At 55.4% G+C, this 122,183-nt stretch overlaps 4 protein-coding genes across 9 annotated transcripts; 2 read left to right on the forward strand and 2 right to left on the reverse strand.

The window, feature by feature from the left end:
- Positions 1-5,099: 5,099 nt before the first annotated feature.
- On the reverse strand, positions 5,100-43,949 carry Zc3h7b (zinc finger CCCH-type containing 7B). Of its 3 annotated transcripts, none has more exons than XM_048354762.1 (23): positions 43,699-43,949; positions 31,485-31,543; positions 29,838-29,871; positions 29,522-29,719; positions 28,073-28,231; positions 26,121-26,201; positions 25,347-25,403; positions 22,728-22,770; positions 22,060-22,253; positions 21,142-21,463; positions 20,113-20,168; positions 19,421-19,520; positions 18,921-19,082; positions 16,941-17,146; positions 15,547-15,647; positions 14,806-14,987; positions 12,349-12,434; positions 9,452-9,585; positions 9,236-9,341; positions 9,026-9,134; positions 8,284-8,417; positions 8,032-8,195; positions 5,100-7,683 (listed from the first exon to the last, which is right to left on the reverse strand). In XM_048354762.1, exons 2-23 carry the CDS (start codon positions 31,535-31,537, stop codon positions 7,419-7,421), a joined length of 2,946 nt encoding a protein of 981 aa, XP_048210719.1. In that variant the 5' UTR covers positions 31,538-31,543; positions 43,699-43,949; the 3' UTR covers positions 5,100-7,418. The 3 variants fall into 3 exon arrangements, with proteins under 3 accessions (XP_048210719.1, XP_048210711.1, XP_048210714.1); XM_048354754.1 differs by having other exon boundaries at positions 20,113-20,237; XM_048354757.1 differs by having other exon boundaries at positions 20,113-20,171; positions 43,699-43,948.
- Positions 43,950-56,457: 12,508 nt separating this feature from the next.
- Positions 56,458-81,765, forward strand: Rangap1 (Ran GTPase activating protein 1). Of its 3 annotated transcripts, none has more exons than XM_048354772.1 (17): positions 56,458-56,693; positions 60,968-61,117; positions 66,842-66,969; positions 68,279-68,338; positions 70,080-70,259; positions 71,708-71,842; positions 73,371-73,529; positions 74,390-74,503; positions 74,975-75,074; positions 75,175-75,259; positions 76,263-76,344; positions 76,378-76,446; positions 77,311-77,430; positions 78,822-78,924; positions 80,044-80,132; positions 80,225-80,346; positions 80,848-81,765. In XM_048354772.1, exons 2-17 carry the CDS (start codon positions 61,006-61,008, stop codon positions 80,915-80,917), a joined length of 1,728 nt encoding a protein of 575 aa, XP_048210729.1. In that variant the 5' UTR covers positions 56,458-56,693; positions 60,968-61,005; the 3' UTR covers positions 80,918-81,765. The 3 variants fall into 3 exon arrangements, with proteins under 3 accessions (XP_048210729.1, XP_048210734.1, XP_048210725.1); XM_048354777.1 differs by having other exon boundaries at positions 76,263-76,279; positions 76,313-76,446; XM_048354768.1 differs by having other exon boundaries at positions 56,459-56,693; positions 76,263-76,446.
- A 1,255-nt stretch (positions 81,766-83,020) lies between these two features.
- Positions 83,021-89,096, forward strand: Chadl (chondroadherin like). Its single transcript, XM_048349339.1, has 5 exons — positions 83,021-83,028; positions 84,529-84,697; positions 85,590-87,311; positions 87,837-88,003; positions 88,836-89,096. Exons 1-5 carry the CDS (start codon positions 83,021-83,023, stop codon positions 89,020-89,022), a joined length of 2,253 nt encoding a protein of 750 aa, XP_048205296.1. The 3' UTR covers positions 89,023-89,096.
- Positions 89,097-90,725: 1,629 nt separating this feature from the next.
- L3mbtl2 (L3MBTL histone methyl-lysine binding protein 2) lies at positions 90,726-113,361 on the reverse strand. 2 transcript variants are annotated; one of them, XM_048354804.1, is made up of 17 exons: positions 113,065-113,361; positions 109,864-110,104; positions 107,010-107,143; positions 103,733-103,856; positions 102,763-102,842; positions 100,952-101,069; positions 99,050-99,184; positions 98,678-98,766; positions 96,981-97,212; positions 96,401-96,477; positions 96,128-96,232; positions 95,568-95,715; positions 95,344-95,426; positions 94,897-95,131; positions 94,489-94,554; positions 92,895-93,011; positions 90,726-92,314 (listed from the first exon to the last, which is right to left on the reverse strand). In XM_048354804.1, the coding sequence occupies exons 1-17, from the start codon at positions 113,086-113,088 to the stop codon at positions 92,202-92,204; spliced, it is 2,121 nt and encodes a 706-aa protein (XP_048210761.1). In that variant the 5' UTR covers positions 113,089-113,361; the 3' UTR covers positions 90,726-92,201. The 2 variants fall into 2 exon arrangements, with proteins under 2 accessions (XP_048210761.1, XP_048210767.1); XM_048354810.1 differs by lacking the exons at positions 109,864-110,104; positions 113,065-113,361 and adding an exon at positions 107,536-107,614 and having other exon boundaries at positions 107,010-107,207.
- Between the last annotated feature and the right edge of the window lie 8,822 nt (positions 113,362-122,183).

The raw sequence follows: 122,183 nt of genomic DNA on the forward strand, positions 1-122,183 counted from the left end.
TTATCTAACTTCGCAAAGGCGAGTTCTTCCCCGGGCTGGCAGCCATCAGCCGCGCTTCCAGACGAGAGCAGCCGGCGAGCCGAGCGTGCACGCACCGCCACACACGGGGCACGCGCGGGATGCCAGCGGGCGGAGGGGCCCCGCCCCGCCCTCCCCCCCGGCACGGCCCCGGGCACGGTGGGGAGAGCCGGGCACGCCACGGAAACCATCCTGGGAAGAAAGAAGTCTGCCCGGCATGATCGGCACCAGGCAGATCTGTGCAAAAGACACTTGGTGTGGCGTGCCAAGGCACCATGCACGGACGTGCGAACGTGTGAGGCTCAGCTTGTGGCGTGCTTGGGTCACGTGCGGGCCATGCACACATGCCCTGCGGCACCCGGATGTACGTGTGGCTTCGTAACTGGGGCTTCTACCCTCTGCATAGCCGGAAGCCTGTTCTCCAAAGGGAAAGGTAGAGTCTGAGGTACTTGGGTCTTCAAGGAGAGGGAAGAGGAGGTCATCAGAGGGCGGCCACTGAAGAACCTGCCCCAACTTGCCCCGGGTGCCAAGTCATGCTTCCTGATCTGGCATGGCCCCCCTGAGAACAATTGGCTGTCGGCTCTAGTCCCCTCTTGTGTCCCCCGCCCAGGATACTGGCTGGCCCTCCTGTCGCCCAGGGACCTTGAACGTATGGGCAAAGCGCAGACCTGTGGGTCACTACCCTTTTTTAAGTCTGACACGAGAGCGAAGCCATCCTTGGCCAAGAGTGGCCGCTTCCCGAGTTGCACGCACGTGTGGAATTTTGAACAAGTCAGGCGGCGATTGTGGGTCTCAGCCCCCAAAGGAAATGTCAGGACCTCTCGGGTTCCTTTCGGCTCTACTGCCCTGGCATTGAAGACTCTGCATTGCAAGCAGTAAATGCTTGGTCTTCTGCTCTGTGGTTAAACTTTGTAACATCCTTCACTGATTTCCAAAATCATTTTGCAAAGTATAGAAAAATACTTGAGGACGGGCTGGGAATGTGACCTAGTGGTAGAGTGCTTACCTAGCATGAATGAAGCCCTAGGTTTGATTCCTCAACACCACATAAACAAACAAACAAAAACCTGGAAGTGAGGGCTGGGATGTAGCTCAGTGGCAAAGCGCTTGCCTAGCAAGTGCAATGTCCTGGGTTCGATCCCCAGTACCAAAAAAAAAAAGAAAAAAGAAAAGAAAGAAAAAAAAAAAAGCTGGAAGTGACAGTGTGGCTCAAGTGGTAGAGTGCTAACCTTGAGCAAAAAGAAGCCAGGAACAGGGCTCAGGCCCTGAGTACAAGCCCCAGGACTGGCAAACAACAACAAAAACCAAAAACCCAAACCTCTAGGAGGTGGGCACTGGTGGCTCACATCTATACTTCTAGCTACTTAGGAAGCTGAGATCTTGGGATTGTGGTTCAAAGCTAGCCTGGGTAGGAAAGTCTGTGAAACTGTTAACTCCAGATAACTACCAAAAAGCCAGAAATGGAGCTGTGGCTCAAAGAAGTAGAATGCCAGCCTTGAGTGAAAAAAGCTAAGGGACAGTGCTCAGGTCCTGAGCTCAAGACCCAGGACTGGGGGGAAAAAACAAAAAACACCACTGCAGGAGCTCTTCTGGCTTCTCCCTGCCAACAATCTCTAACTGTTCTCTTTCTCATCATATAATCTTCCCCACATGTTCATTTCCAAATTAGTGATACGATCTTATTAAATATTATTATTACTATTATTATTAGAGTACTGGGAATTAAACCTAGGGCCAGTGTATGATAAGCACTCTCTCTGAGCTCCAGCCTAACCTATTTATTATTATTATTATTATTATTATTATTATTATTATTCTTTGGCGCCAGTATTGTGGCTTCAATTCAGGGCCTTTGGCTGTTGAGCCTTTTTGCTCAAAGGTAGCGCTTTACCACTTGAGCCATACCTCTACTGCTGGCTTTTTGGTGGTAAATTGTAGTTAAGACTCTTGTTGCGGGGTGCCGGTAATCCTAGCCACTTAAGAGGCTGAGATCTGAGTGAGGATCAAGGTTCAGAGCCAGCCAGGGCAGAAAAGTCTGTAACCATCAGAAGCCAGGAAATGGCACTGTGGCTCAAAGTAGAAGAGCACTAGCCTTGAGCAAAAGAGCTTAGGGACAGCGCCCAGGCCCTGAGTTCAAACCTCATGTCTGACCAAATTCTAGCTAATCTGGAACTCCCAGCCTCTGGATCAGCTAGAATTACAGGGATGAACCATCAGCTACCAGCTTATTATTTATTTTTTTGCAGTGTTTGGGATCAGGCCAAGAATAATCTTTAGTGAAACACTGGCTTAGCACAGCAGCAGAGTAGGTACCATCCACTGAGCATCATTTCAGAGGCAGCAGGAAGTACTTTATACGCCTGTATCCAGAGACCCCCCCCCCCCCAGGTGCCAGGCCCATGCTGGTGCCTTGCTCTTGGACTTCCAGCCTCCAGAATTCAAGGCTGGAACTCTACCACTGGAGCCACAAATCCACTTCTGGTTTCTTTGGCGGTTAATTGGAGATTGGAATCACATGGGCTTTCCTGACCCAGCTGGCTTCAAACCTCAATCCTCAGATCTCAGCCTCCTTAGATGGGATTACCGGAATGAGCCACCAGCTCATATCCCGTCTCAAGTGCTTCGTTTATAGAACCGAAAATGGGGGACCAGACCACATAGGTGGCTCCAGGCTAGATGCTATGAGGAGTTTAAAGCTAAATAAGACACCCAGCCAGGAAACTCGTTAGAGAATGCTGCTCAAAGTCCACACTGACAACCCCCACTCTGCCCTCAAGGTGTCCAGCGTAGCTGCATCACGGATGGTCAGGCAGGGGCCGCGTGGACGGGCGACTGAGCAGGGCAGCCTGGGAGGGCTGGTGGAGGAAGAAGGAAAGGCTATGTCTGCGTCCAGAACATCTGGAGGGGGCTGCAGGGCGAGTTCTGGGCTCGGGGGTCTGCATCCTATCCTCATTTAACCCTCCGTTTTCACTGATTGTATCTGCCCTCCATTCATTTGGAGCAAGATGTCTTTTACGCGCTGACAGCTATCCCAGCCAAGAGCCCCCCTCGATGGCTCCAACCCAGGCAAGACTTACTCAAGAACTTTCACTGTGTCTTGCTCTGCCCTATAATTATGCTCACAACAAAGAAGGCTGGAAAAGATGGATACAAAGGGAACTGCTGACCATCAGCTTGGCAGGTGCCGGGGTCAGAGGGCAGCAGGCTTCCCGGCTCCCCCGGTGGGGCTTATGCAAATGCAGTTCCTGGTGCTCTTTCTTGGTGGTGCTCACAGACTGGAAACAGACCTGCATTCAGTCACGGCGGGGGTGGGGGGGTGGGGGTGGCCCCCAGATGGCCTGGATATCAGCCACTCCCTGCAAACATCCAGCTTACATGGGAACAGGGAACGGCACACGTGACATAACATTAAGATGCCAAACAGTAAGTGCACGCACGCCGATAATGATGTAAGACGCTATTTAGGTCTGTCTCCCTGGCAGGCTTCGGATTTGAAGTCTCCAGTAAACAGTCTTGTGTTCTGAGATCTGGATGCCGTGGGGTTTCAGGTAATTCTTTCCAACCTGAGCTAAACAAAAACCCGAATGAAATTAAAAAGGAATTTACAAGAGCTGGAGAATTCCATCTGTGAGGTTCCTGGAAGTCCTGCTTGCTTCATCTCTTTCATTTCCTGTTTCAGAAAGGCCCAATGCACGCTTGTTTCCTCCAGCCCGAGGACAGGATGGTGCTTTGCTTTTGTGAACTTATCTGGCCACGTCATTTTGATTTTGCACTGGGTAGCTAGGGGTACTGAGAAGGCCAGCACGTCAGACCCGAAAGGACCTTTGCTCTTGGGCTTTTTCTCCGTCTCTCTGATGAAAGTCCACCCTTGAGAGCTTTGCCGTGCCCTGCTGGACTGTCAAGTGTGAACAGCCAGCATGCAGCACCTGTGGGCAGAATGAACATTCTTTCGGCCATGCCTGGTGCAAACAGGCTGCCTGGCAAGGCTGCGCCAGCGCCCCACCCCTTCGTGCCCAGAGCCCCTGAGTGCATCCTACATACCTGGCGTCTTCTAGCAATTCAGACTCCAGACTTGTTCAGCGTAAAGCTACCCAGTGAGCGCTTGCACCGACGGCACAGCGCATGGACTCCTGACCCAATATACTAGATCTCCCCCAACTTTTTCGTGTGGTACACGACTGTGAACCCGAGGCCTCATGCTTGCTTGCTGAGCTAGGGCTCTACCACTCGAACCATGCCTCCAGATCAGCTTTTTGGAGTCTTGATTTTTCTGCCCAAGCCGGATGGACTTGAACCATGATCCTTCGGATCTCAGCCACCTGAGTAGCTAGGATCACAGGCATGAACCACCGACACTCAGCTGCACCGGTAATTTCCTACCCAAGTGCAAGCGTGGACTGTGATCCTCCTGTTTTGCTTCCTGCTAGGCATGGCTGGCATCACAGGGGTGCGCTACCATACTCAGCTTCTCTCCTTACAGATGGGGTCTCACGGGCTTTCCTACCCAGGCTAGCCTGCAACTACAGTCTTGCAAGCTTTTTTTTTTGGGGGGGGGAGGGGCAAGGAGGGATTTGACTGGCCTTTTAACTACAGGCCTCCTGAGGTCAGCCTGTCAGACAGCGAGGATTACCGGAGGGAGCCCTCAGGACTTGGCTCCACTGGACGCTTTTCAAGATGAGGAGGAAAACCGGCCAAGGCACCCTGGGGTCGTGAGAGTCACTGTACAGCATAGCATGGCCCCGTGGCACTGCGGAGGGGCACAACACCAAGTGGGGCACACTTGGGGCGCCCCCGGGCAGCTCCAAGGGCAGAGCTTTCTGGGGGGGGGCTCACGGGACCATCTGTATGGAACCCAGCGCGTCCCTGTCACCGAGGTGCTGCTGGGCTGGCCCTGCCTCCTGCCCCGCACCCTGTGCCATGTCTGCCCAGGGCGGCCCTGCCCCAGTGCCAGCCCGCTCAGCCCCAGGAGGAGAGCAGCCCCAGGCCCCCGGGCGGAAGTGCAAGGAGGAACAGGAGCGACACTTCCGGGACAAGGGGTCGAAGTGCACACATTTATTTTCTAGAACAAAGGCTAGAAGAAGCAAGTTTCTTTCATTTTATTTTAAGAAGGACAAAAATTGTTATTAAAACGTCTACATTATTATCAAGATACTAGACCTTATGATATTTAATATTAAAGTGTGGTATTCTTAAATTTTTAATACACAGACATTTTTTAAAAGGACCATTATGTTGATTACTGCCCAGCTGAGAAATGCAGCACCCCTCGTGTCCCCCCCAGACTGTTACCCACCACGCCACCTTGTCTGCCTGCTCAGGCGAGGCGACAAGCCCCGGGTCTAACGAAGCCAGGAGCCGAGAAGGGTCACGGCGGAAAGAGACGCCATCACCATCAAGAGCAAACGTCTTGCCTTTCCTCTCCCTCCTCCTCCTCCTCCTCCTCCTCCTCTCTGTTCTCACTCCCTCACCTCTCCCCGGTGGGGATCCAGCTCTGGCTAACTTGGGGAGCCCCGAATCCCAAGGCCTCTGGGCAGATAACAGGCGAAAGATGACACCTGGGGACTCTCGTGCTTTTCCCGGGCAGGGGCACACAGACAGCTCTTCCCTCCCACGTTCGGGGGGCTCTGGGTCTCTCTCCTTGGTAGACGGCGGCGGTGGTGGTGGTGGCGAGTGGCGGCCGGGCCACACCTGCCGTTCAGGTCCCCTCTGGATCACAGCTCTAAGTCCCCTCTGTCGCCTCACCCATAGCCAGAGGAGCCCAACAAACCCTCCTGAGAACACAAGGGTGGCTGCATTTTTTTTTTTTTTCTGGCCAAACTCTTTTATCTCTAGCCCTCCTTAGATTCCTCAGATACCACACACATATATAATATTATATAGAGCGATATATTTAATACCTGTGTATATATGCATCACAGGGTCGACATATATACACACTCAAAACAAGGCTGGTGACGACAGGACTGCCACAGCACAGGTCGGGAGAACACGCGTCGCCCACAGTCACCGCACGGCCCGCCCCACCCCGGCTCTGCTGTCTCCATCCCCCTGCGGCCGTGCCACTTGGGGTGCTGGCCTGCTGGGGGGCAGGAGCAGGGGGCAGGGGAGAGGAAAGGGTGCATGCCACAGTTACCGGGAGTGTGGGCGCCCGTCGTCACGGAGGAGCGATACAGGGCATTCCAGGGTCTCCACCTCACTCCCTGCCAGCCTTGCCTCCTGGTTCCTTCGGGGGGGGGGGGAGCCCCACTCCTTGTGCCGATGGTGTGGGGCATTCTGGAATGTCTGGGGAGCCAGGGGAGGCCGGGTCTGCCCACGGAAGGGGTGGGACAGAGGGTTGCACACAGACGTGTCGGACGACGGGGGAGGTCTGGGCGGGTGGGGGCGGGGGCTGGGGGTCAGCTGGGGTCCCAGGCAGCTCGCAGGGCTGGGGGGAGGGGGGCGTCCGAAAAGGGCTGGGGCTGATGGGCGTATCCGTGTCTGGGTCTGGGAGGGGGAAGATCCTACTGGATCTCCATCCTAGGGTGCGTTACAACGCTGACAGTCGGGCCTCTCTCCTCTCCAGGGTCCCGACCCCCCATGCGGGGTGTCGACCCCCCCTCCACTCCCCCTGTGCAGATTCTTCCTTCCACCGAGGCCAGGGGACCCCAGGGGTGCCTTTGAGTCTTTTGACCATGGTTTATATCCCAGTTCTGTGTCCTGCTGGAGGCTAGAGACCCTGGGCAGCAGACTGCTCCCCCCCCCCGCCCCCCGCTTAGGCCTCAGGTTTCTTTTCTGCCAAATGGGGTCTGAGCTGAGTCAGCGCTGAAGGCTAAGGATTTACAATCTGGGGTGGCGGTGTCCCACAGCGCCCCCATCCCTGAGTCGCTCGCTGCAGGGGTCACCCAGCCAGCCCCTCCCTTCTTCCAGCCGGACTGGAAACAACTTCCGGGGCTCAAGCTCCAGCACGAAGCTGCGTTTTAAAGCTACTCGGGGCCTCCTGCCCTCTGTGGTGTGGGGATCTCCCCAGGGAGGGAGCAAAAAAGGGGTGTGGCGGGGGGAGGGGAAGGACCCTCCTGCTGCAGATTCAAGTGGGGACCCCAGGCTCCCCAGCCCTGAGCTTTGGGCCCCCATGAGGAGCAGACAAACTTAAAGCTGTAGGCTGAAGCCAGAGAGGCCAGCCAGGCCCTTCCTTCCCTCCCGGGCCGCGGGAGCCTGGGCTGGAGGAGGACCCCGGGACCACTTGGGGCTGCAGCAGGTGCACCCGGGGGTGCACACTGGGGCGGCGGCGAGGGGGGGGAGGGGTGGAGAAGACGGACAGGGCCCCAGGTGACTGGAGAGGGCAGCCGGCACTCCCGTCCCTCAGGCCTCGTCCCCACCCCCCACCCCCGACCCCAGGACTTTGCCCACTGCTCAACCTGGCCCTACTCCCCGGTGGCGGCGGCGGCGGCGGCGGCAGGGGCAGCGTCGGGGGCTTCGGGGGCGGCCCCAGCAGCGTCCCCGTCCTCTTGCAGCAGGAAGTTGTACTTGCCGAAGTCGTCGTCGCGCGGGCACAGAAGCATGTCCTTGCGGGCCTTGGCCAGCTTCTGCTTCAGCACCTCGCGGCGGTCCAGCCACTCGCTGAGCTCCTCCTGCCCATGCGCACAGCGGCACTTGTCCCCGTCCGGGCACGCTTTGCCCTTCTGGAGCCTGTGGGGAGCGGGGCGGGGGGGGGGGGGGCTCACCACTCCAGCCCCGTGCCTTCATGGCCCCAACTAGTTGCCTTCCCCTGAAACAGGCCTCTCCCCCCCAGACAGCTCAGGGCCCCAGAGCTCCGGGATCGGACCCGGTGCTGCAAAGCAAGGGTGACTGTGTGCGCATGCGCGTGTGCACGCAGCTAAACCTGAGTCTACCACTAAAATCCCATCCCTCGCGCACGCCGGACACACCAGGCCTCCCACACCCTCGAGCCAAGAGGGAAGCAGAGCGGCCGCTGGGCTCAGGGTCTCCAGCCCCCCCCCCCCCCCCCGGCCACAATGACCCGCCCTCGCCCAGCACCTGTCACAGAGCCGGAATTCGCCCATGGGGAAGCGATAGGCCCAGCCGCTGGCATCGCTGTCGGACGTGAAGACCTTCTCCTTGTGCTTCTCCGACTGGATGTGCTGCTGCCACTGCTTCTTGCTGTTGCTGTTCTTGCCGCAGAGCCAGCAGTGGTAGCCCATCTGCAGGAACAGCCGCGTGGGTTCCCCACTGCCCCGCCCCCATCCCACGGGGTTCCCCACGGGCTTGGGCAATGGGGTGCGGCTTTACCATAATGTCGGCATAGTCTGTGGGCATCTGGATCTGCTTCTCCGCTTCCCGGGAGCTGATGGGGGTCCCCTCGCCGGGCTTGCCTGGGTTATGTTTTTTCAACCACATGTCGTAGGTCTGCTGCATGTCTAGGACTGGGCAGGGGACAGGGCGGGTGAGGGGGCTAACCCAGCCGTCCTTCCCACTATCCCTGCTGGACCCCGCAGGACTCTGCTGAGCGGTCTGGCCTCGGGGACCAGGTAACTCCCAGAGGCCCGGAGCAGATGTGGCCGTGGATGGTGGGGGGGTGCCAAGGGGTGTTCAGCAGCAAGGAGACACAGGGCAACACTTGGCATTCACTTTTTTTTGTTTGTTTGGTCACAGGGCTTGAACTCGGGGCCTGGGCGCGGTCCCTGAGCTCTTCGTGCTCAGGGCTAGCGCCCTACCACTTTGATCCACGGTGCGGCTTCCCGGTTTCTGGTGGTGGACAGGAGCGAAGGGTTTCACGGACTTTGTTACCCAGCATGGCTTTGAGCCACTCACTCTTTTTTTTTTTTTTTGGCCAGTCCTAGGCCGTGAACTCAGGGCCTGAGCACTGTCCCTGGCTTCTTTTTGCTCAAGGCTAGCACTCTGCCACTTGAGCCACAGCGCCCCTTCTGGCCATTTTCTGTATATGTGGTGCTGAGGAATCGAACCCAGGGCCTCATGTATACGAGGCAAGCACTCTTGCCACTAGGCCATATTCCCAGCCCGAGCCACTCACTCTTGTTCTCCTTCATGAACGTCCACATGTCCCTCTCCTCCGGGCTGTGTGCGAAGGAGCAGTTCCCCACGTACTGGCACTTGCGGCCATTCTGGGCGTGGATGCAGAGCTGTGGGGGGCAAGCGCGTCTGCTGAGTCCCGCCGGGCGGGCCGCGTGCTTGGCACAGGCCCGCGGGGCCCGGGGCCCCCGCGCCCACCCCCAGCGCTCACGTCGTATTGCTGTGGGAAGTTGCGGATGGACGGCAGTGGTCTCACCGACACCCATTTCCTCTTGGCCTTGGACATCACCAGGAGCACACGCCGTTCCTTGGTCCAGCTGAAGGACACAGAAGGGAGCCGGCTGGGGTGGAGCCTTGGGGGCCCTGTGATCTCTTCAGAGATCCCTAGCTGCTTCCCCCATCATGCCCCTGCCCGGTGCCCGCTTACCAATGCCGGGCCTTCGCACTGCAGTATTTGAGGTCCTTGTCAGGCTCCACCACCTGCCCATTCCTCCAGCACTGGCCGCACACAAACTTCATCTGCAGGTCGAAGGTGCTGGGCCCATGTGTCCTCGGGCCGCCCTGTGGGAGGTTGGAGGTGAAAGACCTGCGGCCTTGGGCTTTGTCACACAAGCCACGGCCTCTGGAAGTGCCAGGGCGGCCCAGAGCACTGGGATGGGCTGGTCTATTCTCCGTGGTTCTCCAGACAAGCAATGCCTCCGGATTGCAAGCCTCACAGCTTCTTAGGGTGGAGCCGGCGGGCAGCCATCCCTCCCTCCCTGGCTTCCGACCCTTGAGACCAGTGTCCCGGCGGTCGTCGGTGGTCACAGGGACCTCACGGACCGGGAGCCACTCAGTGGGGGCATTGCATGTAACAGATCCTCATCGGCTGGAACCTCGCCCACGCTGGGTGGGGATGGCAGGAATGGCGCAGATGGGGAGGGAGGAGGAGGGCAGACTCCGGACAAGATGTCGGAGAACTTAGGATTTGCCCCTGGATGAGTCTCCAACATACCCCAAGCCCCAGCTTCCCATCTGTAAAAGCCATGGCTCACGTGGTCAGACCACGGGGAAGGTCAGGCCATGCAGTCAATGGGAGACAGTTTGAATTCACCAAGATGGTCTTGAAATATCGCCTCAGGTCTAATGCTGGTGGCAAAGGCCTGTAATCCTAGCTACTCAGGATCATGGTTCAAAGACAGCCTGGGCAGGAAAGTATACAAGACTTTTTTTTTTCCCAGGTCATGGGACTTGAACTCAGGGCCTGGTCGCTGTCCCTGAGCCTCTTTATGCTCAAGGCTTGAGCTCTACCACTTGAGCCACAGCACCACTTCTGGTTTTGGAATGGTTAATTGGAGATGAGACTCAAAGCTTCGAATGGTGAGCCTCAGATCTCGGCCTCCTGAGTAGCGAGGATTACAGGCCACAGGTGCCTGGCCTGTGAGACTCTTTTCTTCAATGTAGCATCACCAAAGCTGGAAGTAGAGCTGTGGATCAGGTGGTAGAGAGCTCGCCTTAAGCACAAAAACTCAGGGATAGTGTCCAGGCCTTGAGTTCAAGCCCTAGGACTAGCACCCATGGGAAAACAAAATATCCCCAAGACATATTTATACATTATAAAGGATGGGATGGGAGTATGGCCTAGTGGTAAAGTGCTCGCCTCCTATGCATGAAGCCCTGGGTTCGATTCCTCAGCACCACATATATAGAAAAAGCCAGAAGGGGCGCTGTGGCTCAGGTGGCAGAGTGCTAGCCTGGAGGAAAGAGAAGCCAAGGACAGTGCTTAGGCCCTGAGTCCAAGGCCCAGGACTGTAAAACAAACATTGTAAAGCAAAAAAAAAAAAGTAACTTTGTATTTAATCAGGTTATCCGTGGATAACCATCCATGGTTGACCATCCCAGTGCCTCCCACTGAGTGAGCTGAGGACACTCGGTCGCCTGGACCACGGGGATGGCCTTCTACAAAACCACACCGGTGTCACAGAGGACAGGGACGGAGAAGGCGGTCTACACCAAAGGGGTCTGCAGAGCTGCAACCATGGACAATTTATGAAACCTGGAGAATAGTCTTGTATCAGTGCTCGTTTCCTGGTGATCTACCTGTACTATAGTCCTACGAGCGTGTTCTCGCTCTCTCTTGTTTTGGTAATGGCACTGGATCTTGAACTCAGGGCCTCAGCACTGTCTCTGAGCTTTTTTTTTTTTCTTGCTCAAGTCTAGGGCTCTACTGCTTGAAACCACAGCTTTTTAGGGGTTAACTGGAGATAAGAGTCTCAAGGACTTTCCTGCCTGGCTTCAAGTTGCAGATCTCAGCCTCCTGAGCAGCTCGGATTGCAGGTGTGAGCTACGGGGCCCGGCAGAGTGTTCTCATTTTTAAGACACACAACAGAACTTCAGGGGGTAAGTGAGCAGCGCATCTGCAACTTACTCTCCACGGTTAGGAAAAAAAATAGTGTGCATATTTATGAACATAAATGTACGTGAGTGTATGGATACATATATGTGCACATAGGACAAAGCTACACACAGCACCAGGAGACACCAGTCAGACATCAATGGCTCACGCCTGTACTCCTAGCTACCCGGGAGGCTGAGATCTGGAGGATCCCGATTCGAAGCCAGCCTGGGCAGCAAAGTCCATGAGATTCCATCTCCAATTAAGCAGCTAACTATGGGGCACACCTGGAAGTCAACTAGCTGGCTCCGCCTGTTTCTCAGTCTTGGGGCCACGTGTGGCTAAGATGGTGGCGCCTAACAACCACGCGCAGCTGCTGCGAGTGTCTTTGGTGATAACCCGGAGGCGGTTCTGTGGGCTGTGACGCCCCGGCTCTTCCGCCCTTGATGGACAGCTCGTGCCTCCCCTTCCTGCCAATCTTAGACCTGATTGGCTCCTGTGCCTTATATTAGTGGCACGTACTTCTCCAATAAACCAGAGCTTGCACTGACTTGACTCCCAGGCTGATTGTCCTGGGGGGGGGGGTGCGGGTGGCCTGCCGACCCTTTCCTTGCTTGGCTCATCGGGCCGGGGCGTGCCTTCCCCATCTCTCCCGCGCGTCGGGGGAGCGCTGGGGGCTAGAGACCCCCGACAGCTAACTACGAGACTAGAGGTATGGAACAAGCAGGGCGAGTAAGTGCGTAAGGCCTTGAATTCAAACTCGGGTACCAGCACCAAAGACAAGACAGACAGACAGACAGACGACATGCACACACACAGCCGATAAAGTATGGGGCGTGCTAAGAGGTGAGCTTCTGTGGAATCTAGAAAAGGATGTACATGGATTTTTCAAGTCAGTGGGAATGCAAAGAACAGAGACGGGGGGGGGGGGGGGGTGCCCCAGGCCTCACCGAGCCGCCGCCGGCCTTTCCCACAGGCGCTTCCACCTGCTGCCAGTACTTCTTGGATTCCTGCACAATGTCTTCGTGAGTCATGCCTGGAAAGGGCGAGGGCAGACACGGGGACCCTGAGTGGGCTGCCAAGGAGGGGCGCGCCACGCCCGCGCCAGCCAAGGTCCATGAGGAAGGTCGGGTGTGGCCAGGGTGAAACTCCAGGGGTCATGGGGGAGGGGGGGGATAACAAGTGTGACAAGAAACGTTCTCACTACCTTACGTATGGGGCTGTAAACCCTTCGTACATCACCGTGCCGATACAATTCAATAAAAAAAAATACAGTTGAAAAATAACCCTCAGGGTGCAGAGGAGCAGCTGCGCCGAGCCCCCCTCCAGCCTGCTCCTCCGCCAGCGCCCCCTCCTCAGAACGTGGAACCCACTCTTCCAGGCACACTCACTTTTGAAGTGAACCTGGACATGACCCGCGCTTTTTTGTTTTTCCCCCCCGACACTGGGGTTTGAACTCAGGGTCTGGCGCTTGCTAGGCTGGCACTCTACCACGTGAGCCGCACCTCCAGGCCTGTTTGTTTTGTTTTTGTGCCAGTCCTGACGCTTGACTTCAGGGCCGAGGCGCTGTCCTCGCGCGTTTGCCGCTCAAGGCTAGCGTTCTACCACTTGAGCCATAGCTCCATTGCTAGTTTTTTTAGTAGTTATTTGAGATAGAGTCTACTGGACTTTCCTGCCCGGGTTCGCTTCGAAACAATCCTCAGATCTCAGCTTCCTGAGTAGCTAGGATTATAGGCACAAGCCATCAGTGCCTGGCTTTGTTTTTATTTATTTATTTAGCCAGTCCTGGGCCTTGGACTCAGGGCCTGAGCACTGTCCCTGGCTTCTTTTTGCTCAAGGGCTAGCGCTCTACCACGTGAGCCACAGCGCCACTTCTGGCTTTTTTCTATATATGTGGTGCTGAGGAATCGAACCCAGGGCTTCATGTATACGAGGTGAGCACTTTTGCCGCTAGGCCACATTCCCAGCCCTGTTTTGCTTTTTTGAGACAGGGTTTCACAGAGTGTTCTGCTGGGCTTGGGGAGCTGGGATTACAAGCGTGAGCCACCAGCTCCTGGCCTTGTGCTGCACTTCCATAAAGCCTGCAGCATGGCAGGTGTACGGCAGATATCCCCGCAGCGCAGTGCGCCCCGTGTCAGGTAACCGAGGCCCTACAGCGGTCTGCGGTTGTAAACATCACTATGTGGTACGTGACTATTACGGTGCAGAGCCTTACACCGGGTCCCTGCTTCACCATGGCCAGTCTTCCTCCTATCTTGGGGCCTCCAGCCTTGCTAAGCCCCCTCGCTGGGGCTTTCCTGGCCCTTTCTCGTCCCACCATCTTGTCTGTAGTGCGCCCCACATACTGCTGCACCCCCCTCCTGTGGCTCGTGGCTCTGCCTTACCTTTCTGTGCCACTCTGATATGCGTCAGAAATTATATCCCCGTTGAGGCGAAGTGGACACTGATGGTCCCATGTATCAGACTTCGTGCCTCCCCAAATGCTAAGGAAATTCTGAAAGGCAGCCGGGTGCTGCTGAGATCTGAGGATTGTGGTTCGAAGCCAGCTGGGGTAGGAAAGTCTGTGAGACTCTTCTCGCCACTGAACCGCCACTGAACCACCAAGGAGCCGGGGCTGTGGCTCAAGTGGTAGAGCATCAGTCTTGAGCACAAAAGCTCAGGGACAGTGCTGAGGCCCTGAGTTCAAGCTGAAGGACCAACACACACACACACACACACACACACACACACACATAATCCTGACAGGCAGCAGGGAAAAATCTGCCTCACAATTCTGATGGAGCAGTTACATCTCTCTTTGTACAGTGCTCTTGTGGCAGGAATCCTGTTACTGTGTGTGGACATCGGTTACTCTGGAAGGCAGAGACTGGGTTCAACACCGGTCCACAACCAGACCAGCAGACGGGGGCTAAGAGCAGAAAGTGATTTCTACTCTGTGTGTGCGCGTGTGTGTGTGCGTGCGCGCGCACCACTGGGGCTTGAACTCAGGTCCTGGGTGCTGCCCCTTAGCTTTCTTGCTGGTAGCTGGTGTTTCACCACTTGAACCACAGCTCTACCTAAGAGTCCCCCACGCGTTTGGCGCGCCGGGGCGGGCTCCACCCGGCCGGGGTCCTCAGACCTTCGCCTCGTGAGCGGCTAGGATTACAGGCGTAGCCTGTGGGTGCCTCGCCCGAGGAGTGATTCTTGGCCGACACCCAAGGCAGCCCAGCGGGGGCTCCCTCTCCCATTTCCACACCCGCTCCCCATGGCCGTGCCCGGAGGGGGAGAGGCCCAGCACATCCTGGGCACCAAAGGCCCCTAGGAGGTGGCAGCTCATCCAGAGAACCCCCAAGGGCTGCCCTGCTCCATACTCTCCTGAGGTCCCTCCCGCCCTCGTGGTCCTCCCCCCCCCCCCCGCCCCTCCTCACCTGAGTACTGCTGCAGCAGCCAGACCTTGAGCTCGATGAAGCTGTGGGCAAAGTGGCAGCTGTCCTCGCGCAGGCAGCCGTAGCGCACCTCGTGGCGGCACACGTCGAACTGGAAGTGCTCCTGGAACTGGCGGATCTTGGAGTACTTGAGGGAGGTGGAGCGGACGATGTGCACCAGGCACCTGGCGGGGGGGGGGGGGGGGGGAGGGGGCAGCAGGCAGGCCTCAGGGCCACCGCTCTCCACCCTCTCCACCCCCCCCCCCCCCGCCTTCCCGACGAGGCTGCCGTGCCCCGGGCCAGGCAGCCCCCCCCCCCCCCCACTTCTCCCGTCCAACACACCGCTGGGATTGTGCCCCACTCCAGGGCCCGGCTCCCACACCCCCGCCGAGGCAGAGGACCGGACCCCGCACCTCCCATTCCCTGCCTGGAGCGTGGAGGGCAGGAGCCACGCACAGGGGCGCAGGGTCCTCATTTTCCTACTGACCGTGCTGCTGCTCTCCCGTACGTACAAGAGCAACAGGGACGCCTCCCCCCAACACCCACAGACACCATCGCCCCCCCCCCAAGGCAACACGCGATGAGCGTGACCCCATCCTTTCCAGGGGAGACCCACCCCCCCCCCCCCGGGGCTCCAGATCCACGCTTGGGCCTCAGCCTTGCCCCAGCCTTCTGGGCTGCTGCTCTCCAGGGAGCCTCTACCCCCTGCACCCCATCCTCCGCCAGCCCCGGGGTGCCGCTCACTTGTTGTTGTAGAAGCTGTGCTTGGCGGCCAGGTTGGAGCAGACGGACGGCGAATCCTTGGTGCCCTTGCTGATGATCCGAGGCTTACTGTCGAAGCAGATCTGCCCGGGGAGGGAGCGGGCTGGCAGCCTGCAATGCCATCTGGGAAGGGGGGTGGGCTAGAACCCCCAGCGACTCCCCAGGCAAACGCAGCTGGGACCGGTAAGCTCAGGGTGAGGGATGAAGGGAGAAAACCCCAGGGTCTGTTTCCCCACCCCCACGTTTCTGTCCCCAGCTCAGGGCTGAGCTGAGCCCAGGCCACCCTCCCCTCCCCCCCCCACCAACCCCACCCTACCACTTTAAAGACCCGGGGTCACCCTGGGTCTCTGAAGCCTCCCCGTCCTCCACCAAAAACCGCGTGGCGCCTCGCCTGCTCTGTCTCACAGGTGCTCTGTGCAGCTCGCAGAGCCATAGCGAGAAACTCATACTGAGGGCTCACACCTGGCTACCAAGCTGCCTGAGACCTGAGGACTACAGTTCAAAGCCAGGCTGGCAGGAAAGTCTGAGAGACTCCTTACCCCTAATTAACCAGCAAAGAGTCAGAAGTGGCGCTGTGGCTCAAGAAAGAAGGGAGGGAGGGAAGAAAGGAAGGAAGGAGCCTGCTTTATAAATTAAGGCTCCACTATGGCGAGCTGTGGTTCCCAGGCCAACGGCCCCCCCCCCCCCGCCCGGGGGAGCTAGCGCAGGTCCACCCCCCTAAGCATCGGGGGAAGGGGATGGCTGTGTAGATCAGGGCTGGGCTGGGCCTCAGCAAACCCAGCAGCAGCGAGATGAAGCTGACGCTGTCCTGTCTGTCCTCCTCAGGCCTGCACGGGCCCAGTTTGCTCCCGAGGCTGAGCAAGGTCTGGGCTGGCTCGGAGCAGCTGGGGTGGGGAGGGACGTAGAGACAGGCGACCGCATTTCCAGGGCAGCACGCCACCAAGGGACATCAAGGCTGGCACATGGGGACCGGAGGGCGTGTGGAGGGAGGCGACACGCCAGGCCGGGACACTCCGCTCGGGACGGCAGTGCCACATCCGGAGCCGCCAGAACGATGCTGGACAAGCTGCTCCTCAGCTACCCGGGGCCGGGGCCCACTGGAGATGACCCCCCCGGGGGGCTGGCATTGGGCCTGGACTCGTCACCTCACCTCCTTGATGACCGGATGCAGGGGGAGTCAGCATCCGGGTGCGGACACTGCCAGGGCGTGGGGATGGAGGAAGGTGAAATCCTGGCCTATGACTAGATACCAGGGCGAACCTCACGATGGCCGTCCCCAGCCCTACGTGCCTGGATGGCGGAGGACGGGGGGGGGGGGGTTCACGATGGCCGTCCCCAGCCCTACATGGGGACGGGGGGGGGGGGCAGTCAGGTACCTCACAGAGGAAGGTGAAGATGCCCTGGTGCTCCTTGAGGAGCTTGGCGATGGTGAGGCTGCCCCGCTTGACACCCCCCAGCGGGTCGAAGAGCAGGTCGCGGTTGAGGGTGCCCTTCCGCTCCTCCGTCCACACGTCGATCTCCTCCTGATGGTAGGCGAAGGTGCAGTTATCTCCGTACTTACAGTCCTGCTTGTTAATCATGTCTGCAAAGAGGCAACAGCACACACGTTCTGCCAGGCGGGGACAGCGGCCCACAGCGGCCCCACGACCCCAGAAGGGCTAAGGCTCCGCCGGCACGGGGCGCGGACGACTGCTCCCCGCCCGCAAGGACGCCGTCCTGGGCCCCAGGCCCCCCGGAACTGCGCTGGGCAAGCCAAGCAAGAGAAAAAGTAGAGCAAGGGCTTTGCAGGAGACAGAAAGCAGGAGATTCAAGCATGATTATTCACTAGGAAATTTATATCGTGTTGTTAAAAGCATGTGCCATCAAGTGCTAAATAGACGGGGGTTAGGGTTCCTTCTTATTCTCTAAACTTTGGAGAGAACAATGGGTAGTGAAGGTGTGTGTGTGTGTGTGTGTGTGTGTGTGTGTGTGTGTGTGTGTGTGTGATTACTGAGGCCTGAACTTGACTCAAGACCAGCACTGTGGGCTGGGAATATGGCCTGGCCTAGCGGTAGAGTGCTTGCCTCGTGTACATGAAGCCCTGGGTTCGACTCCTCAGCACCACACATATAGAAAAAACCGGAAGTGGCGCTGTGGCTCAAGTGGCAGAGTGCTAGCCTTGAGCAAAAAGAAGCCAGGGACAGTGCTCAGGCCCTGAGTTCAAGCCCCAGGACTGGCAAAAAACAAAATAAGCAAAAAAAAAAAAAAAAAAAGACCCGCACTGTCCATGCGTTTCTTTTTTGCTTAAGGCTGGCGCTAGACCACTTGAGCCACACAACAGTTTCCCCTCTGGCTTTTTTGGTAGTTTAGTGGAGATAGAAGTATCACAGACTTTTCTGCCTAGGCCGGCTCTGAACCACGACCTTCAGATCTCAGCCTTTTGAGTAGCAGGATTACAGGCGTGAGCCGCTGTTACCCAGCTCCTAAGTGATTTTTGTGGCTTCTCTCCACATCTCTGAACAATGTGGTTGAAGAAATCAGTTCTGTGGCCAGCCACCAGGGGCTTATGTCTGTAATCCTGGCTACTCAGGAGAAATGGGAGGATAGTAGTTTGAAGACTGCCCAGGCAAGAAGATGCTGAGACCCTCTCACAACAGAACATGCTGGGTGTGATGGGGCACACCTATCACCCTAGCTACAACTGGAGCACGAGTAGGGAGGATTGCTGTCTAGGCCAGCTCAGGCAAAAACCGGCGGCTCTATTCCACAAATACCGAAAGCCAAAGGGCCGAAGGTGTGGCTCAAGCAATTCAACATTTTTATCCGGCAAAAACAAAGCCCTGAGTTCAAATCTCAGTAACCACCAAATGCAAAAGCGGAAGAAAGAAAGCAGCTCTCTGCGAACTGTGCAGGTGGCTGTAGGGTTCAGCTGTATAGAACGCCTCAAACGTGGGTGCCGGGCTCCGGTGGCTCCCGCCTGTAATCCGAGCTACTCAGGTGGCTGAGATCTGAGGATCACGATTTGAAGCCAGCCTGGGCAGGAAAGTCTCTGAAAAGTCCAGTTAACTACCGAAACAACCTGAACGTGGCGCTTTGGCTCAGGTGGTGGAGTGTTAGCCTTGAGCGGGAAAGCTCAAGCACAACGCCCAGGCCCTGAGTTCAAGCCCCAGGACCAGCACAAGAAGATGTAAAGCGGGTTCGGATAGGAGGTGCCCGCTCTGACAGGTCGCTCATCCTCAGTGGCTCCGTGAGCCCTAAACCCTCAGCTCTCTCCTCTCCCTCCTCGGTGACCGTGAGGACCAACACCTGTTCCGCCGCCTGCGCCAGCCAAGCGGCGGCGGCGGGGTGCGAGAGCCCCCCCACAGCAGACCACCCACCTTTGCACAGGTAGTAGGAGCCCACAAAGCTGGTCTTGGTGGGCCGGGGCCGGATCCGCTTCCAGGTCTGGTCCTCGGAGCTCCGAAGCCGGCCGAGTAGGATGTCTCTCTTGCACTTGTGCTCCAGGCCCTCCCGGTAGGTATAGTCGCCGGCCCTGGGGCCTGCAGGGAGAGTGCAAATGGGTGAACCAACCGGCCTTCATCCGGGCTTCCGGGCACGTGCTTCCCTGCCATGCTCTTCCCGGAGGTGGGTCGTGCTGGGGGGTGTGGGGTGCCTCCGAGGAGCCCCCTCTTCCCCTGCCTCCTTTCCACAACCACCCCGACCCACCCAGACCCGCCGTGAGCCTGCCCGCCTCAATGGTTCTCTAGTAGAAAGAACGTTGAGGGCCCCCTTCCTTTTCTGCCCCGGGTCCCCCGTACGCGTTCGGGTCCTCTCTCTCAGTGGACACGTTGGGGGGGGGGGCGCTCTCTCTCCTGACACTGCAGCAGGCGTGGGTTACCTGTCTTGGGGTAGCACAGCTGGCAAGCCTGCTTGAACTCATGGGTGGCAGCTAAAGGGTTCTTGATGAGCAAGGCGGTGTTGGGCATGGAGGGCTCCGGCTGGAATGGGAAGATGGGGGCCGTCTTGGGGCGCTGGGTGACAGCTGGAGCCACCAGCAGGGCCGGGCTGCGCACCCCGGGGTGGGGAGCACTCTCGGACTCCACCCCTCCCCACCCCACCCCACCCCACCCCCTGCCCATACAGAACGGTCCAGGACCCAGAATGTCAGGACGAGAATCGGAGTCCCCGAGACTAGCAGGGCAACGCGGGCAGCAGCCATCCCAGTGCCGGGCCGCGTGGAGCAGAGGGCCTAGCACGCCCTCGCCCCATCCGGTGACTTCCCAGGGCCACCCTGCGGGCCTCTGGGCTGAGGACAGGGTGCGCCTGTCCCCTCCTGGTCAACCCAGGACAGGGAAAGCTGCACACACCAGGGCCCTGACTGATGCGCTCTGCCCTGCCTGGCCCTCCTCTAGCACACGGGGTGAGCGTCCTCCACGTGCGCCCCCCCCCCCAGGTGAGGAAGAGCAAGGGGACCCCCTCAGGCCGCGTCCTTCGTGGAGGGCACAGCGTCTCACCCACCCCGAGGGCTCATCTGGGGCCCCCTCCTCGAGAAGGAAGGAGGTACCGGGCCGGGAAACGCCCCTTACTCACCGAGGGGGCGGGCTTCTGAGCGCTGCTCGGGGCGCGGTGGTCCTGCGCGTTCGTCTCCTCTGAGTAGGGAGAGGATGCGGAGGTCACCCACCCTGGCACGGAGGACCCGAGGGCCCTTCGAGAACTTCCCTGTGCTTTCCGAACTCAGAGAAGCCCCCAAGCGGTGGGCCCTTTCCTGACAGGCCGCGGCCGAGGCCTCGGCTCTGCCCCGGTCTCGATTCCCAGGCTGCGTGCCCACCCCTCGCCGGAGCCTTCGGGGGGCAGGGTCTACAGCCCATCTGTGACCCCCAGCATCACGCAGGGCCTGTGCCGTAAGCTTCTCTGACAGGGCGGGGCTACCTTCCTCCAGGATGTCCCCCCCCCCTCAGTCTCTGCTCCTCTCACCCCCCCCACCCCACCCCCAGGCCTGAGTGGCCCAGGCTACATCTGACCTCTGAAAGCCCAGCTGCATCAGGGCTTGGAGGGGTCAGGTTTTTTTTTTTCTCTGGGTTTCTGGAACCTAGCCCTGAGTAGTGCTGAGGGAGTGGGTAGCCTCTTGACCCCCAACCTCAGTCAGGACCCCCAACCTCCCTAGGACCCCTCCACCGAGGGCTCTAGGGCCCTGGAGGGCTGGGCAGAAATCACCCGACTGAGCCACCGGAGTCCCGAACTATCGCAACTCAGCTGTTTGATCTGGAACAAGATGCCGGGCCTGCCCGGGCACCACGGTGCAGGCCTGCAATCCCCACAACTCAGGAAGTCTAAGGATCGAAGCCAGCCAGGACAGGTAAGATGTGAGACTTATGTGGCGTTAAGTACCCAAAATAAAGTCAGAAGTGGAGGTGTGTGGTCCGAGTGGTAGAGAGCCAGCTTTGAGTGAACACCTGCGTATACACACGTGCACACACACACGCACACACACACACACACACACACACCCAGCCCGAGGCTCATCTCAGCGCTGCTCTGCAGTGGCAAGGGGCAGGCGGCCTGGGCTTCTGCCCAGAGCTGTGCTGAAGTCAGGGAAGAATACGCCCAGCAAGACCTCACCTAGGAAGGAGTCCGGTTTGTCCAGGGAGCCTCGGGCCGACCCGAAGGTATCCAGGGCCTCCAGCCGGGTGTCCGAGTAAGGGAGCAGGTCCAGAGGGTCCAGTGCGGGGCCCGGGGCGTCCAGGGAGTCCAGGACAGAGGCAGCCAGCTTCTTGGAGGGATCGATGACGAGGCCGAAGGAGGCCGGGGGCAGCGGGCTGGAGACGGGGATGGAGCCGCCCACCACGGGGGGCAGCAGCGGGGTCCCGCCGGGGAACACGGGGATCAGCTGGGGCAGCTCACTGGGCACACCGCTGCCGGGCAGGCCGCCCTGGACCAGAGACTGCAAGCGGGGACAGAGCCGGGCGGGGGGGGGGGTGTCAGGGGTGGACGCGATCGTCCAGCTTTGGGCAGCATGAGGCTTTCTGGGGAGCAAGTAGCTGCTGCGAGGCTGCTGGGCCCCATCCACCCGTGAGGTGGAGCCAGGACCCCACCCATCCCTCTCCACGTAAGTACTGCAGCTTTTCTTTTTTTGCCAGTCCTGGGGCTTGAACTCAGAGCCTAGGGCACTGTCCCGAAGCTCCTTGTGCTCAAGGCTAGCACTCTACCACTTGAGCCACAGCGCCACTTCCTGCTTTTTCCGTGTATGTGGTACTGAGGAATCGAACCCAGGGTTTCATGCATGCGAGGCAAGCCCTCTACCACTAAGCCACCTCCCTGGGACTTTCCTGCCCCTGGTTGGCTTTGAACCGCGATCCTCAGATCTCAGCCTCCTGAGTAGCTAGGGTTACAGGCGTGAGCCACTGGCGCCGCCCAGCTGCAGCTTGGTTTTGGTCCTGCGAGTCCCGCGCAAGGTCTGTCCCCCTACACTGTGACACAGAGACGAGACCCCAGGCAGGAGGCAGGCTCAGGCGGCAGGCGGGCGGTACCGTGGCTTACCAGAGAATCCAGGAGGGTATCCAGCTCCGGACCAAAGACGTCCCCATCAGAGAAGTCATCCAGGCCCTCGGTGCTGGAGATGGCCCTGCCGCTGCTGTCCAGAGGGGCCAGGAGGTCCAGCACGTGGGGGAAGAGCGGCATGGTGGGGACAGAAGGGAGGAGGGCTGGGGAGCTGTGCAGGTCCACGTAGCAGTCTGTGGAGGGGAGGGGGGGTGCTCTCAGTAGCTGCTCCGGTGCCCCGTTTCCTGCGAGGGGACAGCGAGCCCCAGCACCTTCCCTTCCTCCTCAGCTGCACTGGGGCCCTGCACTCCTGACCCGCACCAGAGGCAGAGTCTCGGTGGTCAAGGTAGGCAGCCCAAAGCACAGAGCCCTTTGGTCCTACCACCCCAATGGCCCCGGCTTGACCCACACCTATCTCCCATCATCCCCTTCTCTGGGGTGAGCCAGTGCCCCGGGAGCTAACGAGGAAGAGAGGGCAGAGGGCCTGGGCTGAGAGACGGAGTCTGGGGAAATTCCCTAGTCCGGAAAGGGAGTCAGGAGTCTACGTCCTCCATCCCATTTCTAGGCTTCCCTGTGTGTAGGGCTGGGATGGGGCTAGACTGTGGTGGGGGGCTCGGCTTTCTCGGGGATCCCACGCCCACCCGGACATCATGATTCGGGGGTGCTACCTGTTTCGATGTCATCAATGGATCCGAATCCGTTGGCCATTCCCTGTGGAGAGGAAGGACACGCGGTGCTGGCCAGCAAGGACCATGGCACGCCGACGGCTACGCCCGACACCAGTCCCTGGGGAGCACCCCAGCACCCAGGGCAGATACCAAACCCCACGCGGCCAGGGCTCAGGCACGCGCAGGCGAGGTGTAGAGGTCACAGTCACACGGCGGCACCTCGTGGAAACAGTGGCCCAGGAGAAAGGCTAGAACCTCTAGGCCTCAGTTTCCCCACCTGGGAAAGACTAGGGTCCGTTCCCCAGGGAGGTGGTGGGGGTTTTGCCAAGCCCTCTACAGCACAGTGCGTACAGTTTGTAGTTCAAAGGCAAAAGTATACCCTTCCTCAGACACAACCCCAGACCGCTAGCAGGCAGTAAAGGGGGAGGGGGGGTCATCCAAGGTAGGACCCCACTGCCACTGAGCCGGATCTGAGCTTGCCTTCCAGCCTGGCCTGTCTCTGGCCCCTGTGGGTCTGTTTCCTTAATTATTAAGTGAGGAAACAAAGCCACTACTGCCAGCCGCACTCGGGGTGAGAGGACTCCTGTTGGTAAAACATTCAGACTAGAGCCTGCCACACAGGGAAGGCTTTCTAAGGGCCTATTAGACAGAGGAGGAACAACTACCTACCTTCCTTCCTTCCTCCTTCCTTCCCTCCCTCCCTCCCTGCTTCCTTTCCTGTCAGCTGTGGGGCTTGAACTCAGGGCATGGGCACGCTGTCCCCGAGCCTTTTTCTCAAAGCTAGCACTCTACCACTTTGGGCCACAGCCCCACTTCCGGTTTTCTGCTGGTTACTGGGAGCTGAGAGTCTCAAGGGCTTTCCTGCCCAGGCTGGCTTTGAACCACAATCCTCAGATCCTGAGTAGCTAGGATGGCAGGCGTGAGCCACTGGTGCCCGGCTGATCACATGTTCAATCGCAACCCGAAAACTGGCTTGGGAGCTTGGCTCACCAGCCTCTGTAACGAACCACCAGTGGACCCTTGTCTGTTCCCCACCTCTGGGCCACGCGGGTGACACACTATTCCTCTCCCCTGGACTTCCTCCTCCCATTCTTCTTGGAGTCCATCACAAGCCCTGCTTCCCTGGCGAGGCCCTTGCCTCGTCTGTGTTCCCAAGGGGGGGCGGGGGGGACAGGAGAAGGCCCAGGCTCCCCAGGCATCAGTAACAACAGCAACACGATTCACTGTGTGCACGCGGCACGGACGTCAGCCAAGGCTGCCGTCCACAGGTCAAGACAGGGCTGCCCAACCAAGGCTTGTCCCGACCCCACGCCCTGGGCCTGTCCCAAGATCTCCCAGCACACAGATGCGTTTCAGTCCCCTACGGTGCATTTGCTCATTGGCCAAGATGAATAAACCAGGGCCGACCTGCAGGATCAGAGAGCTGCTTTTCTCACACACAGATGAAATAGTTGGTGTGTGTGTGTGTGGGGGGGGATTAGGGACAGTTGTGACCCTCTCTGCCTAGGGCTCTGCAGGCCCTGAACATCATCACCTTCCCGCTCTTCCAGCCCCCATCCTACCCCGGTCATCCCAGCCCTTCATTTCCTGCCCCCCCTTTGCTGGTAGCATTCAGCTCGTCACAAAGGTTTACGGAGCCCATCTTTCCAGCAGCCTTTACCTACGACTCTGCAATCCCACGACCACCACATGAACCCGAGCACGCAGGGCCCCGAGATAAAGGGTACAACTTGGGACCTGAACCCCAGCATGTCCAGCTGCAGAACCCAGGCTTCTGGACGCTCTGGCGAGGAACTGGGCTTGTTTGTGGTCTAGGCCATGTTCCTCCCTCTCCTGATCTTCTGCTGGCTGAACACCCCATTCTTCCTTTTTTTGGAGGCCATGGGGCTTGAACTCAAGGACTGTATGCTGTCCCTGACCTCTTTTGCTCAAGACTAGTGCTTTACCACTTTGAGCCACAGCGCCACTTCCCATTTTCGGGTGGTTCCTTGGAGATCAGAGTCTCAGACTTTCCTGCCTGGGCTGGATTCAAACCATGATCCTCAGATCTCAGCCTGTGGAATTACTAGGATTACAGGCGTGAGCCACCAGTGCCCGCGTAACAATGCCCTTCTTTCACCTTCTGTCTGAAACCTGCTCTCCCGGCTCTGTGAAGCCCTCCACCACAGACTCTGCCGTGGAAGACCCCTGCCTGTCTCAGGCTCTGTGAAATCCTATGGGCACGCTCACTCACATCTACATAGATGCTCTAGATGCTGGAGACTCTGCCTGCTGCCACCCAGCACTCAAGTGTTCCCAGGCTACTCCGTGTGTGTGTGCGCTGCACCGAGGCTGAGCTAGCCTGGCCTCTCCACGGTGGAGACCACTCTGCTGAGGTGTCTTACAGACCTCTCCCTGACCAGCCCGGACCTCTGTGGATGTGGTGGTGAGGCATGGGCCTGGGACCAGGCATGCTGCCATTCATGGTGTACAGGCGACACACACCAGCAGGTCACTGTGATCCCTGGGGCCGTCTATACCCAGAGGGCAAATCCAAAGCAGTCACCACGGACCGACGACCCAACAAGACAGGTGGAGCGGGGCAGGGACACAGGCCGGAGGTCGCCGGCCCCAGCCTACCTGATCTGCCCCGCCAGCTGCAGTACCGTTACTGAGCAGAGAGAAGGTTTCCAATTCCTGCCAGGGAGAGGAGAGAAGCAGAAAGAGATTAAGATGTGTAGGAGGACGCCCGTGTCCCGCCAGCCAGGAGCACGGAGGCCCCGGCTGCTGGGGTGTGCCACGCCGCTGGGGCCTCCTGCCCTGAGCCTGCCACTTCCACATGCTCTGTCTCCCAAGGGTCTTCTCTTCTTTTACCCTTGACCCCAGATGACCTTTAAGCACACATGGTGCGCTCCTGCTGAGGGCCCTCCACGTGGGCCCAGTGAGCTCCACCATCCTGGGGCAGACACAGGGACTAACTTGCTCAAGGCCCCCACAGAGAGACTCTCGAGCTTTCCTGCCTGCGGCTTCCAGGCACGGACCAAATGGGCATCGGTGGATGTGAAGGAGACAATGTGGCCCCCACGTTTCAAGTGGGCACATGTGGGGGTGACCTGAGCACACAGGCGTTAGGAGGCCCACGTGACGGCAGGCCATCGCCAGGGTGGGTCATGTGGACCCGGGCCGGGAGAGCACTGTGTGAGCAGCGGGGGTCTAAGGTGCTGTTCCTCTTCCACAAGGTCCCGCCTTCCCTCCATCCAGGGCTGGGCGCCTGAGCTTGCTCCCTGTTCCCACCCAACCCTGGCCACCTCATCCAGTTTCCCAAGAGCACCCCGTCCCTCCCTCCATCCCCCATCTCTGCTCCCCAGTCCCCCCCCCACCCCCCGCCAAGCCCAGGGCCCTGAGCCTACCTACCCGGGGCCTCTTATATGCCTTCCGCACCCGCAACCCAAGCTTCTGAGCCAGCTCCTGGCCCAGCTGGGTGACGCTTTCATCCTGGAGAAGCAAGACATGAGCACCTAGTGGGTTAGGCTGTCCTCCTAGACACTCTGCGAGGCCCCGCAAGGAGAGCCACGGTGACCCCACGTCACAGACAAGAAAGTGAGGTCCCGGGAGGGGACCCTGGCTCTCCAAGACACAGCTAGCGAGCAGCGGGCTGGAACCACAAACTCATGCTTCCGTGGTTCTTTTATTTAGAGGGAGGGGTAAAGTAGCATTTTATTTGACTTTATACACTCCTCTTTGAGACACGATCTTACAGTGTTATCCAGGCTAGCCTCAAACCCTCGGGCTCAAGTGAGCCTCCTATTGCAGCCTTCTGAGTAGCTGGGACTATAAGCATATGCTACCAGAGCTGACTGCTTTCGCTAGGCACGAGACACCGGCACCCAGCTAAGATTCTCACCTGTGAACGGAAGGGAATCGGGAAAGGAGCAAGTATAACATCATCTAACATTTCCTACGCCGTGCTGACCATCCCGCGCGAGTCTCTGATTCTCTACCCAGCGCGGCGTCATGATGTATTACGGAGGTACACAGCTAGCAGCCAAAGACCCGAGAGGGAAGGCCAAGTCCAGGCCGGACCTCCAGCACCGATCACTGGCACCACCTGCCCTCCTCTTTCCTCTTCCACTCCTACTCCACTTCTACCTCCTCCACCGTGCCTTTCAGGACCTGACCGCTCCTGTTCCTTCTGTCCTTTCTGGGCATCGCTTACGCTTCTCCAGGCTCTGGCCCAGCCATTCCAGGCACGGAGTGGGGCACACGCTCCACAGATGCAGAGCTGATGGGCAGGCGCACGAGGGGTGGGGCCAGGCTTAGAGCGCAGGGCCGTCCAGTGGACTGTGGGTCCTTGGGGGCACAGGGCTGTATCCGTGTGGGTAGCACTCGGTCAATACTTGGTAAGTGGATAAGTGGGAGGAACGGGATGCGTGTTCAGCCCCGGGTAGTTCTGGCAACTTGTGGTGGTCATCCTCCATTGTTAATTTCCTACCCAGTGACAATCCAACATCAGAACCCCAGCATAGAGGGCACCCCCATTTTTTTTTTTTTTTTTGCCAGTCCTGGGCCTTGGACTCAGGGCCTGAGCACTGTCCCTGGCTTCTTGCTCAAGGCTAGCACTCTGCCACTTGAGCCACAGCGCCACTTCTGGCCATTTTCTGTATATGTGGTGCTGGGGAATCGAACCCAGGGCTTCATGTATACGAGGCAAGCGCTCTTGCCACTAGGCTATATCCCCAGCCCCGGCACCCCCGTTTTTTGACAGTCCTGGGGCTTGAGCTCAGGGCCTGGGTACTGCCCCTGAGCTGCTCATGGTGCTCGTGTTCTACCGCTTGAGCCACGGTGCCACTTGTGGCTTTTTCTGAGTAGTTAATTGGATATGAGTCCCACAGACTTTCCTGCCTAGGTTGGCTTTGAACTGCGATCCTCAGCTCTCAGCCTGCTGAGTAGCCAGGGTTAGAAGCGTGAGCCGCCAGCGCCCAGCTAGGGCACCCTTTAATCTTCACAGCAACCCTGCATTGTGCAGGCCAAGACCACCAACCAGAAAATCAGGGCTCAACGCCTAGCTCTGCCACCCCCTGGTTGCCATTCCTTTCTCTCCCTCGTCACCTTCCATTTGCCTTTTGTGTTTTGGTGCTGGGGATCGAACCCAGGACGTTGCACTTGCTAGGCAAGCGCTTGGCCACTGAGCTCCAGCCCAGCCCTCGTCACGTTTCAAATGGAGACAGTGAGAGCCCTAACTTCACAGGGCTGCTGCAAGGATGAGGCGGGCAGCGCCTGCCACACGAGCCCAGCTCGGCGCTCACCCGGGGACCCGCGCCTCTCTGTGACAGAGGGAAGCGGGGTGCAGCAGCAGGGGAACTCACGTGAGGCAGTGCGAGGGAGCACCGGCTGCTGCACTCGTAGGCCTCCTTATGGTGTCCCAGCTCGTTGAGGGCGCGGGCCTTGCGGAAGAGCGCCCGGATGTTCTCGCTGTCCAGGCCCAGGGCCTTCTCGCTGTCTTCCAGCGATTTCTCATACATGCCCTGCGGGAAAGGAGCATGAAAAGCCTGACCCCTATGACCTTCCCCAAACCTAGGGATGGACAGCCACCTCCCTTCCAGCTCAGAGACAGGCTGCAGAGCGTGGGGAGAGAAAGAAGAGTCAGACGGTGTTGGGTGTCTGTGTGTCCAGCCTGCAGGTTGCAAGAAGGCGCTGGCCGGACACCGGGCAGAGGGCTGCAAGTACGACGGGGATGGGTCTGCTCACTCACACATCCATCCACCCGTCTGCCCCCCGGCTCAGAACATCATGGCAGGTTTGCAGTGACGCCTTGTTGGGAAGCACAACTCGAGAAGGCAACTGTGCACCCACAACACACGCAGAGAGTCAAGGGGCCCCACGCCCTGGGCCTGCGCTCACTAATCCGCGACCCAGCGTGGTCCGCGGAGGTCTTCCCGGACCCTCGGGGCCCACAGCAACCTCCTACAGGGCTTGAGATTGGCTGAAGCGCCAGCCCCGCTGTGGGAAGAAGGAGGAGGAGGAGGACGAGGAGGAGGAGGCTGAGAGAAGAGCAGCAAGTTCAGACTTCCAGCCCAGGGTCACTCCAAGGTTTTAACTCACGTCGTTTGGGGACTGGGAGAATACCAGTACCATCACTGGTTTGGTTAGCACTGGTACTGGGGCTCAGCTGTTCACTTAGCTTTTCTTCACTCAAGATTGCTGTTCTCGGGCTGGGAATATGGCCTAGTGGTAAAGTGCTCGCCTCATATATATGAAGCCCTGGGTTTGATTCCTCAGCACCACATATATAGAAAAAAGCTGGAAGTGGCGCTATGGCTCAAGTGGTACAGAGGGCTAGCCTTGAGCAAAAAGAAGCCAGGGACAGTGCTCAGGCCCTGAGTCCAAGCCCTAGGACTGGCACAAAAACAAAACAAGATTGGCGTTCTACCACTTGAACCACAATTCCGCTTCTTGCTCTTTGGTGGTTAACTGGAGATAAAGAAGAATCTCACAACTTTTCCTGCCCTGGCCTGGCTTCAAACTGTGATCCTCAGACTGCATCCTCGGGAGATGGGATTACAGGCGAGGATTTCAAACCGGAGCCACCAGCAATGGCATCAGCAACCCTTGTTTTTAAACAACTTTTAATCATGAATTACACTTTTCTTTTTTTTTTTTTTTTTCTGACAGTCTTATTAGATTGCCCTAGCAGGTTCCAAACGCACAGCTTCATGCAATCTGTCTGAGCCTGGGTGCAGGCCTGGCGGGGAGGGGGGGCGGGGCCTGACCAGGGGGCGGGGCCTGGCCGGGGGGCGGGGCGGGAGCCGGCTCACCATGGTGAAGTAGCAGGCCGCCCTGTTGACATGCAGCTTGCAGAGCAGCTCCCGCGGCAGGGACACCTGGTCGGAGGCGGCGTAGTCGGCCACGTTCAGCCCTTCCATGTACTGCACCAGAGCCTGCTTGTAGTCCTTCTCCCGGAACAGGTCATTGCCCTCGGCGAACAGGTTCTGCACCAGCTTAAGCAGGAAGGCCTGGGTGGGGGGACGGTGGGGGGGGGGGGGAGGCGGTTCAGCAGGTCTCGTCCATCCGTGCACCCCCAGCCCCGACACACCCACCCACACCTCCCTTCACCCCACCGGCCACGCTCACCTCATACTCTTCTTGTTTTAGGGGTAGTGTTGACCTGGCAGGAAAAGACAGACACGGGTGTGGGTGAGTCCATGGGCTCCAGCATCGGGGCACCCAGGGCTGCGCTGCGGGCCTGAGGTGGTGCCGGGAGTGCATTCCTCCAACTCACGCTCAGCCACGTGTGCCCCAGGGGAGCGCGCAGCACGCATGTCCCCCGGTTCTTACAGAGGGACGTGCGGGTCCCCCCCCAGGGCCCGATGCTTTCGCTGAAACAAGAGCAGAGCGGCACCAGCGGCAGCCCTGGCTCCGGCGGCTGCCCTCTCTGCCTGTGATTCCAGCCTACCAGTGCGAACCTCCAAATCTAAGTTACACAGGCCAAGGAGCCGTGGCCGGGCAGGAAAGGCAAGGGGCAAGAGGAAGAAAATCACTGGCCACGGTGGACTGATGACGGCACCAGCGACAGCTTGAGGCCAGGAGGAGGGGATGGCGGAGGGCACTGTAGCAAGAGTCGGAGACAGGAGTGGGAAGACCGGGTGCTCTTGGGAAACGAACACTTACGTGGGCTTTAGAAGCGGACCACACCCTCCCCAAACCTAATCGGTTACGCAGGTCCACAGAGGCCCCCTCAGTCTGGAGCCTCTGCCCTTCGCCTGCCAGGCACACCCAGCGAGCCATCCACCCTCTGTTCCCGTCCTCTCGTGCGGCCAAACCACAAAGCTGAATGTGGAAGAAAGGGGTGGCCCGGGATGCCGAGCGTGGGAGCACACAAGGCGAACAAACCCTCTCACTGGTCTATTCTAGGTGCTCCCTGGAGTCCTGAGTCAAACTGGCCCACGCTGGACGGCGAGGAAGTAGCCAGGGTCGCCTGGGTGCTGGTGGCTCACACCTTTAATCCTACCTACTCAGGAGGTGGAGATCTGAGGACCTCAGTTCAAAGCCAACCCAGGCAAGAAGGTCCAAGAGACTCTCATCACCAACTAACCAAGCAAAAAGCCCCAAGTGGAGTGATGGCCCGGGCCCTGAGTTCAAGCCCAACTACCAACACATACACATAAAACAGTTGGTAGTTAAGATGAGACTGGGAGGCCTGGGAGCATGGCCTCGCATGCAGGAAGCCCTGGGTTCGACTCCTCAGCACCATATACACAGAAAAAGCCGGAAGTGGCGCTTGTGGCTCAAGTGGTAGAGCGCCAGCCTTGAACACAAGAAGCTCAGGGACAGCGTCCAGGTCCTGAGTTTAAGCCCCAAGACTGGCAAGAAAAAAAAAATGTGACTGTGAATGCCCCATCACAGAGAGGTAGTAAGCGCTCAGTAAGTGAGGACTGCTGATTTATTAGAAGACGGGTGTAGCATGCTAGAGAATGTACAGGGCGCGTGGTGCAGATGTGGAGGGCAGGGGTGGGAAGCAGGGTGACAGGAAGTAGCTGCATGTGGAGATCGGGGCATCGGCCTTGCCAGCTGCTTCCTGGCTCACCCCCACCTCCACACACCCCACAGCACACAGCACACGGCAGCCAGATCAGCAGGGGCTTGGGCAGCCAGATCAGCAGGGGCTTGGGCAGCCAGATCAGCAGGGGCTTGGGCAGCCAGATCAGCAGGGGCTTGGGCGGCAGGAAAAGGGAAAGCCAGGGGGGCGTGGCTGTCGGAGGCCCCGCCCTACCCACTTACTGAATGAACTGCAGCCCCTTCTCGATGTCCGCCTTCCGTTTCTGCCTCTCCATCAGTCTCTGGGAAGAGAGCACAGTCCATCAGCCAGGCCGCAGAGCCTGGGGGGCCGCGGCCATCGATCGGCCCACCGTGTGGGCTGGATGTGGGGTTCTCGCCCATCCGCTCGTTCCCCTCCCTTCCTGGGGAGGGGTTTGAGGGTCACGACGCCTACGAGGACCCCATGAGTCAGACCACAAGGCCACTGCCCACATCCGGGGCCCCCTGGGACCCCTCCAGTTCCAGGGAAACGCCGCGTTCGACAGCTAACTCAGTAGTCCAGGCGGCCACCTGGGGGGAAGGACACACAAAATGCAATGCGACGGTGGCTGAGCAGGCGGAGAGGGCCCGGCACTGGGCGTGTGGACTCGACAGTGCCAGGAGGCGCGTGTCTCTGTGTCTCCTCATTCCCCCCGAGCCCAGAGGGCTGTTCACGCTCAAGAAGCCCCGGTGACGAGGTCACGTGTGAACTCAGGACACACTTCCCACACCTAGCACCAGCCCCCTCCATGAAACTGCTGGCCCCTGGCAGCGGCCGGGCAGAGACGCCAGGATGCAGAGCTCAGCCCAGGAAAGGCCTCGCGACCCGGAGCCCGTCGCTTCCTTCCTCCCGGGACAGCCAGCCTGCAGCTGCCCCTGCTCGCCAGCCAGTGCCCACAGGGCCCGCGCCGGGCAAGTGGGGGGACACAACTGCCACCCCAGCCGCCACTGAGAGACCAAGCTGACCTGTGTGCGGGGCTGACCTATGACCTATGTCCACTTGACAAGACCCAAGTGTGACCTATCCCAGGGGAAATGGGACTAAGAGCATTTCCTGACACTATGGCTGCCACAAACACCGGGGTGGCCTGGTGCACAGCAGTGGCCCAACCAGCATGGGAAAATGTGGTAGCCATCACTGGGCAGCCAGGCCGCTGCCCATCCTGGGAAGGGAGTGCTCTCTGATCCCTTGGGGGGAAGGGGCGGGCAAGGGGGGCCCCAGGGCCTGTCCTTGCCCTGCTAATCCAGCAATGGAAACAAGGTTGCTCCAGACACCATGAAATGCAGTCCGGCCCCCTGGCAGGGAAGTTAAGGGAGGGCAGAGAACGCTTCAGCTTCACCCTGCCTCACCAGACACAGAATCTGCCGGGACCTTGACCTACGCCATCCAACCTCCAAAAGTGTGAGAAAACACATTTCGGTGGCTTAAGCGCCCAATGTCTGGCGCTCTGTTCTAGCAGTTGTAGCAGACTGAGCCTGTGGTTAAATGTCAGTTGTCCTTGGCTGAGCTCTCTAAGGTACAGTCTGGGAGGACTCAGAGAGAGGGCATCTGGTGGAGGAGCAGAGGGCGCAGGGCCAAGCGAGGATCAGATCCATTCCCTGTGAAAGCGAAATGTCAGCCAGGCACCGGGGGGTTCACGCCGGTCATCCTAGCTACTCAGGAGGCCAAGATCTAAGGATCACAGTTCAAAGCCAGCCCAGGTAGGAAAGTCCATGAGCCTCTTATCTCCAATTAACACCCAGAAAGCTGGAAATGGAGGTGTGGCTCAAGTGGTAGAGCACTGGGCCTTGAGCAAAAAAGCTCAGGGACAGCACTCAGGCCCCGAGTTCAAGCCCCAGGACTGACACACCAAAAAAGGGAAAAGAAAAGAAAAGATGTTTAAAAGTCCAAGAAAGAAACTGAGGATCCTATGTGCCCAGGATCCCGCTGCTACGGAGAGCCATCCATCCCCACGCCCCGCACCCCAGGGTCTTAGACGTGAGGAATTGCACTCGGTGCCAGTGGCTCACTCCTGAGATCTGAGGATTGAAGTGTTTTTTTTTTTTGTCAGTCCTGGGGCTTGGACTCAGGGCCTGAGCACTGTCCCTGGCTTCTTTTTGCTCAAGGCTAGCACTCTGCCACTTGAGCCACAGTGCCACTTCTGGCCGTTTTCTGTATATGTGGTGCTGGGGAATCGAACCCAGGGTCTCATGTATATGAGGCTAGCACTCTTGCCACTAGGCCATATCCCCAGCCCCTGAGGATTGAAGTTTGAAGCCAGCTGGGGCAGGAAACTTCGTGAGACTCCTATCTCCAATAAAATACTCAAAAAAAAAAAATAAAAGCTAGAAGCAGCGCTGTGGCTCAAGTGGTAGAGTCACCTTGAGCAAAAAGAAGCTCAGGGACAGTATCCAGGCTGAGAGAGAGTTCAAGCTCGAGTTCTTGGGGGGGGGGGAGAGGAGGAGGAAGGGGGGGGAGAGAGAGACAGATCAGGAAGGAAACTTTCTTTTTCCATTTTGGGGAAAGGTTTGAAAATGACAAAATGAAGGGCTGGGTTATGGTGAGGTTATGAGGCTATGTTTGAGGACCTGAGTTCCACTCTCAGCAAAAATCAACAGGAAGAAGGCAGCAGGTGCTGGTGGCTCCCACCTGTAATCCTCGCTACTGAGGAGGCTGAGCTGCAAGGATCACGATTCCAAGCCAGCCCAGGCGGGAGAGAATGCATGAGACTCTCATCTCCAATGCACTATGCCCCAAACAGCCACAAGTGGAGCTGTGCCTCCAGCGGTAAACCGCACCTGAAGCAAAAAAGCACCAGGCCCCAGTTAAAAAAAAAAAAAGTTACAAAACAAACAGAATTTTCCATGACACCATTACCACTACCAGTAGGGCGAAGTCCGCGGCCCCCGGCCGGTGGCCACGGCGCGGAGGGCCCTGCCCGGCCTCTCTTGGCCTGGTGTCCTGGCGCGGGAGAGTCGTGTTCCAGCACAATGGGCCGGCCAGCCACCAGTCACATGGGGTGTCCCCCACAGCTAGTGCTCCTCTAAAGCTCTCCAAGGCCCCCCTCCCCTCCCCTGAAGCCTTCCTTCCAAACCCCCAAGCCGGCACCCCCACCCCGAGCTCCACACGGCCATCACACTCGTTTTGGCTCATTGTAATCAGGTGCACTAGCTTCCTACGGCAGACAGGGCTGCGTCTGGCGTCACATCCGAACATTCTAGAAAGGTAGTATCGAGAATCCATCCTGAAGCTGGGTCAAGCCTGTCATCCTAGCTACGCAGGAGGCTGAGATCTGAGGACTGTGGTTCAAAACCAGCCTGGGCAGGAAAGTCCATGAAACTCTTATCTCCAACTAACTACCAGAAAACCAGAAACTGTGGCTTCAAGTGATAGAATGCTAGCTGTGTGCAAAAGAGCTTAGGGAGGGCTGGGAACATGGCCTAGTGGCAAGAGTGCTCGCCTCGTATACACGAAGCCCTGGGTTCGATTCCCCAGCACCACATATACAGAAAATGGCCAGAAGTGGCGCTGTGGCTCAAGTGGCAGAGTGCTAGCCTTGAGCAAAAAGAAGCCAGGGACAGTGCTCGGGCCCTGAGTCCAAGGCCCAGGACTGGCAAAAAAAAAAAAGAGCTTAGGGACAGCAATTCAGGCGACCCGCAAAAAAATAAAATAAAATGAGGACCCGTTTTGAGCCAGGTGCCGGTGGGCCACACCTGAATCCTAGCTACTCAGAAAAAGGCTGAGATCTAAGGATCAAGGTTTGAAGCCAGCCTGGGCAGACAAACCCAAGAAACTACTTCCAATTAACCACCAAAAAAAAAAAAAAGAAGTGGAGGTGGTAGAGGACTAATTTTGAGGGGGAAAAGTTAAGGGATAGTGACCAGGCTAAGCTCAAGATCCAGAATCAGCAAAAAACAAAAAGTACCAACTAAAAAGAAGGAAACCGGGGCTGGGAATATGGCCTAGTGGTAAAGTGCTCGTCTTGTATACACGAAGCCCTGGGTTCGATTCCCCAGCACCACATATATAGAAAACGGCCAGGAGTGGCGCTGTGGCTCAAGTGGCAAAGGGCTATCCTTGAGCAAAAAAGAAGCCACGGACAGTGCTCAGGCCCTGAGTTCAAGCCCCAGGACTGGCAAAAAAAAAACAAAAACAAAAAATAAAAAGAAGGAAACCCAGGCATGGGGGAGGGGCTGAAGTCACAGCCAAGACTACACACCGAGGAGCAAGGACAGGGATGTGTCCTCCGGAGTCCACACACATTCTGTCGCCTCCCAATCAACAGCTCCCACCCCTACCCCCCAACCCCCCAACCCGCCAACCCTAGGCACTCGCTAGCACGGTCCGGGGTTTAACTGCAGAGCAGCGATGTCTCGGGAACGCAGGCACTGCGCCACGCCCGCCAGCCCACTCGGCTTCCTCAGAGAGCACGAAAGGGTCTCATTTCGCTGTCCTCGGCCAACGAGTCAGCACCCTTGGGTCCGCCTTTGTCCTTTGCCCCACCCCTCACCCCGTCCTTACACGGATGTCGTCAGTCCACCCAGGACCGCCGCTCGGCTGCTCCACAGCAGCCAAGGAGGGGCACCATCTATGGCAGGGATACTGTTATGTGTGTGTGCGTGCGCGCACACACGCGTGCGCACCAGTATCAGGACTTGAACTCAAGACCTGTGCACCATCTCGTAGACTTTTCACTCAAGGTGAGCCCTCTATAACTCGAGTCACAGCCCCACTGCCAGCATCTGGTGGATAATGAGAGCTAAGAGTCTCACGGACTTTCTTGCCCAGGCTGGTTAGAACCACGATCTTCAGATCTCAGCCTTATAGGATTATTATATGGAATTATAGGCACGAGCCACTGGCACCCCAGCTGGCAGGGATTCTAAAGAGAGAGAAACCATGCGCTGTCAGCTTGGATGGGAAACACTGTAGTAACTCCCACCTAAGAGCTAGCATCCCATCCCATTATGTATATGTGGTGCTGGGGAATCGAACCTAGGGCCTCGTGTATCCGAGGCAGGCACTCTTGCCACTAGGCTATATCCCCAGCCCCCCATCCCATTATGGATGTAGCAATTCACTATGTCATGGCCTCAAGCTATGTGTGACCAGCTCCCGTAGATTCTTTCCCTTTCTCATCTGTTACTGCAGATAACAAAATGTTCTTGTTCATGGCCACTGCAAAATTAGACACAAGAGACAACTGGTAAATCTTGTTTAGTAAGATAACAAAGACATCCACCTGAGTTGGGCGTGGTGCTGAGGCAGGCAGAGGTAGAAGGATGGAGTTTGAAGCCAGGCTAGGGAAAGTTAGCAAGACTCTAACTCAAAAACCGAACACAGAACAGAAGGGCCAGGGGCATGGAGAGCTCAAGTGGCACAGCACGTGGCCCTGACTCCACTCCCAACTTAAGAAACACAAACATCTAACGACAGCTCGCGAGAACTGATTGTCTTTGTAATTCCATGTATTTTTCTCTATGCATTTAAACATAGTGATCTTGGAAGGGTCTGAACAGATTTAGACGTCTTATTCTAAAGAGTCATTTGAACTGAGCACTGGTAGCTCACGTCTATAATCCTAGCTACTCAGGAGGTTGAGATCTGATCCAAGCCAGCCCCAGCAGGAAAGTCTGGGAGACTCTTATCTCCACTAAACTACCAAAATAGCAACAACAACAAAAAGCCAGAAGTGGCACTGTGTCTCAAGAGCACCAGCCTTGAGCAGAGAGACAAAAAAACTCCTGTGGAATGGGAGGGAGGAGTATGCCTGGCAGAGGACAGCACAAGGACAATGTCCCTAAGGTAGGAACAAGTTGAGCATGTTCAAGAAAAACACAGGCGAGTAACTATGGTGTGGAACAGGGAAGAGCCAGGTGTAAGGGGTAGACTGAAGCAGGTCAGAGAGCCACAAGCCACATACACGGAAGGACCCAGGAAGCAGTGGCGGGTTTCTAGCAGGAGTCACAGGAGGCCCTTCCAATCTCCAAAAGATCCTTGGCAGAGGAAGGCTGACAAGAGCGGGCGCCAGAACATTAGCTAGGAGTGATGGTCGACACAGTGGTCCAGGCCTAGAGCAGTGTAGACCGAAGAGAAGATTCAGGAACGTTCTGGAAGTTATTAAATACTCATGACCACCACAGTCATCTCCTCACACTGCGTGAGCGTTCCTTGATTGGCCTCTCAAAAAGCAGAACTGGGGGAGATGCGACAGAGGCCAAGAATGGCAACCTGACTATCCAGCCTCCCAGTGGCCTGCGCGGCTCACGTGCAGTGCTGGCTCCGGCATGGCAGCAATGTCAGCTGACCAGCGGACATAGCCAGTGGCCTCAGAGAACAACTGGGTTCTCGGATCCTTTCCAGAGTCACAGAGTGGACAGGGTGGAATAGCCAGGGTCTCTTTGACAGCCTCGGTTTCCTTCTGGAACCAAGGATGCCTCTCACTTGGAAGCATTGCCATGGCAATTAATGAGACTGTGGGCATGAGCCTGATACAGATGTGAGCGATAATTAGGTCTCCAGATAGATAAGGAAAGTACTGGTTTGGGAGTGGCAGCTCCGCTGTAGAGCTCTTGGCTAGCACACGCGAGGCCCCGGGGTCCATTCAAGCACCACAGAAAACGAACAACCAGGAAGCTCATGGCTCATACCTGTGTAATCCCAGCTACTTGGGAGGCTGAGATTGGAGGAGCATGGCTAGCAGCAAGCCAAGGCAGAAAAGTCCATCAGGCTCTTATCCCCAATGAAGCACCAAAACAAACAAACAAAAAAAACCCAACCCAAAAGTGGAGGTATGGCTCAAGACTATAGACTTTTTCGTGTGTGTCAGTTGTGGGGCTTGAACTCAGGGCCTGGGCACTGTCCCTGAGCTCTTTTTTCACTGAAGGCTAACACGCTACCACTTTGCGCCACAGCGCCACTTCTGGTTCTTGAGTGGTTAGCTGGAGATCAGTCTCACAGGGACTTGCTGCCTGGACCGGCTTCAAACCCCAATCCTCAGATCTCAGCTTCCTGAATAGCTAGGATTACAGGCGTGAGCTCCCAGCTCCCAGCCTTTAGAGGGCTGGTCTTGAGCAAAAAAAAAAAAAAAAAAAAAAAAAAAAAACACCTGAGCAGTACTCAGGCCTGGAGTTCAAGTTCCAGGACAGGTATCTCCAAAAATAAAACAAAAAAAAACCTCACAACACCTGGAATGGGAGGTATGGCGCAAGTAGTAGCATGGCAGCCTTGTCCAAAAAAGCCAAGAGAGGATGCCAGGCCCTGAGTTCAAGTCCCAATACCAGTATGAAAAGAAAGGAAGGAAAGGGTTTGGAGACATGGCTCAGTCGGTAGGACACTGGCCAATGAACAAAAGCATCAGATCCAGAGTTCAAATCCCAATCTCAGATGGAAAAAAAAAAAAAAAAAAGGCAAGAGAAACAGGAAGGGAAGGAGAAGGGAAATGAGTTCAGGCGATCCCCTGCATGTCAGTGACACCCCCAGACTAGCGTCCCTATCCAACTTCCTGCTCACAGCGCGGTGATTTTGTGAATTCCTGAACTCTCGGAGCCTCCGTCTCTTCATCTGCAAAACGGAGCTGGGAATCACTGTTGCCGTCTCAAGACGTCATGGGGCAAATTAAAAAACCGGAAGTCACAGGAGACGCCAGGCCGCGTGCTGACACGCGGTGACAGTAAATATCAAGTGGCTATCACGGTTGCCACTGCGTCTCCCCCTCCCGGTGGGACGGGGCCCAGGAATTGTCCCGGAAGCAAAGGGGAAGATGGCTTCTCAAGGCTCCAAGGCCCCAACAAGGCACTGCAGAAGCCATCGCCCTGCAAAGAAACAGACTCACTCGCCGAGGGAAGGAGTCCCAGGGCTGGTGTGGCAGAGAAAGGAGAAGGCCGCCTCCTTGCTATGGGCCATTGAATTCTGGGATGAAAGGAGCTGGCTTCTGGGCAGGCCTAGGGCGCCGACAAGGCAATAGTCACTTTCTGGACTGCTGAGCCTCCAGCTGCACCCCCCTCACTCCCAGAGGACACCCACTTCTCCCGTCCCCACATCTGCATTGCAGAACCCACCGGCCTCCCCCCCACCCTTCCCTGTCCACAGTGGAGGCGGACAGCCTGGCCTTGCTTAGCATCTCTGCTAGTTACGCCCTCACTTAACCTCTCTGTGTGACTGAGAGGTTTATCACCACACTGGGGGTACCTGGGCCCCAGCTGTGGGGCTGTTAGGATTAGCTAAACTAACCAAGGATATTGGGCCTAGCCAGTATGGAATTGTTGGGTGGTAGTGGCTATGTTAGTAAAAATGTTAAAGCTCTCTCGTTTCATCATCTGAGTTTGCTTCTTATACTGACCTCAGGCAAGGGTTACCTTCAAACATGATCAAATCTTAGGGCGCCATTTCCAGAATACGAAACTGAGGCCCAGGGAAACACAGGGAATGATGGCGTAAATACAGTCACCCTTATACTGTAACTGTTCCTTCTTCATAGATCCCTACCTTCCATCGGTCTCTGCGCAGAATACCTCCTCTAGCCTCTCATTCATTCTTGCTTCCTTCCTTCCCTTCTTTCTTTTGTGTGTGTGAGGGGAAAGGATTAAGAATTTGAACTCAGGGCCTGGGCATTCTCCCTTAGCTCATTCTGCTCGAGGCTGGAACTCCACCGCTTGAGCTATAGTTCTACTTCCAGCTTTTTGGTGGTTCATTCAAGGTAAGCATCTCATGGACTTCCCTGCCTGGACTGGCTTCAAACTATGATCCTCAAATCTCAGCCTCCTGAGTAACCAGGATGACAGGTGTGAGCCACCAAGGCCCAACCTCATTCTGTCTTTAAAACATTCAAATGGCATTTCTACTAGAATGGCCTTCCACCACCCCAGGCAAAATAAGCCTTCCTCTTCCACACCGAGGCGTAATTCAACTTGACAACCTAAGGGCTAAGCGCGTCCTGCTGGCGTTTCTTGCCAGCATGTCCGCTCAGGGCTAGAGGCAGAGGGTGAATCAGAGCCAGTTTCTCTCCTTGGGAGGCTCAGGTTAATCATCTGTATTAACTGAACTTACTAGATCTCCAGTCAGGCCCTTCCTCCCACCTCCACTCCGCCTTCTCCACGGGGCCAGCCGTCCAGAGCCCAGGGACAGGAGCAGGTTAGTAGAACTCCGTGGCCTTGGGGAGCCTCCCGGAGCCCTACTGTGCTTGGCCAAGGTGGACCATTTGTTACATGTTCTTGTCTCTGTGTCTGAGATAAAGGTGGCTACAGAACAAGGAACATACTCCAGGAGTTATGAAAGCCCGGATTCAAATCCATCCAGCAGTGACTGACATGGAGATGCCCGTGGGCGTGCTAGGTGTTTCTTAATTTCTTCCGAGAGATGGAAGAGGGAAAAAAAAAAAAAAAAAGCCCACCCAGGAGGTGGTAACAAGTTTGATAAGAAATGTATTCACTGCCTTAGGTACGAAACTGTAACCTCTCGGTACATCACTTTGACAAATAAATAAATCAATTTAAAAATGCCTACCCCTGACAAACTACAGAAAGAATTAGAGATCATATAAATAAATGCACATGGGCAGTGAACGACACAGCTCCTCCTTTTTTTGGCCTTGCCCACGACTCCACCTTCTTGTTCCTCTTCTAAGCTTTTCCGTGTTACTCTCCGTTCGCTTTTATCTTGGCTCCCAGTACCTCACTGGAGTTGTTTTGCTTTTGTTTGTGCTGGTACTGGGACTTGAACTCAGGGCCTGCACTCTCACTTAGCTTTTCCCACTTAAGTCTGGTGCTCTACCACTTGAGCCACACCTCTTCTTCCTGCTTTCTGTTGACTAATTGGAGGATTTATCTTCCCAGGCTGGTTTTGAACAGTGATCCTCAGATCTCAGCCTCCTAAGTAGCCACTAGTGCCTGGCTTAATGTTTCTTTTAGGCTGACAATAAGCAACTCAATCCCAGACCTGTCCCACAACAACTCACCAAAGCAACTTGAAAAACAGCTTGCTTGAAAAGCAACTTTTTATGTAGCCTAAGACCCTGGGAAAGGGCAAAGACATGGAGTCAGAAAACAAAGTGGAAATTCTAGCTCCGCTGTGTGAATTTCCAATGAGACATCAATTCTCTGGAAAATAAGGATTGAAACAATGTCTACATGATGTAAATGCTAAGGACAGATGAACCAGCCTAAGTGAAAGCACTTTACCTATAAACTAAAAAGTGAGGTGTGTTGAGGTTGAGAGAGAGAGGGAGAGAGAGAGGGAGAGAGAGAGAGGATCTCATTATGGTAACCCAAGCTAGCCTCAAGCTCTCAAATCCTCCTCCCCCTACCTCAACAGTGCTGAGATTACAGACATACACACGCACACACACATACAAATGCTATTTCAAGGGCAATTATTTTCAGCTTCTCAATCCCAAATCCAGCGACGCTTCACCTTTTCTACTACCTAAAACTCAAGAGGATCAACTCACGCCACAGAACTTCTCAGCCTCCAAATCATTTCACAAACCAAACTTTGAGCTATCCAATCTCAACAGTTGAGAAGTCACAGCAGTCAGAGCACACAAACCCCAGCCTTGCTCAGAGATCACAGAGCCTCCCTCAGATTTCCCCTGCCAGCCCCTCTCTCTTGTGCATGGGGTGTTTGTGTGTGTGTGGGGGGGGGGGGGGCTTAAACACAGGGCCTTCCACTTTCCCTTAGTTTTTTTTTTTTGGTTCAAGGCTGGTGCTCTACCACTTGAGACACCCCCCCCACACACACATAGTTCTGGCTTTTTCTTTTTTTTCTTTGTAGTTAACTGGAGTCTTCTCAGTGCTTCTGAATTCGAACCACAATCCTCAGATCTCGGCCTCCTGAGTAGCTAGGATTACAGATGTGAGCCATGGGTGGTCTGAGAGACAGGTTTCTAATTCCTAGTTCAAGGCATCTCCCATTCTCAAGAGGGCTTTGACCAAGTTGGGGCCTTCCCACCATTTCTAGCTGGCAACCAACTTCTCTGAGAGAGGGGGGAGTGTGGAAGACCACCAGGGAGGAAGGAAATGGCTGTATGTGTGTGGGGCGAGTCTTGGTAGTAGAAGGAAAAATTCCGCTAGAATTTTCGTGTCCAACACAGTTGCTAAATGTACTATAATTATCGCATTTGTGTGAAAATTCAAGGATCTGCATTCTGCTATTTTCATCACACTGGATGAACTGCAGGCGGGGAGGAAAATGGCAAGAAGTTAGGGCTTCAAGTCTTGTGTTCCTAGGAGCCAAATTCCTGGCGAGCAAAGGGAAATAAAATCACCCCCCCCACCCCCTGCCTGTGGACTCTCCGGTACCCCAGTCCTCCCCATTAATATACCGTGTTGACACCACAACCTTCTCGTTCCATCCTGGTGTTCCGGGTTCTGGTTCCACACAAGACCACCCATCCCCGGAAAACTGCTTTTGTCTCTATGAAGGAGCCCCCCCAAGTCAGGCACCTCATAAACACCATTATCAGAGGGAGTTTGGGTGGCCCGGGGTCCCGGCTGGCCTAGGGCAGAGAAGGGTGTCTGGGGTCGGTCCCATGGCTGCAGGCGCCCCCCCCCCAGCTCCTGAAGATGACCCCCTCCCCCGGCGGGTGCCCGGGGCCTCAACCCTGCAGCCCCCCCCCACACACACACCCCGCACCCCAACCCTCTCTCGGTCCGGGGACGGATCCCGCGACCGGAAACGCCCTCCCGTCCCGAGGGCCCAGACCGCGCCCCCCTTTCCTGCCGCCCCCTCCCCCAGGGCCCCGGCCACAGGCCCCGGATCCCCGGGCTCGCGTGGCCGCCGCAGCCGGCAGGGGCTGCCCATCGGGCGGCCGCGGTCCCGGCCCTCGCCGCAGCCCCTCCAACTCCAGGCGCTGCAGACAGAGCCCAGGCGAGCACAAAAGGGGGTGGGGGGGGGGCGCACTGCCGGACCCGGACCTGCGGCGAAGGGGCGGCCGGGGGGGGGGGGCGTCCGCGCGACCCCCCCCCCAGGCTGCGGGCCTGGAGGCGGGAGCCTCCCCCCACCACACACACACCCCGGAAGACATCCCGCGACGCCCCTGGAAGCCGCAGGGGCGGCCACGGCTCCCCGGCGCAGGTGCCCCGGGCCGCACAACTTTCAAACTTTGGGGCCGAGAACGGGCCTGGGGAGAGCGATCGCCGCCCCCCCCCTCGACCCCCCTCGAAGGGAGCTGCCGAGGGCGGGAGGCGATCTCTTTATTTCCGTGACCCCCCCACCCCACCCCCCCGCCCGCCTCCCCAGGTGGAACGGCGCGCGGATCCGGCCTGGACCGGGATGCCCGCGCCTCCTCCCCGGCGCTGGCTCCCCCCCCACCCCACCCCCGAGTCCCCGCGCGCCGCCGCCGCTGCCGCCCCGGGACGCGGGGTCCACCCCCACCCCCACCCCCCCTCCCCACCCCCCGACGCCCCGGCTCGTGCCCCTCGGGGTGCGGGCTGCACTCACCTCGGCCGGGCTGCGCTCCCCGCGGGCCTGCGCCGAGCCCGATAAATGGTATGCTATGACTAGAGGTATGATTACGTTATTATTATTAGTAATAATAAGAGTAAATGCTATTTAATTACGGGCGGCCGCATCCCGCCCCGGGCGCCGCCGCCCCGGCCGCGCGCTCCATGCGGCTCCGGGCTCCGGAGCGCCTGACTTTCATTCCAGCCCCGCGGCCGGCCGCGCGCGGCAGCACCGCAGCAGCAGCAGCAGCTCCGTGCCCGCCCGCAGCCGGGCCTCGGCGGGTCCTAGAGCGCGCGGCTCGGCGCCGGGCCGCGCCCGCCCGCGGTGGGCGGCGCACCTGGGGGCGGGGCGGGGCCGCGGGGGGCGGGGCCGGGGGCGGGGCGAAGCCCCTCGGCCCGCGTCCCCGGGGAAAGCGCCGGCTCTTCCGTGCACCTGTATTCCCGCGGAAAGCGTGCAGGCGTTCCCGGGGGGGGTTGGGGGGGCAGGTTTGCATCGCCAGGCCCGGCCCCTCCCTCTTTCCCCGTCTGTGCAAACAAAAAGCCACCCACCCCCCCCACTCCACCCCACCCCCCAAAAAACAACACAAATATTAAGACGTCCAGGTGCCGCCTTGGCGGATTCCCTGCGATTGCCCTTCTGCCCTTTGCTCGGCCTGAGGCTCGGGGAGGAATCCGAATCCCGCATTTGGCTGCAGATCCCTAGGCATGGGAGGTTAAGGGTGGTGGGGGTGGAGGAACACCCCCCCCCCCATGACTGGTGGCTCCGGCCTGTCATCCTAGCCATGTAGGAGGTTGAGATCTGATCAGGGGTCTCCGCTCCAAGCCAAGTCCGGGCAGGAAAGTCTGTGAGACTCTCTTATCGCCAATTAACCAGGAAACAGCTACAAGCCGAGCTGTGGTTCAAGTGGTAAAACAACAGCTTTGAGGGGGGGGCGGGGAGGGGGGAAGCCAAGTGAGAGCCGCAATGTTTGTAACAATTTAAGCGGTGGAAATCCAAAGAAGAAGAAGTGGAGCTGTGGCCCAAGTGGTAAAGCACTAGCCTTGAGCCCAAGATCTCAGGGATAGCAAGGAGGAAGTGGGGGGGAGAAAAGAGGGTGGGGGCACAGGGTGAGAGTAGGAACCACTGCAGTGGTTCCATCCAGAATCCCACATACACGCCAGGGAATTTAGAGCCAAAGGGCAAAAAAGGTCAGTGGGTAGACAATTACTAAAAGGCAACAAGAAGGGTAAGGAGTGATTTGGGCTGAATTGACCTAATAAGATACTTGCTGGAAATGGCCGAGGGTAATGGAACTTTGCCTGGAAGAAAAGTAAAGCAGGAGGAATCTGATTCAATGTGATGGGCTTTTGTTGTTGTTTTTGTGTCTGTACTAGGACCTGAATCTGGGGCCTTGGAGCTGTCCTTTACCTTTCTTGCTCAAGTCTGGTGCTCTATGGCTTAAGCCACAACTCCACTTCTGATTCTTTTGGTGGTAATTGGAGATAACAGTCTCAAGACGCTCCTGCCCCAACTGACTTTGAAGCTAGATCATCAGATCTCAACTTCCTGAGATCTAATCCTCCTATCTAGGGTTACAGGCATGAACCACCAGCACTGGACTTTAGATATTGATATTGATAAAAGATCGAAGATACGGGCTGGGGATATAGCCTAGTGGCAAGAGTGCCTTCCTCGGATACACGAGGCCCTAGGTTCGATTCCCCAGCACCACATATACAGAAAACGGCCAGAAGTGGCGCTGTGGCTCAAGTGGCGGAGTGCTAGCCTTGAGCGGGAAGAAGCCAGGGACAGTGCTCAGGCCCTGAGTCCAAGGCCCAGGACTGGCCAAAAAAAAAAAAAAGATCGAAGATGGGGGCTGGGAATGTGGCTTAGTAGTAAGAGTGCTTGCCTAGCGTGCACGAAGCTCTGGGTTCGATTCCTCAGCACCACATAAACAGGAAAAGCCAGGAGTGGCGCTGTGGCTCAAGTGGCAGAGTGCTAGCCTTGAGCAAAAAGAAGCCAGGGACAGTGCTCAGGCCCTGAGTCCAAGCCCCAGGACTGGCCAAAAAAAGACTTAAAAAAAAAAAAGTTCAAGGGACTCTAAATAGAATTCCATCAGGAAAAGCCTCTTTGTCAGGCAGCTTTCTAGAAAAGACTGGAGTCTGCGTAGAGGACCAAGGAGATGAGAGGAGATGAACTATATAGTTAATTTCAATTGTGAGCATCTAAGTTACTGCAGCAGTTGTAAGATCTAAGCTATGCCGCAGAGCCCATCATAAGTGTTCTGGATTTAAACCCAGAGCTTCTGATCCCAAATTACATTCACCCGGAGCTGGGGATATGGCCTAGTGGCAAGAGTGCTTGCCTCGTATACATGAGGCCCTGGGTTTGATTCCCCAGCACCACATAAACAGAAAACGGCCAGAAGTGGCGCTGTGGCTCAAGTGGCAGAGTGCTAGCCTTGAGCAAAAAAGAAGCCAGGGACAGTGCTCAGGGTCAGGCCCTGAGTCCAAGCCCCAGGACTGGCCAAAAACAAACAAACAAACAAAAAAACAAATTACATTCACCCCACACAACCACTTCCTGCCTCCTTGATTCATGGAGGACTCAAGTTCTGGTGAAAGCTGTCTCAATTTTCCCTCTTCCAGTCTCTTTATTCTATGCACATATGTGTGCATGTATATTTAATTGACTGCACGTCTTCTATGAGTCTAGCAGACTGTATCATTACAAATGTTATCTCTTCCACAAACATTTGTGCTAGACACAATCTACGAGTACAACAGTGAGCTACATGTTAAGCATTTAAATACACAGTGCTAGATGCTAGAAGGGATAGAAACTGCGGTTACATTTATTTATTTAACTCTCATACTAAAGCTGGAGCATTGGGTTTAGCACACCCATTTCACAGATAGGCAAATGAAGTTCAGAAATCAAGTGACTTGTCTGAGGGGTCAGTTTTGGCTCTAGCATCTGAGTATCTTGTCTTCCATGGCTTTTGACACACTACCTCTATTTTAAGGGAGACTTCAAGGAAAACAAATTTCACCTGCATTTTTCAGTTCTTAAACTTGTCTCTCTGTGGTTGTCTCACTATCCTGAGATTTAAGCAACCATAAAGTCAGACTCTGGTGGGGTACTGATAGCTTACATCTATAATCCTAGCAACCCAGGAGCTGAAATCTGAAGACTATGGTTCAAAGCCAGCCTAGGTAGGAAAGTCCATGACACACACATCTCCAATTAACTAGCAAAAAGCCAGAAGTAGCTGGGCACTAAGTGTCTCACACCTGTAATCCTAGCTACTCAGAAAGTTAAGATCTGAGGATTGCAGTTCAAAGCTATCCCAGGCAGGAAAGTCTGTGAGGTTCTCATCTCTAATTAACCACCCAAGAACCAGAGTGGTGCTGTGGCTCAAAGTGGTTGAGTGCTAGCTTTGAGCAGAAAAGCCCAGGATCAGTACCCAGGCCCTGAGTTCAAGCCCCACAACTGACACACCAGCCAGAAGTCGCAGTGTGGATCACGTGTTAAGAGTGTGAGCCTTGAGCAAAAACAGCTTAGGGACAGCATCTAGGACCTGAGCTCAACACACACACACACACACACACACACACACACACACATACACACAAATATCAGTTCCCACACTCCAGTGCAATTTTCAGGGAAATACTTTTGACAATTTATCACATGAGGCATGATTATTACAATAATAGTCTCATGGTGTGAATGAGGATACTGTTGCAAGTTAAATCACTACATTTTGCCTCAATTAGCTGACAGTGGTCTACAGATTCTACTTTCTCTGGCTGCAGGTGAAATACCAGACATCCTTCAGAAAGTATGCCCACCATTTAAGACAATGAAACTCCATGCCAACCACTCTCATCTCCAGTGTGGCAACAGCTTGTTAAACTGTTCGGGCTGTCAGAGATGGTGGAAAAGGGCTCTTTATTACAAGACTCCATCGGGGATAGAGAAATTCAAGGACAGTGCCCAGGCCCTGAGTTGAAACCCAGGACTGGCAAAAAAGAAAAAAGAGAACAGAAAACATTCATCCCAGAGCTTGGCAGGCTGAGACTGGAGGATTATGATTTCCAGGTCAGCCTGGTCTGAACAGCAAGACTCTATCTCAAGAAAAAGGGGGAAACACAGAAAATATTCAGAAGTAGAACTGTGGTTCAAGTGGTAGAACCCTACCCTTGAGCAAGAGAGCTCAGGAATAGCACCCAGGCCTTGAGTTCAAGCCCCAGGACAAGCACAAAAAGGAAGGAAGAATGACAGAAAGAAAGGAAGGAAGAAAAAGGAAGATTCAAACATTATAGAAAGTTGAAGACACTCAATAGAAAATACCTGTATGTTCCAGTCTCTGCTGTTAATATTTGCTATATTACATATTTATCTATCTACCAACCATGCATCCACCAACTATTTTTTTTTTTGCGGGGGGGGGGGACAGTCCTGGGGCTTGGACTCAGGGCCTGAGCACTGTCCCTGGCTTCTTTTTGCTCAAGGCTAGCACTCTGCCTCTTGAGCCACAGTGCCACTTCTGGCCATTTTCTGTATATGTGGTGCTGGGGAATCGAACCCAGGGGCTCATGTATATGAGGCAGGCACTCTTGCCACTAGGCCATATCCCCAGCCCCAATCCACCAACTATTTTTTAGGCTTTAAAAAGCTGGTGTGTGTGTGTGTGTGTGTGTGTGTGTGTGTGTGTGTGTGTGTGTGTGTGTGAAAGAAACGTATGTCTATCAGCATTAGAAAGCAAATAGAGACAGAGGTATTTCTGTCCATATACCCCCACCCCCTTTTTTGCCCCTGGAGAGAACTCTGGGGTGGAGAGATGTATGCACATCTGAACCAACAACTGTGTCTGGGAGAATTCATCTGAATCAGAAGACAACTCTGGCCAGCTTCACACATCCTCTTAATACGCTTCTGATTGTACTGTTAGACCCAGTAACTCCCAGACCTGTACCAAATATTTTTGTTATTAAAAACGAAGAAAAAGAAAGAAAGAAAACATCAGCCAGGCGCTGGTGGCTCAAGCCAATAATCCTATCTACTCAGGACGCTGAGATAGTTCAAAGCCAGCCCAGGCAGGAAAGTCTTGAGACACTTATCTCCAATTAATCACCAGAAAACCTGAAGTGGAGCTATCGGGGCTGGGAAGGTGGCTTACCGGTAGAGTGCTTGCCTAGCCCTGGGTTCAATTCCTTAGTACCACACAAGCAGAAAAAGCTGGAAGTGACGTGGCTCAAGTGGTAGAGCGTTATTCCTGAGCAAAAGAAGCTCAGAGACAGTGCCTAGGTGCTGAGTTCAAGTCTCAGGACTGGGAAAAAAAAGAAAAGAAAGGAAACAGGGAACTTTTTAAAATTTTTATTAATTAAATTTTGTTGACAAGGTGTTGTGCAAAAGGGGTACAGTTACATAATAAGGCAGTGAGTACATTTCTTGTGATAGCTTACACCCTCGTTTTTCTTTTCCTTCCCTAGATCAGGTAGGCATATATATAATATCCAGTATACCAAAATCATATACAGTAACCACATAGGGTACGCCAAAGGATATTCACCTAGAACTTTATTTTTATTTATTTTTTTGGCCAGTCCTGGGCCTTGGACTCAGGGCCTGAGCACTGTCCCTGGCTTCTTTTTGCTCAAGGCTAGCACTCTGCCACTTGAGTCACAGCGCCACTTCTGGCCATTTTCTGTATATGTGGTGCTGGGGAATCGAACCCAGGGCTTCAAGTATACGAGGCAAGCGCTCTTGCCACTAGGCCGTATCCCCAGCCCTCACCTAGAACTTTAAATGTAATGTCAACAATAGAATCCTCCTGTGTCCTTCTCTTGGAGTAGTTTTTGCTTATCCTCGTCTTTTATGATCATGTGTACATAGCTGTTGAGCTATTGTAATCCACTGGCAGGTCTATTCTAGACCTTTTTATGTTTAGTAGTTGTTTGGTTTTAGATACATAATGCAAGGTTGCTGACCCAAACCTGTGTCTCAACTGTCCCCCCACCCCTACCCTAAGAGTCATATATCAAAGAGGCCATGCCCCTTTGTTCTCTGAAAGAGGGAACTTTTAACACACTTTTATTATTTATTTATTTATTTGCCAGTCCTGGGCCCACTGTCCCTGGCTTCTTTTTGCTCAAGGCTGGCACTCTGCCACTTGAGCCACAGCATAACTTCTGGCCGTTTTCTATATGTGGTGCTGAGGAATCGAACCCAGGGCTTCATGTATAGGAGGCGAGCACTCTTGCCACTGGGCCATATTCCCAGCCCCTTAACACACTTTTACGCTCTAGCAATTTGTTAGCTTTTCAAAATTAGAACCCTTTGTTCTACTTCCTGTGTCCCATACTTCTGTATGTTAGAGGGTATACCTTTTTCTTTTCTATTTCTCCCTATTTTGCTTTAAAATATCAATAATAGTGGGCTGGGAATATGGCTTAGTGGTAGAATGCTTGCCTAGCATGCATGGAGCCTTGGGTTCGATTCCTCAGCACCACATAAACAGAAAATGCCAGAAGTGGCGCTATGGCTCAAGTGGTAGAGTGCTAGCCTTGAGCAAAAAGAAGCCAGGGACAGTGCTCAGGCCCTGAGTTCAAGCTGCAGGACTTGCAAAACAAAAAATAAAAAAGCAATAATAATAACTTTGCTAACCTTGAAAAAATTACTATCATTTTTTTTTTTTTGCCAGTCATGGGCCTTGAACTCAGGTCCTGAGCATTGTCCCTGGCTTCTTTTTGCTCAAGGCTAGCACTCTGCCACTTGAGCCGCCAAATGGCCACTTCTGGCCATTTTCCATATATGTGGTGCTGAGGAATTGAACCCAGGGCTTCATGTATATGAAGTAAGCACTCTTGCCACAAGGCCATGTTCCCAGCCCTAATATCAGTTTTATTTTTTGTGGAGCCCCAGAGATTGGATAAGCACCCTGCCATTATGCTATACCCCTAGACTTCGCTTTCTTTTCTTTTTTTTTTTTTTTTTGCCAGTTCTGGGGCTTGAACTCAGGGCCTGAGCACTGTCCCTGGCTTCTTTTGAAAGTAGGTATATATATCCAGAAGTGGTGCTGTGGCTCAAGTGGTAGAGTGCTAGCCTTGAGCAAAAAGAAGCCAGGGACAGTGTTCAGGACCTGAGTCAAAGCCCCGGGGTGGGGGGGAAAATAAACCACAAAAAGAACACAAAAAGTTATGGACAGGGCTGGGAATATGGCCTAGTGGCAAGAGTGCTTGCCTCGTATACATGAAGCCCTGGATTCGATTCCTCAGCACCACATATATAGAAAATGGTCAGAAGTGGCGCTGTGGCTCAAGTGGTAGAGCGCTAGCCTTGAGCAAAAAGAAGGCAGGGACAGTGCTCAGGCCCTGAGTCCAAGGCCCAGGACTGGAAAAAAAAATTATGGACATACCTTGTGGTAGATAACAGGTGTGTTATAACACATGTTCCATGACAGTGTTTCTTGCTCCCATCTTAACTCTAGCTCTTGTTCAAATGCTTTTTCCCATAAAGAGAATGCTGTGTACACAGCTGTTGAGCAATCAGTGCAAAGCCCAGAGGTGGAGCCTGGTATTATAAAAATGGCCTTAGGGGCTGGAAATATGGCCTAGTGGTAAAGTGCCTGCCTCATATACATGAAGCCGGGGGTTCGATTCCTCAGCACCACGTATAGAAAAGGCCAGAAGTGGCGCTGTGGCTTAGGTGGTAGAGTGCTAGCCTTGAGCAAAAAGAAGCCAGGGACAGTGCTCAGGCCCTGAGTCCACGCCACAGGACTGGCAAAAAAAACAAAGGCAAACATAAAAATGGCCCTAGGAGAGACCCCTCTTTGAGGGCCTTACCTTCCTGCTTTTCTTTCACTTTAAAATACCTTTACTCAGTCTACTTACACACTTTGCTGCCTTTTAATTCTTTAATGAGCAGAGAAAGCGCATCTACTCCTAGATGGCTTCAGTCAGTTACTAAACTAGAGCTTTGTAATCAGGAGGCCTGGGCCTAGAGAGGGGTGTGGTTTGAGTAGCCTTCACCGGGTGACAGAGCACCCCTTCTCAGGAGGGGAAAGGAGGTGATCCCGGCAGGGCAGAGGCTCCCTAGCCAGGCTGCTGAGCTGACACACCTCTCTTCTGGGGCCTCAGGCCAGGACCTGGTTAAATCTTGGGAATTCCCCCCCACATTCCTCATGGGTCTGGCATACTTCAGCCTTTTGGTTTTGATTCCACTAAATGGCAAGTCTGCAGCCTCTGTAGTTTTTTCAGGAAACCAGCATAAATATTGTTATTTATTCCATTTACAATTGGCAATTAAGTTTGCTTTCAGGCACCAGAGTGGAATTTAAAACACTCAATTAAGTAAACCAGACTAATCAAAGGCAGCCTGCTTTTCTCAGAAACATTCTTTAAAAAAACAACTGCACAAGAGAGAAAGATCTGGAAACAGGTCCCCACCCCCTTTATTTTCCCTCATGCTCAAGCTCTACACTTACAAAGTGACTTGCTTTGTGTGTACGTACACTGAAATAGACTCCAGAGAGCTGACGTCTGTCTCTCCTCTAAATCACTTTGGGCAGGCAATGGAACTCTCGGGGCCTTTGTTCTTTTTTTCTTTCCTCTCTCCTCCTCCTTCTCCTCCTCCCTCTTCTTCTTCTTCCTCCTTCCCAGTCCTGGGGCTTGAACTCAGGGCCTGAGCACTGCCCCTGAGCTTCTTTTGCTCAAGGCTAGCACTCTACCACTTGAGCCACAGCGCCAGTTCTGCCTTTTTCTATATAGGGGGTGCTAAGGAATCGAACCCAGGGCTTCATGTCTGCAAGGCAAGCACTCTACCACTAGGCCATATTCCTAGCCTTAGGGCCTCTGTTCTTTATCTGTTGAAGTAAAGAGGATCCCTAGGATGGCTCTGCCCATTTGTCTAAGGCTGACTCCATTTCTCTAGCTCATCAGACTGGACCTCTGGTGATTATTGGAATGAGAACAAGCAGGAAAAAGAGAAAGACTAGGTGGAGGAAATTATAACTATCTCTTCCAGTCCCATAAACTCAGTGGCCCATCAGCTAGATGAGGAAGGGGAAGACTATCTAAGATGTTCTACCACCCACCTTCCTCTTTCCTTTGGGAGGTTTCTGAGGCCCAGGGAATCTCAAGATGATCTGAGTCGCTCTATCAGGAAGTAGCACAGAAACAGCATCAGGCCCTCTCAAGCCTTTAGTGATGATTCACTTCTTTAAATTAAATTTTATTGACAAGGTGATGTACAGAGGGAGTTCAGTTACATAATAAGGTAGTGAGTACATTTCTTGTCATATTTGTTATACCCTCCCTCATTTTTCATGGGGCTGGGGATATGGCCTAGTGGCAAGAGTGCTTGCCTCGTATACATGAGGCCCCGGGTTTGATTCCTCAGCACCACATATACAGAAAACGGCCAGAAGTGGCGCTGTGGCTCAAGTGGCAGAGTGCTAGCCTTGAGCAAAAAAGAAGCCAGGGACAGTGCTCAGGCCCTGAGTTCACCGCCTAGGACTGGCCAAAAAATAAATAAAATAAAATAAAATAAAATAAAAAACAAGGAGATTTAGGTACCGTCAAGGAGTGGGGCAGCCAATGAATGAAGACAGGAAGGATGGGCAAACAGTTATTAATATTCTAGTCAGGCACCAGTGGCTCACACCTGTAATCCTAGCTTCTCAGGTTCAAAGCCATCCCAGGCAGTAAAAGTCTATAAGATTCTTCTTCTTTTTTCTTTTTCTTTTTTTGCCAGTCCTGGGGCCTTCGACTCAGGGCCTGAGCACTGTCCCTGGCTTCTTTTTTGCTCAAGGCTAGCACTCTGCCACTTGAGCCACGGCGTCACTTCTGGCCTTTTCCTACATATTCCGTGCTGAGGAATTGAACCCAGGGCTTCAGGTATATGAGGCGAGCACTCTTCCCAGCCTATGAGACTCTTATCTCCAATTAACCACCAGGAAACCAGAAGTGGTGGAGCACTAACCTGGAGTGAAAAAGCTCAGAGACAGTACCTAGGCCTTGAGTTTAAGCCCTACAACCTACAAAAAAAAAAAAAAAAAAAAAGAGAGAGTGAGAGAGAAAAGGCATATGTGAAAAAGGAACCAGGTAACTTGAGAGCACAAGTGGAAGTTTAATATTGACTATGGTTAGAATAAGGGAAGGGGTAACATTGATTCAGATGCAAGATGCATTGTACTGATTAACTGACACGTTGAACTGAAATCTCTCTGAACAACTACTTAAGGATAATAGTAGTAGTAATAATAATAATAATGAGAAAACATGAAGAACCTATGGCAAGTCAGGCCCAGTACTTGCCCTAGAGACCTTCCCAGGCTGAAGTGGCTGCTAAGGACATTGTCAACTTTGTGCTATTTACCAACTGCTCTGCCCCCTTCAACAAGTAGGTGTCATGCAGGGAAGACTAACTCTGTAGAATGATGATAACCTAGGGCCACCTGGATGACATGGGCCTTGTAAACAGAAAAGGAGAGAGAAGGCGGGCGGGGCAGAGATATGAAAAGAGAGCTCCTGTTTTCTCATCTCTGGGGTGGGAAAGGGATTAATGATGCCTACTTCCTTTGTAGGGGTAAAGATTCAATTAGCTATGTTTTTAAGGATCTGGCACATGACTTGTTAACTCTGCTTTTCAGGCAAGGAAATATCAAGTGTGGACCAAGTTGCAAGAGATAAAAGTAGTCTGCATATATATCTATATATCTATATATATGATCACCTCTTGGTATCCGTTTAGGCCTCTATTTCCTTATTTGTCCCCTTATCTTGCCCTACATCACTCAAAGTGTTTGGAATTAACACCTGCTATTCTATAATGGTAAAAAGTTCTTCGTACTAGCCAGGGGTGCCCATAGGTCCTGCTTGTAATCCTAGCTCCTCCTGAAGCTGAGACCTGAGGATCACAGTTTGAAGCCAACCAGGGCAGTTAAGTAGCAGAGACTCTTTATTTATTTATTTATTTATTTTTTGGCCAGTCCTGGAACCTGGGCTCAGGGCCTGAGCACTGTCCCTGGCTTCTTTTTGCTCAAGGCTAACACTCTGCCACTTGAGCCACAGCACCACTTCTGGCCATTTTCTGTATATGTGGTGCTGGGGAATTGAACCCAGGGCCTCATGTATAGGAGGCAAGCACTCTTGCCACTAGGCCATATCCCCAGCCCATAGCAGAGACTCTTATCTCCCAACTAACTACAACAAAGAGAGAAGTAGAAAGTGGTGCTGTGGCTCAAGTGGTAGAGTGCTTGAGCTGAAGAGCACAGGGACAGTGCCCAGGCCCGGAATTCAAGCCGCATGACTGACAATAATAATAATAATAATAATAATAATAATAAAGCAACCAGGGGCTGGGAATATGGCCTAGTGGCAAGAGTGCTGGTCCCCTATACATGAAACCCTGGGTTGGATTCCTCAGCACCACAAATGTAAATAAAGGCCAGAAGTGGCGCTGTGGCTCAAGTGGCAAAGTGCTAGCCTTGAGCAAAAAGAAGCCAGGGACAGTGCTCAGGCCCTGAGTCCAAGCCCCAGGACTGGCCAAAAAAAAAAAAAAAAAAGCCAGAAGTGGAGCTGTAGCTCAAGTGATAGAGTGCTAGCCTTGTGCAAAAGGACTGGCAAAACACAAAACAAAGCAATCATTTGATAGTAAAGCGGTAGACATCATGTTCCTTTGTCTCTAATTATTTCAGCTTTTTTTTTTTCTTTAAGAATAAGGTCGGTCTCCTCATCCGAGAACACGGAGGAAAAAAAAAAAACAAATTGCTTTCCCTACTCTCACTCAGCAGCCAAGGCAAGATGATTTCATTGACCCCAGATGTGTGGGGATTTTCTCCCACGTTTGCAATCGGTGATGCAGCAGATGACCGGCTAGGTGTCCTGCAAAGGTTTTTAAGAAGTTGTCTGTCAGGGAAAGGGAGAAGAGGCCAATACCATCTTACAGCAGCACATGTTACCCGCATTAGAATCCACAGAAATAACTGGAACACGTCACAGTAGCGTAACGTACAAGGTTTGCCGCCTCGATGTTCTCTTGGGGAGCAAGGCCCCCCCCCCCCCGCCCCATCCAGGAGCCGGCGATCCCGGGCCTTGGAATGTATGTGACATTCGGGAGCTCGGGCTCCTCTGTGGTTTCCCCAGGACTTAACTGGCGCCGGGGCCAGGAGGCCGCGTCCTTCCCGCCTCTTCGGGAGGCCCCCGACGGATGTTGAGTGTGTGCCGCTTGGTTCAAGGAGTGTTTGCACCGTTTCTCTAGTTGCGCTTTTTACCTTACTTATTCCCCAAGTCATCCTTCCTTCCCATGTCTTTCTCATTTCACAGCGATAAAAAGCAGCGGGAACCGTGCGAGCGTGTGCGCGCGCGCGCGCGTGTGTAGCACACGGATGGCTGTCGCCCCGCGGCACACTTTTGGCGGCTTCAGCCTCCGCCAGCTGAAGTTGCGCGAACCCCGTCCTGGAAAGGGCGGGGACGACTGGCCGCCATGCCTGCCGGGAGTCGTAGTCCCCGGCTGTCCCCTGGCCCAACACCGCGGGGCCGTCTCCGCGAGCAAGAGCCCGAAACCCGGGCCGGAGGGGAGGGGGGAGGGGGCGGAGCGCTCCTGGCGCGGTGCCTTGTGGGGCGGGTAGTTCGCGCCGCGGGACGCGTCGGGTGACGCGCTGGAGAACGGGACTTCCCTACCCAGAGCGCCACGCGCGCGGGGTGAGGGCGAAGCCGGCCCGTTCTTGAGCAAATCAAATCGAAGGAAAGAAACTGCCGGCTTTCAAAATCCTCCTCCTCCTCCGCCATCATCCGCCGCCCGGCGGAGAGCAGGTGGTGTCGGAGACGCCAGTGACGAGGCGCCCCGGGAGTGCTGACGGGCAGGCGGACTGGGCACTGGGGCGCCCGGGCCCAGGGGCAGCGATCGGACGGGCGCGGACCCGACCCGGCCTCCGAGTCCACCCGGCCGCGCACGGCGGGCGCGCGCGATCCGGTCGCCCCACGCGGCGGCGCCGCCTGTTTACGGTAGGGTCGGGGTTCTTTGACTCTCCGGGGCGCTTGCCTGGCTGGGGTGGGGTTCGGGATCCGCCATGGGCCGGCTACCTGGGCGCCTCTGTCCGCCCGACGGCCTCCTCCGCGGCTCCTTAGGCAGAGCCAAGTCAATGGGGGTGGCTAGGCCTTTCACCAGGGGGGGAAACCGAGGCACGGAGCGGGTGTCTGACTCGACGAAGCCGCCCCGCCCGTGGCTACCCGCGGTGACGACTCCCAGGAGCGCCTCCGTCTCGTCTGGAGACGGTTCGAGGAACCTCCGGTGGCCGCCGCCTCCCGCCCGTCACGCCGCCCGCGTCCGCGCGTCTCCCTCGCCCGCCTCCCCGGAGCGCCGGGCCCACGCCCGCCTGCGGGCCGGCCGGCGCCGCGGTCCCCGAGGTCGGCGTGAGTCACCGCCGACGCTCCGCGCGATCGATGGGTGCGCACCGGAGGACAGCTCCCACGCGGCCGCCCGCCCGCCCGCCCGCCGGGAGCGAGGACGTTCGCGTCTCAACCGTTTGTCTCGACACCGTCGCCGGCTCCTGGCTGGCTCTGGGCAGATCGGTCCGTCTTTGTGCTTGGACGTGGATGGAGGACCGAGCGTGTGTGCGTGCGAGTGCCAGTCTGTCTGTGTGTCTCTCCTAGACCTGGGAATGGACCGACCGCCTTTCCAGCTGAGAAGTTCCGTCGCCCTCCCCCACCCTCACCCCCAACACTACTAGCTCCAAGTTGTTCTAACTTGGAACTGTTAGAGGTGGTTGAATTTCGAGTTAATTTTTGTTCGGTGTTCTATTGGTCATTCTTGGGGCACCTTTCAAAAAACCAAGCCCTATACAGTGATAGGTTAGAGCACTTACGTTCTGCCAGAAACCCTGGTAGTCCTCCTCAGAGGAAAAGACACAGTTCCTAAAATGGCCTTTGTGACTTGAGGCCCCCTTCTCTTTTCTCATCTACCGCCTTCCTTCCTGCCTCCGAGTGGTCTCCTCTTATCCCTCTATTTTCCTCTGTCCCCAGAAGCCTTGAGCTATTCTGTTCCCTTTGCAGGAATGGTTTACTCCCAGATGTCCTGCATAACTTATTCCAAGATATCCTTCATGTCTTTGTTTCTTTCCTAATAATGCTTTCTGTGATTACTCTATCCCCTCCTGCCGAAAAAAGAGCAAAACATACACACAATCTCTGTTACCTGCCTTCCTTTTTATTTTTACTTTCTATCGGTTTTTTTTTTCATTGCTGAAGATTAAATCCAGGGCTTTGTATATACTGGGCATATTCTCTACTACTGAGCTATAGCCCTAGCCTCCTATTTATTTTAATCACTATAATACTAGATATTTTGTTTAGACTATAAGCTGCAAGCTAATATGGTGCATATCTGTAATCCTAGCATTTGGGAGACTGAAGGAAGCATAGGGATTGTAAATTGCAAGCCAGCCTGGGATATGTAAGTTATCTAGTAATCATTCAACAGAAAATAGTTAGAAAAATAATCTTATTGCTAAAGATACAATGTAGCAGTTAGGTGCTACATTGTCCTGCATCCCAGAGACTGTAGGAAGCCTAAAATAGGCAGATCTCAGTCTTAGGTACATTCTCATACAGGAATCAAGACCCCTATCTAAAAAATAACCAGTATAGGGGTTGGAAGGATGGCTTAGTTGGTAGCATGCTAACCAATGAGTAAAAGTGTCTGGTCCCAAGTTTGAGTCTCATTTCAGACCGAAACCAAAGGACGAGACCAATAACCATTGTAAGGCCCAGCATTGGAGGCTCACACCTGTAATCCTAGCTACTTAGGAGACTGAGATTCGAGGGTCAAGGTTCAAAGCCAGCCCAGACAGAAAAGACCATGAGACTCTTACCTCCAGTGAACCACTGAAAAAGCTGGAAGTGGAGCTGGACACGGACACACACCCACACCCACCCACCCCCCCACACACACACCTGTAGACTGTAGGCAGGGTAAGATGAGAAAGGAGACTGGGTGGGAGGATAAGGGGCTACACAGTTGTGTCTAAGGAAGAAGAAATTGAAAGGGGCGCCTTTTTTTTCTGGATCGTGCTTAAACTCTTTGGGAAAGTGAAGTTGTTTAGCTCTATTTACTTTTTTTTTGCAGTGCTTGGAAATCAGGGCCTCATCACATCCCGCACCAGTCCACTGAGTTACCCCCTAGACCACGCTGTCTATTCTGCCAATCTGCTGAGCTCTAAGCTAGAAGCAGTTCTGTCACTGGCTGTGATATCGCACAGTATACACGGAGTGATCTTCATGCTTCCTGGAATAGAAATCTTAAAGTGATGTGTGTCATTTTGTAGTCCTAGGAGCTGACCACAGCTGCCTAGGTGGCAGCAGGATGGAGCTAAAAATTCCAAGCTGCATTAGCGGGTTGGGGCTTTTGCCCCACATCCTAGCCTTTGGGGAAGGGAGAGAGTGTAAAGGATAAGTTGGTAACCACTTTAGTCCGTGATTTAGTCAGTCTTGCTTATGTAAAGAAAAACCAAAAGGAGAGAATTGAGAGAGAGCTTCCAGACTGCTGAACACTGAGGGCAGTGAAGCCCGGAGGACACGGAAGCTGCTAGCCCCTTCCCGTACCTTCTCCATGCATTCCTTTATTGGCCTCATCTTTTTTTTTGGCCAGTCCTGGGGCTTGAACTCAGGGCCTGAGCACTGTCCCTGGCATCCTTTTGCTGAACCACAGCGCCACTTCCAGCCTTTTCTGTGTATGCGGTGCTGAGGAATCGAACGCAGGGCTTCATGCCTGCTAGGTAAGCACTCTACCACTAAGCCACACTCCCAGCCGCGTCTTTTATATCCTTTAAATTTGTATTCTTTGCAGGGGCTAGAGGATAGAACTCAGTGGTAGAGTGCTTGCCTGGCATGAGTCTCTGGGTTCCATCCCCAGCACCTTGCACACACGCAAACATTCTTTAGAATAAGCCAGTGAATGTGAGGCTGCATGGATCTGGATTGTTTCAGCAAATTAAAGGAACCCAGGGAGGGCAAATGAAAAGGACCCCACTTCGTAGACAGTAGGTCAGAGGCACGAGTGAACAAGCCCAGGGCTTGCCTTGGCATCCACGTGGGATCTGCCACTCTCTCCAGTGGACAGTGGCAGCAGGAGACACTCAGCTGGTGTCTGCTATGGAAGGAATTGCTTGCTTGAAAAACTTCCCCCTATGGCAGTGTGGAGGAGGGATTGAACGTGTATTTTATGCACTGGCCTATTGTGATGGTGGCCCTTGTGATGTAGACACCTTTGGTCTCCTAGGAGCAGACAGGCCATCCTGTCCAGCACAGTCTCCAGGCCCAGGCTTGAATCCAGTTGTGCCAGTGGGCTGAGCCCCTGTGCCCCACCCTGAGTCATGCCAGTGAGCGGGGCCGGGCATTCCCTGGGATGGATGACCTGGCACCCTTAGCCATCTTTTTCCTGTTTGAGGGGCAGGGTCCTCAAACAGAGAGCTGCCAAGATGATCAGGCAGGTGTGTATTTGGGACTGGCAAAACGATCAAAGCCATTGGTTTGGGACTTGACTGCATCGACTGCCATTGGCTGCAGGGGTTGGGGAGGGAATGATTTCATCAAGTCTCCCTGCTGAGGCAGTTTGGCTGAGAGACATTGCTCCTCTTGTTGCTACATCCCTCCAGTCTCCAGAGTTGTTACGTGTGTGTGTGTGTGTGCGCGCGCGCGCGCGTGTGTGCTAGGCCTGGAGCTATCCCTTAATGGAAAAACACAGCTAGCACTCTACCACTTGAGTTACAGCTTTTGGTGGTTGATTGTAAATAAGAGCCGCATGGCCTTTCCTGCCTGTACTGGCTTTGAACCACGATCCCCAGATCTCAGCCTCCTGAGTAGCTAGGATTACAGGTGTTAGCCACTGGGGCCCAGCAGATTCCTCTTTCTTCCTCCTTTTTTTTTGGGGGGGGGGCTGGCCCTGGGGCTTGAACTTAGGGCTGAGCACTGTCCCTGAGCTTCTTTTGCTCAAGGCTAGCACTCCACCACTTAAGCCACAGTGCTACTTCCAGCTTTTTCTTTGTTTTTTTTTCTTTCATTTCTTTATTGACAAAGTGATGTACAGAGGTGTTACAGTTTCATATGTAAGGCAGAGAGTACATTTCTTATCCAACTTGTTACTTCCTCATCAGCTTTTTCTGTGTGTGTGGTACTGAGGAATCAAACCCAGGGCTTCATGCATGCTAGGCGAGCACTCTACCACTAAGCCACATTGCCAGCCCCCAGACGCCTCTTTCTTAATTCAGTTTTGGCCTCTTCAGTTTGTAGATCTCCGGGGAAGCCAACCATCGTGGCCAGCATGGCTTCTGAAGACATCGCCAAACTGGCAGAGACCCTGGCCCAAACCCAGGTGGCTGGAGGACAGCTGAGTTTTAAGGGCAAGAGCCTCAAGCTGAACACTGCAGAAGATGGTGAGTTCCTGGCTGGTTGTGCGAGGGAGAATACTTCCTGTCCATTCTGTTTCCTAATTGTTCTGTGAGGTTGTCTGGCCCATTCTAAGGATGCATAACAACACATAGGTGTTCCTGCCAGTCGGCAAGTTCACAACGAGCATCATTTTACTCAGTTTCCCTCAAGGAGGGGCTGGTAGGTCATGAGAGGGCAAATTCAAGGCACCCACAGGCCACAGCCCTTGATTTCTAATTCCTGCCTTTACCCCTACAATCTCAAGCAGGTCTGGGAATATCCGCTGCTTATCCCAGGGCTCAGGCCCTGGTGTTGCTGCATTGAAACAGTATTCTAGGAGTGCTCTCTCTCTCTCTCTCTCTCTCTCTCTCTCTCTCTCTCTCTCTCTCTCTCTCTGTGTATGTGGTGCTGAGGAATCGAACCCAGGGCTTCATACATGCTAGGCAGGCACTTTACCACTAAGCCACATTCCCAGCCCCCTCTCTCTCTCATTCTGGGCTTGGACTCAGGTTTGAACCCTGTCCTTTAGTTTTTTTGCTCCAGGCTAATGCTCTACCACAGCTCCACTTCCAGCTTTAACTTCCCAGCCTGGTTTGGAACCATGATCCTCAGATCTCAGTCTCCTGAATAGCTAGAATTACAGGTGTGAGCCACTGGTGCCCAGCAATGTCAGCTCTCTCAAGAGGTCTGGTCCCTGCAACTCGATGTCTGGGAGGGGAATGGAAATGACCCTGTGGGAACACGGGTGTAGATGCGGTCTTCCCACCCTGGCCAGGCTGGTATCCTGAGTCACCTGCCATCTGGAATGAAGGTACCTATGTAGGTACTTGTGAGGCCTCCTGGGGTTTGGGCCCAACTGGAGAAACTGGTCTGAAGTTGCCTGGTTGTCACATGCACAAACACTTGACTTTCCTCCCTTGGGCTCAGGAGTGCGGAGACCTTCCGTTGCCAGGAGCCTGGTGCTATCCGTCCCTTGAAATGTGCAGACTCCTCCCTGTGCTTATCTTCCACCCTCCCATCCTCTCTGTGGGAGGCAGGCAGAAATGCTGCTGTTTTATAAAGGGACTTAGGAAACTTACATAACTCCTCCAAGGTCACACAGTAAATAGCTGAGCTAGGATTTAACTGTGTCCCAACCAAAGCCCTGAACTCGAGGAGACGCTGACTTCAGAAAGCATGTATTTTGCTAGAGAGTGCCTGTATTTTTTTTTGCCAGTCCTGCGGCTTGAACTCAGGGCCTGAGCACTGTCCCTGGCTTCTGTTTCCTCAATGCTAACACTGTACCTCTTGAGCCACAGCTCCACTTCCAGCTTTTTTTGTATATGTGGTACTGAGGAATCGAACCCAGGGCTTCACGTATGCTAGGCAAGCACTCTATCACTAGGCCACATTCCCAGCTCACCATTTGTTTTATTTTACTTATATTTGTTTAGCCTGCTTCTAGAACTTGAACTCAGGGCCTTATGCTCTCTCTTGGCTTTTCCACTCAAACCTGGTGCTCTACTATTGGAGCCACTTCTGGCAGTTTGGTAGTTTATCGAAGATAAGAGTCTTATGGTCTTTCCTGCATAGGCCAGCTTTGCCAGCTTTGAACTGAGATCTTCAGCTCTCAGCCTCCTGAATAGCTAGGATTGCAGGTGTGAGCCACCAGCACCCCATTTGTGAGTGAATTGGTATTTGAATTGTTCTTGAAAGAGAAAAGACATGGCGGGCAAGAAGAGCCACATGAGAGTTAAACTCTGGGGTTGAGACTTAGAGGGTATGTGAGCGGCAGAGGGAAAGTCAAACCCACAGGCAGCTCAAGACAGAGGCTCTTGCATTTAAGAAAAGCCTGGAGGCCCAAGTGCAGGCCCAGAAGAGGGGCTCCAGGTTGGGGGGGGGGCGGGCCTGTGTGTTTAGATCACAGAGATGGTGGCTAGAACAAGGATTCTTTCTCTACCGAGTTACTTAAGGATCAAAAGTAGGCCTTTTTGCTTTACAAGCATCTTAAACCTACTTCTCTGTGCAGTGGTACAAGCTATAAAAAATAAAAGTCCTGCCAGACTCCCTGATGATAATTATTTGGTCTTCAGGAATGACTGGCCCATCTCCAACCTGTTAGGTTAGGAGTGAGTGTGTGTGTGTGTGTGTGTGTGTGTGTGTGTGTGTGTGTGTGTGTGTGTGTGTGTGTACTAGGGCTTGAACTCAGAACCTAAGTGCTATCCTTTAGCTTTTTTTTTTTTCTAGTCCTGGGCTTGGACTTAGGGCCTGAGCACTGTCCCTGGCTTCTTTTGCTCAAGGCTAGCACTCTGCCACTTGAGCCACAGCGCCACTTCTGGCCGTTTTCTGTATATGTGGTGCTGGGGAATTGAACCCAGGGCCTCATGTATACGAGGCAAGCTCTCTTGCCACTAGGCTATATCCCCAGCCCTCCTTTAGCTTTTTTTTGTGCAAAGCAAGCACTCTGCTAATTGAGCCATAGCTCCACTTCCAGCTTTAGTGCTTAACTGGGGATGAGTCTCCTGGACTTTCGTGCCCTAGCTGACTGAACTGTGGTCCTCACATCTCAGCCTCCTGAGTAACTAGGATTCAGGCGTGAGCCACCGGCGCCCACAGAGGAGTGAGGCTTTATTTTAATTTATTTTCTTGTCAGTCATGTGGTTTGAACTCAGAGCCTAGATGCTGTCCCTGAGCTCTTTTTATTCAAGGTAGTGTGCTCTTCCGCTTTGAGTACCACTTCCAGTTTTCTGGTGGGGGCTGGCTTTGAACCATCATCTTCAGATCTCAGTCTCCTGAGTAGCTAGGATTGCAGATATGAGCCACCAGGGCCCAGCAGAATTGCTCTGCCTGGATTGAAAACCTGTGTGTGCTTGTGACCCAAACCTCCTGCCCCTGCCCTCCCCGTCGGTGGAGGCCTTCTTAACTTGACCTGTACTTGTGGCCTCTGCTGAGCCCGTGCAGAACACAGTGTCCAATCCCTGTGCACTTAATGCCATTCACACAGCGGAAGCGAAGGCGTCCCTGGCACCCTGTGTGTGTCTCTGTGCTTTTTTGGACTGTGGAAGCGTTCTCCCCTTGTCTACTTGGCCCATCTTTGGACATCAGGCAGGGATGACCTTTTGGGGTGCGGCTTCCAGAGGGGGCATTGAGATCACCCAGCCCCGACCAGATACAGAAGAGGGGCTGGGGACAGAATGGGACACAAGGGAACAGAAGAGTTTGGTGGTGAAGTGGAGCTGTGGCTCAAAGTGGTAGAGGCTAGCCTTGAGCTGAAGAGCTCAGAGACAGTGCCCAGGCCCTGAGTTCAAGCCCCGTAGCCCACAAACAAAACAACAGAAGAGTTTGGTGAGAGCAGCCCCTTTGAGAAAGTGAAGTTGAAGCCTTGCTTTGCCATTGGTCTCCCCACAGCTCCTGGTCATTCCTTGAAAGCTCAGCATCCTCCTCTAGAATCAGGAGACTTAAGCTGTCTAGCCTGGCTCTCCGGACATGGGGTAATCAGTGTCCTCCAGGTGACCTTTCTAGGCCTTTCCTCATCGCCTGTGTGTCCCGGTTCACTCTCCTGTAAACTGGACATAATGGTTACTACATTTTCAGGTGTGGGGAATGTGTATAAGGCACTTAGATTACGGCTATGGGCTGGTCTTGACACACATACAGTGAGGAAGGTGGTGTAACAATCGAATAATCCTTCCAGTAAATGGGTAATGTGAACATTGTAGCAGGCTGCCCTGGACAGGTGCAGGACCTAGAGATTGGGCCTGGTGGAGTCAGGGAAGAAGAGGGGGAGATGGTACAGGGGAGGGAGGGATGGAGGCAAAGAGAGGATGATGGGGAGGAAGATGGAACTGTATACTGTCCTGCTCAGACAGCTTGTTTTAAGAACACTGGGTGGGGGTGAGAGGGTACAGATATTGAGGCTTGATCTCAGGCCTGGGCACTGTCCCTAAGCTTCTTTTGCTCAAGGCTAGCACTCTACCACTTGAGCCACAGCGCCACTTCCAGACTTTTTGGAGTAGTTTATTGAAGATAAGAGTCTCATGGACTTTCTTACCTGGGCTGGGATCCAACCACGATCCTCAGATCTCAGCCTCCTGAGTAGCTAGGATTACAGGAGTGAGCCACTGGCATTTGGCAACTGCTGGCTTTCTTTGCTGGATATTTGGAGATAGGAGTCTCATGGGCTTTCCTACCTGTACTAACTTCAAATGGTCACTCCCAGATCTGTCTCCTGATTAGTTAGGACGACAGGCAAGAGCCACCAACCAGCACCCAGATCCCTATATACATGTTAAAAGTGTGGTCACTGGGCTGGGGATATGGCCTAGTGGAAAGAGTGCCTGCCTAGGATACACGAGGCCCTAGGTTCGATTCCCCAGTACCACATATACAGAAAACGGCCAGAAGTGGCGCTGTGGCTCAAGTGGCAGAGTGCTAGCCTTGAGCGGGAAGAAGCCAGGGACAGTGCTCAGGCCCTGAGTCCAAGGCCCAGGACTGGCCAAAAAAAAAAAAAAAGTGTGGTCACTATTAGATATTTTCAAATTTTTTTAAACTTTGTATTGTAAAATGATTATTTGGGGCTGGGAATGTGGCTTAGTGGTACAGTGCTTGTATACTACTTCACATATAACTGTAACCCTCTGTATCACCTTTATAATAACTAAAAACTTTCTAAAAATAATTAAAAACGGGGCTGGGAATATGGCCTAGTGGTAAAGTGCTCACCTCCTCCTATACATGAAGCCCTGGGTTCGATTCCCCAGCACCACATATACAGAAAACAGCCAGAAGTGGCGCTGTGGCTCAAGTGCTAGCCTTGAGCAAAAAGAAGCCAGGGACAGTGCTCAGGCCCTGAGTCCAAGCCCCAGGACTGGCAACTAAAACAAAACAAATAAACAAAAACTTAAAAATAATTTAAAACGATCATTTCCCAAGTCGAGGAGAATCTGTGTGACCCTACTTAATGGCATCCGCTCTGCCCTTTCCCGCTGTGGCCTGCCCTTTCCTCTCGGTGCACGTTGATGGAGTTTGGAATTTTTCTTTTTTGTAAGTACTAGGGCTTGAACTCGAGGCCCCATGGTCTCAGCTTTTTCCTTCAAGGCTGGTGATCCACCACCTCAGCCACAGCTCCATTTCCTGAGTTTTTCATCATAATAAAACAGTATGCCTCTTGCCTATGGCAAGAGTGCTCGCCTTGCATGCATGAAGCCCTGGGTTCGATTCCTCAGCACCACATAGATTTAAAAAAAAAGCCAGAAGTGGCGTTGTGGCTCAAGTGGCAGAGTGCTATCCTTGAGCAAAAAGAAGCCAGGGACAGTGCTCAGGCCCTGAGTTCAAGCCCCAGGACTGGCCAAAAAAAAAAAAAAAGGCCTTTGTGCCATGTGCCCGCAGTTCCTCCGACTGACTTTGGTGCCATCTCCTACCGAGCCTCGCGTCTTCCCCATGCCTGGAGATTCCACGCACCATCCGCTTGGCGAAATCACCTTGGCTCCAAGCAGCCAGTTAGTCTTTCTCTTGGGTCCTAGCCTGTGTATGCAGCTTGTTCTAATCTTCCTCACACAGGATTTGGCGGGGTGGCCCCGTTAGGCTGTGGGCCTGGCTGCTTCTCCCCTCTCAGTTAGGGCCCAGGTCGTGGTGGCGGCACCAGGAGGCTTGAAGTATGCGCGATGTGTCTGTCCTGCTCTACCCCACCCCACCTAACTCTTCCTGACTCCAAAAATCTAAGATTCGGGTTGTTCTTTGGCTCTGGACAGCTAAGGATGTGATTAAGGAAATTGAAGAGTTTGACGGCCTGGAGGCTCTGCGCTTGGAGGGCAACACCGTGGGCGTAGAAGCGGCCAAGGTCATCGCCAAGGCCTTAGAGAAGAAGTCGGAGTTGAAGGTAAGATGTGCAGCGGCCGCTGATCCGGGCTGGCTGGGGACAGGTTTCTCCCACGCTGCCACACCTTCCGCCTGGGTCTGGACTCTCCCAAAGCCCACTGCAGAGGGGCAGAGTGCTAGCCTTGAGCAAAAAGAAGCCAGGGGCAGGGCTCAGGCCGAGTCCAAGCCCCAGGACTGGCAAAAAAAAAAATGAGCTCAGGGACAGCACCCAGGCCCTGAGTTCAAGGCCCACAGCTGAGAGTTAAATAAGTAAATAAATAAACACACTGATAAAAAAAAATGGAGATTTTGCCAACATGGACCCCTGACTGAGGCTGCTCAGCTTGGTTGATCGCCCGCGGTGGTCTCAGGCTAGGCAAAAGTGTCTAGGCCTCCATTCCGATGGTGCAGGATTGGCAAGGTAGTGGAGACACAGCTGAGGCAGGCCTCTCCCTCCCTCCGTCTCCCCCTCCTTCCCAGAATTTTCATGAAAATTAGCTCTGGTTGCTGCCTGTTTCTTGACAAATAAAAAGGGTTTTGACACTTCTATCCCAGCATTCCCCAAGTGGGCTCCATTGAACATGTCATCATGCTCAGTAAGAAGAGCAGCGGCACCCAGGCGCTGGCCGCTCACGCCTGTGATCCCGGCTCCTCGGGGGGTGGGGTGGGGGGGGGCTGCCATCTGAAAATCACAGCTTGAAGCCAGCCCGGAAACCGGAAGTGATGCTTGGCTCAAAGCGGCAGAGCACCAGCTAGCGAGAAAGGAAGGAGGGAGGGAGAGGGAGGACGGACATATACAAAATGTCAGTGTTGCCTTCCTTCTCGAATCCCTGGGGTATTAACATATGTATGTTCAGAAAGTCTGAAGGAGAAAAATCTGTCTGTCTTTATCTTTCTTATGTGGTGCTGGGGAATCAAACCCAGGGCTTCCTGCATGCTAGGCAAGCACTCTGCCACTAAGCCACATCCCCACCTGGAAAGACCTGTTTTGTAGACATTCATTTAACCCTGGCACTAATCGCCCCACCTTAAGGCATTGGGTGTGTCTCCATTTTCTAAGTCAAAGGAACTGAGGTTCTGCGGGAATGAATCAGTAGCACAAGACCGTACTGTATGAGTGTGAGCTCAGTGTGTCATGTACACAGCTGAGATTACAGGTGGACACTACCACGCTTGGCCCCTTGTGTGGTGAGTTTTAACACTTGCCGCGTATAAGCCCCAAGCCCCAACCCGACTCTCCTTTGGTTCAAAAGGCAAGAAATGCTGTTGATGTTTGTGGTGTGTGTCACCTCTGGAGGTGTCTAGCTAACTCTCTCCCTCCTCGTCCCCAGCGGTGCCACTGGAGCGACATGTTCACCGGGAGGCTGCGGTCGGAGATCCCACCCGCCCTGGTAAGAAGCAGCTGCTCTCCCGCTGACACACACACACACACACACACACACACACACACACACACACACACCCGCTGCATGGCTCGTCCCCTCTGCTGAGTGTGAGGCTGGACAGCGCCACACCTGCCCCACCTTCTCCGAGTCGGGGAGGACCCTGCCTTTGAGCCGGATTCTTCTCCTTCTGCCCCCCTTTTTCTCCTGTACCCGTGTCCTGTCCCCCCCACCCCCCTCCCGCCTTGCTTCTCATTATGGGTGACTCCATGGCTCTCCTCTGCTCTGCGTTCTTAGCTCCTCCTTCCTGGGGCGTACGTTTTGGTTAGGCTCGTGTCCCCAGCCTCTACTGCATGGGAGGGAAACACAGTAGAGCAGGGCCTGGCTGGCTTCCGCGGGTGCAGGTGTCCGCTGCTCACTGTTCAGGTCGTGCCCGGGCCGCCTCAGCTCTTCATTCTTCCTGAGATACACGCACACCGCCTTCCAGCGGACCCCGGGCCGCTCAGCGGGCCCGGCTCTCAGGATGCTGGACACGGGTCTCCTGGCGGCCCCTCACCCCGCTGAGAGCTGCTGCTGTTAGTGCCCAGCCTTGAAGAAGAAGAAGGCGCAGCAAAGCTAGGACTCACAGTATAGGTTAAGGAACTCTGTCTGGGTGGTTGATTTCAGGGGAGAAGATGGAGCGCAGGAGGAAAGCTCTCCTGTGGCCTACTTGGCTCGTGCCAGTTGTTGACTCGTCGCATTCATTTGCCAGTGTTCTTGGCTTCACATCCTGCTGATCACAATGAAGTTTTAGGAAGGAAAGGAAGAGAACCCGGGCCAGGCAATGGCCCAGATGCAGGGAGGAGTGGCCACCTACAGTCTGGGCATCTGCTGGGCCTGATTTGGGGGGTGGGGAGACCTTTCAAGGGCAGGCCAGCGGTGGAAGGACAGTAGAAACGGCCTCAACTACCATGTCTCGGATGAGGCAGAATGTCCCCTCTCTTGTTTCTGTCACACTAAGCCATCTCCCCATTCCCACATGTGCCCCTCCCTGTCTCCGCCTCTGCACCTTTCCTCCTAGGGTCAGAGGGAGGTTGAGATACATCCAGCTCCAGAGGTCTGCCAAACCTGCTTCCTACCACCTCCCCCTGCCCAGATGGTGCCCAAACCCCAGAGGCGTTGGTGGGGCCTCCCTCTGTCTTCCTAGGGTACCCCCACTTTCAGCAGGTTACCGTTCCTTCATAAACAGGCTCTGCTCCTCACCTACTTCCAGCTGTTCTGATTGGCCTCATCTGTTGTCTGTGTCATACTTGGGAGGCCACTAGCCTCCTCCTGCCTGTCTCCTTTCTTCCTAGATCCTGTTTCCTTGCCAGTTAGTAACAGGTACAGATCTTGTCCCAATCTTCAAGGCTCTTGCCTGGTTTTCACCCCGTGCTTGCCTTCTGGCCTGTCATCTACTGCGTCATGCTTGTATCTTTCTGCTCTAGCTTTCACTGCTACCTGGAGTTGTTTTCATGCTGGCTCTTGTTCACACTGAGCTCAGATGCCACCTCCTACGGGAAGCATTCCAGACTAGCACATGTGTCTGGGCCCCACTTGTCAATGGTCAGTGAGTAGTCTAGGTTTCCAATGTGGGACCATCATAAAGCTGCTGTAAAAGCCACTGTGCCACTTCTCCACTGGTCTGGGCGCCCTCTGGTGGCAAGCCTGGGCCTAGCAAAGAAGCGTTTGGCCTATGTCTGCGCCACTCACCTGGGCCTCCTCTGTCCAGATCTCACTAGGGGAGGGTCTCATCACCGCGGGGGCTCAGCTGGTGGAGCTGGACCTGAGTGACAATGCTTTCGGGCCTGATGGCGTCCGTGGATTTGAGGCTCTGCTCAAGAGCCCCGCCTGCTTCACCCTGCACGAACTCAAGCTTAACAACTGTGGCATGGGCATCGGTGGTGGCAAGGTAAGTTGGCACCCCTGCATAGTTCCTCCTGTACCTTTACCTAAGTTGGTGTCCCCCTTCCTGTCTCGTGGAAGGAGAGAGGCAGCATCCTGAGAAGGGAAAAGGAACCGGGAGGGTGAGGTTGCCAGGCAACCATCCCAGGTTCTTTGGTTGGCTTGGCAACTCAGGCAGTGCTGCCGCATAACCTGCTGGCACCGCGGGAGCTGCCGAGTCGAGGCATCTCTGTACCTTCTGCCACGTAGAACAGCTGGCCAGAGCCAGGGGAGGGAGGAGCTCCGTGCAGCTGCTGCCCGCGGGGGGATGGAGATGGCCCTGTCCCGTACCAGACGGGCACTGGGGGCGCTGCTCCTCCGTCTGTCTATCTGGGCTCCTGCAGACAGAATGGAGAAGCTCAGTGTCGATGAGTGTCCACACTCGCGTGTTCTCAGCAGAGGGGAAAAGGGGCTGAGGACACGGTGCGGGGACAGCCTTGTGAAGATGTTGATTTGCACCCCACTGACAGAGTGCTGATGCGCTGGGGGCCTCGAGGCTCACACCTGTCATCCTAGCCACTCAAGGCTGAGATCTGAGTGTCCTCCTTCAAAGATAGTCCAGGCAGAAAAGTCCTTGGGACAAAAAAAAGTCAGAAGTAGAGCTGTGGCTCAAATAGCAAAGCACCATTAATTTTTTTTGCCAGTCCTGGGGCTTGAACTCAGGGCCTGAGCACTGTCCCTGGCTTCCTTTTGCTCAAGGCTTAGCACTCTACCTCTTGAGCCCCAGCACCACTTCCAGCCTTTTCTGTTTATGTGGTGCTGAGGAATGGAACCCAGGGCTTCATGCATGTTAGGCGAGCACTTTACCACTAAGGCACCTTCCCTGCTGGAGCACCATTGTTTAGCAAAAATCTAAGGGACAACACCCAGGCCCTGAGTTCTAGCCCCAGTGTGACATACACACAAGGAAGGAAGGAGGGAGGAAGGGAGGGAGGGAGGGAGGGAGGAGGAAAGAAAGAAAGAAAGAAAGAAAGAAAGAAAGAAAGAAAGAAAGAAAGAAAGAAAGAAAGAAAGAAAGAAAGAAAGAAAGAAAGAAAGAGAAAAAGAGTCCAGGGCGGAAGGATTGAGAATTTGAGACCTCAAAAAAATGTGTCTGTATCTAAAACTGAGTTTCTTTGTTCCTCTGGTTCTTTTCTTTCCTATGCTGGATCTACAGCCTGAACTCGGGTCTGGGGGCCGCCCTTCAGCCTTTCACTCAAGGCTCGTGCTCTGCCAGCCCGCCTCAGTCTCACGTGCGCAGCTGGAAATGGTGCCGCGTGTGCTGAGTGCTGGCTGGGCACCTGCCGGCTGTGGCCTGTGTTTTCGTGGCTCACTTGTCTCCTTGGTCACCCGTGGGGGAGTGTGGAGAGCTGTTCTGGGGCAGCTGGGCGGGGGGACCCCCAGCCACACCCTGCGTTCCCCTTGCCTCTCGCACAGATCCTGGCAGCCGCTCTGACCGAGTGCCACCGGAAGTCCAGCGCCCAAGGCAAGCCGCTGGCCCTCAAGGTCTTCGTGGCGGGCAGAAACCGTCTGGAGAACGATGGCGCCACTGCGTTGGCAGAAGCGTTTGGCGTACGTTGTTTGTTTCTACCTGCACAGAGGCAGGCCGCGTGGCGAGGCCACCTGTCCTGAGTGTGACCCCGGCGCCGGCCCTCAGGGCAGGCTGCCAGGCCCGAGAGCCAACCACAGCTGTGCTGCCTTCAGTACACAGGGCAGGGAGACAGAAAACACACAGGCGCCACTAAGGGGCCCCGGTGTCCCCCAATCCTGGTCTTGAACTCAGTGTCTGGGCGGTGCCCCTGAGCTTCTCTGTGCTCAAGGATAGTGCTCTGCCACAGCCCCGTCTAACTTTCTCCTGTGGTTAATTGGACATTAAAGTCTCATGGACTTTATTGCCCCGGCTGGCTTTGAACCACAATCCTCAAATCTCAGCTTCCTGAGTAGCCAGGATGACAGCTGTGAGCTGCCTGTGCCTGGCACCTGCAGCGTTCGTCAGTGAAGTCCCTGCTGCCTTCTTTTTCTCTCCCGGTGTTCCATGCTCAGAATTCTGGTGGCACCCTAGTGGTAAGCTCGGTGCAGACACGAAACCTGCCCTCCACAATGGTGGGAGCTTGGCGCTCTGGCCCTAACTGCGCATGCGTGTGGGGTGCCAGTGTCTGTTAACTGTTTTACTCAAGACTGGCACTCCTGCATTTGAGCCACAGCTTCACTTTAGATTTTCTTCATTAATCGGAAGTGAGAGTTTCCCAGACTGCCTTACCTGGGTTGGCTTAGAACTGTAATTCTTGGATTTTACCCTCCTATGTAGCGGGATTACAAACATGAACCGCTAGTGCTCAGCCTTCTAGCTGCTCTTTTTTTCTTTTTCTTGTGCCTGTCCTGGGGCTTGAACTTGGGACCTTGGATGGTGTCCCTGGGCTTTTTGGCTCAAGGCTAGCACTCTACCACTTGAGCCACAGCTTCACTCTCATTTTTAACTGGCTAATTGTAGATTAGTATCTCGGGGTTTCCTGCCAGGGCTGGCTTGGAACTGTGATCTTCAGAGCCACCGGCTGCTCTTAATTCAAATGTTTTCTGGGGCAAACAGAGCCGAGATATCCTCACAACGTTCAGGGCATCAGACGAAGAAAGTGTTGCTCCAGACCTCCTCCTCCGCCGCTGGGAGCCCGGCAGTCACCTCTTGCCAGCTCAGAGAGCCGAGCCCAAAAGAAGGTTCTAAGCTGGGCACACTGATGGCTCACGCCTGTCATCCTAGCTACTCGGGAGGCTGAGATCTAAGGATTGTGGTTCAAAGCCAGCCTGGGCAGGAAAGTCCATGAGACTCATCTCCAATGAACTGCCAGAAAACGGGAAGTGGCGCTGTGGCTCAAAGTGGTAGAGCGCTAGCCTTGAGCGAAAGAGCTCAGAGACAGCAGCCCGGGCCCTGAGTTCAAGCCCATGACTGACCCCAAGAAAGGAAGAAAAGAAAGGTTCTGGCTATTCTCCGGAGCCCCCGGCCCTGCCCTCGGCTGCTGCCCGTGGCCGCCTGTGCCCACTGCGTGCGGTCTCTGCCCGCGGGGCGCACTGAGCCCCCGCCCCCGGCCCCCTCGTGTCCTTGCAGATTATCGGGACTCTGGAGGAGGTCCACATGCCGCAGAACGGGATCAACCACCCGGGCGTCACCGCGCTGGCCCAGGCCTTCGCCATCAACTCCCTGCTGCGGGTCATCAACCTGAATGACAACACCTTCACCGAGAAGGGCGCCGTGGCCATGGCTGAGGTGAGGCCCAGGCCGGCACAGGCGTGGGAACCGCACGGGCGCAGAGCTCAGGTTGCGTCATGCTTCCTGGAGGAGCTTTTGCATGTTTTTGCCAGTCCTGGGGCTTGAACTCGGGGCTGGGCACTGTCTCTGAGCTGCTTTTGCTCACTCGACCACAGAGCGAGCCACAGTGCCACGTCTGGCTTTTTCTGCCTAGCTGCCGTCCCTGAGCTTTGTTCACTCAAGCCTGGTGCTCTACCACCGGAGTCCCAGTTCCACTTTCTGCAGTTGTGGTGATTCATTGGAGCTAAGGGTCTCTTAGACGTTCCTGCAGGGCTGGCTTCAAATAGTGAGCCTCACACCTCAGCCTCCAGAGTAGCCAGGGTCACCGGCATGAGCCACCAGCACCCCGCATGGAGTTGGTATTCTGGCTAAGGTGTAGGATAAGCGGGCTTCCTCTAGGCCACAAAGATGTGTCTTCAGCGTTTTGGGGCAATAGAACAACATGGGAGGTGCAGAGACTTAGGGGGGCCCCCGCTCCGTTGGTGCTGCTTGGATAGGGTGTGGGCTCTGGGGGGTGTCCCAGGAGTGATGGAGACCACGAAAGGGAGACAGGCCCTGTGGCCTTCTCACTCTCCAGACTCGGTCCTGGGAGTCATAAGCAGCCAGCCAGGGAGGGGTGTAGGCGATGCGCGGATCTGTTTGCTTTATGCTTCAGGAAGAATTCTGGCCATAACTCGGGAACAGGGTGGTGGTGGTTTAGCCAGGGCCGCAGGAAGGCGGCGACAGGAACTGACTGGACACAGCGCCGCGTGCGGGCGTCGCTGAGGGCATCGCTGGGCCGGGGCCCGCACCCAGCCTCTGCGCCTTGCCCCCCACAGACCCTGAAGACCTTGAGGCAGGTGGAGGTGATCAATTTCGGGGACTGCCTGGTGCGCTCCAAGGGCGCTGTGGCCATCGCAGATGCCGTCCGCGGGGGCCTGCCCAAGCTGCAGGTGGGTGCGGCTGCTGGCGTGGGCTCAGCGTGGGGAGGGGGGGGGGGGGGGTGGCTGCCGGCACGGGGCCTGCATAATTCCCAGCACCTCTCCTTTGGCGCTGTTTCTCTCTCTTCACCCCTTTGAGCCAGTTTCTTCATTTGAAAAACGGGAGCAGCGGGGTCTACCATTAATGAATGTGAAGTTTTTTGTAGGTCTGGGGGTTTGAACTCAGGGCCTCACATTCTTGCTTGGCTTTTTCGCTCCTAGCTGGTGCTTGAGCCAGGTCTCCACTGCCAGTTTTTTGCTGGTTAATTGGAGATGAGAATCTCAGACCTGTCTGCCTGGGCTGACTTTGAACTGCCATCCTCAGATCTCAGCCTCCTGAGTAGCTAGGATGACGGGTGTGAGCCACCCTGTGCCCCGCCCTACCGTCCCCTCCTGTAGGACAGCCATGGTTCTCCGGCCTCCACCCCGACCTTTGACTTTTAGGAGCTGAACCTGTCCTTCTGTGAGATCAAGAGAGATGCCGCCTTGGCTGTGGCCGAGGCCGTGGCCGACAAGACCAAGCTGAAGAAGCTGGATCTCAATGGTAGGTGGGGAGGGCAGGGGAGGGAGGGCAGCTCTCACCACAGCCCTGCCCCTGCCCGCCCCATTCGGCCCCGCCCTCACCTCCCTCTCCTCCCGAGCAGGCAATGCCCTGGGAGACGACGGCTGCAAGCAGCTGCGGGAGGTCCTGGACGGCTTCCACATGACCAAGATGCTGGCTTCCCTCAGGCAAGGAACGGGTCCCGCCATGCCTTGCGCCACCTCCCCCGCCCGCCCGGGGTGGGTTGAGCTCCCGCCGCGTGCCAGACCCTGTGTCTGCTGCCGGGGCAACAAGGCTGTGAGACACCAGCGTTGTGACTGACAGAAGTGAGGCAGAGGCTGGGCACCTGTGGCTCCCTGCTGCGGATCCCTACTCAGGAGGCTGAGGCCTGAGGGTCCTGGTTCAAAGCCAGGAAGGTCTGTGAGACTCTTATCACCAACACACACACACACGGTGGAAGTGGAGCTGTGATTCAAGCGATAGAGTACCAGCTTTGAGGGCAAAAGCGAAGTGACAGTGGCCAGGCTGAGTTCACACCGCAGTACCCGCACAGCCTAACAGTAATGAGCGCTCACGCCGCGGGGTGGGCGAGTCAGGGAGGCTGGCGCCAGGTCGGCAGGTCCCGAGGCCGCGGGGGTGCGAGGCGGGCCCGGCCTGCCAGGGGGCAGATTTGGGATTGCTTTCCACAGACCGGAAAGGAAGAGGTAGAAGCCTGGGTAGCGAGAATTACGGGGTGTGCCAAGCCCCCAAAGGGCAAGTGGCCATCAGAGGAGCAGCCTGCTACGTCACAGCCCCGTCCCCTACCCCTCGTTTCTGGGGGGCATCACCATGTTCACCTGGGTTATGGGGGGGGGGGGCTGTGGCTGAGGCCGGGACTCCACGGTGGGCCTGGCCTCCTCCGTCCACACGCAGCTTCCCGCGACCGTGAGATTTGCACGGCGCTGCCCGGGACACCTCAGCCCGGCAGGTCCCGCCAAGTTCCTGTCCTCTGGGGCTTGGTCGGGACAGGGACAAGATCAGCTTCTTCTGTGTCCACAGCGAGGCTTCCCGGACGATGAGGAAATGAGGGATGTGCTCCCTGGTGATCCATGGGCACCCCCGGAGCCGTGCCCCCCACCCTCCCCACGCCCCTCTGAGCTAGCCTAGGCTGCTTGGCAGGGAGGGTCTCACTGAGCCAGCTCCTCTCCACAGTGATGACGAGGGCGAGGATGATGAGGAAGACGACGACGAGGAGGAGGGAGAAGACGAGGAGGAGGAGGAGGAAGAGGAGGAGGAAGAGGAAGAAGAGGAGGAAGACGAGGAGGAAGAGCCACAGCAGGAAGGGCAAGGAGAGGAGTCAACCACCCCAAGGAAGATTCTGGACCCCAACAGTGGAGTGAGTTCTTTTTTTGTTTTGTATTTTGCCAGTCACAGAGCTTGAACTCAGAGCCTGGGCTCTGTTCCTGAGCTGCTTTTTGCTCCAGGCTAGCACTTTACCACTTGAGTCATAGCATCACTTCTGGCTTTTTTTGTTTATGTGGTACTGAGGAATCGAACCCAGGGCTTCATGCATGCTAGGCAAGCACTCTACCGGTAAGCCACATTCCCAGCCCTCAGGCCAGAGTTTTATAAGCCCTCCGTGGAAGAAAAAAACCTAAGAGCTAAAACAGTAGAAACCTAAGCATGGCACTGATGGCTCACGCCTGCAATCCTAGCTACTCGAGAGGCTGAGAGCTGAGGATCCTGGTTTAAGCTAGGAGAGCGTGTGCGGCTCTTCAGTGAACTGGAAGCGGAGCTGTGGCCTCAGTGGTAGAGCACTAGCCCTGAGCAAGGTAGCTCAGGGACCGCGCCCCAGCCCTGTCCTGGACTGGCTGTGACTGACGGACTTGGTTTTCCCCAATTCATCCACCATCTGAGATCCCACCTAACGCTCTCAGAGAACTTGGGTGAGGACCACGGGTGCCCCGCTCACGTTGAGTTGGGCTTTTCTGGTTCTGCAAGCAATAAAAGCAAGGCGCTTCTCAGATGTGGGTGTTTTCTGGGTACCTGCTGGCTGGACTGCGGTTCCTAATGGAGTTGGTTGAGCCCCCGTGTACGTCATCATGGGGGCATTGTGGCTCCAGCCTCTGTGGACGCCCCCCTCTAGGGACTGCGCTGAAGAGGGAGGGATAATTCTATACCTGGAGCCCAGGTGGCTTGGGCGGGGAGCTGGGCGTGGCGGGGTCTGGGCCTCGCGAGAGCCGCCGTGTTTGTCGCTCAGGAGCCGGCTCCCGTGCTGTCCTCGCCGCCCCCCACAGACGTGCCCACCTTCCTGGCATTCCCCTCCCCGGAGAAACTGCTGCGCCTCGGGCCCAAGGGCTCTGTGCTCATCGCCCAGCAGGTAAGGCCGCCTCCCGCCCTGCGCCCTGCGCCCTGCGCCCTGCGCGCGCAGCTCCCGTTCCGCCCTGCGGCTGAGTCACCGGCCGCACGCCGCCATCGCGTGGGGGCCTGAGCTGCCGCGGTGCTTTCAGAGGAGCGGGAGGTGCTGGGGTGGTTTGCACTTGGCCCTCAGGCTTGGGAGGCACTCTCCAGTGGAGCTCAGCTCCCAGCCCAGGGTTTTGGAGAGTTGTTTTGCAGGAGAAGGCTAGAAGCCTTGGCATACTGGGGCTTGAACTCAGGAACCTTGAGCTTGCTAGGCAGGTGTACTGCTGCCTGAGCCATGCCTCCAGTCAGCCCTTTTAACTTGTTTGGGTTTTTTTTTGCCAGTCCTAGGGCTTGAACTCAGCGCCTGAGCACTGTCCCTGAGATTCTTTTGCTCTAGGCTAGCACTCTGCCACTTGAGCCACAGCGCCACTTCCGGCTTTTTCTGTGTATGTGGTGCTGAGGAATCGAACCCAGGGCTTCATGCATGCCAGGCACACACGCTACCGCTAAGCCACCTTCCCAGCCCAACTTCTGTAACTTGAAGTAGGGCTTCCCCTCGGTGCTCAGGCCATCCTGCACCGCCATCCTTATTTACATTTCCTGCAGAGCTGTGTTGATGGACACTGCCCCTGTACCCAGCCATTTTTTTATTAACTGAGATGAATGAGCCTTGTGAACTTTTTGCCTCAAACCATGATCCTCTTGGCACAACCTCCTGAGTCGTTAGGAGTCGATGGTATCACAGGCAGAAGCCATCGCAACTGATTGTTCTGGTCTGTTTCAATACAAGCCTATAAATAAGAAGGCCCATTACATCTGTTAACCTTCAGTGCTTAAGGAAGTCACCTCCCCGGACACTTGCGTGGCTTGTATGAGGAAGGGTCTCCACCGTACCCCAGCAGTGACTGCAGTTAGGGGATTTTCTCAAAGCTCAAGTGTGCACACCTGCTTGCAAGCTCACGCCTGCCTGTAGCACACGCCGGTTCCCTAGCTGCTCAGGACGCTGACATCTGAGGATCCGTTCCAAGCTGGTCCGGGCCGGAAAGTCTGAGATTTTGATCTCCAGTTAACCACCGACTGGAAGCAGAGCCGTGGCTCGGGTGGTGGGGTGTCAGCCCTGAGGAACGTAGCTCTGGCCAGCACCTCATACTTGAGTTCAAGCCCCAGTACTGGCTCCAAAAAAATAACCACACCAAAACCCCAGCGCTGCGAGGCGGGCTGTGTGTTGGCGCATCCCTCCCGCCCGCCGCGTGGCCCGGACCCCAGCCGGCGCCCCCTCGCCCCGCCCGCCGCGTCCCACCAGCCTGCCCCGTGGGCTGGAGCCCCGAGGCTCTGGCTCCTGTGGCTAGCCGCTGTCTCTGTCGGTAGACGGACACGTCAGACCCCGAGAAGGTGGTGTGCGCCTTCCTGAAGGTGGCGTCCGTGTTCAAGGATGAAGCCTCGGTGAGGGCCGCAGTGCACGAGGCCGTAGGTAAATGGGCGCGGTGGGGGCTGGGCACTCCTCCCCTCCCTGCGGGCGGCCCGCGGAGCAGCCTGCGTGCTGTCGCTTTCCAGCTGGGGAAACTGAGGCCTCTCCTGAAGCCACGTGGCTGTATGTAGGAGGAATCAATGGAGGGCTTGCCTGGCTAGGAAGGCCCTGTGGTCCCGTGTTCCAAGTCATGACACATCCTGTCTGGTCAGGGCTGCGTCCTTGGAGAGGTCACCACGGTGCGCATGAGGTGGTCTTCCCTGTCCCCCTCTGCCTTCCCATTCTGTCTCCTAGTTCAGCCCCTACCTTGTCATTTGGCCAGGCAGAGGGGAGAGGAAGGGCCTGCGGGAAAGGGCTCCATGCGTGGTGCAGGAGAGGGGACGTGAGGGACGCTGAGATAAAGATGAGAGCCGTCCCTGGGAGCCTCCGGATGATTTGCGGAAGGAGGAGGCCTGAATTCTTTTTTTTCTTTTTCTTTTTTGCCAGTCCTGGGGCTTGAACTCAGGGCCTGAGCACTGTCCCTGGCTTCTTCTTGCTCAAGGCTAGCCCTCTGCCACTTGAGCCACAGCACCACTTCCGGTTTTCTGATAGTTGGAGATAAGAGTCTCCCAGACTTTGCTGTGCAGGCTGGATTTGAACCATTAACCTCAGATCACAGCCTCCGGAATAGCTAGGATTGCAGGTGTGAGCCACCAGCACCCTGCTGAGGCTTCAGTTCTCTCCACAGACTACTGGATAGCCTGTCACAAGCCCAGCTGGCCCCCTTGCTTCTCTCTCTCTCACACACACACACACACACACACAGTACACACAATGGGGATCCCATCCCACAATGTCTGTTCCCATTGTGTGAGTGAGGTGCGTACAGTGGGCTTTGCCCCCCCCTCCATGGTAGTCTGTGATGCAAGGTGGGGACAGCGAGCAGATTGAGCAAGCCCCTCCCCCTCCATGACTGGCAGCCGCCCTTGGGTCTAGTATCCGTGCCATCTCCCTCGGCCCTCCCTGACCCTCGTCTTGCTAGGGGAGGGTGGCCGTGAGGCAGGGCTGAGCCCGGGCCCTCGGTGCCCTCTGGCACACGCCTGTCCACCCCCCCACCCCTGCTGCCTGCCTCTGCCCCTGCAGATGCGCTCATGAAGAAGGCGTTCGGCGCCTCGTCCTTCAACTCCAACGCCTTCCTCACCAGGCTGCTGGTCCACATGGGTCTGCTCAAGGTAAGGCGGGGAGCGTGGCGGCCTCGGCCCTGTGCTGGTCGGGGCTGCGCAGGCGGCGTTGGAGCTCGCCCACCCCTTGTGTGTTCTCGCAGAGCGAAGACAAGATCAAAGCCATTCCCAACCTCTACGGCCCCCTGATGGTGCTGAATCACGTGGTGCAGCAGGATTACTTCCCCAAGGCCCTCACACCCCTGCTGCTGGCATTCATGACCAAGTGAGTGCGACCGCGTTCCGGGTGTGTGCGTGCACACGTGTGCGTGCCAGTGCTGGGGCTTGCACTCGGCGTCTGGGTGCTGTCCCTTGGCTTTTCTGCTCGAGGCTAGTGCTCTGTCACTTGAGCCCCAGCTCCACTTCTGGCTTTTGATGGTTAATTGGATGTAAGAGCCTCACCATCCTTCCTGCCCTGGCTGGCTTTGAACTGTAATCCTCAGATGTCAGCCTCCTGAAGAGATAAACTAGAGGTGTGAGCCACCAGTGCCCCATTTGACCTTGTCATTTTGCCCACCTCAGATCCCTGATGGGCTGAAGTTTCTCTGGCCTGCTCCAAGGGTCCCAGCCTGGCCATGTGAAGTGCAGAAAGGCCACGAGACTGCTAACTCCCTTGCAGAATCCCTGAAAGTCAGAACAATGAGTCTGACAAGGAAATACCCCCATTCTACCTGGGGCTCCGGCCCTGGGGTGTCGGCTCCGCTGGCTTAACCCGTCTTCCCCACAGGCCCAACGGCGCCCTGGAATCCTGCTCCTTCGCCCGCCACAATCTGCTGCAGACACTGTACAGCGTCTAGCCTCCGCCTCCTCGCGCCTCTTCTCCCCCTTAGCCTGCACCTGTGACTGGACACACTGGAGGACCTGAGCTGCAGCCCCGCCCCCGGGGCAGGCTCCGCCCAGAGGCAGGGAGGGCTCGGTGTGGTGCGTGCAGGGGTGTGCTTCCTGTGGGGATCTGGGGGCTGGGTCTGGTCCCCAGTGGGGTGCTGGCCCTCAGAGGAAAGGGCTGCAAGCCGCTTTGCCATTAAACTCACCGCCATCCGAGGGCGCTGTGCTGAGCCGCGGCCAGGCCTGAGGCCGCGACGGCCGGCCCTCCCCGCCTGCCTCTGCCCCCCTCCCGGGCCACAGTAAAGCCTGGGAAACAGCTGCCCACGTCCTGTGCCCTGCCTTTGTGTCGCGGTGGGGCTGGTGTGCATCCAGCCTGGGCCTGCAGCCACTGCCTTCGTCACCAAGTCACGCCTGCCGCGCCGGCCCCCGGGACTGAGCAGAGACTGCCAGTGGGACTGGAGGTCAAACCCCCGACACCTCGCGGACCTGAAGAGCAGCCGGGGGCGGGGGGCGGGGGGGCTGACCCATGACGGTCCTGGAACAGGAATCGCCTGGGGCTGCGCAGGCCCCGGTGTCCAGCGCGGCCCGGGCGTTCGGGGGACTCGGCGGGCTCGGATCTGTTCCTCAGCCTAGGGTAGGGTGGCAGGTCCCCACGGCAGAGCGGTGTCTGCTCTCCAAAGGCCCTGCGTGCTGGGGAGGGCTGGGGCTGGGGCTGGGCTAGCGGTGCCGCGGCCCCCTCGCGGCTCTCCCCGCCTCATGCTTGCCTCTGGGCTGTGCCTGGGAGCTTCCCAATAAAGTCGTGTGGTAGCTGTGGTGACCACGAGCCTTCCTTCACCTCAATTCTCCAACAGTGCCGCGCGTTACTGGGTCCCAGAGCAGACCCGCCCCACCCGGGGCCTCCACCCTTCCTCGCCCCCAGTGCTCGTGTAAGGTGGTGAGGGGCTGAGATGGCGGCTCTACCCGGCGGGGCTCTCTGAATGCTGTACACACTTCACTCACAGACCATGCAGCGTCGTGTCACAAAACCCAAGAGCCCGGGCTGGGGATGTGGCCTGGTGGTAGAGGGCTTGCCTAGCATGCATGAAGCCCTGGGTTCAATTCCTCAGCACCGCATACACTGAAAAGGCCGGAAGTGGTGCTGTGGCTCAAGTGGCAGAGTGCTAGCCTTGAGCAAATGAAGCTCAGGGACAGTGCTCAGGCCCTGAGTTCAAGCCCCAGGATGGGTGGCAGAAAAAGTCCAAATAGCTGGGTACTGGTGACCCATGCCTATAATCCTAGCTATGTAGGAGGCTGTTTAGGACCTAGCTTGGGTAGGGATGTCGGTGAGACATTTACAGTTAAGCATCAGGAAAACCAAAAGCGGTGCTGTGGCTCAAAGTGCTCCAGTGCTAGCCTTGAGTGAAAAAAGCTCTGGTACAGTGCCCAGGCCCTGAGTTCAAGCCCCACGACCAACAAAAACAAAAAATATAAACCATGTATGTAGGTATAAGCACAAACAGGAAAGGGTTAACCATTCTTAATGCCGACCTAACCCCTAATGTACCCTTAGAAACAGATTACGGCTTTTCATGCTGCATTGAGTACTGCGTTGAGAACAGGATCTAACTAGCAGTCAGGCCTGGAGCCTGAGGTCTTCCCTGCCCCCGCCTCCCGCGCTGGGATTGCAGGTATGCACCACTGGGCCAGGCTCACAGAACTTAAGAAACAGGCTGGCTGAGGGAACCCGGCCTGCCCAGTGGACCACGAAGCCCAAGCACCCCAAGGTCTGCGGGGCCGCAGCCGGCTGGCTCCCTGGGGCCCTGCAGTGCTGGCCAGCCTGAGGACTGAGGCCCGGGCTGCGCTGCTGGGTGTAATGGGCCGGAGGCCCCGTGTTGCCAGCCACCGCTCCCACCCCCTGCCCGCATCCTGGGGAAGCCCCGGTGCTCCGGGCTGCTGACAATGCTTTCCATTCAGCCTTGTCCCTGCTGCCAGGCCTGCGGGCCGAGGAGGGGGGCTCTCGCCGGAGTCCAGGCAGGGGCCGCCGTCGGCTTTTCTCTTGTGCTGTGCCTCCGGACTGTGCTGGCAGCTCCCGCAGCATGGAGGGGTGAGTCCTTGTGGGCCCCAAGGGTGCAAAAGAGCTGTGGATCTCCCGATGGCCACAGCAGCAGAGAAGCCTCCTCTGTCCTGGGCTGGTGGCTGGGACTCATCTCCAGAGCCAGAGACTGTCCAAGACCCCACCCCCCACCCCCCAGAGGTGGGTCCCAGAGAGGGCGATGTCAGGGAGCTTACCGCGGTGGACTGAGGCCTTGCAGCACAGATCAGAGTCCTTCTTTGGGTCCTGGACTCTTGTCCCCTCAGGGATCTGTCTGGTGCCCCCCCCCCCCCAACATGAGCACAGACTCCAGAAGCCATTCAGCTGGGGGTGGGGGAAGGGCTGGGGCGGAGGGGTGAGGGCTCCTGGGACCCAAAGGACAAGCAGGTAGTGGCAAGCGCGGGAGCAGCACTAGGAGAGGTCTGGAAGGAGAGCGGCCCGGGCGTGGAGAAGGCTGCCCGGAGGCCTGTGTGGCACAAGCTGACGAGAGGAAAACCCAGGTAGCCAGGAGAGGCCTGGGCGCGTGCAGCAGCAGCAGAGTCGGCGCCGCGTGCCCGGGAAGGACTTCGCGGAATCAGGGAGGATTGAGGGAGATAAGGGACGGCTTTTCAGATGTCTGGGTCCTATCTGTGTTCTGAAAATGGCTTGTGGTTGCTGGGGGGTGAGAGGAGCATAAAGGAGGCCCTTGGTGGCAGTGGCTGTAGTTGTGACATAAAGGGGTCTGATGGGGGGCGGGGGATGGGCAGGTGGGTGGGGAGATACACAGATACCCTGTTAGAGCTCAGTCTAAAAGCCAAACCCTTAGTGTCTCATCCCAGCCCATGTTGGCGATGGGACTGAGTTGGAGGGAAGACAGAAGTAATGGGGGGCCTGGGCTGCTTGCCTGCCGTGAGAGCCAGTGGGGCTCGCTCAGGGACTCACACGCCACAACACCCGGGCCGCCAGGGCGCCTTGGAATCTGGGCTAAGCCTAGGCCGCTTCCTCTTGTTACCAAACTGTCTTAAGGCAGGGCCTTGGCGCTCAGGGAGAGCCGGCACTGTAGCTGAGGGCGGGCGGCCTCGGCCTCGGCCGGGCCAGAGAGGACACGTGCTTGGAACCCTAGCGGCAAGAGCGCTCGCCTCGTATACGTGAAGCCCTGGGTTCGATTCCTCAGCACCACATATCTAGAAAAGGGCAGAAGTGGCGCTGTGGCTCAAGTGGCAGAGTGCTAGCCTTGAGCAAACAGAAGCCAGGGACGGTGCTCAGGCCCTGAGTTCAAGCCCCAAGACTGGCAAAAAAAAAAAAAAAAAAAAAAAAAAGATTCATCAGGCTGATTTTCTGAATTTGTTTCCTCCCATGCAAACCAGGGTGGATAACAGAAGCTCCCGTGTAGGGTGTAGGGGTGAGGGACAGCCATTACACGTTCCTGGGCCCAAAGGGAGAAGGCTGAGAGGGAATCTAGGCCAGCAGCTGCACTGTAGCTGGGGCTGACAGGCCCTACGCCTGTGAACCCCGCCTCCTTCCCTCTCCCAGGCCTCAGAGCTTCACTCCCGGTCCCCTGGTGCTGCTGGTGCTGCTGCTAGGCCCCGCTTGGCACACAGCTGCTCAGCGCTGCCCCCAGACCTGCATCTGTGACAACTCCAGGAGGCACGTTGCCTGCCGGCACCAGAACCTCACTGAAGTGCCCAGCACCATCCCTGAGGTCAGCGGGGCAACAGCGTGGGCACAGGCTGCCAGTGGGGCAAAGGTTTCAAGGGCCTGGGCTGCCCAGGGGCTGGCTAGTGGCTCTTGCCTGTAAGGATCAAGGTTCAAGGCCAACCCAGGCAGGAAAGCCCATGAGACACTTATCTCCTATTAACCACCGTAGAGCCAGAAGTGGGGCTCTTGCTCAAGTGGTAGAACAGTAGCCTTGAGCAAAAAAGCTCAGGGACACGGGGTTGGAGTGGCTCGCACCTATAATCCTAACTACTCAGGAGGCTGAGGTATGAGGATCATGGTTCAAAGCCAGCCAGGGCAGGAAAGTCTATGAGACTCTTATATCCAACCACCAGAAAACTAAAAGAGGTGCTGTGGCTCGAGTGCTAGCCTTGAGCTGAAGAGCTCAGAGATAGCACCCGGGCCCAGAGTTCAAGCCCTAGGAGACAGACAACAAAAGCTCAGGGACAGCACCTAAGCCCTAGGACGGAGCCTGGTCCAGCACCTAGGCCCTGAGTTCAAGCCCTAGGCTGAATGAAGCCGGGTCTGGGCACCAGTGGAGTGATGTGGTTGACCTCAGAGCTCTCCCAATGCTCAAGAGTTGTCTTCCTATCTGCAAAACGGGAAGCGCAACCAGTAACGGTGGATAATCTACAATCCCAGTCACCTTCAGACAAATGAGTTCTTTACGGGTCCTGTGGCTGCGCAGGGTAGGACGCAGTCTCCGCCCACAGAGTGACCAGTTAGTGGGAGAAGAAGAGGGAAAGTGCACGGGAGTAACAAGATGGGGCGGGCTTCATGGCGGTGCCGGGGTGCTCGGTGGCTGGGGAGCCAGGCTTCCTTCCAGCGGGAGCAGGGGCGGGCTGGGCCAATCTTCCATTTCTCCCTCCCGCCCCCAGCCGACCCAGAGGCTGGACCTCCAGGGCAACCTGCTGAAGGCGATCCCCCCGGCCGCCTTCCAGGACCTGCCTCACCTCACGCACCTGGACCTGCGGCACTGCGGGGTGGAGCTGGTGGCCGAGGGCGCCTTCCGAGGCCTGGGCCGCCTGCTGCTCCTCAACCTGGCCTCCAACCGCCTGAGCGCGCTGCCCCAGGAGGCCCTGGACGGGCTGGGCTCGCTGAGGCGGCTGGAGCTGGAGGGAAACCGGCTGGAGGAGCTGCGGCCAGGCACCTTCGGGGCGCTGGGCGCGCTGGCCACGCTCAACCTGGCCCACAACGCCCTGGTCTACCTGCCGGCCATGGCCTTCCAGGGGCTGCTGCGCATGCGCTGGCTGCGGCTGTCGCACAACGCGCTGAGCGTGCTGGCGCCCGAGGCCCTGGCCGGGCTGCCCGCGCTGCGCCGCCTCGGCCTGCACCACAACGAGCTGCAGGCGCTGCCGGGGGCCGCCCTGTCCCAGGCCCGCGGCCTGGCGCGCCTCGAGCTGGGCCACAACCCGCTCACCTACGCCGGGGAGGAGGACGGGCTGGCGCTGCCCGGCCTGCGGGAGCTGAGGCTGGATCGCGGGGCCCTGCAGGCGCTGGGGCCCCGGGCCTTCGCCCACTGCCCGCGCCTGCACACCCTGGACCTCCGCGGGAACCAGCTGGACACGCTGCCCCCGCTGCAGGGCCCCGGCCAGCTGCGCCGCCTGCGGCTGCAGGGCAACCCGCTGTGGTGCGGCTGCCAGGCGCGGCCGCTGCTCGAGTGGCTGGCGCGCGCGCGCGTGCGCGCCGACGGCGCGTGCCGGGGTCCACGGCGCCTGCGCGCCGAGGCCCTGGACGCCCTGCGGCCGTCGGACCTGCGCTGCCCGGGGGAGGCGGCGTGGGAGGCCGGGGAGGAGGACGAGGAGGCGGCGGCGGGAGAGGAGCCGGCGGCGGGGGGACCCCGCGCCCCTCCGCGCCCCCCGATGCGGGAGGAGCCCGCGGCCGCGCCGTGCCCCGCCGCCTGCGCCTGCGCCGCCGAGTCCCGCCACGCGGGCTGCGCGGGCCGCGGGCTGCGCGCCGTGCCCCGAGGCTTCCCCGACGGCACTCAGCTCCTGGACCTGCGGCGGAACCACTTCCCGTCGGTGCCCCGCGCCGCCTTCCCGGGCCTGAGCCACCTGCTGTCGCTGCACCTGCAGCACTGCGGCGTGGCCGAGCTGCAGGCCGGCGCCCTGGCGGGCCTCGACCGCCTGCTCTACCTCTACCTCTCCGACAACCAGCTCTCGGGGCTCAGCGCCGCCGCCCTCGAGGGCGCCCCCCGCCTCGGCTACCTCTACCTGGAGCGCAATCGCTTCCAGCAGGTGCCCGCGGCCGCCCTGGGCGCCCTGCCCAGCCTCTTCTCCCTGCACCTGCGCGACAACGCGGTGGACCGCCTGGCCCCCGGGGACCTGGCCGCGGCGCGGGCCCTGCGCTGGCTCTACCTGAGCGGAAACCGCATCGCCCACGTGGCCCCCGGGGCGCTGGGGCCCGCCCGGGAGCTGGAGAAGCTGCACCTCGATGGGAACCAGCTGCGAGAGGTGCCCACGCGGGCCCTGGAGGGGCTGCCCGCCCTCCTGGAGCTGCAGCTGGCCGGGAACCCGCTCAGGGCCCTGCAGGATGGGGCCTTCGAGCCCGTGGGCAGGTCCCTGCAGCACCTCTATCTGAACAGCAGTGGCCTGGAGCAGGTGGGCGCTGGGTGGGTGGCCGGGCGCTAAGCATAAGGCCCGCTGGGGGCGGGCGTGCACTAGGCACATAGTCGTCGCCCATCAGGGCCAGGGTTGAGGCTGTGCGTGGAAATCCTGAGATAAAGCAGACGCGTCTCTTGCCTTTAGAGGGCACAGGGGTGGATGTCAGAGCGGATGGAACCCGGGGTCACGTAGGCCAGAGGGTTATCCTGGGAAGGAGGGGCTCCTGACGGAGCCCGGGAGAGGGAGGGATTGGGGTCTGAGCGAGCAGCTCCCAACTGCTAAGAGCCCCCTTCGAGAATTTGCAGAAGTGGGTGCGGACAGAGCAGACACGACTATGAACCGGGGACTGGGTGACTTGGAAATGAGACCAGCCTGGGTTTTGATCCCCGCACTGCCCTTCCTGCCTGGGCCACATCAGGCTCCACGCTCTGTCCTCTTCTCCTGGGGGAGATGGAGCTCCCTCTCGGGCCCGGGCCCGGGAGCCTGTCAAGAGCTCACACCCAGCCCTGAACCACCTTGCAGATAGCGCCTAGGGCCTTCTCCGGCCTGGGTCCAGGGCTCCAGAGCCTGTACCTGCAGAAGAACCAACTTCGAGCGCTGCCTGCCCTGCCCAATCTCAGCCAGCTGGAGCTCATTGACCTCAGCGGAAATCCCCTCCACTGTGACTGCCAGCTGCTCCCCCTGCACAGGTAGTCACCCTGGGACCCCTGCCAGAGATCTGCCAGCTGCTGTCGGTCAAGACCCATCTCCCTGGGGTGGGGGCCTCCACATCAGTTCCCATTGACCAGCATGGAAACCAGGCATGAATATGACCGAACAGGTCACTTACCCTTCCTGGGGTGGGCTTCTCTGAGTGCTCTCTTTTCTCTCTCTTCCTCTCTCCTCTCCCTTTCCCCCCCCCCTCCCTTGCTCTCTCTCTCTCTCCCTCTCTCCCCAGTCCTAGGGCTTGAACTCAGGGCCTGGGTGCTGTCCCTAAGCTTATCTTGTTCAAGGCTGGTGCTCTGCCACTTGAGTTACAGTTCTATTTCCAGTATTTTTTGGTGGTTACTTGGAGATAAGAGTCTCACAGACTTTCCTGCCCAGGCTGGCTTCAAATTGTGATTTTCAGATCTCAGCCTCCTAAACAGTCAGGATCCTAGGCCTGAGCCTGTATTAGTATCCTGCTTCTCTGAGCCTTGATTTCTTCATTCATAAAGCCGGAATACTTAACCATGCTTGATAGGCTGAGTCCTAAGAAATAGGTACAGACCGACCTGAACTCGGACTTTATCAACTAAAGTTACATAGCTCTTGGTGCCCGTCTGTGAAAAGGCAGAATAATCTTCCCTTGGCTGCTGGAAGAATGCAGTTCCGGGTTAGCACCTATAACCAGTGTGGGCAGGCTTGGCCCTTCTCCTTATGGAGGGGGTGCTGAGAGAGAGGTGAACTGAAGGACCATCCTGTTAGGGCACCACATCCGTGCGCGTAAGTTCCCACCCCCACCCCCCCCAGTGGGCTCCCCAAGCTGTGTTTCCTCCTCAGGTGGCTCACTGGGCTGAACCTGCGGGTAGGGGCTACGTGCGCCTCCCCGCCCAGTGCCCGCGGCCAGAGGGTGAAGGCTGCCACCACCATCTTCGAAGCCTGCCCCGGCTGGACTGCCAGGAAGGCCAAGCAGACACCGGCCTCCAGGGCCAGTGCCAGGAGAAGTGCCATCAAGAGACGACACTGACGCGCAGGCAAGGTCAGCCCTGGGGGAAGCGCGCCAGGCCCCCAGGGCGCCCGCGAGCGGAGCCTTCCCACTTCTCTTGCCCCAGGAAATCAGCGCAGGGCAAATGGGGGGCAGAGGGATCATCCCGTCTCTGCTGCTGGTGGCTAAAGGTGGCGTAATCCCAGTGTACCCCCCCTCCTGTTTCGCGCCTCTTTGTATCAGCTTCCTTCCGTTTCTGTCTGCAAATTTCCTGTTTTACAGACACCAGCTGCATTGAAGTAGGGTCCAATCTAATGACCTTACTTCATCGCCTCTGTGAAGACCCTATTTTCAAATGAGGTCAGATTCTAAGTTAACTGGGGGATTGTGATTCCAATGGTTATTACAGGGGAAACACCAGTCAAAGCTGTAAACTGTTCCTGGTACCAGTAGTCTGGGTGTGAGGAACCCCTAAAAAGACCCCAACCTGCTGGGCACGGGTGGCTCATGTTTGTAATCATAGCTACTCAGGAGGCCGAGATCTGAAAATTGTACTTCAAAGCTGACCCGAGCAGAAATGTCCCCGTGACTCCAATTAACCACTCAAAACCCGTAAGTGACGCTGTGGCTCACTCAAGTGGTAGAGCGCAACCCTTGAGCACAACCGAAAGAAAAGGAAGAAAAGATCACAAGCTGCAGATGAACAAGTCCTGCTCTAGGAGCTGGGCCCGGAGCTAGTTCTGGACAGTGGCAATGCCAGCTCAGCCCTCACCAACACCACCTTCCTGCCAGGCATCAGGCCAGTCAGCAGCTGGGTGGTCCTCTCTGCATCACCCCGGGCCTTGAGGGCAAATGCTCAGGGACAGTGCCAGGCCCGAGTTCAAATTTCCTGACAAAAAAAAGCCTTCCCGGGGTCATTGTGAAGGTGGACCTATGTATGACCTTGGGTGCAGTCTGGGTCTGGTGTAGGAGAGCCATTACACGTGGCCATTTCAATTCCTGCTCCCCCTCCCTCCAGCACACGTCTAGTGTGGAGCAGAAGGCGGAGTGAGGCACAGCTTGCTGACCGGCTGGGCTTTGGCCGGGTTTGTACCAGAGCCACTGCAGGGCCTCGGGTAGGGCAAGCACGCAAGGATCTCAACCGGTGGTGCAGCTGTTGAGTCCCAACGACCTCTGGTCCTCACCTAAAGGCAACCTGGAGCACAAGGTTCACTCTGAGCCTCGGGATCGATACTTGCCGCTGTGAACAATCAAATTTAAGTCAGGTGAAGAAATCCACATGGGAGGTTGCGGCAGGGTTACAGAGAGACCAGTCTCAAAAAACGGAACAAGACCAAACCAAACATCTGGCCGATAAACACCAGTAACACAGATTATGTGTGCTTCATTCTACTATTCATCATACTTTGTGCCAGGCCCGAAGAGGATACCGAAGAGGGATATAAAACCTGGGCCCTACCCCTGGGGAACGTGTAACCCTCAAGATGGGAATGGCAGAACCCAAAAGCTACATTATAGGGGTTGGGAAGGTGGCTTAGTGCTTGCCTGGCATGCATGAAACCCTGGGTTCAATTCCTCAACACCACATAAACAGAAAAAGTTGCAAGTGCTGCTGCGGCTCAAATGGTGGAGTGCTAACCTAGAGCATCAGGGACAGTGCCCAGGCCCTGAGTTCAAGCCCCAGGACTGGCTGGCAAGGAAAAAGTATAATGTGGTTGGCATGGAGACAGGCCGCTCAAGTGGTGCCAAGTGACAGTCTTTATTGCTCCGCCTTGGGTAGTAACTCACATGTCAGAATGCATTCTACAAGGCACCCAACTGACAACCTGGACTTTAGCAAGGAGGGGCCAAAGTGTCCCACTCCTGCCGTCCTAGGATGGGATTTGAGCATGGCTTCTACCCGCAGGAAGAAACAAGAGCCAAATAGCACGCACACCAGCTTTCCTCGAAAGTTGGTCCATGAGGACCCTCCTGTCCCGGCTACGGGAGCTGGCCCGGCAGGGCCAGGGCACAGCCCGGGCCACCTGCAGCCCAGGCCCTGGTCTGGAGGCCGTGGCCACCAGTCTGACTGGTGTGTGACGGCAAGGGACAGGCATAGCCCCCTGAAGCTGGGACCCGGCTCGCCCCTACGGCTTCCCTCTCTAAACCACACTGGGCCACTCTGGCTGGGTCAACAGCCCCTTTTTAGGCCTGAGTCTGTAGTGTGGGGCTGCCTCGTACCTTCCGCAGAGGAGACAAAAGCAGGTTCTCGTTGACCCCTGCCCCCATCCAGGCGGTGACGACACCTGTCTCCTCCCAGGCTCGCCGGCCCCTGAGAAAGCGCCGTCAGCGCGGGTTGGTGGGCAGCAGTGGCAGCCGGGGCGCGAGCCGCCTGCACCGGGGCTTGGAGGGGCCGCGGGGAGGGGAGGGGGCTGAGGCTGCGGCTAGCTCTACCCTGATTTCCAGGAGGTGGCGGGAGACACAGTCGCTAGGTGTGTCAAGGAAGACTGAGAAAAGTAGCTGACGTGGAACTGCTAGAGAGCAGGGGGAGGAAAGTGAGGAGCTGCGGGGACCTGGAGCGTGAGAAACGCGAGCTGGGGAGTGAACCTGCCACGCTCGCCTGGCCGCGCGGCTCTCCTCACGCGAGTTAGCTCTGTGGAAAGGCAGGAGGCAGTATTGCCACCCTATTGGGTAGACCCTGGACGGAGGCCAGACCTAACTGAGGCTCTGACACCAGGTCTAACTAAGGTGGGCCCGAGCCGGGTCAGATTCGGCCGTGGACCCCACGGCACCTGCTCCTGCCGGCAGGGGCGGCGCGCAGCCGGTCTATCTAGTCCCTGACACCAGGCCTGCCCCTTAGGGGGCTGGGGGAGGCAGTGCCCACGCCGACCGGGAGCTCATGGGACCCGCCGACCTAACCACGGCCTCACTGCCCGCCCTGGCCGTGACCCGGGCCCCCAGGAGAGGAGAGCGGGGCGGCAGGGGCAGCGCGCAGGCTTCCTCAGAGCGAGCCCACCCCGAGGACCGGCTCCGGCCCCCGAGCACAGCCACGCACAGGCCACGCGCATGCGTGCGTGAAGGATCGCACACCATCCTCAGGCCCCGTGGGGGGTGTGGCAGGTGTGCCGGGCGCTCGGCCCAGGGGGGCGGGGCCTCAGGCAGTGCAGTCCCGTGGGCCGGCAGAGGCCTCCAGGCCACACAGGCGTGGTGCACACTCCCGTGGGGGGTGGCGGCGGGGGGCCTCAGCTGTCCGTCTCCTGCTTGATGCTCCTGACAGGGACGGGAAGCTCGGGGTCCGAAGCCTTGTCGGGCGAGACTGCATCCATGTGCTCCTCCTTCACACACACAGTGATGACTGCGGGGAGGGGCATGGGGGCGGGGACTGAGCATGGGGTGCTGGGACAGAATGCCCCCCCTCAGGAAACGACAGCCCCGGGAGGCCCCCGCTGCCCTCCCTCCCCGGCCGCAGCAGAGGACCGGGGCTCCCAGCAAACCCAGCCAGGCAGGCTGTGCACCTGTCCCGCTAGAGGGGGACTCGGCTCCGTTCAGAGCTGCATGGGGAAGTGTTTTTGTTGGTTTTTTTTTGCTAGTCCTGGGCCTTGAACTCAGGGCCTGAGCGCTGTCCCTGGCTTCTTTTTGCTCAAGGCTAGCACTCTGCCACTTGAGCCACAGCACCACTTCTGGCCATTTTCTATATATGCGGTGCTGGGGAATCGAACCCAGGGCTGCATGCATGCTAGGCGAGCACTGTACCGCTAAGCCACACTCCCAGCCCCAGGGAGGTGTTCTGTGAGACTCTCCAGAGCCCAGTTTCAAGGTCTGCTTGGTGCCCAGAAAACTCCCTTCCATTGTGTTTTGTGCCCAGGAGGGGAGAGACAGTCTGCCTCTGAGTAGGAAGCGCACGGTCCTGCCTCAGCCAGCATGGCGGTGCTTACTGTCATCAGGATCGTCCTGGGACGAGAGGGTGCCTGCGGCCTGCAGCTCATCACCCAGCAGGGGCTTCTTGGAGCCCTGTCTGAGGGGCCGGGGCTTGGTCTGTAGAATTCTTTTCCCTTTGAATAAAATCCAAATCAAAGCAGCATTAGAGCCGCATCTCATCCATCAAGAACTGATGCCATCCAGGGGCCAGGTGGCACGGCAGAGGGGACAGGAGCTAGGCCTGAGGGTCTCCACTCCTCCCATGGGAGTGCGCCCCACAGTCAGGGAGGTCCTCCCATGGGAGTGCGCCCCAGGGTCAGGGAGGTCCCATGGGAGTGAGCACCAGGGTCAGGGAGGTCCCATGGGAGTGAGCACCGGGGTCAGGGAGGTCCCATGGGAGTGAGCACCAGGGTCAGGGAGGTCCCATGGGAGTGAGCACCAGGGTCAGGGAGGTCCCATGGGAGTGAGCACCGGGGTCAGGGAGGTCCCATGGGAGGGAGCACTGGGGTCAGGGAGGTCCCATGGGAGTGAGCACCAGGGTCAGGGAGGTCCTCCCATGGGAGTGAGCACCGGGGTCAGGGAGGTCCCATGGGAGTGAGCACCAGGGTCAGGGAGGTCCCATGGGAGTGAGCACCGGGGTCAGGGAGGTCCCATGGGAGTGAGCACCGGGGTCAGGGAGGTCCCATGGGAGTGAGCACCGGGGTCAGGGAGGTCCCATGGGAGGGAGCACCGGGGTCAGGGAGGTCCCATGGGAGGGAGCACCGGGGTCAGGGAGGTCCCATGGGAGTGAGCACCAGGGTCAGGGAGGTCCTCCCATGGGAGTGAGCACTGGGGTCAGGGAGGTCCCATGGGAGTGAGCACCAGGGTCAGGGAGGTCCCATGGGAGTGAGCACCGGGGTCAGGGAGGTCCCATGGGAGGGAGCACCGGGGTCAGGGAGGTCCCATGGGAGGGAGCACCGGGGTCATGGAGGTCCCATGGGAGTGAGCACCGGGGGTCAGGGAGGTCCCATGGGAGTGAGCACCGGGGGTCAGGGAGGTCCCATGGGAGGGAGCCCCACGGTCAGGGAGGTCCCATGGGAAGTTGCCAGCCCCACCTTCCCCCGAGGCCCAGGGTCGCCATGGTGGATTTCTCTCCGCCCGCCCAGTCATTTGCTCCCGTGTAACCTGCAGCCTTCCAGGCTCCAGCACTCTGAAGGGTGTGCAGCCCCCCACATGCCTGCCGCCCCCTCAGGTGATCTTCATCCTGCCCTGCCCCCCTTCAGCCGGATCCGCCGGGGTGTGGATGTCCGCAGCCACCCGGTTGGCATGGCGCAGCTCTGTCCCTCTCCCCGTCCCTCTCCACCCTGCTGACCCCTCACCCTACACCGGCCTCGAGATCGGCAAGGGATGGACCCCAAAACCAGGTGGAGGCCTGGCGGCCGCCTATGTAACAACCCACCCCGTAGCAGCTGTGGCTGCTCCCGTTCCCTCAGCATCCCGAACGCTGGCAGAGCTGGAACGCCCTATTCCATTCTGGTCCCCAAAGACCCCGGACGGAGGGCGCGAGGAGCCAGGGAAAGGAGCGAGGCGCAGGGAGGGGTCACAGGGCGGCTCCTCGGGTGCCTCACTTACTTTTCTTCCCAAGCTGTTTCTTCTTCTTCTTCGTAGCCTCTTTGGCTTTCAGAGGTGTGGATGGCTCTACAGTGGAGACAAGGGCGAGAGGGATGACTGAGAGTTCCAGGACCCAGGCACCCACCGGGAGCACTGCGGAGGGAAGGAAGCACGCGGGGAGCGGGAGGGTGTGGAAGGGCCTGGGTGGTGGACCGGGGTGCCCGGGGGCCCGGGCCTATGACAGGGTGGGCAACATGAGGGAAGGCGAGGTCAGGAGCGGGTGGGCTCTGCGCCGAGGCGCCCGGAGACTTGTCAATCCTTTCTAAGGACTGAGCTGGGCGCGGGGAGGGGGGGGGGAGGCGGCAGGCAGGGGAGAGCAGGGGAGCGGGAACGCGGTGGAGAGAGCCCCTCGGGGTCGGGAGGGTGGACCTGTGGCCACGGGTGGCTGGAGCTGGTAGCCGGTGAGCTCACACCAGCCGACGGGGTAGATATCCGGGGACTCGCAGTCCACCCACTGGTCGTACTCGTTGTCCCAGCCATCAAAGTGGATGCTAAGAAGCCGGTGCACAACTCGCTTGACGGTGGCCACGCAGATGAGCCGGGGCTCCATCAGATCCACGGCCTCCAGCTTCATGCCCACCTTGAAGCCATGGTTGGGGCAGTCCTGCGGGGAGAGCAGACGGCAGCTGTCCAGCCCGCCAGCCTCGTAATCCACTGGGCGCTCGTGGGGCGTGGTGGCTGCTGGCAGAGCTGGGGAGAGGGAAAGGAGCTGGGGAGCCCCCCCACCCCGGACAATGACCCCCAAGGCCCTCCCTCGTGCCACTCTGTGGCGAAGGGAACAGTACGGAGGCGGGTACTCATGGTGGAGCCCCTCACCATGTTGAAGAGTCGCGAGGGAGCCGCTTTCGACTTGGTCTTCTCCAGATAGGTCTCCCAGTTGAACGACTGCGGGTCGTAGCCTGGAGGAGTAGAAAACCGAGAGGAGGGGAGTGGGGGCTGGAGGCGGGTCAGGGAGCAGGGGCGGGTTCTGGGGCAGTCCCTGCTCCTCCCCCACCCCAGGAACCGGTGCGGGACGGGGCCGCCCAGGCCTCGGGCCTCACCTTTCGGGGTGGTGAGCTCAATGTCATTCTTTTGACAGAAGGTGGCGGGGAAGATGGCGTGGGAGGAGGCGTGGTAGCAGAACCAGTCGGAGCCGTCTGTGGAGGGGCCCCCGTCCACGCAGATCATGAGGTAGCCATCCAGGAGAACCTAGCGGAGGGCAGGAGGCCGGCAGGGTCACTCTGCAGATCACCCGGCGCCAGGGGACAGGCACCGGACAGCGGGCTGCGCGGGCTGGGCCTCTGTGTTCTCACTGGGGAGACCACAGGAGGGGGGAGCCTGGGACACGCTGGCTGCACAACCAGGGTCCTCTAGCCAGCCAAGGCAAGCGTCTGCTTCTTAGGCCACGAGTGGGGCGGGCTGGGGGACAGGCCAGCCGGCAAAGGGGACAGCAAGGGGCAGGAAGACCCCGGCGGGCTGGCAGGTTCTGCCCGTCGCCTGCACGGGACCAGGCTCAGGCAGGCACTGTGTGTTTGTCATTTGTGACTCGGAGCCTGACACGAGGGGCAGGCAGGGACCCCAGGGGCAGCCAGTGCCGGACCCCGACAGACCCCAGGCTCACCTTGCAGATGGTGGCCACACAGATGTTGCCTAAGTTCAGGGGGTCAATGGCCTCCAGCTTCATGCCCTCCTCGAACCAGCCGCCTTCTGTGTATACCGCGCGCACCTTAAAGGAAGGGGGAGGTTGGGGAAGGCCTGGGGAGAGGTGGGGGGAGGGGGTGACAGGGGAAAGGGACAAGGAGAGAGGGACAGTCTTGGGGAGAAGTCAGGCTCCTGGAGCCCTGAAATGATGAATGCTGACCCAGAGGAAATGCACCCCACGGCTGCACCTCACCTTCTTGAACAGGTAAGGAACGGCGTCACAGTAGATTTTTCGGAAGGTGGGATGATGAGCCATGTCGCTTCGCCTCTCTTGAGGTGGCCAAGGAAGGGACAAAGAGGAAAGGACTAAGGGGTCAGTGCCCTCCGGACCGAGGGTCTGCCCTGCTGGGAGGGGGCAGACCAGCCAAGCCCAGAAGACACCCAGCTGTGTGGTGTGTGCCAATCCTAGAACTTAAACTCAGGTCCAGAGTGCTCCCTCTTGGCTGTTTTGCTCAAGGCTGGCGTCCACCATTTGAGCTACTCCCCTTCTCCTGCCTTTTGCGGGTTAATTGGAAATATGAATCTCACAGGCTTGCCGGCCCGGGCTGGTTTGAAATCGGGATCTTCGGATCTCAGCTTCCTGCGCGGCTGGGATGACAGGCATGGGCTACTGCGCCACTGAAGCCCCGAGAGCCTGCGAGACCTCAGGCTCTTCCTTCCACACGGCACTGAGACCACTAGAGTCCCGGTTCACACCTTACGTTTTGCCACTTCCAAGTAGAGCTGAGTGAACCCAAGTCCTCAGCCCGCGTGGATGTGGGGACTCTGCTCACCTGACATCTTGATGCCGTGGCCGACGCGCCGGGACCACCCCACGGGGTGGATCAGGGGGCTCCACATGTGGCACCAGAAGTCGTCGTCGCTGTCGCCGTCCTCATAGAGGAGCCGCAGGCGGCCGCCGATGACGGTGTCCACCACGGCCATACGTGTGCGGGACACGTGGGCCTTGTCCACGACCTCGAGGCGCATGCCTTGCCGGAAGGGGTACTTCATGCTCTCCACCATCTGCAACGACATTGTGCGCAGGTCCGTGGCGGTTCCTCTCACTGCATTCCTGGGCTCCTGTGTTCTGTGTGTGCTGGTCCTGGGGTTTGAACTCGGGGCCTCCGTGCTGTCCCTGAGCTTTTGTACACAAAACTAGTGCTCTAGCATTTGGGCTTCAGTTGCACTTCTGGATTTTGGTGGTGGACTGGAGCTAAGAATCCCACAGGGCTGGGAATGTGGCTTAGCGGTAGAGCGCTTGCCTAGCACACATCAAGCCCTAGGATTGATTCCTCAGTACCACATAAATGGGAAAAGCAAGATGTGGTGCTGTGGACAGTCCCCAGGCTCAGAACTGGCAAAAAACCCAGGAGGCAGTCTTACTTTTTTGTTTTTATGGGGGGTAGTTATTCAGAGAAAAGAGTCTCATGAGCTTTCCTGCCTGGGCTCGCTTTGAATGGAGATCCTCGTATCTCTACCTCTTGAGTAACACGGGTTATGCGTGTGAGCTGCCAGTGCCCGGCCCACTTGGCTTTTTTGCTCAAGGCTATTGCTCTACCACCTGAGCCACACCTCCACTTCTGTTTTATTTTGCTGCTTAATTGGAGATAACTCTTACAGATCTGTGTGCCCAAGTTGGCTTTGAACTGTAATACTCAGATCTTAGCCTACTAAGTTGTTAGAATTACAGGAGTGAGCCACTAGCATCCATTCTTCTATTTTCGTGTGTGTGTGTGTGTGTGTGTGTACCTGCACCTGTCAGTACAGGGCTTGAACTCAGGGCCTAAGTACCATCCATTAGCTTCTTCCCTCACTGCTGGCGTGCTACCTTTTGAGCCATGGCTCCATCCCAGCTTCTTAGAATCCATCTCCAAATTAACCAGCAAAAACCAGGGCTGAAGTATGTATGGTTCAAGTGGTAGAGATCCAGCCTAATAGGCAGTAAGGCCCAGAGTACAAACCCCAATGCTACCATCACACACACACACACACACACACACACACACACACACACACACACACACGGAGCTATAAACAAGGAAAGAAGCTAGAAGAGTGAAAGACTTGACACAGCAGAATCTAGCTCTTGGATCTGGGGAGGGGGGCAGGTGGTCCACCCGAGGCAGTGTGGGACACTGTCATGCACAGATATGGAATCACCGAAGAGACTCAAACCAAGAGGTCTTAGAAAAAATACTGAACTGAGCTGGGCAGAGGTGGCTCATGCCTATAATCCTAGCTACTTGGGAGGCCGAGGTCTGAGGATCACAGTTCAAAGCCAGCCTGGGCAGGAAAGTCTGGGAGACTCTTATCCACCAGAGAACTCTCATGGTGCTGTGGCTCAATGTGGTAGAGCACTAGCCTTGAGAAAAAGCTTAGGGGCAGCATCAGGCCCCGAGTTCAAGCTCCACACTGACAAGAAAAGGGGTGGGGGGGGAGACTGAAGGAGAGAAGATCAGCTAGGGGCCCCAAAGGGCTCCTGTCAAACCTTGATATGGAAATCCACAGGCAGTGTCCGGGAGCCCACCAAGCGCTTCATGAGGTAGCCCTTCCAGTCAGTGAACTTGGCATGAATGGCTGGGGAGACACCGGCAGATTTCTGGTTACACAGACTGACACGGAGATCTAAAGAGGGGCTGGAGGCATTTCCTTCTGCCATCTCAGGCTGGCAATGGCTTCGCCTTATCAAAGCAGGCTCCATGAGCTGCGTGTTGCGAGGGCCTCTAGGATGAGGGAGGGAGGGAGGGAGGGAAGGAAGGAGGGGACGAGCAGCTTCTGTTCCGCCCAGTTCAAGGCGGAGGGCCCCTTCCCTGCGCTAAGGGACCTGCAGGACCCAGGACAGGTAGAGTTCTCAACTCACTGCGCGGGGGCACCAGGATCTTGCTGTTGACGGCGCACCAGCCAATGGGGTGCACGTCCACGGTGCCCAGGTTGCACCAGAAGTCATGGCTGGCGTCACTCTCAAAGCCTTCGTACCGGAGCAGCACCCGGTACCCTGAAGGGAAGGACAGGCGCGCAGGTGAGGGAGGATGGGCTGGGAAGGCTTCCGGTCCAGGCCTGCCTGCCTTCTCTACTTCCTATTCTGAAAATCCCCGCCAGGCAAAAGTGGTCTCATTGATACTCAAAACAAACCTAGGCTGTTACGTGGAAAGCGTAACGGCACAGTGGTGAGACTCGCTTTCTATTCTCTGACTATCCCTGGAATAAACGTAAAAAACAAGAACTGGCATCTCCAGCCAGGTGTAGGTAGCTTGGGCCTATAATCCTAGCTACTCAAGAGACAGATCTGAAAAAGAAAAAACAACAACAAAAAAAGGACAGATCTGCTGAGACAGACAGGCAGACAAATCCAAAATACTTTTTATTTATTAACTTTTTTTTTTTTTGACGCTTGTCCTGGGCCTGGGCACTGTCCCTGAACTTTTGTGCTTCAGGCTAGCATTCTATCCTTGAGCCGCAGCTTCGTCTCCAGCTTCTGGTGTATAACTGGAGATAAGAGTCTCGAGTCTCACAGACTTTCCTGTCTGGGCCGGCTTTGAACTGTGATGTTCAGATCCCAGACTCCTGAATAGCTAGGATTATAGGGGTGAGCCACTGGCACCTGGCTCAAGAAACTCTTATTTCCAGTGAATCATCAAAAGTGGGAACTGCAACATCAAAAGTGGGGATGTGGCTTAGCAAAAGAGTGCTCGCCTAGCATGCATGAAGCCCTTGGTTCCATCCTAAGTACCACAGAAAAAGTAACACAGTATCATAGAAAAAGCTGGAATTGGCGCTGTGGCTCAAGTAGTAGAGCGCTAGCCTTGAGCTGAAGAGGATGGGGACAGTGCCCAGGCCCTGAGTTCAAGCCCCAGGACTGGAAAAAAAAAATGGTGGGAACTGAGCTAGGTGCAAGAGGCTGAGAGCTGAGGATCACAGTTCAAAGCCAGCCCAACCAGGAAGGTGCCCTAGACTTTCATCTCTAATTAAACACCACGGAGCTGGAAGTGGAGTTGTGGCTCAAGTGCTAGAATCCTAGCCCTGAGCAAAAATATTCAGAGGCAGTGCCCAAGCCCTGAGTTCAAGCCCCAGGAACAATAACAAAAAAGAACGGGGCACCGGTGGCTCAAGCCTACAATCCTAATTACTCGGGAGGCTGAAATTTGAGGATTGCAGTTTGAAGCCAAACTGGGCAGGAAAGTCTATCAGACTCTAATCTCCAATTAACCACTATAAAATTGGAATTGGTGCTGTTGCTCAAAGTGGTAAAGCACTAACCTTGAGCCAAAAAGCTCAGTGAGGGGCTGGGATTAAGGCCTAGTGGCAAGAGTGCTCGCCTTGGGTTCGATTCCTCAGCACCACATATATAGAAAAAGCCAGAAGTGGTGCTGTGGCTCAAGTGGCAAAGTGCTAGCCTTGAACAAAAAGAAGCCAAGGACAGCGCTCAGGCCCTGAGTCCAAGCCCCAGGACTGGCCAAAAAAAAAAAGGAAAAGAAAAAAGCTCAGTGAGAATGCATAGGCCTCGAGTTCAAACCCCATGACCAACAACAAAAAAAGGAGAAATGAAGGCATGGCTCAAATGGTAGAGTGTGAGTCGTGAGCAAAAAAGTTGAGAGTTCAAGCACCAGGACCAGCACAAAATTCAACACCCCCACCCATCCAAAGGCCCACCTCCATGGTCCCCTCTGATGTAGGACAATGCCAAGAAGAGGGGCAGAAAGTCCAGTGAGTAGGGCTTTGCTTTAGGAAACCTCCCACGGACGCCGGGCCCGAGGGCACCCACCTGCCGTCTGGATAACGGAGGCGATCCAGTACACGCGGCTGGGGAGCACCGCGTCGCTGTTGAGCACTTCTACCTTCATCCCCTTCATGACGTCCTCCCACTGCTCGTAGAGGGGGACCTGTGTGGTGACAAGAGCATGCAGAGAACCAAGTGGGTCATCATGTCAGAGCCCGTCCCTCAACTGGTCCAAGGAAGACACACTGGGACTGGAGGTGAAGGAGGGGTGTCCACTGTCTGAAAAGCTGGACCTGCAAGGGGAGATGGGAAGCAGGCGGGATGATGGGGAGCAACCCAGCGTCACCTCTGTCTCATCCCAACCACAATCTGACAAATGCGTTGCTACACTCACGTGTGCAACAGTACCATTTTCTCGTGCTCACCTTGAGCGAGAGGCCACTCAGCACCCAACCCGCTGTTACCACGCCCGCCCTTTACAGAGCTGCCAGCCACACACTACCTGGGCCCTCCCTCCCTCCCTCCCTCCCTCCGTGTCCCCCCCAAAGCCCCCCCCCCCACTGGGCTGCTGCTAGCCACCTTCTCCTGGCTTCTCCTCACTCTGTGGTCAAGGGGACTTTGATATTCCTTTGGGAAATTTTTTTCCTATTTTTCAATCTTAGCCCTGGCCTAATTAAGGTAGCTGAAAGCGGATTTAGACCATCCTGGGAAAGTGTTATGGCCCAACAGAGGTCAGGAAACGTGTGTGAATGCGAGGACAATCTAACTCCTTCACAATAAAAATGCTGAGACTAATGGAGAATTCGGATTAAAAAAAGAGGCTTCTACCCCCTGCCTTTTAGTAACTCAGAGAGGACTAAAGTAAGAAAATTCATTGAGGCTCTGAGAGCAATTCTTGGTACTGGTATGTGCACTGGCATGCAGGCACCAATGGGGGGGGGGGGGAGGGGGGTGGGCCCTTACCCCCTTACAGGCTCCCCTGGAACTTCCAGGGCTTCAGGAAATTGGATTGAAAGACAAAACCAGACAAGACTGCTTCAAGGGCATCCCAGCAGGGGGGCTCAGGCGGAGAGCCTCCTGCAGGGCTGGTTCCTAGTGCCCTATGCTGCTCCCGGAGCAGAGGCCCCAGACAGCACACAAACACCATGCTTGCAAAGACTCAACGCCTAGCACCAGAGCAGAAAAACAAGGAAGGAGCTGGTGGCTCACGCCTGTAATCCTAGCTAGTAATCAGATCTGAGGACTGCAGCCTAAAGTCAGTCTGGGAAGAAAAGTCCATGAGACTCCACACACACAAAAAAAAAAAAAAAAAAAAAAAGAGAGAGAGAGAGAAAAGAAAAGAGGGCTGGGAATGTGGCCTAGTGGTAGTGCTTGCCTAGCATGCATGAAGCCCTGGGTTCGACTCCTCAGCACCACATATATATTAAAAAAAAACCGGAAGTGGCAATGTGGCTCAAGTGGCAGAGTGCTAGCCTTGAGCAAAAAGAAGCCAGGGACCGTGCTCAGGCCCTGAGTTCAAGGCCCAGGACTGGCCAAAAAAAAAAAAAAAAAGGAAAGCCAGAAGTGGAGCTGTGGCTCAAACGGTAGAGCACTAGTTTTGAGCAAAAGAAGCTCAGGGCCAGCACCCAGGCCCTGAACCCCATCCCACCCCCTAAAAAAGAAAGAAGGGTCCACAGAATCTACCAGCATGTTCTACTATGTAAACAAGCAAAGCAGGGCCTGCAGGGCGGGGGCAGCTCCCGTACCCAGGCCCCCCAGTCTCCGGGTTTGGGCCTGGTCAGTGGCAGCGCGCGTCGGAGGGCGAGACGCCAGCAGCCCCGGCCATTCCCAGCGCCCACCCCGGCCCGCGCACTCACGTGTTTAAAGCAGCTGACAGGTGCCGCCTTGTAACTGTGATCCTTCAGGAACTTCCCCCAGTCAAACCCCAACACCAGAGCTGCAGAGAAAGCAGAGTGGAGGCTTCGGAAGCGGCGGGGGTGGCGGGAGCACCTCCCTTCCCCAGCCTCCCATGCGGCCTCACCGGCAGCCATCGGGAGGGTGAGGAAGGCCCCCAGGCCCCCACAGGATTAGGGCTGGAGGAACATTCAGAGGGAAACGCTCCTCCCTCCCCTCCCCCCCAACAAAGAAATGGAAATTCAAAGGGCCCCGGGCTTAAATTCCCCAGACCTCCCCCACCCACACCCCCTCCCCAGCAACACCCAGGTGCACCCACCTAGGCCTTCACTGCCCCACAAACCCAGAGGGCAATTCCAGCGGCAACTCAGACCAACTAAGCAGTTGTTACGTTGGGCCTACATTTAATTAGCTCCAAACATGGCTACACTCAGAAAAAGGGGAAGTTTCCTTTCCTGGTCACCCACCCACAGCTCCTGGGCCACAGCTCTCCTGCGGCCAGAGAAAGAAAAGCTTCGGGAACAACAATGGAGAACCAAAACAGGAAACTCTGGCTTTGTGCATCACCCAGGGTTAGGGGCCTGGCAATTGACAGGATAGTGAGGTTCTTTCTGTAAGACCCAGCAAGTCAGGAGGTAAAACCCACAACAGCACTTTCTTTTTGTGGATGGCAGGGCTTGAACTCGAGGCATGGGTGCTGACCCTGAGTGCTCTGCCACAGAGCCACTGCTGGGTTTTGAGTGGTTTATTGGAGATACGAGTGTCAAGGGGACTTTTCGCCACCCCTCAGGTCTCAGCCTTGTGAGTAGCTAGGATGACGGGCATGAGTCCCGGCTGCCGGGCCACACCTCAGCTCCGTCAAGAGTCCCCAGACCTAGGGACAGGAGCCATCCTGCCCTGGTCCCCGCCGCAGGTGGCGGCTCTCCTCCTTACCGTCCTGGCCTGTTGGTGTCCCGTCTGCTAGCTGTCCTGTCCCTTGAGAGTGGAGGAAGGCTCCTATTTTGGCAGACCACGCGGCCTTGTGCAGGACTTTGGCTTTCTTGGTGGGTGGCTTTCCCTAGAAGGAAGAAAAGATGAGCACAACCTGTAGTTGGACTAAGGTGAAGATTCTGGCCTTGGTCAAGCTACTTAAGTGTATTTTAGGCCATTTTATTTATGTCTTTTTTTTTTTTTTTTGCCAGTTCTGGGCCTTGGGCTAAGGGCCTGAGCACGGTCTCTGGCTTCTTTTTGCTCAAGGCTAGCACTCTGCCACTTGAGCCACAGCGCCACTTCTGGCCATTTTCTGTATATGTGGTCCTGGAGAATTGAACCCAGGGCCTCATGTATAAGAGGCAAGCACTCTTGCCACTAGGCCATATCCCCAGCCCCAGGCCATTTTATTTGTGTGTGTGCTGGTCGTAGGCCTTGAACTCAGGGCTTGGCCGCTGTCCCTGAGCTTGTTTGATTAAAGTTAGCCCTCTACCACTTGATAAGAGTCTCATGGTCTTTCCTGCCCAGGCTGGCTTCAAACCATGTATGTTCCTCAGATCTCAGTCTTCTGGATAGCAAGGATTGTAGGCCCCTGACTCTTTTGTACAAAAACATTTCAACAAGTGGGGCACTAGTGGCTCACCCCTGTAATTCTAGCTACTCAAGAGACGGAGATCTGAGGATCATGGCTCAAAGCCAGCCCTGGCAGGGAAACTGATGAGACTTTTATCTCCAATTAACCAGCAAAAAACTGGAAGTGGTGCTGTGGCTTAAAGTAGTAGAGCGCTAGCCATGAACAAAAAGAGCTCAGAGACAGCACCAAGGCCCTGAGGTCAGGCCCAACAACCAAATAAAAAAAAAGGAGAGGGAGGGGGTTTTCAACAAGTCAGATTATGAGTACAATGCACCTTGAGTAATGTCACTCCTTCCACTGTTTTCCCCATTCCCTTCCATACCCTCAAGTTCCATTTCTACCAATGTGCATTGCATAGTGACTGTGTTTGCCCTTCCTTTCTCCATTCATTTGTCCGCCCAAACAGGCTTCAGCTTTCTGGTGTTTATGTGGTTAAATGTTATTAGTTATTCAGAGGAGTTACACCGTTGGAATCCTCCTGAGTTTATCATCCTTCAATTTGTTAGTGTACATATGCAAATAACCTGATATGTTTTCACATATGTTTGTTTAGATCTATCTTCCACATGAGAGAAAATATGCTTGTCTGAGTCTGACTTAAAATGTAATTTTTCTAGCTCCATCCATTTCCATGCAAATGACGTTTTTAACTTCTGCTGGTCCTGGGGCTTGAACTGAGGGTCTCGGAGCTGTCCCGGAGCTTCTTTTGCTCAAGGCTAGCACTCTACTGCCAGAGCCACAACTTCCTTCTGGCCCTATTATTATTATTATTTGGTAATTTTAGAGATAAGAGTCATACAACTTTGCTGGCCTTGAACTGTGATATTCAGATCTCAGCCGCCTGAGTGGCTAGGATTACAGGCATGAGCCACCTGCTCCCTGGGTCCTATTTTATTATTTCCGACAAATGAGTAAAATTCCACAGTTTGTATACACATACCACATTTTCTTGAAACATTCATCCATTGTAAGGCATGCGCCAATTTTCCTTCTTTTTGTGCTGATCCTCGGGCTTGAACTGAGGGCCTAGGCACTATCCCTGACCTTGCTTATGCTCATGGATGAATTTATTTTTAAAGATTATCGGTAAGCTAAGAATGCCAAATCTTGGGGCTGGGCATGTGGCTTAGTGGTAGAGTGCTTGCTTTGCATGAGTTTGATTTCTAAGTACCACATAACGAGCTCAAGTGGTAGAGTGCTAGCCTCAAGCAAAAGAAGCATAGGGATAGTACCCAGGCCCTGAGTTCAAGTCCCAGGACTGGCAGGAAAAAAAGAAAAGAATGTCAAACATTGACGGGGAACTGGTGGCTCCCACCTGCAATCCAGCTGAGCTCTGAAGATTGTAGTTCAAAGCCAGTCTGGGCAGGAAAATCTATGAGACTCTTTTATTTATTTATTTATTTTCTTATTTATTGTCAAAGTGATGTACAGAGAGGTTACAGTTTCATAGGTTAGGCCTTGGGTGCATTTCTTGTACTGTTTGTTACTTCCTCCCTCACTCCCGTCCTCCCTTCTACCCCTATCTATAAGATTCTTATCTCCAATTAACTTTCAAAAAGCAAAAAATGGAGCTGTGGCTAAAAGTGGCAGAGTGCCAGTCTTGAGCAAAAAGCTCAGGGACAGCACAGAGTCCCTGAGTACAAACTTCAGGACTGCCAAAATAAAACAAAGAAACAAATAAGTGTAGTAGAAGACCAAGGAGATCAGACTCCTAGGGTGTAGAACTTTTGATTTAAAAATATTGACAACAGAGGGCTGGGAATATGGCCTAGTGGCAAAAGTGCTCGCCTTGTATACATGAAGCCCTAGGTTCAATTCCCAAGCACCACATATATGGAAAATGGCCAGAAGTGGCACTGTGGCTCAAGTGGCAGAGTGCTAGCCTTGAGCAAAAAGAAGCCAAGGACAGTGCTCGGGCCCTGAGTCCAAGGCCCAGGACTAGCAAAAAATAAAATAAAATAAATAAAAATATCTACAACAGGGGCTTGGAATATGGCCTAATGGCAAGAGTGCTCACCTCGTATACATGAAGCCCTGGGTTCGATTCCCCAGCACCACATATGTAGAAAATGGCCAGAAGTGGCACTGTGGATCAAGTGGCAGAGTGCTAGTCTTGAGGAAAAAAAGAAGCCAGAGACAGTGCTCAGGCCCTGAGTTGAAGGCCCAGGACTGTACCCCCCCCCGCACCCCCCCCAAATGCATATATATACAAAAAGATAGAGAAAAAAACAATAGGGGCTGGGAATGTGGCTCAGTGGTAGAGAGCTTGCCTAGCATCCACGAAGCCTTGGATTCAATTCCTCAGCAATACATAAACAGAAAAAGCCAGACGTGGTACTGTGGCTCAAGTGGTAGAGTGCTAGCCTTGAGCACAGAGAATCTCAAGGACAGAGCCCAGGACATGAGTTCAAACCCCAGGATCGGGAAAAATAAATAAAAGAACAAAAGAATTTGGAGGAGAATGTGAGTAGTTCCAGGAATGGATTTCTCTGTCCACAAGTTTGAGAGCCAACGAATAACCAGAAATTTCCCTTAGTGGGCCTCGGCTTGCTAGTTCCCAAATGAGCAGCAAGGACCCCCAAAAGGAGGCTGAGTGCTGCCTCTCACCTGTAATCTAGCCAAGATGCTGGCTTTCTTGGAGTTGGAAGAGTAGCTTCTGGAACAGGAGACGCTGCAGAATCTCTTGGTCTTGGAGAAGAAGGCTTCCCTCGTGCCCACGATGCCACACATCTCACAGACGGCTGGGAAGAGAACTTAGCATGTGACTCCCCACTCGGCACCTCCAATCCAGCAAAGTGATGGGCCCTTCAAACCTCAGGGCAGGGGCTGGGGATGTGGCCTAGTGGCAAGAGTGCTTGCCTTGTACATATGAAGCCCTGGGTTCGATTCCTCAGCACCACATATACAGAAAATGGCCAGAAGTGGCGCTGTGGCTCAAGTGGCAGAGTGCTAGCCTTGAGCAAAAAGAAGCCAGGGACAGCGCTCAGGCCCTGAGTCCAAGCCCGAGGACTGACCAAAAAAAAAAAAACAAAACCAAAAAAAGAAGCCAGGGACAGTGCTCAGACCCTGAGTTAAGGGCCCAGAACTGGCCAAAAAAAAGAAAAAAAAAATTAAAAACGCAGGGCCCTGGGCCCCCACTAAGGCTGACAGAATTGCAATAGGGGGAAATGATGGTACTGATAAAAAAAAAAAATAGTGCTGGTCCTGGGGTTTGAACTCGGGGCCTGGGCCCCATCCCTGAGCTTTTCTGCTCAAGGCTAGAGCTCTATCACTTGAGGCACACCTTCACTTCAGGCTTTTTTGTAACTAATTGGAGATAAAAGAGTCACAAATTTTCCTACCTGGGATGGCTGATAAACTTGTTTTTTTTTTTTGGCCAGTCCCGGGCCTTGAACTCAGGGCCTGAGCACTGTCCCTGGCTTCTTTTTTGCTCAAGGCTAGCACTCTACCACTTGAGCCTTAGCGCCACTTCTGGCCTTTTCTGTATATGTGATGCTGGAGAATTGAACCCAGAGCTTCATGTATGGGAGGCAAGCACTCTTGCCACTAGGCTATATCCCCAGCCCCCTTTATTTATTTTTTAAAGACAGCCCATGTTGTCCAGGCTGGCACAAACTCCTACTTTTTAAAAATTTACTGTTATTGTAGAGGTGATGTACAGAGGGGTTACATTTACATGCATCAGGGAATAAGTACATTTACTTTGTCATCTGTCCTCTCTCCCATCTCCTCCCATGAGCTGTACAGTTCACTTTCCTAAATGTTCAGTGTGCTCTGCTGCTGCACTTTTTCACCCTCTTTCCTCAGGTTCTGTGCCCTCCCCTCCCCCCACAAAAATGCATGTGAATACAGGATATGTAAGGTAACGAATACAGAATTATCAGAGAAAAAAAACAAACTAAAAAACAATTCTGACAAACTCCTGTCTTAAGCGATATTGTTTCAGTGTGTACATCTGAATCTATCTTGCCCGAATCACATTGTTTGAACTTCCTTGGCAATCAATAGCAAGGCTAAAATTATCCACCCAAATGACTTGGGAAAGAGGTACTAACAAGCTTTTAATAGTAGTGGAAAAAGCATGGAATTTACCTAATCTCTGCGCCACATTTAAATGGTAAGGCCAAAATTAGGTCCATGTTTCAACCCTGACTTTGTATTACAATCACCAGGGGTCTTTAACAAAAATCAGAGTTTGAAATGCTAAGAAATTAGTCTGTGGGCTGGGTGCCGGTGGCTCACATCTGTAATCCTACTTACTCAGGAGGCTGAAACCTGAGGATTGCGGTTTAAAAAGTCAGCCCAGGAAGGAAAGTCTGTGAGATTCTTACCTCCAATTAACCACCAGAAAACCAGAGCTAGAACTGTGCCTCAAAGTGGTAGAATGCTAGCCTTGAGCAAAAAGTTCAGGGACAATGCCCAGGCCCTGAGTTCAAGCCCCATAACTGACAAAGAAAATAAAATGATCTGTGATAGGTCACTGGCATCTGAATTGTTAAAAATTTCCTCAAAAGATTCTGATTAGTCAGGATGGAGAATCTCTGGATGAGCTGGCCTCTTCGATTTCTTGTAGATCTAAAGTTCTAAGATCTGAAGAGAATTGGATAGAAGGGAAAAGATGAAAGGGAAGGAAGAAGCCTAGATGAGTGGGAAGGAAAAGAAGATTTAACTGCCCCAGAATATGACATTACTCTTGGAAGAATTTAGGTAGCAAGGAATGGGGTGTCATTGCAGATGTCTGGTCTGCCTCTTTGCATAGGCACCCACATAGTGGAGGTGCTGTCAGCATCCTATCTCTGCAGTCAAGTGGCTTCCAGGGCATCAAAGGGGACTCTGATCTGCCCTCTTCTACCCCATCCCTTTACCTAAAGATCATTTTATCCATATGCCTTCCCACAGCTCCCTGACTTCCAACCCACGAGCTAGGTCTTGTTTGTTCTTTCTTTCTTCTTTTTTTGCCATTCCTGGGCCTTGGACTCAAGGCCTGAGCCCTGTCCCTGGCTTCTTTTTGCTCAAGGCTAGCACTCTACCACTTGAGCCACAGCACCACTTCTGGCTTTTTCTGTGTATGTGGTACTAAGGAATCGAACCCAGGGCTTCATGCATGCTAGGCAAGCACTCTACTGCTAGGCCATATTCCCAGCACAGTTGTTGTCCCTTCTAGGTAAGTGTCCATAACACTTTTAAGTTTCCTATTTTTTTCATATCTAGACTTAAAAATCCATAGCTTACTCAAGCAGAGCACCATGTATCGAAACCGATCTGAAGAAACATTTGGTTTATAAAAGAACAAATGAAATCACAATTTGAAGCCAAATTGCTGAGGAGGAAATGACCCCTGCGGCCAGGTCCTTAGACATCAGGTAAGCCTTCCACACCTGGAAGACTGTGGCTACCTGGCCTGTGTTCATCCCCGTCTTCCTCCATGATCCCTTCACTTCAAAGGACACGGTGAGGGTACCTGGCTCAGAACCGCTGCCATCCAAGGAGCGGGTATTCACCGGGCTGAGCAGATGTACCGGGGAGGTGGGCAGCTCTCCAGCTTCTCGATCCTCATTTTCTGCTTCACTTGAGTCCTCCAGATAGGAGCTGCTCTCACTGCCCACACTGCTATTATAGCCCCGGAAACTATCATAGCCACCGAACAGCTCCAAGTCATCATCTTCCTCTTCTTCCTCCATTGGTTCCGAAGATGGAGTCTCCTAGTGGGTGACACAGACCAGGGAAAAGGAATCACCATTGCCTTTAGTGTATGAAGAGAGGATTTGTACATCTATGATCAATTCCCTTCTTTTGTATCATCAATACTTTTGGGACACCTTCCAAATAGCCCTCTCTTTTGTGGGTTGGGGGGTGTGGGAGAGGGGCTGGTCCTGGACTTGAACTCAGGGCCTGGCATCTGTTCCTGAGCTTTTTTTTGCTCAAGGCTAGTGCTACCACTTGAGCTACAGCTCCACTCCCGGATTTCTTGGTGCTTAATTGGGGAAACAAGTCCAACAGACTTTCCTGCCCCCGCTGGCTTCAAACCCCGATCTTCCAATCTTAGCCTCTTGGGTATCTAGAATTACAAGTCATGGTGCCCAGTTCCACATAACCCGTTTTGCAAACACTAGAATCATTTCTTCTGTTATCTTTTCTCCAATTTAATTTAAAATAGCATCAGGTAGAAAATACATCACAAGGCTCCTCTGTAGATTTAGAAGTGACTTTGGTGGTGGGGGAGGTTGGGGGTTGGTCATGGGGCTTGAACTCTGGTCCTGGGTGCTGTCCCTGTGCCCTTCAGCACAAAGTTAGTACTCTACCACTTAAGAAACAGAGCCACTTCCAGTTTTCTGGTGGTTAAGTGGAGCGAAGACTCTCATGGATTTTTCCTGCCTGGGCTGGCTTTGAACTGCGATCCTCAGATCTCAGCCTCTTGAGTAGTTAAGATGACAGGCGTGAGCCACCAGCACCCAGCTAGAAGTGACATTTTAATATGAATGAAATAAAATACAGATAATCCATGATTTTCCACGGAGTTCTATCTGATAAATCTATCTAGGCTAAAGGTATTGTATGTTGAAAATACACTTAAGACACTTAACCTATCAAACACTGTAGCTAGGCAACACTGTAGAGTACAGCGTGACTGGAAAGTGCTGCCTGCTGTCACTGCCCAGCGCTACAAAAGAGGCTAAATATTGCTAGCTTTGAAACAAACCAAAATTCAAAATACAAATTACAGTTCCTACTAAATGTATATTGCTATCACACCATTGTAAAGTAAAAAAAAAAAAAAACAAACCAAAAAACCCGAAAGTCAAGGACCGAAAGTCTATATAACAATGCAAAGACGATCCTAAGTAGAACACCTCACAAAGACCTTCCGGATAGAAGATGTATATTAAAAACTCATTTCCTGGTCAGCATATGTATACCAAAATAATCTCAACTTAAAAATGATTTAAGTCAGAAAAAGTTAATATAAGACCCAGACTGGCTGGGTGCTGGTGGCTCCAGCCTGTATTCCTAGCTACTCAGGAGGCTGAGATGTGAGGATGGCGGGTCAAAGCCAGCCTGGATAGGAAAGTCCATGAGACTCTTGTCTCCAATTATCCACCAGAATACTGGAAATAGTGCTGCGGTTCAGTTGTAGAGTGCTAGCATTGAGCTAAAAAAGTTCGGGGGCAGCATCCAGGCTCTGAGTTCAAGCTCCACTTAAAAAAAAAAAAAAAGCCTACATTGTAGGGAGCTGGGAATGTGGCTTAGTGGTAGAGTGTTTGCCTAGCATGCAGGAAGCCCTGGGTTCCATTCCTCAGCACCACATAAACAGAAAAAGCGGAAAGTGGCGCTGTGACTCAAGTGGTACAGTACTAGTCTTGAGCAAAAGCAGCTCAGGGACAGGGCCCAGGCCCTGAGTTCAAGCCCCAGGATTGGCAGTGTTTGGGGCTCTGGGCTAAGGCTTAAACACTATCTGTAGAGTTTATTAGCTATGTGACCTGCAGTAAACTGGTGCCTCAGTTTCTGTAACACAAGGTTAATACTTCATAGGATTTGACAAATAAGAGATGTTACAAGTACTAGGAGCAAAAACTTGAACATGTTAAGTGCTCAATAAATGTTGGTAATTAATGTTAACTAAAAAGTGTGGCTTATAAAATAGAATTTCACCAGGTGTCATGGCTTATACCTGTGATCCTAGCTACTCAGAGGCTGAGCTCTAAGGATCTCAATTCAAAGGGGAAGGAAAGTCCCTGAGATTCTCATATCCAATCAACCACCAGAAAATGGGAAGCGCTGTGGCTTAAGTGGTAGAGAGCTCACCTTGAGCTGGAGTGTTCAGGGAAAGCGCCTAGGTCCAGAGTTTTGAGCCCCACGACCGACAAAAATAACAATAATAATAATTTTCCTCCTTCTATTCTTATCAACTGTGATTTCGGTGCGAGATATTTAGCACTGCTGCTTTCAGTGACTGCTACATAAATGGAGATAAAACATACAAAGCCTGGTTTTGTTGTCTGCAAATAACCGCTCTGAAAGTGTAAGCTATTATCTTATTTTCCACTTCACTACCCTTGTAGTCTTCGAGCTACTTACTTTATACTCTAATTTATATTTGCAACTACACGTACACCAATGCGGGAAAAAAAGAAAAAGAAAACGGAATTCGGAGGCGTCCAAAAGCCAAATGCTTTCTGGGTGGCTGGGTTGCAGGTGGCTGGGTAGAAAAGGCAACGCAGTGTCAGGTGTGGGGAGGCTGACTGGGAGCGCGCCTGCTTCACTTCCGGGTGGCAAGCACTTCCGGCGGGGTGGGCTCGGGGAGAAGCCCGGGCGGCGGGAGCCCGGGAGGCCGCGCGGCGGGGACACTTCCACCCCCTGCACGTCCCACCCATCCTCGAGACAGGAAGACCAAGGGCGCTCGGGGACTCGACGGCAGAGCCAGTTCCCCTCCCGTCCCCTGCCCTCCCCAAGCCCGGGAGGCCGTTCCTCCCGCGGCTCTTCGCGGGACCTCGAGGGAAAAGGGAGGCCGATGGCCTCTGGCCTTGACTGGGCTTCCCACCTCAAGTTTACCAGTCCCCCCAGCCTCCACCCGAATGGCAAAGCTCAGAGACCGACAGGAGGGTCGCCCCTGCAAGACTCTTGGGGCTCCCTCTCCCAGCGCCGAGAACCCTTTTCCTCTGACCTCAAGGCTCCGAGGCTTCTCCATGAGGTCCAAATACAGGTTCTTCCGTCGTCACCAGGTACCGGCAGCCATATTGGCCTCGCCGCTCTCCTCGAGGACACCCATTGGCCGGCACGCTGAGCAACCAACCAATCACAATGCAGGAAAGAGGAAAAGCCGGTTCCGCGCCCGCCCACACCCCCGCCTTCACCCCGGGGCTGGGCAGCCGCGAGCGATTGTGGGACATGTAGTTCTCGCCCAGCGCACGTAGGGAGGGGCGTTGTCATAACAACGGGGCTGCTCCGGGCCTCCTGGTTCTAACAGGTTTTATTTTTTTGTTTTCTTTCTTTTTATTGTTTTTTCCGGGCCTAGGATTTGAACTCAGGGCCTTGGCGATGTTCCCTGAGCCTCTCTGTTTGTTTACGTGGTACCGAGGCATTCCCAGCCCCTGAGATCTTGTGTTGACCAACATTTGTCCCTTACCCCAACTATATCCATTCTTCCTTAAGAGACTTCTGAGTACCCATATAGAGACTTCCAGGTGCCATGAATGACCTCACAACCGGTTAGAAATTTCAGACATTTTAAAGGTGCCTTTGTATGGGGATATCTTGTAGATGGGCTTATTTCCAACTTATTATGGTCAAAGCCACAAATGTCTCCATCATTCAAATCTCCCACGCTTCCCTCCTTGCCGCTTCATGAATAAACTCAGTATTGAAAAAACACACAAAACTGCAAATCTCTCTCTCTATATCCAAATACAAACATAATCTCCAATGCATATATATTATATCCACATATATGATTATATGCATATGTGTAGCTTATGTGATATGTCTGGCACTTTCCAAGATCACACATGATTGGAATCCAGAGCTTCACGCATGTTAGACAAGAGTTGTACCACTGAGCTACATGCTCAGACTCATTTTTTTTTGCAAGTGTTAGTCCTGGAACTTGAACTCAGGACATACACATGGGCACTGTCCCTGGGGATGGCAGTTTGAAGTCAGCCCTAGTAGGAAAGTCTGTAAGATACTTGTCTTCAATTAACCACCAAAATTTAGAAGTGGAAGCTGTGGATCAAGTGGCCAAACTTGGAGCAAAAACTTGCTCAGGGACAACAGTGCCCAGGCCCTGAGTTCAAACCTTAGAGGAGCACGCTTGCACACGCGCGTGCATACACACACACAGAGTTGTGCAGAAGTCAAGGCAGTTGAGGCTCAAAGAGGAGCCCTGGATTACATATTGAAACCTAGATAATTTCACATGATTTCTTTAAGATTTAATAAGAATTCAGATATGTTTTGTGGTTTCTATGTCTCAGTGTTTAATAGAAATCTGAGCTTTCCAGTCTGGTAGTTGGAAGGTACCAGACTTCAGACTAGGGTTTGTTAGGGTCAGTTGAAATGGCCCTCAATTAGGAATTCAGTTCAGACATTAAATACAGGTTGCTAAGGAACAGGGGCTACCCACAACCATGTGGTGGTTCCTTCAGCTGTGACGTTCCTGAACTCAGGCTACACATTGCCCCTTTGTCCCTCTACACATAGACCTCTTTGCCTCCTCTCTGATCCTCCTAGGGTTTTTTGGTTTTTTGCCAGTCCTGGGGCTTGGACTCAGGGCCTGAGCACTGTCCCTGGCTTCTTTTTGCTCAAGGCTAGCACTCTGCCACCTGAGCCACAGAGGATGGGCTCAGGTGCTCCCTGGGAGAGACCTCCACCCCCCCTAGGCCCTGCGCCCTCCCGCACCCTCTGCCCCACCACGAATGGGCCCCACGCGCCCCCTGCACCCCCGCCCGGACCCCACGCGTCTCCTGCACCCCCGCCCGGGCCACACGCGCCCCTTGCACCCCCCGCCCGGGCCCCACGCGTCCCCTGCGCCCCCCCACCGCCCGGGCCCCACGCGCCCCCTACACCCCCCGCCCGGGCCCCACGCGCCCCTTGCCACCCCCGTCCGGGCCCCACGCGCCCCCTGCACCCCCCCGCCCGGGCCCCACGCGTCCCCTGCACCCCCCCGCCCGGGCCCCACGCGCCCCCTGCACCCACCCGCCCGGGCCCCACGCCCCCCTGCACCCCCCCGCCCGGGTCCCACGCGCCCCCTGCACCCCCGCCCGGGCCCCACGCGCCCCTTGCACCCCCCCGCCCGGGCCCCACGCGTCCCCTGCACACCCCGCCCGGGCCCCACGCCCCCCTACACCCCCCCGCCCGGGTCCCACGCGCCCCCTGCACCCCCCGCCCGGGCCCCACGCGCCCCCTGCACCCCCGCCCGGGCCCCACGCGCCCCTTGCACCCCCCCCGCCCGGGCCCCACGCCCCCCTGCACCCCCCCGCCCGGGCCCCACGCGCCCCCTGCACCCCCCGCCCGGGTCCCACGCGCCCCCTGCACCCCCGCCCGGGCCCCACGCGCCCCTTGCACCCCCCCGCCCGGGCCCCACGCGTCCCCTGCACCCCCCGCCCGGGTCCCACGCGCCCCCTGCACCCCCCCTGCCTGGGCTCCACGAGCCCCCTGCACTCTCGCCCGGGCCCCCCGCACCCCTCTGACCGGGCCCCCCGCGCCCCCCGCACCCCTCTGACCGGGCCCCCCGCGCCCCCCGCGCCCCTCTGACCGGGCCCCACGCGCCCCCCGCCCCCCCCCGGCCTGGGCTCCACGAGCCCCCTGCACTCCCGCCCGGGCCCCGCGCGCCCCCTGCACCCCCGACCGGCCCCGCGCGCGCCCTGCACGCCGGCCCGGGCTCCTGGCGCCCCCTCGCTAACTCGTGGGCGGCGGGCGGGTTGGACGCGAGCCCGCGCGGGCGCTCCGGGCCTGAGCGCCAACTGCCGCCGGCCCCGCCCCTCGCGCGGCCCCGCCCCCGGCCGTGGCCCCGCCCCCGGCGCGCGCCCGCCCCGCGCTCGGTGGGCCGTGGTTTCCTGAGGCGGGCGAGCCCGGCGGGCGCGGACCGCGGAGCCGAGCGGGCTCGCCGGGGCTGCGGGAGTGCGGGGCTCAGCCGGTCGGGGAGAGCTCCGCGGGCGCCGCGGGGTCGGGGGTCGTGTGGAGACCCCGGGGGACGGCCGAGGGGCGGGGTGGGGGGGTCGTGGGGGGGGGGCGGGCCCCGCCTTTATTCCGTCACGCCGAGGGGCGGGGCCGCGCCGTCGGGACAATGCGCCCCGCGCCCGCCCCTGCGAACCCGGGAGGTTACCTGGCCCCCCGGGCTGCACCGCCCGCCGCCGTGCGGGTGGAAACGAGAGGCGGCGGGGCGGGGAGGGGACCGGGCCGGCTGGATAACTGCCGTTCCCCAGCACCTGGTGGGGCGGCCACCTTCCTCCGCGTCCCACCCAGCCCTGGGTCCTGAGGAGGAGGAGGAGGAGGAGGAGGCCGGCCGAGCGGGGCCGCGAACCCGGGACGCGGGACGGACCGGGCCTGTGGGGGGCCGAGCCCGGCAGGTGGAGATGACTGAAGCGCCCTCGGGTCCCCGTGGCTGTTGGGACGGACGTGGCCTGGACGGTTTGACCCCAGGGGCCGCCCTTGCCCTCTCCTCCACACACATGGTCGGACCCCTGAAACTAATGAATCATGTGTAAGTCGTGCTTCACCACCTGCTCAGCCCTTCCGGTCACCGTGTGGGCCTTAGGTGCTCCTCACCCGCGTGCCTTTCCACGCACAGAGGAAGACACAACTTAGGTTTATCGGAGACCGAGAAGTAGTGGCCAGAGCCTAAGGATGGAACCAATCAAACGTTTCTCAGGAGACCAAACTGTCTTGAAGGGCCAGAAGGCCCCCCAGCTTCCAACACCCTGTGGTACCCTAGGAGCTCAAAACTCGTAGATTAAGACCCAGCCACTTGTGGAGTGACCCCTTCCCAACGACTCGATTGTACCTCAGGAACACGATCACTGTGGCACCAGCAGGGATTTTGTTTGTGTTTAATGTTTCTTAACTGTTTGGGGGCTGGACCCACTGTGAGTAGTCTTATTTGGTGGAGTCAAGACTGAGAGGTAGTTAGATGGGGATTGACTGAATTCTGAACGCTCCAACTGAATGTTTTGAATTTTCGAATTCACATTTGAGAGTATTGATGGTAAATTTTGTCCTTTCTATTGACAGGTCTGCCTCCTAGTAAATTATTGGAAGGAACATGAAAAAAAAAAGTAAGTAGGGATTTTGAAGCGTCAGTAAAAAAGAACCAAAATGGTTTGTTTATAGAGTAATGGCAGTTAATTTGGTGGTGTGGTCGTTTCTGGAGGCTAATTGGCAGGGGCTTATCACATGCCCGGTTTGAACTTCAATCCTCAGATCTCAGCTGGGCACTGGTGGCTCAGGCTGAGACCTGAAGATTGCATCTGAAACCAGCCCAGGCAGTTAAGTCAGTGAGACTTAGCTCCAGTTCACTGCCAAAAAGCCAGGAGTGGAGGAGCTGTGGCTCAAGTGCTAGAGAGAGTGCTAGTCAAAAGCAACAAAGCTTAGGGACAGCACCCAGGCCCTTAGTTCAAACCCACACACTTGAGTGCACACGATGAACACACAGACACACACTCAGACACACACACACACACACCCCTATAAAAACAAAAGCAAGGGGCTGGGAATATGGCCTGGTGGAAAAGTGCTCACCTCACAAACATGAAGCCCTGGGTTCATTTCCTCAGCACCACATATATAGAAAAAGCCAGAGGTGGCGCTGTGGCTCAAGTGGCAGAGTGCTAGCCTTGAGCAAGAAGAAGCCAGGGACAGTGCTCAGGCCCTAAGTTGAAGCCCCAGGACTGGCAGGAAAAAAAAATAAAAAGGAAGGAATCACCCCTCAAGAGGTAGAGGGATTGCCTAGTGTGCTTAACGCCTCAGGTTCTATCCTGAACACTGGACAAAAACTCCTGGAAAAGGTACCACTTGCGGTGAGTTATGAAGAATGAGCAGAGCTGGACCCAGGTGGCTCACACCTGTCATCCTAGCCATCCAAGAGGCTGAGATCTGAGGGTTACAGTTCAAAGCCAGTCTGGGCAGGAAAGTCCAAGAGACACACTTTGAGTGTGTGTATGTATATGTGTGCCTCTCCCGGGGCTTAAATTCAGGGCTTGGGCACTGTTGAGATTTTGTGTTCGAGACTAGTACTCTACCAATTCCAGCCGTTTGGGTGGTTAATTGGAGATGAGAGAACCGTTGATTTTCCTGACCAAGTTGGCTTCAAACTACGATCCTCAGATCTCAGCCTCGTGAGTAGTTAGGATTTACAGGCGTGAGCCACCAGTGCCCAGCAAGAATGTGAGACTCTCATCTCCATTTAACCTTGAGCAAATAAAAAAGCTCAGAGCACCAGAACCCATGCCCTGAGTTTAAGTCTGAGGACCTGCATAAAACAACAACAAAATAAATAGAGGTTATTTTCTTCTGCTAGTCCCAAAATGTTCTTAATGCAGTTTCACCTGTTTTGTTAACTGAGTAAATATGAAGGAATGAAGAAAGAACCTAGGAAAAAGAAAAAGGGAAGGGAGAAGGCACAGGGGAAGGAGGGGAGAGGAAAGGGAAGGGCAAAGTGGGGCAAGGCCAAATGGCCTCCAGATGGGTTCCTACCAGGGCCCCTCACACCTTAGTTGCAGTCCTGGTCTGGCTCCGTGAGCTTTTCCTGTCCCCAGGGGACCTGCACAGCCAATGGGGGGAGCTAGCCGGTGGAGACTGTGCATATTGATGAGTTTACAGAAATAGGAGACACTCTCCCTAAGGCAGGCCTCATGTGTCACCAGCTTATCCTTTAAACCATTGTTGGGAGAACCAGGAATCCCAACAATAGGAATTGGTTGAGAAGTGTTACCAGACTTCAAGAGCCAGAACATTCCTTGGCGGGTCTCTGTAGACCATCCACGGGCGCCGGGGAATGCGTGTGTGTCTGAGCTGTACAGTCTTCCTGATAGAGCAGAAGGTGATGTTTCCCGGCCCCCTGGTATATGAATGACCTCACTTGGGGGGCTGGCCAGTGGTAGGGCACGCGTCCTATGCGTAGTTTTCTATTGCTGGACAGAATATTTAGGAATCATCTTGTGAGAAGGAAGCTTTTAGCACCGTCACAGTTCATGGCAAAGTGTGTAGTGAAGGAACCTGCATATTTCACACTTGTGGGGCTCCTTCAAGGGTAAACTTGATGACCTATCTTCCTTCTTTGAGGCCCTACCTCTTAAAGATTCCACCATCTCCCAGTAGTGCTATCATCCAGGCACTAGGCCTAGGAACATATGATCCTTTTGGGGGACAGTTAAGATCCAAACCCATAGCTGGAGCTGGGTTTGATAATCTATAATCCTAACTACTCATGAGGTTGAAATCTGAGAACCAAGTTTTTTCTTTCCTTTTTTTTTTTTTTGCCAGTCCTGGGGCTTGAACTCAGCACCTGAGCACTGTCCCTGGCTTCTTTTTGCTCAAGCCGTAGCACCACTTTTGGCGTTTTCTATATATGTGCTGCTGAGGAATCATGTATATGAGGGCTATGATCATGTATACGAGGCAAGCACTCTTGCCACTAGGCCATATTCCCAGCCCACAACCAAGTTTTGAAGCCAGTCCAGGAAGGAAGGATTGTGAGACTCTTATCTCCAGTTAGTCAACAAAAAGCTGAAAGTAAAGCTGTGGCTCAGTGATTAATTGGAGATAAAAAGTCCCATAGGGGGGCTGGGGATATGGCCTAGTGGCAAGAGTGCTTGCCTCGCATACATGAAGCCCTGGGTTCAATTCCCCAGCACCACATATATAGAAAAAGCCAGAAGTGGCGCTGTGGCTCAAGTGGCAGAGTGCTAGCTTTGAGCAAAAAGAAGCCAGGGACAGTGCTCAGGCTCTTAGTCCAAGCCCCAGGACTGGCCCCCCAAAAAAAAAGTCCCATAGGGCTGGGAATGTGGCTTAGTGGTTGAGTGCTTACCTAGCATGCATGAAGCCCTGGGTTCGAATCCTCAGCACCACATAAACAAAAAGCTTGAAGTAGCCCTGTGGCTCAAGTGGTAGAGTGCTAGCCTTGAACACAAGTCAGGGACAGTGCTCAGGCCCTGAGTTCAAGCCCCAGGACTAAATCAAAACAAAAGTCTCATGGACTTTTCTACCCAGGATGGCTTCAAACTGTGATCCTCAGATCTGAGCTTCCTGAGTAGACAGGATTACAGGTATGGGCCACTGGCACCCAAGTTAGGAATACACTTTCAATAGACTGAAAGCAGTCATCTCTAGGTTAAGAATAACCAATATTTAATTGATAATGCTATTCTAAATACTGTTTCAAGAAATCACAAGATTTCTGTTTTTGTGAAGCTGGGGCTAAAGTACTTTTCCTGTTTACCTTGCTAAGTACAACCACAAGCCTTGGACGCTGCATCTATGGAGACTATGTTAAAGCAACATGAAGCCTGAACAGAGGGAAGGAAGCTAGCCCAGAGTCATTGCAACTCAAGGAATAACTTGGTGGTGAGTGCCCGAGTTTTCTTTATGCCTCATATTTGCCAGACTGGATCTGGAAAAGCCAAGTCTGGACCTAGTTATATCCCCAGGCACAAAAAAAATACCAAATCAAACCACAACAAAACCTTATTTGAGCCCAAGTAATAAAAACCCACAAAAAACCTTATTTAAACCAAAGTAATAAAAAAGACAGGATGAAGGGGAAATATAGGAAGAGTAGGAGAATTTATTGCAAAAGTAGATCTACCCTAAAAGTAAGCCGAAAGGAAATGATGAGTCTTTTTCTTCTGGCAGTGCTGAGGTTCAAGCTCAGGGTCTTGTGCTTGCTAGGCAGATGCCCTCCACTGACCCATACCTCCAGTCCTCAAAAGCTTTTTTTTTTTGGTAGGCTTGAACTCAGGGCCTGGTACTGTCCTGGACTCTTCTGCTCAAGGCTAGTACTATACCGCATAGAGCCACAGCTCCACTTCTGGCTTTCTGGTGCTTAATTGGAGATGAGTCTCATGGACTTTGCTGCTCAGGTAGGCTTTGAACTAGGATCCTCACATCTCAGCCTCCAGAGTAGTTTATGATTACAGGCGTCACTGGCACCCAGCCCCAAAATCATTTTTCCTCCACATGTGGCGTGTGCTGCTTGTCGTGCCCTTTGATACGGGGATCCAGAAGCTAGCTTTCCCCCTTTGTTCCATGGCTGCTCCGTCTGCTGTTCCTCTCAGGGCCTGCGACAATAGACTTTGGTTTCCTTCTGGCTAATTGTAATATTCAAGAGGGGAAAAGAAAGAGCAGTGCATATATAGATGAGCATGTTACAGTTTACAATACACACTCATTAATATGACTTCATTTAATCTTTTTTTTTTAATTGTGGGGGCTGGGAATGTAGCTCAGTGGTAGAGTGCTTGCCTAGCATGCATGAAGCCCTGGGTTGGATTTTTCAGCACCACATATACAGAAAAAAGCCAGAAGTGGCGCTGTGGCTCAAGTGGTAGAGTGCTAGCCTTGAGCAAAACAAGGTCAGGGACAGCGCTCAGTTCAAGCCCCAGCACTGGCCAAAACAAAACAAAACGTGGGCAAATATACCTAACACAGTTACCATTTCAGATCTATAAAGTCTGCAGCTCAGTGTATGGTGTGATTACCTTTCTTGCCCGAAACACCTCAATCTACTCTGTCTCTATGAGCTTGAAAAATCTCCGTAATTTATCTAGAAAGACTTGCTATAATATTTGGTCTTTATATATATCTGGCCTATTATAGTTAGCATAATGACTTCTAAGTTCATTTTTACTTCATTTTGTCTTCCAGTCCTGGGGCTTGAACTAAGAAGCTGGGAGCTTCGTCTCAGCCTTTTTGCCCAAGGCTAGCATTCTACCATAGCTCTTGCACCAACCGCTGTTTATTTTGTTGCCAGTTATAGGGCTTGAACTCAGGGCCTGGGCTCTGAGCCTTTTTGTATTTAAGGCTAGCGCTCTACCACTTGAGCAACACCCCCATTTTGTTTATTGAGTGGTTAATTGGAGAGAGGCTCATCTACCTGGGGGCTGGCTTTAAACTAATGCCATCCTCAGTGTCAGCCTCCTGAGTAGGTAGGATGACAAGCGTGAGCTCAGCCCTGGCAGTACTGCTTTGTTAGCTGGGATTGAGGGCTGAAGGGGGCTGGTTTGTGGGAAAAGCTGCAGTTTGTGTGCAGTCTGGCATGAGGTTGCAGTTTTGTGGGAAGGCTGACCAGAA

This window comes from Perognathus longimembris, chromosome 1, assembly GCF_023159225.1.
Source record: "Perognathus longimembris pacificus isolate PPM17 chromosome 1, ASM2315922v1, whole genome shotgun sequence".
Taxonomy (NCBI): domain Eukaryota; kingdom Metazoa; phylum Chordata; class Mammalia; order Rodentia; family Heteromyidae; genus Perognathus; species Perognathus longimembris.

Bases quoted from the DNA above. Each gene is read 5' to 3' on its own strand.
- Rangap1 (XM_048354768.1), top strand. From the start codon at position 61,006: ATGGCTTCTGAAGACATCGCCAAACTGGCAGAGACCCTGGCCCAAACC. The intron at 66,970-68,278 runs GTAAGATGTGCA...CCTCGTCCCCAG, and splicing joins AGAAGAAGTCGGAGTTGAAG to CGGTGCCACTGGAGCGACAT. The intron at 73,530-74,389 runs GTGAGGCCCAGG...TGCCCCCCACAG, and splicing joins GCGCCGTGGCCATGGCTGAG to ACCCTGAAGACCTTGAGGCA.
- Zc3h7b (XM_048354754.1), bottom strand. From the start codon at position 31,537: ATGGAGAGGCAGAAACGGAAGGCGGACATCGAGAAGGGGCTGCAGTTC. The intron at 22,771-25,346 runs GTAGGCTGGGGC...TCCTCTCCACAG, and splicing joins CAGCTGGCGGGGCAGATCAG to GGAATGGCCAACGGATTCGG. The intron at 14,988-15,546 runs GTGAGCGGCACC...CCCCCCCGCCAG, and splicing joins CACAGCTTCTACAACAACAA to GTGCCTGGTGCACATCGTCC.
- Chadl (XM_048349339.1), top strand. The intron at 84,698-85,589 runs GTCAGCGGGGCA...TCCCGCCCCCAG, and splicing joins TGCCCAGCACCATCCCTGAG to CCGACCCAGAGGCTGGACCT. The intron at 87,312-87,836 runs GTGGGCGCTGGG...ACCACCTTGCAG, and splicing joins ACAGCAGTGGCCTGGAGCAG to ATAGCGCCTAGGGCCTTCTC.
- L3mbtl2 (XM_048354804.1), bottom strand. From the start codon at position 113,088: ATGGAGAAGCCTCGGAGCCTTGAG. The intron at 102,843-103,732 runs GTAAGGAGGAGA...CTTTCTCTGCAG, and splicing joins GACACCAACAGGCCAGGACG to CTCTGGTGTTGGGGTTTGAC. The intron at 95,716-96,127 runs GTGAGCCTGGGG...GCCCTCCGCTAG, and splicing joins GTGTGGCCACCATCTGCAAG to GTTCTCCTGGATGGCTACCT.